Here is a 104,075-nt window from a genome sequence, read left to right on the forward strand (position 1 = left end):
AAGATCTGAGATAGAATAGGCCTTCAGCATCCCATGCTAGCCATAAAATGCAACCATGCTTGTAAGGGGCGACTTATGGGATTGGGTGGTTAGGCTCGTTGACTTGGTTGATGCATGTCATCGTATCCCAATTTTGTGGATCGTTGCTCATTATGTCAGTCACTGGATTGTCTGGTCCAGACTTGATTATTTACATCCCGTCGTCATATAGGGGGAATATTGCTGAGTGCAGCGTTAAACAACAAATAAACAAACAAACTAAAATGTATGAATGCCTCCTGTCCGTAGCTTCTTCTGTGTATACCTTCTGTGTTTGAATCCCATCTCTGTGTAGGTTCACCTTGATGGCTGCACCAGACTGACGGATGCTGGCTATGCTGTCCTCTTCAACACGAAGCCCAACATCACCATATCAGTCATGGCAACATCTGTGGCACACATCAACCGTGGTTCTGGCATGCGAGGATGCCCGCTGGTCACTGACCCCAACAGTAATGTGTTTGACAATTGTTACAAATTGATTGCACTTGACATGGCTTTTTTAAAATTTCTTGCTCTCATGAACTAAACAGCCAATCAAAATATTCTGAATGCAAAGTACATATAGATCTACATTCAAAATGACGGCCTTGTACGAGCTGGCCCTTGATGCTGCCACCTCTTCCAACTTATGGGCCCAGATTTCCTGTGCAGAGTTGCATCCCTTGGGCATGCCAGAAACCTATGATTGTGGGTTCGAATCCTGGTTTGCCCCGATTATGTTTCTAGGTTTCTCAGCACCATACCCATGCTCGTGGGTTTCACCGAAGTGTTAAACGTCTGAGACCCGCATCACTTCGGGCTTTCCTCCCACGTTAAGCTGACACGCCGTGATATAACTGGAATATTGTTAAAAGCGGCGTTAAACCCAATTCACTGACTCACTCACTCTTCCCACTTATGGTGACAATACTTCATACTTCTTTGTCTCACAAATGTGTAATGATATGTGTACGTATTAAATACAGAAATCATTACGAAATATGTTTTTAACTAACTGTAAATTTTTACAAATAAACAAGTTTCTGTTAGTTTGGCTTCATAATCGAAGTGATTCAAAGCTCTGTCTCAGGGACAGGTGGGAAACATCCCAGTTTCCTTTTAGTGAGTCATGAGCACGTTCAAAAAGCATGTATATTGAGGCTACAGGAGTAAATTGTAGTACGCTAAGCATAAGGGAGGTAACACTTACAAGGGAGTATGATTCATGGTTACATAAAAACTATGCATGTACCGTTGGGGGTTTCAGTTTTGGCAATATCTGCACGGCTCCACTGATCTTGTTCATTATAAAATAATATATCAACAACGTAACAATTAATTTGATAAGATAAATTCTGAAAAAATATCAATTATATTGACCACTGTAGACATACCAGACATATTTTTACGCTGTTCCGTCCAGCCATTGTGTCACTGTCATAATTGTTAGTTCTGGACAATGCAGGGTTTGTTGCTCACATATAAAATGCCAACAAAAGAGTTTGATGCCATTCCGTTAAGTAAAAACATTTATCATTTATACCACTATGATTGTGTCAACGTTATACCTCTTGTTCCTTGAAAACAATGCTATTTTTTTTTCCATGATATGTTTGTTTTTTATTTTCTATTACATAAGTATTAAAACTCAGAGGTGTCATTTTCTCATTCCTGATTCTGAAGGTTCCACATGCAGATGTGAACTTGTTTCATCTTCTGGGTTTCATGTGCGCTTTATATATGAGTTCCTATTGCAACGATTAGACACCATAGACCCGGTGCTCTAACCTATTTAAACCATGTCCAACATTTATAGCACCTAAAATCATTAAAAAACATTGTTTTGTTAAAGGTATTTTGAAAGATATTCAGGAACTCTATGCTCAACTGTGAGAACACTGTGAGTTTGGCCTTCATGATGCATGTGAAATGTGTTCCCCGAGCCTTTTGCACATGCACCTTGCACTTTGCGGAATCAGGTTATGAAATGCATGTCCTGGGGCAAGTATATCATTCATTTTGGACCAACTTAAGCACATTTATCAATCACCTGACCTGCCAATGTTGAAAAGCCTATTTTGTGCAAACATGCCCCTTACCAAAATAATATAAATTTCTTTTCTATCTGTTTGTTTTGTTGACGAAAAGCTACCAAATCACAAGTACTGTACAAATACTACATTGCATACTGTATAAAAACTGCATAAAACACATATTTTGCAGTTCACAAATGGATAAGCAATTGGTCCTGATGTAAGTAAAGATTTAGTTGTTAATTTCATACATTCTTTAGCCTTCGGTGAGGACATCACGAGTTCAAATCCCCCTGGCGACAAACGTTTTTTCATGAAGTTATATAGGGAAAAAAGGAAGTTTGACTTACAATTCAGTGAGTCAAAGCATGGTCAAAGACATAAAACCCATAGGTACTTGCATCAATAGGTAGGTATGCTACAAGGTTTATTTGCACAATGTTGATCCTCTGGATCAAAGTCAGCTTGTGTCATATGGTTATACATTGTATCATATGGTTATACACTGTGTCATGTCATATGGTTATTGAATGTGTTTTATGATCGTTCTTTTCCAGACAGTAAAGAGCATACCAAGCTGCCGTATGGTCAGACTGTGATTGTCCCACACCCAAAGGTGGATGTCAGTCTGTCAGAGTATTTGTCCAAGAAGAAGGAAAGTAGTCGTAATGGCCGCCCGCTGTGTCATGTGAAGGACTGGAACATCAAAAACTGGAAGCTGGCTCTCACTGAGATGGAACATTCCAATGTGAGTTTGATAGGGGTGTATGGATGGCGTGACACTGAGATGGAACATTCCAATGTGAGTTTGATAGGGGTGTATTGATGGTTTGACACTGCGATGGAACATTCCAATGTGAGTTCGATAGGGGTGTATTGATGGTTTGACACTGAGATGGAACATTCCAGTGTGAGTTCAATAGGGGTCTGTGGATGGTGTGACACCGAGATAGAACATTCCAGAATAATTGAGATAGGTGTGGCACTAAGATGGAACATACCAATGTGAATTTAATAGGGGTGTATAGATGATGTGACACTGACATGGAACATTCCAATATGAGTTCAATAGGGATATATGGATGGTGTGTCACTGCAATGGGACATTTTAATATGATTGATGCAAGGGTTGTATCAGGTTGATGTGTCAATGAGATGGAAATCCAACATGTCATGCTATCAATCCGGATGTAAGTGAGCCAGGTATGTAAATAGACTGTGATGAACTAACTGCATGTTTCCTGTATGGCAGCCGCTGTTTGACATCCTGTTGCCTAGCAACCCTGCCCAAGTACTGATCCCTATCGATGCTGCATGTGACCCCAGTGATGCCCGGACCCACATCGCCGCCACCATCACCAGGGTGCTGGGCAAGGTGAGACTCACCACGGTTCACCACAGTTCACCATCTTACGCATCCAATTAGTCTCCACCATACAGTGTTTCCAATTCACCAAACTCACACATTCACTTAAGAAGTGACTTCAATATTGATTTTGCATTTATGGAAGTATTAACATAGAAACCTGTGCTTCATATTTCCCATTCAGTTGTCAGTCAATCAGGAAACAGTATTCCATTAATGGGGTTAGCCAATTAAAAAATGGAATAACTGGCAATGTATTTATGTACAAATGTGAGTTCCATACCAAGAAATCCTGAACCAGATGACACGTGTGGACTTTCAGGAAACCTGCAACCCCTTCCTGCAGCAGGACCAGATGCAGGTGATGAGCACCGAGCACTTCATGGACATCCACACCCTGCAGAGGTTAGACTTTACTCTGGACGGGAAGATAAAGTAAGTCACAGACAACACGTCATGGAGGGTCCATACAACACACGTCAAGCAGGTCCATACAACACGTGTCATACAGAGTCCATACAATACACGTCATACAGGGTCCATACAACACACATCATACAGGGTCCATACAACACATGTCATACAGGGCCCATACAACACACATCATGCAGGGTCCATACAACACACATCATACAGGGTCCATACAACACACATCATACAGGGTCCATACAACACATGTCATACAGGGTCCATACAACACATGTCATACAGGGCCCATACAACACACATCATGCAGGGTCCATACAACACACATCATACAGGGTCCATACAACACATGTCATACAGGGTCCATACAACACATGTCATACAGGGCCCATACAACACATGTCATACAGGGTCCATACAACACACATCATACAGGGTCCATACAACACACATCATACAGGGCCCATACAACACACATCATACAACACATGTCATACAGGGTCCATACAACACATGTCATACAGGGTCCATACAACACATGTCATACAGGGCCCATACAACACACATCATACAGGGTCCATACAACACACACCATACAGGGTCCATACAACACACATCATACAGGGCCCATACAACACATGTCATACAGGGTCCACACAACACACATCATACAGGGTCCATACAACACACACCATACAGGGTCCATACAACACATGTCATACAGGGTCCATACAACACACGTCAAACAGGGTCCATACAACACAAGTCATACAGGGTCCATACAACACATGTAATACAGGGTCCATACAACACACACCATACAACACATGTCATACAGGGTCCATACAACACACATCATACAGGGTCCATACAACACACATCATGCAGGGTCCATACAACACACATGATACAGGGCCCATACAACACACATGATACAGGGTCCATACAACACACCTCATACAGGGTCCATACAACACACGTCATACAGGGTCCATACAACACACATCATACAGGGTCCATACAACACACATCATACAGGGTCCATACAACACACCTCATACAGGGTCCATACAACACATGTCATACAGGGACCATACAACACACATCATACAGGGTCCATACAACACAAGTCATACAGGGTCCATACAACACACACCATACAACACACGTCATACAGGGCCCATACAACACACGTCAAAAAGGGTCCATACAACATATGTCATACAGGGTCCATACAACATATGTCATACAGGGTCCATACAACACACGTCATACAGGGTCCATACAATACATGTAATACAGGGTCCATACAACACCCACCATACAGGGTCCACACAACACACACCATACAGGGTCCATACAACACACCTCATACAGGATCCATACAACACAAGTCATGCTCAGTTCATGGTGGAGCTGTGACAAAACACATATATTAGATCAAGTTCATATCTTTGAAATAAGGTTGTGACACATTGTAACTTGACATTCCATCCTCAAGAGAATGAATAGTAGCGAAACTGAAATGGAACAAACACCTCTTGCTTTTCTGGCAAATAATAGTATTTCACAGTTGTTGCATGTCTAGCTTATTCACAAACCTGCCTAGTTTAACACATATTCCTGTTTCAGGGGTTTCTGTAGAAAATGTCCAAGCTGTTGAGAGGGTTTACTGTAATTCCAGGAACATCTCCAAGTCCGATCGGGTTGTTGGTGTTTTTGTGTCAAGACAGCCGCTCAGTCGCAGCAACCACTACTTTGAGGTGGAGGTCCTGTCTCAGAGCAGCAAAACAAGCTTGGTTATGGGCTGCATGTTTGATGTCCTCTTCTCTGCCAGATACCCCATGGACATGAACGAACAGAAAGGGGGAGCTGTAGAAGGGTAAGTGGGGTGGTTGGAGAGATGATGCGTGGAGAGATTGGTGGGTGGAGAGATGGTTGGTGGAGAGATGGTGCGTGGAGAGATTGGTGGGAGGAGAGATGGTTGGAGGAGAGATGGTGGGAGGAGAGATGGTGGGTGGAGAGATGTAGGTGGAGAGATGGTGCGTTGAGAGATTGGTGGGTGGAGAGATGGTTGGAGGAGAAATGGTGCGTGGAGAGATGGTGGGTGGAGAGAAGCAGGGAGGAGAGATGGTTGGAGGAGAGATGGTGGGAGGAGAGATGGTGGGTGGAGAGATGTAGGTGGAGAGATGGTGCGTTGAGAGATTGGTGGGTGGAGAGATGGTGGGTGGAGAGATGGTGGGTGGAGAGAAGCAGGGAGGAGAGATGGTGTGTGGAGAGATGGTTGGTGGAGAGATTGTTGGTGGAGAGATGGTGGGTGGAGAGATGGTTGGAGGAGAGATGGTTGGAGGAGAGATGGTGGGTGGAGAGATGGTGGGTGGAGAGATGTGGGTGGAGAGATGGTGGGTGGAGAGATGATGGGTGGAGAGATGGTTGGTGGAGAGATGGTGGGTGGAGAGATGGTTGGTGGAGAGAAGCAGGGAGGAGAGATGGTAGGTGGAGAGATGGTGGGTGGAGAGATGGTGGCTGTAGAGATGGTGGGTGGAGAGATGGTGGGTGGAGAGATGGTGCGTGGAGAGATGGAGCGTGGAGAGATGGTGGGTGGAGAGATGGTGGGTGGAGAAATGTAGGGTGGAGAGATGGTGGGTGGAGAGATAATAGGTGGAGAGATGGTTGGTGGAGAAATGGTGGGTGGGGAGATGGTGGCTGTAGTGATGGTAGGTGGAGAGAAGCAGGGAGGTGAAATAGTTGGAGGAGAGATGGTTGGGGGAGAGATGGTTGGTGGAGAGATGGTAGGTGGAGAGATGGTGGCTGTAGAGATGGTAGGTGGAGAGAAGCAGGGAGGAGAGATGGTAGGTGGAGAGATGGTGGGTGGAGAGATGTGGGTGGAGAGATGGTGGCTGTAGAGATGGTAGGTGGAGAGAAGCAGGGAGGAGAGATGGTGGGTGGAGAGATGGTAGGTGGAGAGATGGTTGGAGGAGAGATGGTTGGAGGAGAGATTGTAGGAGAGATGATGGAAGGAGAGATGGTGGAAGGATAGATGTAGGTGGAGAGATGGGTGGGGGAGAGATGGTTGGTGGAGAGATGGTGGGTGGAGAGATGTGGGTGGAGAGATGGGTGGGGGAGAGATGGTTGGTGGAGAGATGGTAGGTGGAGAGAAGCAGGGAGGAGAGATGGTAGGTGGAGAGATGGTAGGTGGAGAGATGTGGGTGGAGAGATGGTAGGTGGAGAGATGGTGGGAGGAGAGATGGTTGGAGGAGAGATTGTGGGAGGAGAGATGGTGGGTTGAGTGAAAGTGGGTGGAGAGATGGGATATTCGGGGTCGGGACGTTGATAGGGGATGGGATATTGATAGGACATAGGACGTTGATAGGGGTTGGGTCATTGATAGGGAATGAGATGATGATTGGGGATGCAACCTTGATAGGGGATGTGAGCTTGACGTTGATAGGGGATGGGATGCTGATAGGGGATGGGACATGTATGTTGGTCATATGGTAGGGATGGAGACATACATGGGATGGATACAAGGAGATGTGGTTTTGATTTTTTCTAGACTTGAGATTCACCCCGATGATGTGTTTGGTTTTGGAATTGATGGAGAGTGGGAGTCTGAATACGTTCCGAGGGAAGGGGCATGCAGTTTCTACCTCACAAAGAACGGAACACGGGTATGTATTGGAACCTGACACAATGTCTGTGAGTTGTAAAGTTTTTCCTGAATGAGATTCTTGCAGGAGTGGAGCACTGATTGATCAACTGTTTCCTTGGAAACGTCTTGACTACAAGCTATGTGGAATACTCCGCCTACATTTTCAAAACAGAGCAGACAACCATTGGATATACAATCATTAGTTAGCCAACCATTAGTTAGACAACCATTAGTTGGACAAACATTAGTTAGCCAACCATTAGTTAGATAATCATTTGTTAGACAACCATTAGTTAGACAACCATTAGTTAGATAATCATTTGTTAGACAACCATTAGTTAGACAACCATTAGTTCGACAAACATTAGTTAGACAAACATTTGTTAGACAAACATTAGTTAGACAACCATTAGTTAGACAAACATTAGTTAGATAATCATTTGTTAGACAACCATTAGTTAGACAACCATTAGTTAGATAATCATTTGTTAGACAACCATTTGTTAGACAACCATTAGTTAGACAAACATTAGTAAGACAATCATTTGTTAGACAAACATTAGTTCGACAACCATTAGTTAGATAATCATTTGTTAGACAACCATTAGTTAGACAACCATTAGTTCGACAACCATCAGTTAAACAACCATTAGTTCGACAATCATTTGTTAGACAACCATTAGTTTGACAACCATTAGTTAGACAACCATTTGTTAGACAAACATTAGAAAGACAACCATTAGTTAGACAACCATTTGTTGACAAACATTAGTTCGACAACCATTAGTTAGATAATCATTTGTTAGACAATCATTTGTTAGACAAACATTAGTTCGACAACCATTAGTTAGACAACCATTTGTTAGACAAACATAAGTTCGACAACCATCAGTTAAACAACCATTAGTTCGACAATCATTTGTTAGACAACCATTAGTTTGACAACCATTAGTTAGACAACCATTTGTTAGACAAACATTAGAAAGACAACCATTAGTTAGACAACCATTTGTTGACAAACATTAGTTCGACAACCATTAGTTAGACAACCATTTGTTAGACAACCATTAGTTAGACAACCATTGCTTAGACAACCATTAGTTAGACAACAAAATTGGTTGTCTAATGAATTGTTATCTAACTAATGGTTGTTTAAACAATGGTTATCTAACTAATTGTTGTCTAACCAGTGGCTTAACAGTGGATGACAAATAGACATACATGGAATTCTCTTTGTGAAGAGGTTGTTGTGTCTGGCCGGCCGAGTGAATGAGTTGACAACAACCGGATTAGAAAGTGTAGTCATTTGTCAATTGTTGACAGTTTCTTATTGATAACACACCTAAATGTACAGAGCCGATCATGTTTTTTCCGCATTTGTGATAGTTTTTATATCCTTGCCTCTTCCGAAGTTTACGCCAGTTAACTACTGCAGTATAGGATCTGTCCTTGTGAGAGGTGATATGATAGGTAGAAGTTTGGTTGTATGACCACCATGCGATCATGCTATCTTTGCTCACTGTCTCAGAGCTACAGATAAACAGCCTATTTGCGTAAAATGCCCCCCCAGAAATGTTTCAAATAACATGCGTACAGAAACACATGCAATAAATGAAAAACTCAAATTATAAAAACAGCATGTGTAAATGCCAAGTGAAGCTTTTCCAGCATGCGTACAAATTAATTTCCGAAACACTATTACGAACTAATTTTTCTTTCTGAGTCCAGCCTATATGTTTAGAACAGTTAAATATATCTGAAACATAAATTCATTTTTTTAAATCTTAAAGTGTTCACTAATTGGGGGAAAACCCAATAGAGTGATCAAGTGATGGGTGAAAAGATATTGGCCACTCAATGAAAAATGTAATAACCCAATTAAAATAGAAACCCTATTGCTCAAGTTATCTGGAGCTCTGTCGTCATTCTGTATTTTGTGAGGGTCGTCCAGGCATTTTCATTATAAGAACAAACTGTCTGCACGTTGGATATATATTGAGGATTACAAAGGGACCTGATGACTTCGGTCAGCTTGAAGTCCATGTTAATGATTTTGTTGAAATTTTCTCCGGCCAGGAAATCCCTGTCATGTCATTGGGAAATCTGTCAATCTCTGACATGAAAAATATCTTTGTACGATATACGACAAATGGTTGTGAAATTGTATCTTATTGTAAACTTAAGGTATCTTATCTTTGAATTCTTATATTGCAACCCTTTAAGGGATTTACCTGATGATATGAATGTGGCTGTTAACGGGTCTATGTGATGTGGCCTTTAAGAGGTCTATGTGATGTGACCTTTAAAGGGTCTACCGGTATGTGATGTCGCCTTTAAGGGGTCTATGTGATGTGACCTTTAAGGGGTCTATGTGATGTGTCCTTTAAGGGGTCTATGTGATGTGGCCTTTAAGGGGTCTATGTGATGTGACCTTTAAGGGGTCTATGTGATGTGTCCTTTAAGGGGTCTATGTGATGTGTCCTTTAAGGGGTCTATGTGATGTGGCCTTTAAGGGGTCTATATGTTGTGGCCTTTAAGGGGTCTATGTGATGTGGCCTTTAAGGGGTCTATGTGATGTGGCCTTTAAGGGGTCTATGTGACATGTCTCTTAAGGGGTCTTTGTGATGTGGCCTTTAAGGGGTCTATGTGATGTGGCCTTTAGGGGGTCTATGTGATGTGGCTGTTAAGGGGTCTATGTGATGTGGCCTTTAAGGGGTCTATGTGATGTGGCCTTTAAGGGGTCTATATGTTGTGGCCTTTAAGGGGTCTATGTGATGTGGCCTTTAAGGGGTCTATGTGATGTGGCCTTTAAGGGGTCTATGTGACATGTCTCTTAAGGGGTCTATGTGATGTGGCTTTTAAGGGGTCTATGTGATGTGGCTGTTAAGGGGTCTATGTGATGTGGCCTTTAAGGGGTCTATGTGATGTGGCCTTTAAGGGGTCTATGTGATGTGGCCTTTAAGGGGTCTATGTGATGTGGCCTTTAAGGGGTCTATGTGATGTGGCCTTTAAGGGGTCTATGTGATGTGGCCTTTAAGGTGTCTATGTGATGTGGCCTTTAAGGTGTTTATGTGATGTGGCCTTTAAGGGGTCTATGTGACATGGCCTTTTATGGGTCTATGTGATGTGGCCTTTCAGGGGTCTATGTGATGTGGCCTTTAGGGGGTCTATGTGATGTGGCTGTTAAGGGGTCTATGTGATGTGGCCTTTAATGGGTCTATGTGATGTGGCCTTTAAGGGGTCTATGTGATGTGGCCTTTAAGGTGTACTCTGTGTTACAGATGGAGGACAAAGATATCAAGGAGACCCCCCACATTGGCATGTATCCCCTCGTCACCATCATTGGTGAAGGAATCGCCGAAATTAAACTGAAGAATTTGAATTCTCCTCCACAGGTGGGTGGTGGGTGGGTGCATTGATCAACTGTGGTAGAAATACTGCACTGATCAAGTGTGGTAGAAATACTGCATTGATCAACAGTGGTAGAAATACTGCACTGATCAACTGTGGTAGAAATACTGCACTGATGAACAGTGGTAGAAATACTGCACTGATGAACAGTGGTAGAAATACTGCATTGATCAACAGTGGTAGAAATACTGCACTGATCAACTGTGGTAGAAATACTGCACTGATCAACTGTGGTAGAAATACTGCACTGATCAACTGTGGTAGAAATACTGCACTGATGAACAGTGGTAGAAATACTGCATTGATCAACAGTGGTAGAAATACTGCACTGATCAACTGTGGTAGAAATACTGCACTGATCAACTGTGGTAGAAATACTGCACTGATCAACAGTGGTAGAAATACTGCACTGATCAACTGTGGTAGAAATACTGCACTGATGAACTGTGGTAGAACTACTGCACTGATCAACAGTGGTAGAAATACTGCATTGATCAACAGTGGTAGAAATACTGCATTGATCAAGTGTGGTAGAAATACTGCATTGATCAACAGTGGTAGAAATACTGCATTGATCAACAGTGGTAGAAATACTGCATTGATCAAGTGTGGTAGAAATACTGCATTGATCAACAGTGGTAGAAATACTGCATTGATCAAGTGTGGTAGAAATACTGCATTGATCAACAGTGGTAGAAATACTGCATTGATCAACAGTGGTAGAAATACTGCACTGATCAAGTGTGGTAGAAATACTGCACTGATCAACAGTGGTAGAAATACTGCACTGATCAAGTGTGGTAGAAATACTGCACTGATCAACAGTGGTAGAAATACTGCACTGATCAAGTGTGGTAGAAATACTGCACTGATCAACAGTGGTAGAAATACTGCACTGATCAAGTGTGGTAGAAATACTGCACTGATCAACAGTGGTAGAAATACTGCACTGATCAACTGTGGTAGAAATACTGCACTGATCAACAGTGGTAGAAATACTGCTCTGATCAACTGTGGTAGAAATACTGCACTGATCAACAGTGGTAGAAATACTGCTCTGATCAACTGTGGTAGAAATACTGCACTGATCAACTGTGGTAGAAATACTGCACTGATCAAGTGTGGTAGAAATACTGCACTGATCAGCTGTGGTAGAAATACTGCACTGATCAACTGTGGTAGAAATACTGCACTGATGAACAGTGGTAGAAATACTGCATTGATCAACAGTGGTAGAAATACTGCATTGATCAAGTGTGGTAGAAATACTGCATTGATCAACAGTGGTAGAAATACTGCATTGATCAAGTGTGGTAGAAATACTGCATTGATCAACTGTGGTAGAAATACTGCATTGATCAACTGTTGTAGTAATACTGCATTGATCAACGGTGGTAGAAATACTGCACTGATGAACTGTGGTAGAAATACTGCACTGATGAACTGTGGTAGAAATACTGCACTGATGAACTGTGGTAGAAATACTGCACTGATCAAGTGTGGTAGAAATACTGCACTGATCAACAGTGGTAGAAATGCTGCATGCATCAACAGTGGTAGAAATACTGCATGCATCAACAGTGGTAGAAATACTGCATGCATCAACGGTGATAGAAATACTTTGCTATGGCATGATTGTCACTATTCATTTTCTCAGAGTTTGGTTGCCCAATGGGAGAAAGACAAGAAGACGTTTGAACCAAACTACATGCAGAACATGCTTTGTGATGAGGAAGGTGTACTATCGTAAGTATTGTGTCATGTGGAAGGTGTACTATCGTAAGTAGTGTGTCATGTGGAGGGTGTACTATCGTAAGTATTGTGTCGTGTGGAAGGTTACTATCATAAGAATTTTGTTATGAGGAAGGTGTACTATCTTAAGTGTTGTGTCATAAGGAAGGTGTACTATTGTAAGTATTGTGTCATGAGGAAGGCGTACTATCGTAAGTATTTGGTTATGAGTAAGGTGTACTATCTTAAGTTGTGTCATAAGGAAGTATACTATCGTAAGTATTGTCTCATGAGGAAGGTGTACTATCTTAAGTGTTGTGTCATGAGGAAGGTGTACTATCGTAAGTATTTTCTTATGAGGAAGGTGTACTATGTTAAGTGGTGTCTTGAGGAAGTGTACTATCATAAGTATTGTGTCATGAGGAAGGTGTACTATCGTAAGTATTGTGTCATGAGGAAGGTGTACTATCGTAAGTATTATGTCCTGAGGAAGGTGTACTATCGTAAGTATTGTGTCATGAGGAAGGTGTACTATCGTAAGTATTATGTCCTGAGGAAGGTGTACTATCTAAGTATTATGTCCTGAGGAAGGTGTACTATCATAAGTATTATGTCCTGAGGAAGGTGTACTATCGTAAGTATTGTGTCATGAGGAAGGTGTACTATCGTAAGTATTGTGTCATGTGGAAGGTTTACTATCGTAAGTAGTGTGTCATGTGGAGGGTGTACTATCGTAAGTATTGTGTCGTGTGGAAGGTTACTATCATAAGAATTTTGTTATGAGGAAGGTGTACTATCTTAAGTGTTGTGTCATAAGGAAGGTGTACTATTGTAAGTATTGTGTCATGAGGAAGGTGTACTATCTTAAGTGTTGTGTCATGAGGAAGGTGTACTATCTTAAGTGTTGTGTCATGAGGAAGGTGTACTATCGTAAGTATTTTCTTATGAGGAAGGTGTACTATGTTACGTGGTGTCATGAGGAAGGTGTACTATCTTAAGTATTGTGTCATGAGGAAGGTGTATTATCTTAAGTTTTGTGTCTTGAGGAAGTGTACTATCATAAGTATTGTGTCATGAGGAAGGTGTACTATCGTAAGTATTGTGTCATGAGGAAGGTGTACTATCATAAGTATTATGTCCTGAGGAAGGTGTACTATCTAAGTATTATGTCCTGAGGAAGGTCTACTATCGTAAGTATTATGTCCTGAGGAAGGTGTACTATCGTAAGTATTGTGTCCTGAGGAAGGTGTACTATCTAAGTATTATGTCCTGTGGAAGGTGTACTATCTAAGTATTATGTCCTGAGGAAGGTGTACTATCGTAAGTATTTTGTCCTGAGGAAGGTGTACTATCTAAGTATTATGTCCTGAGGAAGGTGTACTATCGTAAGTATTATGTCCTGAGGAAGGTGTACTATCGTAAGTATTATGTCCTGAGGAAGGTGTACTATCTAAGTATTATGTCCTGAGGAAGGTGTACTATCGTAAGTATTGTATCCTGAGGAAGGTGTACTATCTTAAGTATTGTGTCATGAGGAAGGTGTACTATGGTAAGTATTGTGTCATGAGGAAGGTGTACTATGGTAAGTATTATGTCATGAGGAAGGTGTACTATCGTAAGTATTTTCTTATGAGGAAGGTGTACTATGTTAAGTGGTGTCATGAGGAAGGTGTACTATCGTAAGTATTTTCTTATGAGGAAGGTGTACTATGTTAAGTGGTGTCATGAGGAAGGTGTACTATCGTAAGTATTTTTTTATGAGGAAGGTGTACTATGTTAAGTGGTGTCATGAGGAAGGTGTACTATCTTAAGTATTGTGTCATGAGGAAGGTGTATTATCTTAAGTTTTGTGTCTTGAGGAAGTGTACTATCTTAAGTATTGTGTCATGAGGAAGGTGTACTATCGTAAGTATTATGTCCTGAGGAAGGTGTACTATCGTAAGTATTGTGTCCTGAGGAAGGTGTACTATCTAAGTATTATGTCCTGAGGAAGGTGTACTATCTAAGTATTATGTCCTGAGGAAGGTGTACTATCGTAAGTATTATGTCCTGAGGAAGGTGTACTATCTAAGTATTGTGTCCTGAGGAAGGTGTACTATCGTAAGTATTATGTCCTGAGGAAGGTGTACTATCGTAAGTATTATGTCCTGGGGAAGGTGTACTATCTATGTATTATGTCCTGAGGAAGGTGTACTATCGTAAGTATTGTCTCATGAGGAAGGTGTACTATCTTAAGTATTGTGTCATGAGGAAGGTGTACTATGGTAAGTATTGTGTCATGAGGAAGGTGTACTATGGTAAGTATTATGTCATGAGGAAGGTGTACTATCGTAAGTATTTTCTTATGAGGAAGGTGTACTATGTTAAGTGGTGTCATGAGGAAGGTGTACTATCGTAAGTATTTTCTTATGAGGAAGGTGTACTATGTTAAGTGGTGTCATGAGGAAGGTGTACTATCGTAAGTATTGTGTCATGAGGAAGGTGTACTATGGTAAGTATTATGTAATATGTTGCATGTTTTCATCATGTGGAGTGTGTGTGTGTGTCCAGATATGCCAAGTCGTACAAGACCACGGACCAGCAAGGCTGTTGTATCAACCTGCACCCCATCACAAAGATCAACAACAGCTGCACAATTCAGCTGGTCAGTCAAGAGCAGAAAGGCCGTTTGATCCTCGCCCTTGGATCGGAGAAGGGGATTGAATGGATGGAGGGGTCAGCAGGCTTCAATCTCATGAATGGAACGTAAGATGTTTATGTATCATCCAAAACTAGCTTCCATTGGAAAAAATATCACTTGGGAGTGATCAAGCAATACCTCCTTAGACATATCCCTACAATGAATAGCAGTGTTTGGCAGATTATTGGGATGTCATCAGTTACCATGATGTCACAATCCTGTGACCTCACTCATCTCTCTGCCACTGAAGCTCCTGGCAAAGTCTCTAGTTATATCACCGCACCAGACATACATGGCCTCCTAGACAAAGCCTCCAGTTCTATCACCGCACCAGACATACATGACCTCCCAGACAAAGTCTCTAGTTATATCACCGCACCAGACATACATGGCCTCCCAGACAAAGCCTCTAGTTGTATCACCACACCAGACATACATGACCTCCCAGACAAAGTCTCTAGTTGTATCACCACACCAGACATACATGACCTCCCAGACAGTCTCCAGTTCTATCACCGCACCAGACATACATGACCTCCCAGACAAAGTCTCTAGTTGTATCACTGCACCAGACATACATGGCCTCCCAGACAAAGTCTCTAGTTATATCACCACACCAGACATACATGACCTCCCAGACAAAGTCTCCAGTTGTATCACTTATAGTACACACTCCAAATAACATGTCACTCACAGTTCACACACCAAATAACATGTCACTCATAGTTCAGACACCTAATAACATGTCACTCATAGTACACACACCAAATAACATGTCACTCATAGTTCAGACACCAAATAACATGTCACTCACAGTTCACACACCTAATAACCTGTCATTCATAGTTCACACACCTAATTACATGTCACTCACAGTACACACAGCTAATAACCTGTCATTCATAGTTCACACACCTAATAACCTGTCATTCATAGTTCACACGCCTAATTACATGTCACTCACAGTACACACAGCTAATAACCTGTCACTCACTGTACACACAGCTAATAACCTGTCACTCACAGTACACACAGCTAATAACCTGTCACTGTACACACAGCTAATAACCTGTCACTCACAGTACACACAGCTAATAACCTGTCACTCACAGTACACACAGCTAATAACCTGTCACTCACTGTACACACAGCTAATAACCTGTCACTCACAGTACACACAGCTAATAACCTGTCACTCACAGTACACACAGCTAATAACCTGTCACTGTACACACAGCTAATAACCTGTCACTCACTGTACACACAGCTAATAACCTGTCACTCACAGTACACACAGCTAATAACCTGTCACTCACAGTACACACAGCTAATAACCTGTCACTCACTGTACACACAGCTAATAACCTGTCACTCACAGTACACACAGCTTATAACCAGTCACAGTACGCACAGATAATAACCTGTCACAGTACACACAGCTAATAACCTGTCACAGTACACACAGCTAATAACCTGTCACAGTACACACAGCTAATAACCTGTCACTCACAGTACACACGTTACTGATATAGTTGTCACAATAATGTCAGACAATATGTACAAGTCACATGAAAATAATTATTTTACAGGATCATTGTTAGATCTTCAGAGATAGAGACAAACACACCCTGCAAAGTTGGTGACAAGGTGACCATGGTTGTCAGTGGATTCATCACAGACAGGATTCAACCGGATCAGAGCTTCAAAGTTACTGTCCTCGTCAACAGTAAGGAGGTACGAGATTTAACATCAACAGTAAGGGGGTATGAGATTTAACATCAACAGTAAGGAGGTACGAGATTTAACGTCAACAGTAAGGAGGTATGAGATTTAACATCAACAGTAAGGAGGTATGAGATTTAACATCAACAGTAAGGAGGTATGGGATTTAACGTCAACAGTAAGGAGATACGAGACTTAACGTCAACAGTAAGGAGGTATGAGATTTAACATCAACATTGAGGAGATACGAGACTTAATGTCAACAGTAAGGAGATACGAGACTTAACGTCAACTGTAAAGAGGTATGAGATTTAACATCAACATTGAGGAGATACGAGACTAAATGTTACCAGTAAGGAGGTACGAGACTTTACGTCAACAGTAAGGAGATACGAGGCTAAACGTTAATAGTAAGGAGGTTCTAGACTAAATCTTAACAGTAAGGAAGTCGAGACTAAACATTGACAGTAAGGAAGTCGAGACTAAACGTTAACAGTAAAGAAGTTGAGACTTAACCTTAACAGTAAGGAAGTACAAGACTAAACGTTAACAGTACGGAAGTACAAGACTAAACGTTAACAGTACGGAAGTACGAGACTAAACATTAACAGTAAGGTGGTACTAGACTTAACGTTGACAGTAAGGATTACGAGACTTAACGTTAACAGTAAGGAGGTACGATACATTATGTTGACAGTAAGGAGATACGAGATGTTACGTTGACAGTAAGGAGGTACACAACTAAAAATTGACAGTAAGGAGGTATGACACTTTACGTTGACAGTAAGGAGGTATGAGACTAAATGTTGACAGTAAGGAGGTACAAATTTAACCTCATCAGTAAGGAGGTTCAAGACTTAACGTCAACAGTAAGAAGGTACGAGCCTTAACGACAACAGTACGGAGGTGTGAGATTTAACGTCAACAGTAAGGAGGTATGAGACTTAACGTCAACTGTAAAGGGGTTCAAGATTTAACATCAACTGTAAAGAGGTATTAGATTTAACGTCAACAGTGAGGAGATACGAGACTAAACGAGGAGGTACAAGATTTAGGCACATTACTTTACCTATATCCTGTAGGCACCTGCCTTCACCTATATCCTGTAGGCACATTCCTTTACCTATATCCTGTAGGCACCTGTCTTCACCTATATCCTGTAGGCACATTCCTTTACATATATCCTGTAGGCACCTGTCTTCACCTATATCCTGTAGGCACATGTCTTCACCTATATCCTGTAGGCACCTGTCTTCACCTTTATCCTGTAGGCACATTCCTTCACCTATATCCTGTAGGCACCTGTCTTCACCTATATCCTGTAGGCACCTGTCTTCACCTTTATCCTGTAGGCACATTCCTTCACCTATATCCAGAAGGCACATTCCTTCGCCTATATCCAGTAGGCACCTGTCTTCACCAATATCCTGTAGGCACATGCCTTTACCAATATCCAGTAGGCACCTGTCTTCACCTATATCCTGTAGGCACATGCCTTTACCAATATCCTGTAGGCACATGCCTTTACCAATATCCTGTAAGCACCTGTCTTCACCTATATCCTTTAGGCACATGCCTTTACCAATATCCTGTAGGCACCTGCCTTCACCAATATCCTTTAGGCACCTGTCTTCACCTATATCCTGTAGGCACCTGCCTTCACCAATATCCTGTAGGCACATGCCTTTACCAATATCCAGTAGGCACCTGCCTTCACCTATATCCTGTAGGCACATGCCTTCACCAATATCCTGTAGGCACCTGCCTTCACCAATATCCTGTAGGCACCTGCCTTCACCTATATCCTGTAGGCACCTGCCTTCACCTATATCCTGTAGGCACATGTCTTCACCTATATCCTGTAGGCACATGCCTTCACCTATATCCTGTAGGCACATTCCTTTACCTATATCCCATAGGCACCTGTCTTCACCTATATCCAGTAGGCACATGTCTTCACCTATATCCTGTAGGCACATTCCTTTACCTATATCCTGTAGGCACCTGTCTTAACCTGTATCCTGTAGGCACATTCCTTCACCTATATCCAGTAGGTACATGCCTTCACCTATATCCTGTAGGCACCTGCCTTCACCTATATCCTGTTGGCACATGTCTTCACCTATATGCTGTAGGCACCTGTCTTCACCTATATCCTGTAGGCACATTCCTTCACCTATATCCAGTTGGCACATGCCTTCACCTATATCCAGTAGGCACATTCCTTTACCTATATCCTGTAGGCACCTGTCTTCACCTATATCCTGTATGAATATTCCTTTACCTATATCCTGTCGGCAACTGTCTTCACCTATATCCTGTAGGCACATTCCTTCACCTATATCCAGTAGGCACATGCCTTTACCAATATCCTGTAGGCACCTGCCTTTACCAATATCCTGTAGGCACCTGCCTTTACCAATATCCTGTAGGCACCTGCCTTTACCAATATCCTGTAGGCACCTGCCTTCACCTATATCCTGTAGGCACCTGTCTTCACCTATATCCTGTAGGCACCTGTCTTCACCTATATCCTGTTGGCACCTGTCTTCACCTATATCCTGTAGGTACATGCCTTCACCTATATCCTGTAGGCACATGCCTTCACCTATATCCTGTAGGCACCTGTCTTCACCTATATCCTGTAGGCAACTGTCTTAACCTATATCCTGTAGGCACATTCCTTCACCTATATCCTGTAGGTACATCCCTTCACCTATATCCTGTAGGCACCTGCCTTCACCTATATCCTGTAGGCACATGTCTTCACCTATATCCTGTAGGCACCTGTCTTCACCTATATCCTGTAGGCACATTCCTTCACCTATATCCAGTTGGCACATGCCTTCACCTATATCCAGTAGGCACATTCCTTTACCTATATCCTGTAGGCACCTGTCTTCACCTATATCCTGTATGAATATTCCTTTACCTGTATCCTGTCGGCACCTGTCTTCACCTATATCCTGTAGGCACATTCCTTCACCTATATCCAGTAGGTACATGCCTTCACCTATATCCTCTAGGCAAATGCCTTCACCTATATCCTGTAAGCACCTGTCTTCACCTATATCCTGTAGGCACATTCCTTCACCTATATCCAGTAGGCACCTGCCTTCACCTATATCCTGTAGGCACATGCCTTCACCTATATCCTGTAGGCACCTGTCTTCACCTATATCCAGTAGGCACATGCCTTCACCTATATCCTATAGGCACCTGTCTTCACCTATATCCTGTAGGTACATGCCTTCACCTATATCCTGTAGGCACCTGTCTTCACCTATATCCTGTATGAATATTCCTTTACCTGTATCCTGTCGGCACCTGTCTTCACCTATATCCTGTAGGCACATTCCTTCACCTATATCCAGTAGGTACATGCCTTCACCTATATCCTCTAGGCAAATGCCTTCACCTATATCCTGTAAGCACCTGTCTTCACCTATATCCTGTAGGCACATTCCTTCACCTATATCCAGTAGGCACCTGCCTTCACCTATATCCTGTAGGCACATGCCTTCACCTATATCCTGTAGGCACCTGTCTTCACCTATATCCAGTAGGCACATGCCTTCACCTATATCCTATAGGCACCTGTCTTCACCTATATCCTGTAGGTACATGCCTTCACCTATATCCTGTAGGCACCTGTCTTCACCTATATCCTGTAGGCACATTCCTTCACCTATATCCAGTAGGTACATGCCTTCACCTATATCCTGTAGGCACATGCCTTCACCTATATCCTGTAAGCACCTGTCTTCACCTTTATCCTGTAGGCACATTCCTTTACCTATATCCTGTAGGCACATTCCTTCACCTATATCCAGTAGGTACATGCCTTCATCTATATCCTGTAGGCACATGCCTTCACCTATATCCTGTAAGCACCTGTCTTCACCTATATCCTGTAGGCACATTCCTTTACCTATATCCTGTAGGCACCTGTCTTCACCTATATCCTGTAGGCACATTCCTTCACCTATATCCAGTAGGCACATGCCTTCACCTATATCCTGTAGGCACCTGTCTTCACCTATATCCTGTAGGCACATTCCTTCACCTATATCCAGTAGGCACATGCCTTCACCTATATCCTGTAGGCACATTCCTTTACCTATATCCTGTAGGCACCTGTCTTCACCTATATCCTGTAGGCACCTGTCTTCGTCTATATCCTGTCGGCACCTGTCTTCACCTATATCCTGTAGGCACATACCTTCACCAATATCCTGTAGGCACATAGCAATGCAAGGGGTAGTCAGTGTTGAACATTGTGTTTGTGCAGGTTGGCAGCTGTGACGTGGTCTACCGTGCAAGGTTGGGTCACAGATGTGTGTTCCAAGTCTGTATGGACAGCGATGGCCATCAGGTGAAAGTCCTGGACTACCGGAAACCATACAGGTCACAGGTGAGTGGCAACATGCAGGTGTGTCACAACTTACAGATCACAGGTAGTCACAGAAGAGAGGTGTGTCACAACATACACGTGACAGGTGAGAGGAAACTTGCAGGTGTGTCACAACATACAGATCACAGGTAGTCACAAAAGAGAGGTGTGTCACAACATACACGTGACAGGTGGGTGGAAACATGCAGGTGTGTCACAACATACACGTGACAGGTGAGAGGAAATATGCAGGTGTGTCACAACATACACATGACAGGTGAGAGGAAATATGCAGGTGTGTCACAACATACACATGACAGGTGAGAGGAAATATGCAGGTGTGTCCCAACATACACATGACAGGTGAGAGGAAATATGCAGGTGTGTCCCAACATACACGTGACAGGTGAGAGGAAATATGCAGGTGTGTCCCAACATACACGTGACAGGTGAGAGGAAACTTGCAGGTGTAGCACAACATACAGATCACAGGTAGTCACAAAACAGAGGTGTGTCACAACATACATGTGACAGGTGAGTGAAAACATGCAGTTGGTCACACCCCATATTTACTCAGGCTGTACACTGACTCCCACAAAGCTTCAAAATGAACGTGTCCAGTATATCTCTCACTGCAGAAACATGCATTCAATCATATGACACTCTTGAAACATGCATTCAAGCACCTGTCACTATGGACACATGCATTCAAGCACCTGTCACTATAGAAACTTGCATTCATGCACCTGTCACTGTAGAAATTTGAGTTGAAGCACCTGTCACTGTAGAAACTTGAGTTCAAGCACCTGTTATACTGTTTCAGCCATCAGCCATGGACAAGTTGACAATGGGCCGTGCGAATTACATCAATGTGTATGATGATGGCACCCTTCAGTACAGGTGAGGAGGCATCACGGTACCTTCTTGACCCACATTACTTATAGTGCCTTTGTTGGCATTTTCATTGATATTCGGCAGTCTGTAAAACTGACTGATGATAGAAATATAAGCCTTTAGAAGCATAGATTCACACAGCTCTAACCATCACAGGCAACATTGACCATATGTGTTTTTTCTTTTGACCAGGAAATTTGATGCTCGTGCACCTTTTGGGCTATATGTGTCCAAGACGCCATTGAATGCCCAGCTGAGATATTTTGAGATGCAGATTCAGAGCATGTCCACCAGCAAGCACATTGGCATCGGTCTGTGTGACCGCAACTACATCATCAACAACATGCCTGGCTGGCTGTACGGCTCCATTGCATACCATGCTGACAATGGCCAGTGAGTTGACTCTTCATCATTTTGAAATATCTTAAATAATTCCATCCTGATCTCATAAATTCATGTACCCAGGTTCTGATAACCCTCTCCATCAAGAATTCATGTACCCAGGTTCTGATACCCCTCTCCATCAAGAATTCTTGTACCTAGGTTCTGATAACCCTCTCAATCCAGAATTCTTGAATCCTGCTTCTGATACCCCTCTCCATCAAGAATTCTTATACCCAGGTTCTGATACCGCTTTCGATGAAGAATTCATGTACCCAGGTGCTGATAACCCTCTCCATCAAGAATTCATGTACCCAGGTTCTGATACCCCTCTCCATCAAGAATTCATGTACCCAGGTTCTGATACCCCTCTCCATCAAGAATTCTTTAATCCTGCTTCTGATACACCTCTCCATGAAGAATTCTTGAACCCTGCTTCTGATAACCCTCTCCATCAAGAATTCTTGTACCCAGGTTCTGATACCCCTCTCCATCAAGAATTCTTGAACCCTGCTTCTGATACCCCTCACCATGAAGAATTCTTGTACCCAGGTTCTGATACCCCTCTCCATGAAGAATTCTTGTACCCAGGTTCTGATACCCCTTTCCATCAAGAATTCATGTACCCAGGTTCTGATAACCCTCTCCATCAAGAATTCTTATACCCAGGTTCTGATACCCCTCTCCATCAAGAATTCTTGAACCCTGCTTCTGATACCCCTCTCCATCAAGAATTCTTGAACCCTGCTTCTGATACCCCTCTCCATCAAGAATATTTGTACCCAGGTTCTGATACCCCTCTCCATCAAGAATTCATATACCCAGGTTCTGATACCCCTCTCCATCAAGAATTCTTGAACCCTGCTTCTGATAACCCTTTCCATCAAGAATATTTGTACCCAGGTTCTGATACCCCTTTCCATCAAGAATTCATATACCCAGGTCCTGATAACCCTCTCCATCAAGAATTCATATACCCAGGTTCTGATACCCCTCTCCATCAAGAATTCATGTACCCAGGTTCTGATACCCCTCTCCATCAAGAATTCATATACCCAGGTTCTGATAACCCTCTCCATCAAGAATTCTTTAACCCTGCTTCTGATACCCCTCTCCATCAAGAATTCTTGAACCCTGCTTCTGATAACCCTTTCCATCAAGAATATTTGTACCCAGGTTCTGATAACCCTCTCCATCAAGAATTCATGTACTCTGGTTCTGATACCCCTAAAACCTGCACAATGCACAACTGTTTACAATCTAACATCTGCACAATTGATAACTGTTTACAATCTAACATCTGCACAATTGATAACTGTTTACAATCTAACATCTGCACAATTGATAACTGTTTACAATCTAACATCTGCACAATTGATAACTGTTTACAATCTAACATCTGCACAATTGATAACTGTTTTCAATCTAACATCTGCACAATTGATAACTGTTTACAATCTAACATCTGCACAATTGATAACTGTTTACAATCTAACATCTGCACAATTGATAACTGTTTTCAATCCAACATCTGCACAATTGATAACTGTTTACAATTGAAAACCTGCACAATGGGTAACTTCTTCCCGAGGCAAGGGTGTTGACTGACTATAAAAGTCCAGTTTCCACCCTTGCCAAACTAGGCTGGAATGATGGAGTTTTATTTTGGCTGGACTATGAGTCTATGCGTTGTCCAATCAAAATCTAGGAACAAAATCGATATTCGGTTCATAACCTGTCATTACAGCCACTGGTGTCACTACGATCCAGCCACGAAATTCCAGCCTACTTTGGCAAGGGTGGAAACTGGACTGTTACAGTTATTATCTCCCTTGCCTGGGTAGATGAATGATCAACTGTCTTCCTACATGTTTGTGATCTTCCATCTTTCCTTCCAGGCTCTATCACAACTCCGCCCATGGAAGCCGCTCAAGCCTCATGGATTCTGTGAACACCCTGTATGGTGTTGGAGATGTTGTTGGCTGTGGCATTGTCATGGAGACAACAAAGTTGACAGAAGATGGACGACTTCAGCCCCAGCAGATGCTAGATGTGTATTTTACCAAGAATGGTGTCAAGGTACATGATGCAGCTTGTCTCGAGGGCTTGTCTTCCCTTATGAATTATATGGGTAATAATAGGTTCTTAGCACTCAAGGGCTTGTCTTCCCTTGGGAATTATTTGGGTAATAATTGGTTCCTAGCACTCGAGGGCTTGATTTCCCTTGGGAATTATTTGGGTAATAATAGATCCCAAGGACTCGAGGGCTTGTTTTCCCTTGGGAATTATTTGGGTAATAATTGGTTCCTAGCACTCGAGGGCTTGTTTTCCCTTGGGAATTATTTGTGTAATAATAGATCCCAAGGACTCGAGGGCTTGTTTTCCCTTGGGAATTATTTGGGTAATAATAGGTTCCTAGCACTCGAGGGCTTGTCTTCCCTTGGGAATTATTTGGGTAATAATAGATCCCAAGGACTCGAGGGCTTGTCTCTCCTTGGGAATTATTTGGGTAATAATAGGTTCCTAGCACTCGAGGGCTTGTCTTCCATTGGGACTTTTTTTCAGAAAGAATAGGTCCCAAGCGCTCTATGCTGTCATAAGTGGCTTGGTGACTTGGTTGGGTGTGTGTGATGACAGTATGGGATGACCTGTTTGCCCAAATGTGATTGCCAGAATGTTGCTGACTGGGTCTGAACAAATACATGACATGCTGCATGTCTGCAGGTGCATGAAGCGAAGTTCTCCTACCAGAGTGATGGATTGTTCCCCTGCGTTGCCCTCCACCATGAAACAGACCGAGTCCAGCTGGCAAACTATTTTCCTGGGTGCTACCCAGTCGTGAAACAGGTAAGTGTGACAGACAGACCTCAATGTTGCCACTTCCTCCCTGTCCTGAAGGAGGGATGTGTGACAGACAGACATACCTCAATGTTGCCACTTACTCCCTGCCATGAAGCAAGTATGTGTGACAGACAGACCTCAGTGTTGCCACTTCCTCCCTGCCATGAAGCAAGTATGTGTGACAGACAGACAGACAGACAGACAGACAGACCTCAATGTTGCCACTTACTCCCTGCCATGAAGCAAGTATGTGTGACAGACAGACAGACCTCAATGTTGCCATTTCCTCCCTGTCTTGAAGCAAGTATGTGTGACAGACAGACAGACAGACAGACCTCAATGTTGCCACTTCCTCCCTGCCATGAAGCAAGTATGTGTGACAGACAGACAGACCTCAATGTTGCCACTTCCTCCCTGCCATGAAGCAGGTATGTGTGACGGACAGACAGACAGACCTCAATGTTGCCACTTCCTCCCTGCCATGAAGCAAGTATGTGTGACAGACAGACAGACCTCAGTGTTGCCACTTCCTCCCTGTCCCAAAGGAGGGATGTAGTACTCAACTAGCTCCCTATCGATGGTCTTGTAGGACTTTTTGCATCCTACTTTGGACTGTCCACCCATCATGACCTTTCCATGATACAACTGACTACTCCAAACAGCAGAAAACCAGACTGTCACTTCTGGTACCTCATTGGTTCAAGCTTGTCAAACTGAGATTTGAAAACCCTGATTTTGATGTAATACTTAATATTGCTTCTTCAGCTCATTGGCTTATATATAAGTGACCACTTCTCTTAAATCATTTCTGAGTATGAAATTGTTCCATATGAAGTATTAATATTTGATCATTGTGTATTTTGTTTTCAGGAAGATGACAAGACCCAGAAACAAGCACAGGTATGTGGAGTTGACAGGTGTGTGGAGTTGACAGGTATGTGGAGTTGACAGTTGTGTGGAGTTGACAGGTATGTGGAGTTGACAGGTATGTGGAGTTGACAGGTGTGTGGAGTTGACAGGTGTGTGGAGTTGACAGGTGTGTGGAGTTAAGAGTTATGTGGAGTTGACAGGTGTGTGGAGTTGACAGTTGTGTGGAGTTGACAGGTATGTGGAGTTGACAGGTGTGTTGAGTTAAGAGTTATGTGGAGTTGACAGGTATGTTGGAGTTGACAGGTGTGTGGAGTTGACAGGTGTGTGAAGTTGACAGGTATGTGGAGTTGACAGGTATGTGAAGTTGACAGGTGTGTGGATTTGACAGGTGTGTGGATTTGGCAGGTGTGTGGAGTTGACAGGTGTGTGGAGTTGACAGGTGTGTGGAGTTGACAGGTATGTGGAGTTGACAGGTGTGTGGAGTTGGCAGGTGTGTAGAGTTGACAGGTATGTGGAGTTGACAGGTATGTGGAGTTGACAGGTGTGTGGATTTGGCAGGTGTGTAGAGTTGACAGGTATGTGGAGTTGAGAGGTATGTGGAGTTGACAGATGTGTGGAGTTGACAGGTATGTGCATTGACAGGTGTGTGGTGTTGACAAGTATATGGTGTTGACAGGTATGTTGAGTTGACAGGTGTGTGGAGTTGACAGTTATGTGGAGTTGACAGTTGTGTGGTGTTGACAGGTATGTTGAGTTGACAGTTATGTAGAGTTGACAGTTGTGTGGAGTTGACAGGTGTGTGGAGTTAACAGGTGTGTTGAGTTGACAGGTATGTGGAGTTGACAGTTGTGAGGAGTTGACAGTTGTGTGGAGTTGACAGTTGTGTGGAGTTGACAGTTGTGTGGAGTTGACAGGTGTGTGGAGTTAAGAGTTATGTGGAGTTGACAGTTGTGTGGAGTTGACAGGTGTGTGGAGTTGACAGATACGTGGAGTTAACAGGTGTGTGGAGTTGACAGGTTTTTTGGAGTTGAGAGGTATGTGGAGTTGACAGGTGTGTGGAGTTGAGAGGTATGTGGAGTTGACAGGCGTGTGGAGTTGACAGGTGTGCTGAGTTGACAGATGTGGAGAGTACCCAGTACTACCTACACTAAGTACCCACTTCCTTTATCTTACTTATCTCTACTGACGAGCTGACTTTGTCTGCCTCACTCCAAGGAGAAAGCGGCTGTGCCCCCTGATGGATGTCAGTTTGTTGTGGTGTCTGTGGCTTCCGGGGAGGGGTCGGATGAGAAGGCCAAACTTCAGCTGATTGAAAACAGCCTTGATCTTCAGAAGGATATCACAATGATTGCAGACCTAAAGTCAGAAGTCCAAAGGCTTGAAAAGTAAGAATCTCTTGATCTCCAAATATTGTTAGTGTTGAATGTGCCCTGCAGGATGACACACCCATTTAATGCAGTGTTGAATATGCCCTGCAGGTGACACACCCATTTAATGCAGTGTTGAATGTGCCCTGCAGGTGACACACCCATTTAATGCAGTGTTGAATGTGCCCTGCAGGTGACACACCCATTTAATGCAGTGTTGAATATGCCCTGCAGGTGACACACCCATTTAATGCAGTGTTGAATATGCCCTGCAGGTGACACACCCATTTAATGCAGTGTTGAATGTGCCCTGCAGGTGACACACCCATTTAATGCAGTGTTGAATGTGCCCTGCAGGTGACACACCCATTTAATGCAGTGTTGAATATGCCCTGCAGGTGACACACCCATTTAATGCAGTGTTGAATGTGCCCTGCAGGTGACACACCAATTTAATGCAGTGTTGAATATGCTCTGCAGGTGACACACCCATTTAATGCAGTGTTGAATATGCCCTGCAGGTGACACACCCATTTAATGCAGTGTTGAATATGCTCTGCAGGTGACACACCCATTTAATGCAGTGTTGAATATGCAATGCAGGAGACTGGAGACACTGTGAACCTACACAAACTGTTTCCCACTCTTCCAGGAAGCTGGCCTCCCTGGACTTCCAGGGCCAGAACTACTACAGTCGTCTGTGCTGGAATCTGGAGTGTCTGCAGAGAATCTGTCAACACAAGGACAGACTCCACTTCATGTCTGTCAACGTCAAGTCAGGAAAGGTAGGTGTCGGTAGAGAATCTCACAAGGTCAAGGTAGGAGAGGTAATTGTCGGTGGAGAATCTCTCAAGGTCAAGGTAGGAGATGTAGGTGTCGGTAGAGAATCTCACAAGGTCAAGGTAGGAGAGGTAATTGTCAGTAGAGAATCTCTCAAGGTCAAGGTAGCAGATGTATGTGTCGGTAGAGAATCTCACAAGGTCAAGGTAGGAGAGGTAATTGTCGGTAGAGAATCTCTCAAGGTCAAGGTAGGAGATGTAGGTGTCGGTAGAGAATCTCATAAGGTCAAGGTAGGAGAGGTAATTGTCGGTGGAGAATCTCTCAAGGTCAAGGTAGGAGATGTAGGTGTCGGTAGAGAATCTCACAAGGTCAAGGTAGGAGAGGTAATTGTCGGTAGAGAATCTCTCATGGTCAAGGTAGGAGATGTAGGTGTCGGTAGAGAATCTCTCATGGTCAAGGTAGGAGAGGTAGGTGTCGGTAGAGAATCTCTCAAGGTCAAGGTAGGAGAGGTAATTGTCGGTAGAGAATCTCTCAAGGTCAAGGTAGGAATGGTAGGTTTTGGTAAAGAATCTCTCAAGGTCAAGTCAGGAGAGGTAGGTGTTCGTAGAGAATCTCTCATGGTCAAGGTAGGAGAGGTAGGTGTTGGTAGAGAATCTCTCATGGTCAAGGTAGGAGAGGTAAGTGTTGGTAGAGAATCTCTCAAGGTCAAGTCAGGAGAGGTAGGTGTTGGTAGAGAATCTCTCAAGGTCAAGGTAGGAGAGGTAGGTGTTGGTAGAGAATCTCTCAAGGTCAATGTAGGAGAGGTAAGTGTTGGTAGAGAATCTCTCAAGGTCAAGTCAGGAGAGGTAGGTGTTGGTAGAGAATCTCTCAAGGTCAAGTCAGGAGAGGTAGGTGTTGGTAGAGAATCTCTCAAGGTCAAGGTAGGAAAGGTAGATGTTGGTAAAGAATCTATCTAAACTCCAAGAGCTCTCTGTTTTTGGACAGTCCTATAACAAAACCACAATAATATTGCACTTTTGTATGGTGTAGATAATGTGTTCCCATTCTATGTCCAGGGGTATGACATGCTGGTGGAGAAGCTGATTGGTCTCCATGAGAGTCACCGGAACAACTACCCAATGCAATATGACGTCCACACATTTGTACTGAAGGGCCTGGAAAAAATTGTAGCTGTTGTAGGAGCACACAGCATTGTGTCTGTGTCCAGCTTACAGAATCTGACCGAGGACATCCTGAATAACTCCTGCCAGGTCTACACACAGGCTGTCAAGATCCTGCACAACATGGTGAGTCCTCCTACTTCCATATCTCAGATCTGACCGCTTTTGTATAAATACTAGGATACCTGTACAGCAATACACTCTACTGACATACATGAATACCTGGACAGCAATACACTGTACTGACACACATGAATACCTCCACAGCAATACACTCTACTGACACACATGAATACCTCCACAGCAATACACTGTACTGACACACATGAATACCTGGACAGCAATACACTCTACTGACACCCATGAATACCTGCACAGCAATACACTCTACTGACACCCATGAATACCTTCACAGCAATACACTCGACTGACACCCATGAATACCTTCACAGCAATACACTCGACTGACACCCATGAATACCTTCACAGCAATACACTCTACTGACACACATGAATACCTGCACAGCAATACACTCTACTGACACACATGAATACCTGGACAGCAATACACTGTACTGACACACATGAATACCTGGACAGCAATACACTCCACTGACACACATGAATACCTGCACAGCAATACACTCTACTGACACCCATGAATACCTGCACAGCAATACACTCTACTGACACCCATGAATACCTTCACAGCAATACACTCGACTGACACCCATGAATACCTTCACAGCAATACACTCGACTGACACCCATGAATACCTTCACAGCAATACACTCTACTGACACACATGAATACCTGCACAGCAATACACTCTACTGACACACATGAATACCTGGACAGCAATACACTGTACTGACACACATGAATACCTGGACAGCAATACACTCCACTGACACCCATGAATACCTGCACAGCAATACAGTCTACTGACACACATGAATACCTGCACAGCAATACACTGTACTGACACACATGAATACCTGGACAGCAATACCCTCTTCTGACACACATGAATACCTGCACAGCAATACACTGTACTGACACACATGAATACCTGCACAGCAATACACTGTACTGACACACATGAATACCTGCACAGCAATACACTGTACTGACACACATGAATACCTGCACAGCAATACACTGTACTGACACACATGAATACCTGCACAACAATACACTCTACTGACACACATGAATACCTGCACAACAATACACTCTACTGACATACATGAATACCTGCACAGCAATACACTCTACTGACACACATGAATACCTGGACAGCAATACACTCTACTGACACACATGAATACCTGCACAGCAATACACTGTACTGACACACATGAATACCTGCACAGCAATACACTGTACTGACACACATGAATACCTGCACAGCAATACACTGTACTGACACACATGAATACCTGCACAGCAATACACTGGAGTGACAGAAATGAAAACCTGCACAGCAATACACTGGACTGACACACATGAATACCTGCACAGCAATACACTGGACTGACACACATGAATACCTACACAGCAATACACTCTGCTGACACACATGAATACCTGCACAGCAATACACTCTACAGACACACATGAATACCTGCACAGCAATACACTCTACTGACACACATGAATACCTGCACAGCAATACACTCCACTGACACACATGAATACCTGCACAGCAATACACTGGACTGACACACATGAATACCTGCACAGCAATACACTCTACTGACACACATGGATACCTGCACAGCAATACAGTCTACTGACACACATGAATACCTGCACAGCAATACACTGTACTGACACACATGAATACCTGCACAGCAATACCCTCTTCTGACACACATGAATACCTGCACAGCAATACACTACTGACACAGCAATACACTCTACTGACACACATGAATACCTCCACAGCAATGCACTCTATTGACACCTACACAGCAATGCACTCTATTGACACACATGAATATCCGGACAGCAATACGCTCTACTGACACACATGAATACCTCCACAGCAATGCACAGTACTGACACCTACACAGTAATGCACTCTATTGACACCTGCATAGCAATACACTCAACAGACACACATGGTTCATTGTTGCAGGGCCAATTGCTCCATGTCAAGTTCAACTGTGTAGAGTTTGCTGTGGACAGAGGGTTTCTCCAGAAGATGTTTGACCGAGTGGCATCTGTGGAGGGGGGGTGTCCGGACAAGCGGGCAGTGGTAGTAGGGGAGGCAACTCTGCTGTGGGAAGAAAACACCATCACATCAGCAAGAGAAATGGACAAGGAACAGGTAGGGTGTCCAGTACTGGTCACACCACAAGTCTTGTGGCCATTCATCATAATAGTAATAATCTATAAAGAGTTCCAGCTTGGCTGCTCACAGGATCTTTTACGTTATTATTAATACAGTTAATGAATTGGACCGCCTCCGTGGTCTAGTGGTAGAGTGTCCGCCCGGAGAGCGGAAGGTCCGGCGTTCGATCCCCGGCCGCGTCATACCCAAAGACGTTACAAGATAGTACTTGTTTCCCTGTCTGGCGCTCAGCATTAAGGGGCTAAAACAAGGCTTGGTCGGCACGGAGTTAGTATACTGTGTTTGAGTGGGGTATTCATGTTAAACTGCGGCATGGTATCTCAGTGAGCTAGCACTATAAATCGGCATCAGTCCGGACTAGTACAAGCAGCCACACAAACACACATACCTACATGCACGTAGCTATATAAGTGCAATAATCTATGATGTGACGCTAAACCCCATTTCACCTCACCTCACCAGTTAATTGATCAGTGTACACTCAATGTTCATTCTCAGCTCCATGGGGAGTATACAACCCATGAGACGCAAGAAGGTAAACAGTCACAATATCATCTCATCCTTCCGGGTATCCATTCACTGCTGGGTGAACAGAGGCATATTTAGAAGTAAAAGCCCCCTGTCTAGGGAGACACCACATGTGTTATATGTGCTTCAGTATGGGGCTGTCAGGAGTCAAACAGTCACCCATCCAACTACTCTCTGTGTAGCTTCACCTGATCTGTGACTTGTACACAGGACCCTGTGCCACCATTAACACAGAATAAGCACCACATGCCCTGGAGTTTCACTTGTGACCAGATCCTTGTGGTGACCTTGTTGTGACCTTGTTGTGACCTTGTTGTTGTGACCTTGTTGTTGTGACCTTGTTGTGACCTTGTTGTGACCTTGTTGTTGTGACCTTGTTGTGACCTTGTAATGACCTTGTTGTCGTTAAATTGCATACTTTTCTCCACAGACAAGTGTGTTGAAACACCTACTGCTGCAGATGGGTCTGCTCCGAGTTCCGTGTTTGAGGACAGACACGTCAGACCCTTCACATCTCTTCACCCTCACACAGCATGTTGCTACGGGCAACACAAACATGGTTAGTAGCCAGATGGTTTCACTAGATGGTTTCATAACTCTTGTAGGCGAGTGGACAAATAGACACTGTATAACCCTGATATTGTGTGTAGTTACACCCTGTATAACCCTGATATTGTGTGTAGTTACACCCTGTATAACCCTGATATTGTGTGTAGTTACACTCTGTATAACCCTGATATTGTGTGTAGTTACACCCTGTATAACCCTGATATTGTGTGTAGTTACACCCTGTATAACCCTGATATTGTGTGTAGTTACACCCTGTATAACCCTGATATTGTGTGTAGTTACACCCTGTATAACCCTGATATTGTGTGTAGTTACACCCTGTATAACCCTGATATTGTGTGTAGTTACACCCTGTATAACCCTGATATTGTGTGTAGTTACACCCTGTATAACCCTGATATTGTGTGTAGTTACACCCTGTATAACCCTGTTCTTTAGTCCTACATTAACTGTGATTGGTCCTGTTCTCTAGTCCTACATTAACTGTGATTGTTCCTGTTCTCTAGTCCTACATAAACTGTGATTGTTCTTGTTCTCTAGTCCTACATTAACTGTGATTGTTCCTGTTCTCTAGTCCTACATAAACTGACTGGTCAAGTCCTCTGGTACTACATATACTGTGACTGGTCAAGTCCTCTGGTACTACATATACTGTGACTGGTCAAGTCCTCTGGTACTACATATACTGTGACTGCTCAAGTCCTCTGGTACTACATATACTGTGACTGCTCAAGTCCTCTGGTACTACATATACTGTGACTGGTCAAGTCCTCTGGTACTACATATACTGTGACTGGTCAAGTCCTCTGGTACTACATATACTGTGACTGGTCAAGTCCTCTGGTACTACATATACTGTGACTGGTCAAGTCCTCTGGTACTACATATACTGTGATTGTTCCTGTCCTCTAGGCCTACATATACACTGACTGGTCAAGTCCTCTTGTCCTACATAAACTGTGACTGGTCAAGTCCTCTGGTACTACATATACTGTGACTGGTCAAGTCCTCTGGTACTACATATACTGTGACTGGTCAAGTCCTCTGGTACTATATATACTGTGATTGTTCCTGTCCTCTAGTCCTACATATACTGTGACTGCTCAAGTCCTATTGTTCTCCATGTGTTCTAAACATTCCTGTTCTCTAGTCTGACTACTGGGCCAAGGGCAAGAGACCTGCAGACAGTGTGTTGATGTGGAGGACGTACAAATTTGGGATGGGGATGCCGACTGGGCTCCTGACTGTGTTGGTGACGCTGTGCTCGCAGTTCTCTCGACTCCAACTGATGATGAAAGAAGGAGGAGTTTTCCAGAGTGGAGCTGTTCAGACAACCATCGTGAAGCACACTGTGGAGAAGGCCGGTTAGTAGCATCCTACCCTGTCAGGGGGAACTGAGATGGAGAATCCATGTGTTTATCTGTCTGTCCTACATTGTCTTGTTCCAGTGGATGCCCTGACCCTAAAGTTAAATATTTGTGTATATGCATGGGGCTTGCATAAAAGTCAACTTTTGCATGGAATGCATGCTTTTCTGTAGCAGTTGCGTTTTTGTGACTTGATTCCATACATGTACTACAATATTGAAAATCAAACTTTACTTGTTTGAAAAATACACTAAAACATTGGTGTCACAGAAACTGTTGTTTTTTGTTGTTAAGTATATTTGTGTATATGCCCATCTTTCTGTATCTTGTTCCAGTGGATGCTCTGACCATAGAGTCCAAGTATTTGTGTATTTGCCCATATTTCTGTATCTTGTTCCAGTGGATGCTCTGACCATAGAGTCCAAGTATTTGTGTATATGCCCATCTTTCCTTACCTTGTTCAAGTTGATGCTCTGACCCTTGAGTCCAAGTATTTGTGTATATGCCCATCTTTCTGTACCTTGTTCCAGTGGATGCTCTGACCATAGAGTCCAAGTGTTTCGTGCCAGACTCTGATGTTGGCCCAATCAATGATGACACCCGCTACCATGTTGAAGAATACACCTGGAACGTGTTCTGTATCCTAGCAGACGTCATCGACAGCCATCTTGAAAGCTGTGGGCTGCTTCCAATCATTCAGGAAGATGTGCCTCACTGGTTTGGTAAGTTGACAAGACGTTTCACTATCTTGGTGATGAATGACAGAGGGGAACATGTGAGAACATGAGCATCTTGTGCTGATTTCTGAACCTTGCCTTGCAGCCAATACTTCTGTCGGATGTAAACACGAGTGGAAGATGTCTGATGCTGAGGCCATCCAGAGCATCTGCACCCTCTGTAACCTTTGCTGTGACCTGGGGTCAGAGTGCAAGTACAACGGCATCATGGGACAGTACCTGCGGCAGTGTGAGTGCGGGACTAAAGTGACTGGCTGCAAGTCTTGTGGAATCTGTAGGAGGTGCGCCCAGCATCTGTGGGTAAGTCGGTCAACTGGTGAAGGGGACTGTTGGACATGGTCATGGATATGTCAAGTATTTTCCTACTAGAGCCTGTGATGGCATGTTACATTTTTTCACATATCCCAGTTGTCAGTCCTCCCATTGGTGATGTCCTTACAGTATTGGAAATACGAGGATCCCTTGCCACAATGCCACCTTTGGGGTTCAAATAATTGATGATCAGTGGTTTATTGTAGGGTAGGTGACCAACACAACAGTACACAGTACAGAGTGATAGATTATGAAATGAGAACCCTTCAGTACAAATGAAAAATAAACAACAATAAAATCGTGTCTGTGTAAAACTTAAAAATATACATGCATTTTGCGAGCAATACATAACCGAATGCTGTAACCTAGTTAGCTGTTATGTAAGGGCGCAATAGTGCGGGGTCACTGTATCATATATGCCCATCACTGGTGCTCATTTCGTACTCATCTGAGAGATGTGTGAGACACTGACAGAGGTTGTCAGATCTATGTGCAGAGAGGTATGTGTTGGAATGAAATGTCAGATCTTAATGAAATTGCATTTGATGTTAACATGTAAATATCCTCTGTAGCTCACCTTCATACATAAAGACATACAGATGGCTAAGGAAGAGAATATATGGATGTCAACTTCTTTATTATGAGGAACACATTTCAGAGCATATGCTTACTCCTGCATCAGGTGAATAAATGCTATGAGGCAGAGATCATATTTACCTGTAAGAACTACTATATACTATAGAAAACAAAGGTGAAAAAATTGGTGTATGTTCAAGGTGGCTGTACATACAGATAGCTGTACATACAGATGACTGTACATACAGTAAATACAGATGACTGTACATACAGTACATACAGATGGCTGTACATACAGTACATACAAATGGGTGTACATAAAGATGGCTGTACATATAGATGACTGTACATATAGTACATACAGATGACTACATACAGATGACTGTACATACAGATGTTGTACATACAGATGGCTGTACATACAGATGACTGTACATACAGATGGCTGTACATACAGTACATACAAATGGCTGTACATACAGATGGCTGTACATACAGATGGCTGTACATACAGATGACTGTACATACAGTACAAACAGATGACTGTACATACAGATGGCTGTACATACAGTACATACAAATGGGTGTACATACAGATGGCTGTACATACAGATGGCTGTACATACAAATGACTGTACATACAGATGGTTGTACATACATATGACTGTACATACAGATGTCTGTACATACAGATGACTGTACATACAGATGGCTGTACATACAGTACATACAGATAGCAGTACATACAGTACATACAGATGACTGTACATACAGATGTCTGTACATACAGATGGTTGTACATACAGTACATACAGATGGCTGTACATACAGATGGCTGTACATACAGATGACTGTACATACAGATGGCTGTACATACAGATGGCTGTACATACAGATGACTGTACATACAGATGACTGTACATACAGATGGCTGTACATACAGATGACTGTACATACAGATGACTGTACATAGAGATGGCTGTACATACAGATGGCTGTACATACAGATGACTGTACATACAGTACAAACAGATGACTGTACATACAGATGGCTGTACATACAGTACATACAAATGGGTGTACATACAGATGGCTGTACATACAGATGGCTGTACAAACAGATGACTGTACATACAGATGGCTGTACATACATATGACTGTACATACAGATGTCTGTACATACAGATGACTGTACATACAGATGGCTGTACATACAGTACATACAGATAGCAGTACATACAGTACATACAGATGACTGTACATACAGATGTCTGTACATACAGATGGTTGTACATACAGTACATACAGATGGCTGTACATACAGATGGCTGTACATACAGATGACTGTACATACAGATGGCTGTACATACAGATGGCTGTACATACAGATGACTGTACATACAGATGACTGTACATACAGATGGCTGTACATACAGATGACTGTACATACAGATGACTGTACATACAGATGGCTGTACATACAGATGGCTGTACATACAGATGGCTGTACATACAGATGACTATACAGATGACTGTACATACAGATGGCTGTACATACAGATGACTGTACATACAGTACATACAGGTGGTTGTACATACAGATGACTGTACATGTGTTTGTATAAACAGTGTTATTGGTGTATGTTCCAGACACTACGGACGTTGCTGCGTCCATGTTGCGAGGTTTCCCAGGGGGACAAGTCGGAGTTGACCGATGTGGTGCCGCTGGATGGTGTGATGTACAACCAGGTGGACTGTATCAGCCTCCAGATCGGAGGAGACCCCATCTGCCTTAAGAAGTAAGCCAACTCTTTCTTTAGTAGTGAATTGGCATGGGTCAGTGGACACAGACATATTAATCCCTGCATTGTTTGTGTGGTGAGGCTTCCTGTCTACCATGTAACAAGACCTCACTTGATTTCTCCCCACTTGTGTTCTCCCCACTTGTGTTCTCCCCACTGGTGTACTCCCCACTTGTGTTCTCCCCACTTGTGTTCTCCCCACTGATGTTCTCCCCACTTGTGTTCTCCCCACTTGTTTTCTCCCCACTTGTGTTCTCCCCACTTGTGTTCTCCCCACTGATGTTCTCCCCACTTGTGTTCTCCCCACTTGTGTTCTCCCCACTGGTGTTCTCCCCACTTGTGTTCTCCCCACTTGTGTTCTCCCCACTGATGTTCTCCCCACTTGTGTTCTCCCCACTGGTGTTCTCCCCACTTGTGTTCTCCCCACTGGTGTTCTCCACACAGGTGTTCTCCACACTGGTGTTCTCCCCACTTGTGTTCTCCCCACTTGTGTTCTCCCCACTGATGTTCTCCCCACTTGTGTTCTCCCCACTGGTGTTCTCCCCACTTGTGTTCTCCCCACTGGTGTTCTCCACACAGGTGTTCTCCACACTGGTGTTCTCCCCACTTGTGTTCTCCCCACTGGTGTTCTCCCCACTTGTTTTCTCCCCACTTGTTTTCTCCCCACTTGTGTTCTCCCCACTGATGTTCTCCCCACTTGTGTTCTCCCCACTTGTGTTCTCCCCACTGATGTTCTCCCCACTTGTGTTCTCCCCACTTGTGTTCTCCCCACTGATGTTCTCCCCACTTGTGTTCTCCCCACTGGTGTTCTCCCCACTTGTGTTCTCCCCACTGGTGTTCTCCACACAGGTGTTCTCCACACTGGTGTTCTCCCCACTGATGTTCTCCCCACTTGTGTTCTCCCCACTTGTGTTCTCCACACTGGTGTTCTCCCCACTGGTGTTCTCCACACTTGTGTTCTCCCCACTGATGTTCTCCCCACTTGTGTTCTCCCCACTTGTGTTCTCCCCACTTGTGTTCTCCCCACTGGTGTTCTCCACACAGGTGTTCTCCACACTGGTGTTCTCCACACTGGTGTTCTCCCCACTTGCGTTCTCCCCACTTGTGTTCTCCCCACTTGTGTTCTCCACACTGGTGTTCTCCACACTTGTGTTCTCCACACTGGTGTTCTCCCCACTTGTGTTCTCCCCACTGATGTTCTCCCCACTGATGTTCTCCCCACTTGTGTTCTCCCCACTTGTGTTCTCCCCACTTGCGTTCTCCCCACTTGTGTTCTCCCCACTTGTGTTTTTCCAACTGGTGTTCTCCCCACTTGTGTTCTCCCGACTTGTGTTCTCCCGACTTGTGTTCTCCCCACTGGTGTTCTCCACACTGGTGTTCTCCCCACTGATGTTCTCCCCACTTGTGTTCTCCCCACTTGTGTTCTCCCCACTTGTGTTCTCCCCACTTGTGTTCTCCCCACTTGCGTTCTCCCCACTTGTTCTCCCCACTTGTGTTTTTCCAACTGGTGTTCTCCCCACTTGTGTTCTCCCCACTTGTGTTCTCGCCACTTGTGTTCACCCCACTGATGTACACTGGTGTACTCCTCACCCGTGTACTCCCCACCAGATAGCAATGTGTGTGTGGTGGCAACAGTCTCCTGTGTTTGTTTCCAGACAGAACGAGACATCGGGCGCCCTGGTCCAGGTGTTTCCGGGTCCCGCCGTGGTTGTTCCGGACCAGGTGAAACTAAAGAACTACAACAAGAAGCTTGACTTACCCAAGTCTCATCAGCTGCGGCAGGGGGACACCATCTCTATCACCCTCCACGAAATACAGGTACCCCACAATACTGACTGGACACATCACAGGTACCCCACAATACTGACTGGACCACATCACAAGTACCCCACAATACTGACTGGGCCACATCACAAGTACCCCACAATACTGACTGGGCCATGTCACAGGTGCCCCACAATACTGACTGGACACATCACAGGTACCCCACAATACTGACTGGACCACATCACAAGTACCCCACAATACTGACTGGGCCATGTCACAGGTGCCCCACAATACTGACTGGACACATCACAGGTGCCCCACAATACTTACTGGGCCACGTCACAAGTACCCCACAATACTGACTGGGCCATGTCACAGGTGCCCCACAATACTGACTGGACACATCACAAGTACCCCACAATACTGACTGGGCCATGTCACAGGTGCCCCACAATACTGACTGGGCCATGTCACAGGTGCCCCACAATACTGACTGGACCACGTCACAGGTACCCCACGATACTGACTGGGCCATGTCACAGGTGCCCCACAATACTGACTGGGCCATGTCACAGGTACCCCACAATACTGACTGGACCACGTCACAGGTACCCCACAATACTGACTGGGCCATGTCACAGGTACCCTACAATACTGACTGGGCCATGTCACAGGTACCCCACAATACTGACTGGGCCATGTCACAGGTACCCCACAATACTGACTGGACCATGTCACAAGTACCCCCACAATACTGACATGACAGGTATCTTTCTATATTGACTGGACACATCACAGGTAGCCCTCAATACTGACTGGACCAAGTCACAGGTATACCATAATATTGAACCATATTGTTAGCTGTTGTAACTAGGTTAACTCCCAGTCCTTGTTAGCTGTTGTACATGTAGTCAGGTTAACTCCCAGTCCTTGTCAGCTGTTGTACATGTGGTCAGGTTAACTCCCAGTCCTTGTTAGCTGTTGTACATGTAGTCAGGTTAACTCCCAGTCCTTGTTAGCTGTTGTACACGTAGTCAGGTTCACTCCCAGTCCTTGTCAGCTGTTGTACATGTAGTCAGTTTAACTCCCAGTCCTTGTTAGCTGTTGTACATGTAGTCAGGTTAACTCCCAGTCCTTGTTAGCTGTTGTATCTGTAGTCAGGTTAACTCCCAGTCCTTGTCAGCTGTTGTACATGTAGTCAGGTTAACTCCCAGTCCTTGTTAGCTGTTGTACATGTAGTCAGGTTAACTCCCAGTCCTTGTTAGCTGTTGTATCTGTAGTCAGGTTAACTCCCAGTCTTTGTCAGCTGTTGTACGTGTAGTCAGGTTAACTCCCAGTCCTTGTTAGCTGTTGTACATGTAGTCAGGTTAACTCCCAGTCCTTGTTAGCTGTTGTATCTGTAGTCAGGTTAACTCCCAGTCCTTGTCAGTTGTTGTATGTGTAGTCAGGTTAACTCCCAGTCCTTGTTAGCTGTTGTACATGTAGTCAGGTTAACTCCCAGTCCTTGTTAGCTGTTGTACATGTAGTCAGGTTAACTCCCAGTCCTTGTTAGCTGTTGTATCTGTAGTCAGGTTAACTCCCAGTCCTTGTTAGCTGTTGTATCTGTAGTCAGGTTAACTCCCAGTCCTTGTTAGCTGTTGTACATGTAGTCAGGTTAACTCCCAGTCCTTGTTAGCTGTTGTATCTGTAGTCAGGTTAACTCCCAGTCCTTGTTAGCTGTTGTACACGTAGTCAGGTTAACTCCCAGTCCTTGTTAGCTGTTGTACATGTAGTCAGGTTAACTCCCAGTCCTTGTTAGCTGTTGTACATGTAGTCAGGTTAACTCCCAGTCCTTGTTAGCTGTTGTACACGTAGTCAGGTTAACTCCCAGTCCTTGTTAGCTGTTGTACATGTAGTCAGGTTAACTCCCAGTCCTTGTTAGCTGTTGTACATGTAGTCAGGTTAACTCCCAGTCCTTGTCAGCTGTTGTACATGTAGTCAGGTTAACTCCCAGTCCTTGTTAGCTGTTGTACATGTAGTCAGGTTAACTCCCAGTCCTTGTTAGCTGTTGTACATGTAGTCAGGTTAACTCCCAGTCCTTGTTAGCTGTTGTATCTGTAGTCAGGTTAACTCCCAGTCCTTGTTAGCTGTTGTACATGTAGTCAGGTTAACTCCCAGTCCTTGTTAGCTGCTGTACATGTAGTCAGGTTAACTCCCAGTCCTTGTTAGCTGTTGTACATGTAGTCAGGTTAACTCCCAGTCCTTGTTAGCTGTTGTACATGTAGTCAGGTTAACTCCCAGTCCTTGTTAGCTGTTGTATCTGTAGTCAGGTTAACTCCCAGTCCTTGTCAGCTGTTGTACATGTAGTCAGGTTAACTCCCAGTCCTTGTTAGCTGTTGTACATGTAGTCAGGTTAACTCCCAGTCCTTGTTAGCTGTTGTACATGTAGTCAGGTTAACTCCCAGTCCTTGTTAGCTGTTGTATCTGTAGTCAGGTTAACTCCCAGTCCTTGTCAGCTGTTGTACATGTAGTCAGGTTAACTCCCAGTCCTTGTTAGCTGTTGTACATGTAGTCAGGTTAACTCCCAGTCCTTGTTAGCTGTTGTATCTGTAGTCAGGTTAACTCCCAGTCCTTGTCAGCTGTTGTACATGTAGTCAGGTTAACTCCCAGTCCTTGTCAGCTGTTGTACATGTAGTCAGGTTAACTCCCAGTCCTTGTTAGCTGTTGTACATGTAGTCAGTTTAACTCCCAGTCCTTGTTAGCTGTTGTACATGTAGTCAGGTTAACTCCCAGTCCTTGTCAGCTGTTGTACATGTAGTCAGGTTAACTCCCAGTCCTTGTTAGCTGTTGTACATGTAGTCAGGTTAACTCCCAGTCCTTGTTAGCTGTTGTACATGTAGTCAGGTTAACTCCCAGTCCTTGTTAGCTGTTGTACATGTAGTCAGGTTAACTCCCAGTCCTTGTTAGCTGTTGTACATGTAGTCAGGTTAACTCCCAGTCCTTGTTAGCTGTTGTATCTGTAGTCAGGTTAACTCCCAGTCCTTGTTAGCTGTTGTACATGTAGTCAGGTTAACTCCCAGTCCTTGTTAGCTGTTGTACATGTAGTCAGGTTAACTCCCAGTCCTTGTCAGTTGTTGTACATGTAGTCAGGTTAACTCCCAGTCCTTGTCAGTTGTTGTATGTGTAGTCAGGTTAACTCCCAGTCCTTGTTAGCTGTTGTACATGTGGTCAGGTTAACTCCCAGTCCTTGTTAGCTGTTGTATCTGTAGTCAGGTTAACTCCCAGTCCTTGTTAGCTGTTGTATGTGTAGTCAGGTTAACTCCCAGTCCTTGTTAGCTGTTGTATCTGTAGTCAGGTTAATTCCCAGTCCTTGTTAGCTGTTGTACATGTAGTCAGGTTAACTCCCAGTCCTTGTTAGCTGTTGTACATGTAGTCAGGTTAACTCCCAGTCCTTGTTAGCTGTTGTACATGTAGTCAGGTTAACTCCCAGTCCTTGTCAGCTGTTGTACATGTGGTCAGGTTAACTCCCAGTCCTTGTTAGCTGTTGTATGTGTAGTCAGGTTAACTCCCAGTCCTTGTTAGCTGTTGTACATGTAGTCAGGTTAACTCCCAGTCCTTGTTAGCTGTTGTATCTGTAGTCAGGTTAACTCCCAGTCCTTGTTAGCTGTTGTACATGTAGTCAGGTTAACTCCCAGTCCTTGTTAGCTGTTGTATATGTAGTCAGGTTAACTCCTAATCCTTGTTTCACACAGAGAAACTCCGCACAGCAGCTTGAACTGGAGGTGGAGGAGGAGGAGGTCCTGGAGGTAAAGCCGGTCTACCACACCTTGATCTGCCGCGAGGCCCGCGTATGGCACGACACTGGTATTGTGTGGTGAGTTCAGTCCACTAGGTCACATGACATGGGTATTGTGTGGTGAGTTAAGTCCAGTAGGTCACATGAAATGGGTATTGTGTGGTGAGTTTAGCCCACTAGGTCACATGACATGGGTATTGTGTTGAGTGTTCAGTCAACTAGGTCACATGACATGGGTATTGTGTGGCGAGTTCAGTCCAGCGGGTTGCATGACATGTGTATTGTGTGGTGAGTTCAGTCCAGTAGGTCACATGACATGGGTATTGTGTGGTGAGTTCAGTCCAGTAGGTCACATGACATGGGTATTGTGTGGTGAGTTCAGTCCAGTAGGTCACATGACATGGGTATTGTGTGGTGAGTTCAGTCAACTAGGTCACATGACATGGGTATTGTGTGGTGAGTTCAGTCCAGTAGGTCACATGACATGGGTATTGTGTGGTGAGTTCAGTCAACTAGGTCACATGACATGGGTATCGTGTGGTGAGTTCAGTCAACTAGGTCACATGACATGGGTATCGTGTGGTGAGTTCAGTCCAGTAGGTCACATGACATGGGTATTGTGTGGTGAGTTCAGTCCAGTAGGTCACATGACATGGGTATCGTGTGGTGAGTTCAGACCAGCGGGTTGCATGACATGTGTATTGTGTGGTGAGTTCAGTCAACTAGGTCCTATGACATGGGTATTGTGTGGTGAGTTCAGTCCAGTAGGTCACATGACATGGGTATCGTGTGGTGAGTTCAGTCCAGCGGGTTGCATGACATGGGTATTGTTTCATCAGGTTTTAATGTGTTCTGGGATTTTGAAAACTCACAATATCTGTCATAATTCATATTACCCAGTTGTTCAGCCTCTGTTTCTAGGGAGCTGTTATTGTGTGTTTTGGTGTTCCAGCTACGACTCCACATCTTCAGCAATTCCTGTTGCACAGTTTATAGCAGCACGGCCTCTCACTTCTGAATGCAACAAATTCTCCCTTGGTAAGTAACATTGGCCTTGTCCATACAGTGCAACGAGTTCTCCCTCGGTATGTAACATTGGCCTTGTCCATACAGTGCAACAAGTTCTCCCTCTGTATGTAACATTGGCCTTGTCCATACAGTGCAACAAGTTCTCCCTTGGTATGTAACATTGGAATTGTCCATACAGTGCAACAAGTTCTCCCTTGGTAAGTAACATTGGCCTTGTCCATACAGTGCAACAAGTTCTCCCTTGGTATGTAACATTGGCCTAGTTCGTATAATGCAACAAGTTCTCCCTTGGTATGTAACATTGGCCTAGTTCGTATAATGCAACAAGTTCTCCCTTGGTATGTAACTTTGGCCTAGTTCGTATAATGCAACAAGTTCTCCCTTGGTAAGTAACATTGGCCTAGTTCGTATAATGCAACAAGTTCTCCCTCAGTATGTAACATTGGCCCAGTCCGTACAATGGGTAAATTCAGTAAAGAAATGTCAGGGTTTCACAGTCAAGACATCAAGTTTTTCATGATTACCTTTTACACAGCAAGTTCTGAAGCTTGTACTTTCAGCTTCCATGTTTCAGAGATTATGAACCAAGGTGTGGGTGACTACATCGCTATTGGACTGGTCCACCGACGTTATCGCATGAACCGACAGCCAGGCTGGGACCCATCCTCCATTGGCTTCCATGCTGACGATGGAGGGTAAGGCTAGCTTCACAAACAGCTGTTTCTTTACTTGTCCATGTCACTATCTATCTGAACTAGTATTTGTGTACATCTGTGTCTGTGTCTGTGTCTGTGTGTACCTGTACCGGTGCCTGTGTGTACCTGTACTGATGTCTGTGTTTACCTGTACTGATGCCTGTGTGTACCTGTACTTGTGTCTGTGTGTACCTGTACTGGTATCTGTGTGTACCTGTACTGGTGTCTGTGTTTACCTGTACTTGTGTCTGTGTGTACCTGTACTGGTATCTGTGTGTACCTGTACTTGTGTCTGTGTGTACCTGTACTGGTGTCTGTGTGTACCTGTATTTGTGCCTGTGTGTACCTGTACTGGTGTCTGTGGTACCTGTACTGGTGTCTGTGTGTACCCGTACTGGTGTCTGTGTGTACCTGTACTGGTGTCTGTGTGTACCCGTACTGGTGTCTGTGTGTACCTGTACTGGTGTCTGTGTGTACCTGTATGTGTGCCTGTGTGTACCTGTACTGGTGTTTTGCCTATACCTTAATAAGTGCCTGTGTACACCTATATTGTGTTTTACCAATACCATCATTTCTTATAATTTCCCATTGATGGATGACACTGCGTGGCTGATGTATCCATTTCTTTTTACACATGCAGAGTGTTTGTTGGGTCTGGCTGGCCGTTGAGGCGGACTGAGCGGTGTCATAAAGGAGACATTATGACCTGTGAACTGGATTGGGATGAGCAGAAGGTGTCCTTCTCCAGGAATGATAAAGTGGTCAGTGAAGGGTCATAGGGTTACATGACATCTTTTCTTCCCAAACAAATCCACTGGACACAGCTGCCCAACACATCATATCAACCTGACACATCTGCCCCACAAAACATATCCGTTTGACTTGTATCTGCCCTACCCAACATATCCACCTCACATATCTTGCCCCACACATCTTTACCTTACCTTTCTTGCCCCACACAATTTATTCACCTGAAATTTCTGCAAGATTGTTGTTGAAACATCTTGGATGGCTCTCTAGATTGTTGTTGAAACATGTTGGGTTGGATGGCTCTCTAGATTGTTGTTGAAACATGTTGGGTTGGGTATCAGATTGTTGTTGGAACATGTTGGGTTGGATGGCTGATAGATTGTTGTTGGAACATGTTGGGTTGGATGGCTGATAGATTGTTGCTGGAACATGTTGGGTTGGATGGTAGCTAGATTGTTGTTGGAACATGTTGGGTTGGTTGGCTGCTAGATTGTTGATGAAACATGTTGGGTTGGATGGTAGCTAGATTGTTGTTGGAACATGTTGGGTTGGTTGGCTGCTAGATTGTTGAAGGAACATGTGGATGGTAGCTAGATTGTTGTTGGAACATGTTTGGTTGGATGGTAGCTAGATTGTTGATGAAACATGTTGGGTTGGATGGCTGATAGATTGTTGTTGGAACATGTTGGGTTGGATGGTAGCTAGATTGTTGTTGGAACATGTTGGGTTGGTTGGCTGCTAGATTGTTGAAGGAACATGTGGATGGTAGCTAGATTGTTGATGAAACATGTTGGGTTGGATGGCTGCTAGATTGTTGATGAAACATGTTGGGTTGGATGGTAGCTAGATTGTTGTTGGAACATGTTGGGTTGGTTGGCTGCTAGATTGTTGAAGGAACATGTGGATGGTAGCTAGATTGTTGTTGAAACATGTTGGGTTGGATGGCTGCTAGATTGTTGATGAAACATGTTGGGTTGGATGGCTGATAGATTGTTGTTGGAACATATTGGGTTGGATAGTAGCTAGATTGTTGTTGGAACATGTTGGGTTGGATGGTAGCTAGATTGTTGTTGAAACATGTTGGGTTGGATGGTAGCTTGATTGTTGTTGGAACATGTTGGGTTGGATGGTAGCTAGATTGTTGGAACATGTTGAGTTGGATGGCTGCTAGATTGTTGATGAAACATGTTGGGTTGGATGGTAGCTTGATTGTTGTTGAAACATGTTGGGTTGGATGGCTGATAGATTGTTGGAACATGTTGGGTTGGATGGCTGCTAGATTGTTGATGAAACATGTTGGGTTGGCTGGCTGATAGATTGTTGTTGGAACATGTTGGGTTGGATGGTAGCTTGATTGTTGTTGGAACATGTTGGGTTGGATGGCTGATAGATTGTTGTTGAAACATGTTGGGTTGGATGGTAGCTAGATTGTTGTTGAAACATGTTGGGTTGGATGGTAGCTAGATTGTTGTTGGAACATGTTGGGTTGGATGGTAGCTTGATTGTTGCTGTAACATATTTGGTTGGATGGCTGATAGATTGTTGATGAAACATGTTGGGTTGGATGGTAGCTAGATTGTTGATGAAACATGTTGGGTTGGATGGCTGCTAGATTGTTGATGAAACATGTTGGGTTGGATGGTAGCTAGATTGTTGTTGGAACATGTTTGGTTGGATGGTAGCTAGATTGTTGATGAAACATGTTGGGTTGGATGGTAGCTAGATTGTTGTTGGAACATGTTGGGTTGGATGGCTGCTAGATTGTTGATGAAACATGTTGGGTTGGATGGCTGCTAGATTGTTGATGAAACATGTTGGGTTGGATGGTAGCTAGATTGTTGATGAAACATGTTTGGTTGGATGGCTGCTAGATTGTTGATGAAACATGTTGGGTTGGATGGTAGCTAGATTGTTGTTGGAACATGTTGGGTTGGTTGGCTGCTAGATTGTTGTTGAAACATGTTGGGTTGGATGGCTGCTAGATTGTTGTTGAAACATGTTGGGTTGGATGGTAGCTTGATTGTTGTTGGAACATGTTGGGTTGGATGGTAGCTAGATTGTTGAAACATATTGGGTTGGATGGTAGCTAGATTGTTGCTGGAACATGTTGGGTTGGATGGCTGCTAGATTGTTGTTGGAACATGTTGGGTTGGATGGCTGCTAGATTGTTGCTGGAACATGTTGGGTTGGATGGTAGCTAGATTGTTGCTGGAACATGTTGGGTTGGATGGCTGCTAGATTGTTGCTGGAACATGTTGGGTTGGATGGCTGATAGATTGTTGCTGGAACATGTTGGGTTGGATGGCTGATAGATTGTTGCTGGAACATGTTGGGTTGGATGGTAGCTAGATTGTTGTTGGAACATGTTGGGTTGGGTGGCTGCTAGATTGTTGCTGGAACATGTTGGGTTGGATGGTAGCTAGATTGTTGCTGGAACATGTTGGGTTGGTTGGCTGATAGATTGTTGCTGGAACATGTTGGGTTGGATGGTAGCTAGATTGTTGTTGGAACATGTTGGGTTGGGTGGCTGCTAGATTGTTGCTGGAACATGTTGGGTTGGATGGCTGATAGATTGTTGTTGGAACATGTTGGGTTGGATGGTAGCTAGATTGTTGTTGGAACATGTTTGGTTGGGTGGCTGCTAGATTGTTGCTGGAACATGTTGGGTTGGGAATGAAGTAGGCAATATGGTATCATTGAGGAAGTGCACTTGTTGTAGCTGTTACTCTTGTTCTTTCCCTGTATATAAATGCATACTATAGGTGTTATAGTTATGTCTAGATGATAAACACCTTAATGTACTAACTGTGATGGTGCTGTCACCTATCTCTGTGCTTCAGGTATACACCAGCACCAAGATGCGTGTGCCAACGGGCGGCTTCTTCCCCTGTGTTGGCCTTCACTCTAAAGGGGAGGCGGTCCGTCTGCTGGACCTGGACCCATGGCTGCCACCCAAGGAAGGAGAGGTATGTCATCAGAAGCCTCCGTAGCTCATGTTCTCTTAGGGGCGGTCAGGTAGCCTGGTGGTTAAAGCATTTGCTCGTCATGCCGAAGACCCGGGTTCGATTCCTGACATGGGTACAATGTGTGAAGCCCATTTCTGGTGTCCCCCGCCGTGATATTGCTGGAATATTGCTTAAAGCGGCGTAAAACCGTACTCACTCACTCACTCACTCACTCATGTTCTCTTAGCATGTCAGGTTCTAACACAATGCCCCCTGTACCAATGTACTTCAGTGCCCACCTTATGTTCTCAGATGCCAGTGCTGCCTCCAGCCTTCGACACCTACAAGTATGGCAACCTGTGGATCAGGTATGTTGATCAGCGCCATGACCAGCATGCACTGTTGCCGATAAAGTAGTTCTTCCATTCTGTGCCATTTTGCAAAATGTGTACAATTAAAGATCAAGGAACAAATTATTCCAAATTAAAGGTGAAATGCAACCTCACGTATGTTACATTTATGTATGCATTTTCATAAACATCTTGAACTCACTGTCTCCACCAATGCACAGCAAGTTATTGGGAGTAGATGATATGGTGCTCTGATAAATGCACGATAAATAAATAATCAGGTAATAAGAATCATGTTTTTATTTTCTTCCGTCACTTTAGTCCAGGGCTGAAGTTACCTCTTCAGCGTCAAAAGCAGAATTTGGAAGGGTGGCTAATACTGCATAATCCAAGCAAAGATCTTGTAGGATATGTGGTGAGTATAGATCCTGTAAGATAAGTGGTGGGTATGGATCGTGGAGGATATGTGGTGAGTGTAAATCTTGTAGGATATGTGGTGAGTATAGATCTTGTAGGATATGTGGTGGGTATGGATCTTGTAGGATATGTGGTGTGTGTAGATCTTGTAGGATATGTGGTGAGTGTAGATCCTGTAGGATATGTGGTGAGTGTAGATCCTGTAGGATATGTGGTGAGTGTAGATCTTGTAGGATATGTGGTGAGTATAGATCTTGTAGGATATGTGGTGGGTATGGATCTTGTAGGATATGTGGTGAGTGTAGATCTTGTAGGATATGTGTTGAGTGTAGTTCCTGTAGGATATGTGGTGAGTGTAGATCCTGTAAGATATGTGGTGAGTGTAGATCCTGTAGGATATGTGGTGAGTGTAGATCCTGTAAGATATGTGGTGAGTGTAGATCCTGTAGGATATGTGGTGAATGTAGATCCTGTAGGATATGTGGTGAGTGTAGATCTTGTAGGATATGTGGTGAGTATAGATCTTGTAGGATATGTGGTGGGTATGGATCTTGTAGGATATGTGGTGAGTGTAGATCTTGTAGGATATGTGTTGAGTGTAGTTCCTGTAGGATATGTGGTGAGTGTAGATCCTGTAGGATATGTGGTGAGTGTAGATCCTGTAGGATATGTGGTGAGTGTAGATCCTGTAAGATATGTGGTGAGTGTAGATCCTGTAGGATATGTGGTGAATGTAGATCCTGTAGGATATGTGGTGGGTATAGATCCTGTAGGATATGTGGTGAGTGTAGATCGTGTAGGATATGTTGTGATCGTAGATCCTGTAGGATATGTTGTGAGTATAGATCTTGTAGGATATGTGGTGTGTATAGATCCTGTAGGATATGTGGTGAGTATAGATCTTGTAGGATATGTGGTGGGTATGGATCTTGTAGGATATGTGGTGAGTGTAGATCTTGTAGGATATGTGTTGAGTGTAGTTCCTGTAGGATATGTGGTGAGTGTAGATCCTGTAAGATATGTGGTGAGTGTAGATCCTGTAGGATATGTGGTGGGTGTAGATCGTGTAGGATATGTGGTGAGTGTAAGTTCTTGAAGGCAAGTATTGGTGAATTCAAAATCTGGTAGAATTTTCAAGTCTTAATTCCTCTGTTTTATGTCATCAGTGATTTCCACCGTCATTCTCATCAGTAATCACCACTGTCTAGTGTTGTCACTAGTAGTCTCTGTCTAATGTCAACAGGTGAAGTCCACTCCGGCCTGTATAGATCTGGTCCAACATCTTGATCCAGGCGCCTCTCGCACCATACTTATAGACAAACCTGGAACAGACATGAGTGAGTTACCTAAAACACTATCAGTAATAACTTATTGGGTTTAATGTGTGTCAGAAAAATAATATTTATGATCAATAGATGTTTTCCTTATTCTATCAGCATCATTGATGAAGTTTGATAACATGTTAGGGATTATTAGATAGAATCATGCAGAAATGAAGTGGTCTTGAAAATAATGAGCTAATAAATCAGCTGCTTCTTTGGGGATCATGTGTTTTGTATTACATAGACTGGCTATCTGTTCAGTGAACCTATGTGCGCTCCTGTGTGTTTCAGCGTCAATGACCAAGGTAGCAATTGCCTGGTTTGCTCTGGACTCTGGGAAGATGTACACAGAGACAGAGATAGCTGACATCTACTCTGTCCTCACAGCCGAGAGCTATCACACCCATGTGTAAGTTGTGTCTGTCTGCCTCACACCCATGTGTAAGTTGTGTCTGTCCATCCTCACACCCACATGTAAGTTGTGTCTGTCAGTCCCCACATGGAAGTTGTGTCTGTCAGCCTCACACCCATGTGTAAGTTGTGTCTGTCTGTCCTCACATGTAAGTTGTGTCTGTCAGCCCGACACTCATATGTGTAAGTTGTGTCTGTCTGTCCTCACATGTAAGTTGTGTCTGTCAGCCCCCACATGTAAGTTGTGTCTGTCAGCCCCACACCCATATGAGTAAGTTGTGTCTGTCTGTCCTCACATCCACCTGTAAGTTGTGTCTGTCCGTCCCCACACCAATGTATGTGTTAGTTCTCAATGTATATTTGTGTAACTGTGGTCAACTAATCAAATTCCAGGCTAAAGGTCAAGGTCATAGAAAGCCAAGTGTCAGATGTTACAAGGTTGAAGAGGTCAGCTGAAGGAGAGCCAGACAGACAGGTAGGGAGCCAGACAGACAGGTTCACACTTGTAGGGAGCCACACAGACAGGTACAGACTTGTAGGGAGCCATACAGAGAGGTAGGGAGCCACACAGACAAGTACAGACTTGTAGGAGCCACGTAGAGAGGTAGGGAGCCACACAGACAGGTTCACACTTGTAGGAGCCACGTAGAGAGGTAGGGAGCCACACAGACAGGTACAGACTTGTAGGGAGCCACACAGACAGGTACAGACTTGTAGGGAGCCACACAGACAGGTACAGACTTGTAGGGAGCCACACAGACAGGTACAGACTTGTAGGGAGCCACACAGACAGGTACAGACTTGTAGGGAGCCACACAGACACGTACAGACTTGTAGGGAGCCACACAGACAGGTACAGACTTGTAGGGAGCCACACAGACAAGTACAGACTTGTAGGGAGCCACACAGACAAGTACAGACTTGTAGGGAGCCACACAGACACGTACAGACTTGTAGGGAGCCACACAGACAGGTACAGACTTGTAGAGAGCCACACAGACAAGTACAGACTTGTAGGGAGCCATACAGACAGGTACAGACTTGTAGGGAGCCACACAGACAGGTACAGACTTGTAGGGAGCCATACAGAGAGGAACAGACTTGTAGGGAGCCATACAGAGAGGTAGGGAGCCACACAGACAAGTACAGACTTGTAGGGAGCCACACAGAGAGGAACAGACTTGTAGGGAGCCATACAGAGAGGTAGGGAGCCACACAGACAAGTACAGACTTGTAGGGAGCCACACAGACAGGTACAGACATGTAGGGAGCCATACAGAGAGGTAGGGAGCCACACAGACAAGTACAAACATGTAGGGAGCCACACAGACATGTACAGACTTGTAGGGAGCCACACCAACAGGTACAGACTTGTAGGGAGCCAAACAGACAGGTAAAGACTTGGAGGGAGCCACCATTGAGTGGCTGACAGCCACACTGACAGGTACAGACTTGTAGGGAGCCACACCAACAGGTACAGACTTGTAGGGGGCCACACAGACAGGTACAGACATGTAGGGAGCCACACAGGCAGGAACAGACTTGGAGGGAGCCATACAGAGAGGTAGGGAGCCACACAGACAAGTACAGACTTGTAGGGAGCCACCATCGAGTGGCTAACAGCCACACTGACAGGTACAGACTTGTAGGGAGCCACACCAACAGGTACAGACTTGTAGGGAGCCACACTGACAGGTACAGTCTTGTAGGGAGCCACACAGACAGGTACAGACATGTAGGGAGCCACACAGAAAGGAAAAGACTTGTAGGGAGCCATACAGAGAGGTAGGGATCCACACAGACAAGTACAGACTTGTAGGGAGCCACACCAACAGGTACAGACTTGTAGGGAGCCACACAGACAGGTACAGACTTGTAGGGAGCCACACAGAAAAGTACAGACTTGTAGGGAGCCACACAGACAGGTACAGACATGTAGGGAGCCACACAGACAGGAAAAGACTTGTAGGGAGCCATACAGAGAGGTAGGGATCCACACAGACAGGTACAGACTCATAGGGAGCCACACAGACAGGTACAGACTTGTAGGGAGCCACAACGACAGGTACAGACTCATAGGGAGCCACACAGACAAGTACAGACTTGTAGGGAGCCACAAAGACAGGTACAGACTTGTAGGGAGCCACACAGACAAGTACAGACTTGTAGGGAGCCACACCGACAGGTACAGATTGTAGGGAGCCACACCAACAGGTACAGTCTTGTAGGGAGCCACACCAACAGGTACGTCGTGTAGGGAGCCACACAGACAGGTACGTCGTGTAGGGAGCCACACAGACAGGTACAGACTTGTAGGGAGCCACACCAACAGGTATGTCGTGTAGGGAGCCACACTGACAGGTACAGACTTTTAGGGAGCCACCATCGAGTGGCTGACAGCCACACAGACATGTACAGACTTGTAGTCAGCCACCATCGAGTGTGTGACAGCTACGGAGCCAGACAACAAGTTGCTATTTCATCATTTGTAATTCTACTCCCAATGCACCTATGAAGGTTACACCTGTAATTAGCATCTATATCACTTACACAGGACCAGTACGAGCTGCAGGTGAGAAGGAATGGGAGTCTGGTTGACTCGTACTACCTGCCTGATGGAAGCTACACCTGCGTGCTGCCCACAGAGGCGGGGCCACAGAATGTCCTCCTCAGATACCCCCGGTTCCCAGTGAGTAGGAGCTTCTCATTTATATAAAATATTGTCTTTTGTTTGGTACTCAACTACAGTGAGGAACATCATTTTATGTAACAGAGTCCAAGTGTAGGTCATGTGTCGTTCAAGTGTAGGTTAAGTGTAGGTTAAGTCTAGGTTAAGTGTTGGTCAAGTCTAGGTCATATGTAGGTCAAATGTAGGTCGGGTCATCTGGTCACATTGTCATGCAGTTGTTTTTTTTTCAGACGTTTGATCTCCCGAATATCTTCCAGAGAGGAATGCGGCTGATTGCTCAGCCCACGGAGTAAGTCATCTTCTCACTGCGTGTCACACTAAATAATGTCAATGTCACACCTGAATGTTACTTTCACACGTGAGTAAATTACATTAAGTAATACGTTACCACTGTTATACCGAGGCTGTTGTCTCCCACAACTGCACTTATAGCGAAATCTACCACAGAGATTCAATTACCTCATGCAGCACGTGCGTAGCCACCTGAGCTGCCATGTGACACCCTTCACTCTTGTCTCTTCGCTTGCCTCAGCAAGACATTCAAAGACGGCTCGGAAGCGTTCCTGTTTCTTCATCCTTGGTGATATTTATTACTGTTTATTAAAAGCATATAAACTGTATCTATTGAGGGCGTTTGCTTTAACTTCGCTTTCGGTGCGACGGGGACTCCCATGGTCACCGGTCCTTCCCCCGAACCGTTGGCTCTGCTATTGGTTAAGGACCGCGTGGCCATGGTTTATGACCTCTTTGAGGACATGCCCAAGCCCCTGCTGGTACTGCAGGGAATCCATGGCTCCTTGGTTCCGCCGAGGTCTATGAGGCCTCGTACGACAAGGCTTTACCCGCTTCAACCTTGTTGTGCGGTATTAAGCCTTCCCTGGAGAAAGCCTTTGCGGCGGCCTCCGGTCGGGGACTCCTTTGCCTCCGCCGTCATGGAGAAGGGGTTCATTCCCAGTGCATGACCTTGCCTTCCCCGAGGCCGGTCCCTCTGCGGAGGACCACGTCGAGCGTTTGTGTGTTCGTGCCCCACAGTGCCACAGGCTACCTTGCAGCAAATGGACCCCCTCGCTAGGCGCTCCATGCTCGCTATGTCGCACGGGGATACCTACTTGGCAGCAGCGGCCAGTCTGGTCGAAGGTTCTCCCACGGACTGAGACCAGCACATTTACAACTGTTTAATCGGTTTAAATTCTTCACCTTGAGTAAGTCGCCAGGGCTTTGGCCTTTCTTTACGGCATGTGCCACTTCCTCAGACGGCAAGTGTACCTTGCCGCCTGGGGCTTGGATGCTGCTAACCAGGAGGTCCGCCTTTCGCAGCCTTGTTCTGCACGGACCCTGTTTAATAACAAGATCCCTGGCGTTCTGAAAGCACTCTCATTCGGCCTATCGTTCGCTCCCTGGCTGTTCACCCGGTTAACCATCCCCATAGTGGGGTTCCTCCGCAAGAGGGGTATCAGGTACTTCGTGTACCTGGACAACTAGCTAGTGGTCAATTGAATGACGGACACCCTGTCACGCCATCGGACAGTTCATCGGAGGTCGGTTCGACACGGTGACCAATCGCCTCTTTGTCCCCCAGGATCAGTGGCACAAGATTCAGGCGATGATTGCCAAAGTCTTAGCGGTGCTACAGACTGTTCACTTTTTGGAACAGCTGTTAGGGCTACTTGTATCAGCCCAGGACTGCACCGAACGGGGTCCGTCTCCGGCTCCGACCGCATCTGGAGTGGTTGACGGTCCCATACACGAGTCTCTATGCGGCCCTTCCGGGCCATGTTGAACCTGTATACAGACGCCTCTCTAGTGGGCTGGGGCGCCCATCTAGAGGGGGAGGTGAGCTCAGGGCTGTGGTGCATAGATGAACTAGGTCTTCACATCAGTTGCCTAGAGTTCAAGGCAGTGATCAACGCGGTCAATCACTGGAAGCATTGTCTAGTCGGCGCCCGACTCATGCTGGCGACCGACAACACGACGGTAGCGTCTTATGTGAACAAACTGGGGGGAACCCACAGTCACTTACTACTCGATCTGGTGGACAGTATCCTGTGCCAGGTGCGCGCCCGTCACATCACCGGTGTGCGGAACATACTGGCAGATGCTCTGTCAAGGCCTCGGGATCCGAGCCCCATGGAGTGGATGCTCAATACAGTAGTGTTTCAGTGGCTGTGCGAACGTCTGGGTCGTCCGATGGTTGACCTGTTCGCAACACAGTTCAACAATCAACTCCCGTTGTTTGTATCACCAGTCCCGGACCCAAGGGCCATCGATCACGATGCACTTGCGTTAGACTGGATGGGCATGGACGCTTATGCTTACCCGCCGATGGCGTTAATACCACTCATTCTAAGCCGGCTCCGAGGAGTCCGCTGTCGAATGTTAGTGATCGCGCCCATGTGGCCGAACAGATCGTGGTACCCCGACTTGCTGGCCCAGGCCACGCAGTCGCCACTTGAACCCTGAATGAAGGGCAGTTCAATCTGCACGCGTGGATGTTGTCACCGAGCGACTGAGGAAGAAAGGTTTCTCTCATCAGGCGTCTCGGGCATACGTTAGTATGCATCGTGATTCTACCCAGAAGGTGTATAATGCACGCTGGGCTATTTTCACGAAGTGGTGTTGTAAACATCACATTCATTCACCAGATAAGGTATCTGTGCAGGATATTGCTCGTTTCATGTCTCACTTACGAGAGACCCGGAAAGTCTCCGAGGGTTCCATTGCCAACTATGTCTCGTCCGTTGCTACGGTACGGGACGTTGCTATGGGTACCAGTCTCTCAAAAGAGACGGTGATTCGGGGTATTTTCAAGGGTTTCAAGCAGCAGGCACTGGCCTGGGATCTCTCCTTAGTGTTGCAATCACTTACAGAAGGCTCCGTATGAACCCTAGAGTAGTGCTTCGTTCCGGCATGTGACTTGGAAAACAACATATCTCCTCTCCTTTGCCACGGCGGCACGAGTGTCGGAAATACACGCACTCGATGTCACCAAGGTTCGATTCGATAGGGGCGATGAAGGAGCGGTCCGCCGGGGCCTGCTCAGGGGCTTCGTCGCTAAGAATCAGAAATTTTGACCAACGGAGAGAGAATTCACTGTAAGATCACTCAATGAAATCTTACATCCTGCTGATACCAAGGACAGATCACCGTGTCCGGTTAGGGCCCTTAAGTATTATCTTAAGGCCCCGAATGAACGTAGACAAGGGCGCGACCGTCTGTTCATATCGTGTAACCCTAATCGGACTGCTAACATAACTCACAACTCGATTGCGTTATGGCTTCGTTCTGTCATCAATCTGGCGTACTGGTCATGGGGGGTACCGGTTGCGGGGTCAAACCCGCACGAGATCCGTGCGCTAGAGGCAACATTTGCCCTACACTCTAATATCTCTGTTCACAGCATATTGAGAGGTTGTTACTAGCGTTCTGACTCGGTATTTGCCAATCATTACCTCAGAAAGGTTTCTGGTGAAGACGTGGAGGGTGTGCACCATCTTGGGCCGCTGATCGCGGCGCATGCATTCATCTTAGGGGTGTGCCTAGCGCAGTTCTGAACTCCTCAGGCTTCAGACCTTTGCATGGTGGTCAGTCTGGGTCGACTCCAATGTTCCTACCGCTGTGGGTAACAGGAGTGGGGGTCCCACAAACCAGCGCTCTTACACCACAGGTGAGGCGGCTTTTTGTGTGTTGGTCCTTATTTGTATTTTTGACAATTATGTATTTAATTGTCCGTCATGTGTTCCAACCTTGTAATGCATGCTTACAAATACTGGAATTAGATCACGCGCCTAACGCATGCTTTAAGTAGGCTTGCTTTGGGATATACGGTCCGGATGAAATTAATTTCCCTCTTACTGACTGTTTAACCTGATCTAAGATTCAGCTCATACGGGTACTGTGTTCTCATCCGCTGCGGCGATGAAATACCTATCCAGTGAGGCCGTTTGGAGTCACCAATCGTTTAGCAAAGACGATTGAACCTTACCGTATGTGCTTGACAGTGCTTTGGTATTCCTATAGGGTAACGCCAAGCTGGGAGCATGCGCATCGAGTGCTTCCGCCTTGTTTTCTTCCCCTGGTCAGAAAAGGAACAACGAGCAGTCAGGTTTGGGTTGTAGCCTACTGTGGTAATCAGCCTCGGTATAACAGTGGTAACGTATTACTTAATGTAATTTGTAGAATTTTCCTATTCGGAATATTCTACAAGTAATACGTTACCACTTGGCTGATGCCCGCCCGACCGTCCCCCGAGCACTTGCTCTCGCAAGAGACAAGAGTGGAGGGTGTCACAGGGCAGCTCAGGTGGCTACGCACGTGCTGCTTGAGGTAATTGAATCTCTGTGGTAGATTCGCTATAAGAGCAGTTGTGGGAGACAACAGCCTCGGTATAACAGTGGTTAAGTATTACTTATAGAATATTTCGAAGAGGAAAATTCTACAATGTTGTAACTGGAACACGTGAGTGATGTCATCACTGTCACCTCTAAGATTCAAGTATGAAATTATATTCTACTGCATGTGGAGTGTGTTATTGTAGCTGGAACACATGAGTAATGTTGTAGCTGGATCATGTGAGTAATGTTGTAGCTGGAACACATGAGTGATGTCATCACTGTCACCTCTAAGATTCAAATATGACATTATATTCTACTGCATGTGGAGTGTGTTATTGTAACTGGAACAGATGAGTGATGTTGTAGCTGGAACAGATGAGTGATGTTGTAGCTGGAACACGTGAGTGATGTTGTAGCTGGAACACATGAGTGATGTTGTAACTGGAACAGATGAGTGATGTTGTAACTGGAACACATGAGTGATGTTGTAACTGGAACACATGAGTGATGTTGTAGCTGGAACAGATAAGTGATGTTGTAACTGGAACAGATGAGTGATGTTGTAACTGGAACAGATGAGTGATGTTGTAGCTGGAACAGATAAGTGATGTTGTAGCTGGAACACATGAGTGATGTTGTAACTGGAACAGATGAGTGATGTTGTAACTGGAACACATGAGTGATGTTGTAACTGGAACACATGAGTGATGTTGTAGCTGGAACAGATGAGTGATGTTGTAACTGGAACAGATGAGTGATGTTGTAACTGGAACAGATGAGTGATGTTGTAGCTGGAACACATGAGTGATGTTGTATCTGGAACAGATAAGTGATGTTGTAGCTGGAACACATGAGTGATGTTGTAACTGGAACAGATGAGTGATGTTGTAACTGGAACACATGAGTGATGTTGTAACTGGAACACATGAGTGATGTTGTAGCTGGAACAGATAAGTGATGTTGTAGCTGGAACACATGAGTGATGTTGTAGCTGGAACACATGAGTGATGTTGTAGCTGGAACAGATGAGTGATGTTGTAGCTGGAACACGTGAGTGATGTTGTACCTGGAACAGATGAGTGATGTTGTAGCTGGAACAGATGAGTGATGTTGTAACTGGATCATGTGAGTGATGTTGTAACTGGAACATGTGAGTGATGTTGTAACTGGAACATGTGAGTGATGTTGTAGTTGGAACACTTGAGTGATGTTGTACCTGGAACAGATGAGTGATGTTGTAGCTGGAACAGATGAGTGATGTTGTAACTGGATCATGTGAGTGATGTTGTAACTGGAACATGTGAGTGATGTTGTAACTGGAACACGTGAGTGATGTTGTAACTGGAACATGTGAGTGATGTTGTAACTGGAACATGTGAGTGTTGTTGTAACTGGATCATGTGAGTGATGTTGTAACTGGAACACGTGAGTGATGTTGTAACTGGAACATGTGAGTGATGTTGTAACTGGAACACGTGAGTGATGTTGTAACTGGAACATGTGAGTGATGTTGTAACTGGAACACGTGAGTGATGTTGTAACTGGAACATGTGAGTGATGTTGCAACTGGAACACATGAGTGATGTTGTAACTGGAACATGTGAGTGATGTTGTAACGGGAACATGTGAGTGATGTTGTAGCTGGAACACGTGAGTGATGTTGTAACTGGAACATGTGAGTGATGTTGTAACTGGAACACGTATGTGATGTTGTAACTGGAACACGTGAGTGATGTTGTAACGGGAACATGTGAGTGATGTTGTAACTGGAACACGTGAGTGATGTTGTAACTGGATCATGTGAGTAATTGTAACATGTAAGTGGACTGTGTTGTTGCCTATGTGACACCCGATGACACTGTTCTGTGTTTCAGGAACACGTATGCGGAGTGTGTTATTGCCGACGTGACGCACGATGGGCTGGGACTGACGCTTGAGTTCTCCCCGAAGGACCATGAGGTGAACACGCTGCTGTGTGTGGAGGCGGATTCCCCAGCCATCCAGCTGGAACACCTCCCTCTGGAGGTCATCGAGGAAATGTCAACTGTCATCAAGGGAGAGAAGGAGGGCAAGAAGGGAGACAAATCTGATGGAACCAAGGGAGATAAACCTGATGAGAGCAAGACAGAGCAGAAGAAACCTGATGAAGTTGACTTTCCAGCTCCGAAACATCCTCCTGTTGATGATGTACAAGAATCCGGGGAAGGCTTCTCACTCTTGAAGAGGTCGAGGAATATATATGAAACACTGGAGGATGACAAAGAAACCATCACCCTTGACACAGGGTATGTCTCTTTATACACATAGTTTCCTAAAACCTCCATGATACTACTGGTGCTATAATAACTATACAGCAAGTTATAAAGCATGTTTACTCACAGGACTTGCCCTAAGGATCCATCTGCATTCTAGTTGCATTCTCAGGTCCTTGTGGAGGTTTTGTGCCAGAGTGATTTTCTTATTTATCCTACTGAATCCCATGCATTGGGTGAACATGATGTACCTGATCTCTAACACTTCATAAACCTTTGTCACAGTTTGAAAGTCATCATCAAATCAATTTTGGTTTCAGGCAACATGAAAAAAAGGAGATTGTCAAGGCTGACGTGGAGATCTATGGATTTGAAAATAGAGGTAATAAATTGATGTACACTATAGAGATAATAACAATAGAGTTACATTATGTTAAAATTTAAGTTTTTAAAATTGAATTGGTGTGAAATTGTTGAGAGGTATCGCACTGTTTAAAGATATTTCTTGTAAAGATCAAAGTGGGTACAATTTGAGGAGCTTTCTCTCAGACTGATGTTGCTGATAGATATTACTTCATGTGAATACATGGTAGACTCACTCACTCACTCACTCACTCACTCACTCACTCACTCACTCACTCACTCACTACTTCATGTGAATACATGGTCGTCTCACTCACTCACTCACTCACTCACTCACTCACTCACTCACAAAAATGTCAGTGTGTAGTACCCCTGATCAGTGTCACGTGGATCAGGTGCCTACTTTTCATTATGAATGCGTTTCCATGGTTTCCAGGTAACATGGTGGTGGAGAAGCGTGCGTACATGTTGCCCCCTCCATGTCTGCTGACACAGGGCAGTCAGTACGCCATCATGGCACTAGACTCTGGGTGGAGGGCCAACTCACTGGAATCTCTTGCAAAGTGTGATGTCATGCCCACAAGACTCACAGGTGAGTCCACCTTCCTGTCCACCGAACTCACAAGTGAGTCAACCCTCCTGTCCACACACCACACAGGGGAGTCCATCCTCCTGCTCCTTGTGCAAACATCCCTTGTATGTAACCATATGCATGTTTAGAACATGTGTCAAGACGTATGTAACCATATGCATGTTTAGAACGTGTCAAGATGTATGTAACCATATGCACGTTTAGAACATGTGTCAAGACGTATGTAACCATATGCATGTTTAGAACATGTGTCAAGATGTATGTAACTATGTGCATGTTTAGAACATGTGTCAAGACGTATGTAACCATATGCATGTTTAGAACATGTGTCAAGACGTATGTAACCATATGCATGTATAGAACATGTGTCAAGACGTATGTAACCATATGCATGTTTAGAACATGTGTCAAGATGTATGTAACCATATGCATGAATAGAACATGTGTCAAGACGTATGTAACCATATGCATGCTTAGAACATGTGTCAAGACGTATGTAACCATATGCATGTTTAGAACATGTGTCAAGACGTATGTAACCATATGCATGTTTAGAACATGTGTCAAGATGTATGTAACTATGTGCATGTTTAGAACATGTGTCAAGACACATGTAACCATATGCATGTTTAGAACATGTGTCAAGCCCTTTGTAGCCATATGCATGTTTAGAACATGTGTCAAAACGTATGTAACCATATGAATGTATAGAACATGTGTCAAGACGTATGTAAGCACATACATGTATAGAACAAGTGTCAAGACGTATGTAACCATATACATGTATAGGACATGTGTCAAGATGTATGTCACCAGATACATGTATAGGACATGTACGTTTGGTGTCTGTTTCAGTTCAAGAGCTGCAGATTGCAGACCTCAGCAGGAAGCTGTCTGCTTGGTCCCATGGCCACAAGAAAGACTCCAAACATATGTTTGTGTTCCTGCCTGGCTCCCTGGACACCGCCAAGTTGTGTCATGCTCCAGTCCTGCAGCTGTACAAGGACATCGAAGTCCACAGGCTCTGCTTCCGTGGAGGTCAGTAACTGCTTCTGTTCTATTTTCCGTGGATGTCAGTATCATTTCCGTGTCAATTTCCATGTCCATTTCCATGACTATTTCCATGGAGGATAGTAGCTTTCATCTGTTTTGTTTCTATGGAGGTCAGTACCTTCTCTCTGTCCGTTTCTGTGAAGGTGGAGGTCAGTATCTTTTCCGTGTATGTTGCCATTGAGGTGAGTAGCTATGTCTGTTCTGTTTCCGTGGAGGTGAATAGCTTCATCTGTTCTGTTTCCGAGGTGATTAGCTTAGTCTGTTCTGTTTCCATGGAGGTGAGTAGCTTTGTCTGTTCTGTTTCCGTGGAGGTGAATAGCTTTATCTGTTCTGTTTCCGAGGTGATTAGCTTAGTCTGTTCTGTTTCTGTGGAGATGAGTAGCTTTGTCTGTTCTGTTTCCTTGGAGATGAGTAGCTTTGTCTGTTCTGTTTCCGTGGAGGTGAATAGCTTTGTCTGTTCTGTTTTCATGGAGGTGAATAACTTTGTCTGTTCTGTTTCCGTGGAGGTGAATAACTCTGTCTGTTCTGTTTCCGTGGAGGTGAATAGCTTTGTCTGTTGTGTTTCCTTGGAGGGGAGTAGCTTTGTCTGTTGTGTTTCCTTGGAGGTGAATAGCTTTGTCTGTTGTGTTTCCTTGGAGGTGAATAGCTTTGTCTGTTGTGTTTCCTTGGAGGTGAGTAGCTTTGTCTGTTCTGTTTCCATGGAAGTCAGTACATTCTTTCTGTCAGTAGCGTTGTCTGATCCATTTTGAGCAAAGATTTTTTCATACGCTTCAATGGCACCTGTTTGCATGGAGGTGCATATTGTGCATGCGCATGTGCATAATACCAGTCTATGTTGAATGATTCAGACCATGTGAATGAACAGTGGCAGGAGGAGATGTCACTGGACGTCCCTCTACACTTCGTGGACATTCCTCCAATCCCCCTCGAGGCCCCGCTCCCGCTTGACCTTCTGTACGCCAGTCTCAACTCTGGCTGGACTTACACCGCTCTTACAGCTACAAAGGTAACCTTTACCCTGTCCTTGCCTTCATGTCACGCTAATACAGGTGGCCAAATATCTGCAGAGTTGCATCCCTTGGGCATGCCTGATACCTGTGATTGTGTGTTTGAATTCTGGTTATGTTATAGTTTTGTCAGTACCATATTGGACGTAATAAGCGCCCCGCTCTAATAAACTCCCATGGCGATATTTGCTAATATATTGGCTAGTAAACAATCCCAATTAGCACCCCTTCCGATTGATCAATGTACACAAGACCTATTTATTCGTGAAAATACGCACTCGTGTGTAATATGCACCCTCAATTATGGGCAATTAAATTCTGGAAAAATATATCTGTCATATATAAACATTTCAGGCTGTGAGCATAAACCACGAAATTTATCTTTCAACTCTTTTTTTTCACCAAAATAATATTCTAATAAGAGCCCCCTATTTCTAATTTTGAGAGCGCCCTGGGCGCTTAATACATCGAATACAGTACCATACCTGTGCCTGAGGGTTTCATGAATTTGGTAAATATATGAGTACTGCATCACTTCAGGCTATCCTCCCACATCAAACTGACACACTACGAGATAACTGAAATACTGTTCAAAGTGATGTTAAACCGGATTTACTCACTCACTCACTTACAGCAAGAAACCATCTCGAAACTGTCCACACCCAAAACCTGTCACATAACCAGGGGAGGTAACTCTTAATGTCAACAACAGTCGTCATTTCAGTCATGTACTGCCTCTGACAGTCACGCCAACAATCTCTATTGCCACTATGATGTTAAGTGAGTGAGTGAGTTGGGTTTAACGCCGCTTTTAACAGTATTCCAGTCATATCACGGCGTTATGATGTTAAGAAACCTGAGGCTGTTCAACTTTAACGTTAATTGTGTTATTTTCCTTTCTGATTTCAGCTGAATCTGCCAGTGTATCACAAGATGTTCTCAGGTGTAAAACCAGACTACAACAGACAACAGGTAGACAAATCACACTACACTAGACAACAGGTAGACAAATGACACTACAAAAGACAACAGGTAGACAAATGACACTACACTAGACAACAGCTAGACAAATGACACTACACCAGACAACAGGTAGACAAATCACACTACACCAGACAACAGGTAGACAAATGACACTACAAAAGACAACAGGTAGACAAATCACACTACACCAGACAACAGGTAGACAAATCACACCAGACAACAGGTAGATAAATCACACTACATCAGACAACAGGTAGACAAATGACACTACACCAGACAACAGGTAGACAAATGACACTACACTAGACAACAGGTAGACAAATGACACTACACTAGGCAACAGGTAGACAAATGACACTACACCAGACAACAGGTAGACAAATGACACTACACCAGATAACAGGTATACAAATGACACTACACTAGGCAACAGGTAGACAAATGACACTACACCAGACAACAGGTACTACACCAGACAACAGGTAGACAAATGACACTACAAAAGACAACAGGTAGACAAATGACACTACACTAGACAACAAGTAGACAAATGACACTACAAAAGACAACACGTAGACAAATGACACTACACCAGACAACAGGTAGACAAATGACACTACAAAAGACAACACGTAGACAAATGACACTACACCAGACAACACGTAGACAAATGACACTACAAAAGACAACACGTAGACAAATGTCACTACAACAGACAACAGGTAGACAAATGACACTACAAAAGACAACAGGTAGACAAATGACACTACACTAGACAACAAGTAGACAAATGACACTACAAAAGACAACAGGTAGACAAATGACACTACACTAGACAACAAGTAGACAAATGACACTACAAAAGACAACAGGTAGACAAATGACACTACACTAGACAACAAGTAGACAAATGACACTACAAAAGACAACACGTAGACAAATGACACTACAACAGACAACAGGTAGACAAATGACACTACACCAGACAACAGGTACTACACCAGACAACAGGTAGACAAATTACACTACGCCAGACAACAAGTACTACACCAGACAACAGGTACTACACCAGACAACAGGTAGACAAATGACACTACACCAGACAACAGGTAGACAAATGACACTACAAAAGACAACAGCTAGACAAATGACACTACACTAGACAACAAGTAGACAAATGACACTACAAAAGACAACAGCTAGACAAACGACACTACACCAGACAACAGGTAGACAAATGACACTACACCAGACAACAGGTAGACAAATAACACTACACCAGACAACAGGTAGACAAATCACACCAGACAACAGGTAGATAAATCACACTACATCAGACAACAGGTAGACAAATGACACTACACCAGACAACAGGTAGATAAATCACACTACACCAGACAACAGGTAGATAAATCACACTACACCAGACAACAGGTAGACAAATCACACTACACCAGACAACAGGTAGACACATCACACTACACCAGACAACAGGTAGATGTATCACATTACACCAGACAACAGGTAGACAAATGACAATACACCAGACAACAGGTAGACTAATGACACTACACTAGGCAACAGGTAGACAAATGACACTACACCAGACAACAGGTAGACAAATGACACTACACTAGGCAACAGGTAGACAAATGACACTACACTAGGCAACAGGTAGACAAATGACACTACACCAGACAACAGGTAGACAAATGACACTACACTAGGCAACAGGTAGACAAATGACACTACACCAGACAACAGGTACTACACCAGACAAAAGGTACTACACCAGACAACAGGTAGACACATCACACTACACCAGACAACAGGTAGATGTATCACATTACACCAGACAACAGGTAGACAAATGACAATACACCAGACAACAGGTAGACTAATGACACTACACTAGACAACAGGTAGACAAATCACACTACTCCAGACAACAGGTAGACAAATCACACTACACCAGACAACAGGTAGACAAATCACATTACACCAGACAACAGGTAGACAAATCACACCAGACAACAGGTAGACAAATCACACTACACCAGACAACAGGTAGACAAATGACACTACACCAGACAACAGGTAGACACATCACACCAGACAACAGGTAGACAAATCACACCAGACAACAGTAGACACATCACACTATACCAGACAACAGGTAGATAAATGACACAACACTAGACAACAGGTAGACAAATCACACTACACCAGACAACACGTAGATAAATGACACTACACCAGACAATAGGTAGATATATCACACTACACCAGACAACAGGTAGACAAATCACACTACACCAGACAACAGGTAGATACATCACACCAGACAACAGGTAGACACATCACACTACACCAGACAACAGGTAGATAAATCACACTACACCAGACAACAGGTAGACACATCACACTACACCAGACAACAGGTAGATAAATCACACTACACCAGACAACAGGTAGACAAATCACACTACACCAGACAACAGGTAGACACATCACACTACACCAGACAACAGGTAGATATATCACATTACACCAGACAACAGGTAGACAAATGACAATACACCAGACAACAGGTAGACTAATGACACTACACTAGACAACAGGTAGACAAATCACACTACTCCAGACAACAGGTAGACAAATCACACTACTCCAGACAACAGGTAGACAAATCACACTACACCAGACAACAGGTAGACAAATCACATTACACCAGACAACAGGTAGACAAATCACACCAGACAACAGGTAGACAAATGACACTACACTAGACAACAGGTAGACAAATGACACTACACTAGACAACAGGTAGACAAATGACGTGTGTTACCTCGATGTGTTCATCTTGCAGGTGGAGCATCTCCTGTCCTCATTACTGAAGACCTTTGCCGCCCAGTGTCACATCTTTGCTGAGCAGCAGGGTGGGATGGACCTGCAAGCTAGGTTTGAAATGTATGGAAATACCATCATGAAGAATATAAAAGCTGGAGACGTTCACCTGCAGAAGTTCAGTGCGCAGTGTGTGGAGGACCCCTCTGTGCTGGTCATGTCCAAGTTCAAGAGGCGTGTCTTGTGCAAGGCCCACCTGCTTACCTCGGAGATGGACACCCACATGGAGATGACAGACAACATCAACGTTCATCACTTTCAGCCCTACCAGGAGACTGTCAACACCATCTGCCGGGAACTGCCTCATCAGACATCTTTCTCGGACGACTTCTTCCCCAGTTTCCCCAACCTGCAAGTCTTCTCCCTAGATGAATGTGGCAATCTCACATCTCTTCCGGAAGGAGTGTCAAAATGTGCTCGTCTTAAGATTGTGTCATTCACGGAGAGTGCCATCAAAGAACTTCCCAGTGACATCTTCTTGGTGCCGTCACTGATACGACTGAATTGTCACATGTTGCCTGTAACGTCCTTACCCAATCAGTGGCCGGCATCTAGTCAGCTGACTCACCTTGAACTTGTTGGACTTCAGTTGACACAGATACCTGCAGGCATTGGGAGCTTGCAGGAACTAGTGACCTTGAACCTCAGCAGTAACCCTTTAGCTGACATTCCACTGGAAATTGGCCAGCTGAAAAAACTGAAGATCTTGAATCTATCAGGTAATGGGTATATCTAATTCATCTCTTCTCTTGATTTTAGTTGGGGTTATGGGCGTCCAAGTTGTCTTAAGTACCGCTATTTTCTGTACAGAATTGCGTCCCTTGGGCATGCCAGAAAGCTTTGATCGTTTCAAATCCCTGTTCACCCGGATTGTATTCCGGGGTTTGTCAGCGCCATACACATGCTCGTGGGTTTCACCAAAGTGGTAAATGTCTGAGACCTGCATCACTTGGGCTATCCTCCCTAATTTCTTTTGGCAATATTGTAGGCATGGCCTGGATCACACTCGGAGGCTCGAAAACAGCAATGTCCCGAGAGCAGTACGACTACTGGTTCGATGACCACAAGTTTGTAGAGACTTTCCTACCCAAACTGGTGAGTCATGGAGGTGTGTGTGGGAGACCTATGTGTCCAACGTATGTGTTTGGTAAACCTACCTGTCCAATTGATGGGGGATGTCAGTGTGTGTGGTGGACCCACCTGTCCAATTGGTGTGTGATGTCAGTGTGTGTGGTGGACCTACCTGTCCAATTGGTGAGTGTGGTGGACCTACTTGTCCAACTGGTGAGTCTTGTAGATGTGTGTGGTGGACCTACCTGACCAATTGGTGTGTGTGGTGGACCTACCTGTCCAACTGGTGAGTCTTGTAGATGTGTGTGGTGGACCTACCTGACCAATTGGTGTGTGTGGTGGACCTACCTGTCCAACTGGTGAGTCTTGTAGATGTGTGTGGTGGACCTACCTGCCCAATTGGTGTGTGTGATGGACCTACCTGTCCAGCTGGTGAGTCTTGTAGATGTGTGTGGTAGACCTACCTGCCCAATTGGTGTGTGTGGTGGACCTACCGGTCCAGCTGGTGAGTCTTGTAGATGTGTGTGGTGGACCTACCTGCCCAATGGGTGTGTCTGGTGAACCTACCTATCCAGCTGGTGAGTCTTGTAGGTGTGTGTGGTGGACCTACCTGTCCAATTGGTGAGTCTTGTAGGTGTGTGTGGTGGACCTACCTGTCCAACTGGTGTGTGTGGTGGACATACCTGTGCAACTGGTGAGTCTTGTAGGTGTGTGTGGTGGACCTACCTGTCCAATTGGTGAGTCTTGTAGGTGTGTGTGGTGGACCTACCTGTCCAACTGGTGAGTCTTGTAGATGTGTGTGATGGGCCTACCTGTCCAACTGGTGTGTGTGGTGGACCTACCTGTCCAACTGGTGAGTCTTGTAGGTGTGTGTGATGGGCCTACCTGTCCAATTGGTGTGTGTGATGGAACTACCTGTCCAGCTGGTGAGTCTTGTAGGTGTGTGTGGTGGACCTACCTGTCCAATTGGTGTGTGTGATGGACCTACCTGTCCAGCTGGTGAGTCTTGTAGGTGTGTGTGGTGGACCTACCTGTCCAACTGGTGTGTGTGATGGACCTACCTGTGCAACTGGTGAGTCTTGTAGATGTGTGTGGTGGACCTACCTGTCCAATTGGTGAGTCTTGTAGGTGTGTGTGGTGGACCTACCTGTCCAACTGGTGAGTCTTGTAGATGTGTGTGATGGGCCTACCTGTCCAACTGGTGTGTGTGATGGACCTACCTGTGCAACTGGTGAGTCTTGTAGGTGTGTGTGGTGGACCTATCTGTCCAACTGGTGAGTCTTGTACGTGTGTGTGGTGGACCTACCTGTCCAACTGGTGTGTGTGATGGACCTACCTGTCCAGCTGGTGAGTCTTGTATGTTTCCCCAGGACATACAGAAGACATTCAAGCTGCATGATGTAAACAAGAATGGAATGCTGGACGAGGAGGAGCTGGCTGTTCTCAACCTGCAGCTCTTCTGGGACATCCCTCGGATAGGATCAACCTGCATTAGTATGTCACACACAGTCATACTCTGTCACATACTGTCATGCACTGTCACACACTGTCGACCATTGTCACACTGTCACGCACTGTAACACACTGTCAACTATTGTCTCACACTGTCACACGCTATCAACATTGTTACACATTGACAACTATTGTCACACTGTCACAAACTATTGACCATTGTCAAACACTGTCACACACTGTCGACATTGTCACGCTCTGTCACGCTCTGTCACACACTGCCAACTATTGTCACACAGTCAACCAGTCACACACTGTCGCACTGTCACAAACTGTTGACCATTGTCACACTCTGTCACACACTGCCAACAATTGTCACACACTGTCACACACTGTCTCACATCCTCTGGTCACACACAGACTTGCAATGTCATACCTACACACTGTCATACCCTGTCACAGACGGTCATACCTCATCATACTCTTGTTTCTGCTGTCCTAGTTTAACTGTCATACCTTGTAATACCATTGTACTATTTTTGATCCATATGAAGGGCACTTTGCCTGAGACAAAATTGTGTGATGACTACAAGAGAATTATTGAGTAAACTTCTGACAATTACCAGTTCAATCCCATGTGAACCTGTCTATTCGTCCTTAGTAACGAGAGATCACACAACGCGATGCTTTGTTTCAGCTGATGAGGAGTATGGCGGTATTCCTGCGGCGGTGTTTCAGATGGGGGCACTGGAGGAGTTGTACCTCGACTACACGGCCATCACTGCTGTCCCCGTCCACATGTGCCGACTCGTCAACCTGCGCGTGCTCAGCCTCGAACACTGCCCCCTGCTGGAGAGCTTGCCGGGGTCCCTCGGACACCTCCCGAACATGAAGAGTAAGTCTCACTCGAGCCCTCATCACATGACCCAGTAAAGCAATCACTGAATGTCTTCCCAGACCTAGAGTAATTAAGGCTTATTACTGTTGACAATGTTGAACTTTTATCTATTATTGTATCATAAACACTGCTTGTCGCACACCATTATTGAGGTTGTGTTTAATAGTATCCGGTGTATCAGTTCCGCTAAATTGTACACTTAGTAAGTTCCATGGTCAATGGTTTTAACAACAAGGGACCAACTCTAGTGGATGAAGCGTCTGCCCACAGAGTGGAAGGTCAGTCGCCTGACCATTTCATACAAGATGTGAAATGATGGTACTTACTGTTAACTCAACAATAAACAAGGACTGGTCGGTGAGGAGTCAGTGTACTATGCATGAGCTTTGCTATATTTGTGCTATAAGCTTGAATGGAACTATGTTAAACCCCAATTCACCTCACCTCTAACAACAAGCATGTTGATTTATATTGGACCAATTCACTTCACCTCTAACAACAAGCATGTTGATTGACATTGGACCAATTCACCTCACCTCTAACAACAAGGATTTTGATTGACATTGGACCATTTCACCTCACCTCTAACAACAAGCATGTTGATTGACATTGGACCATTTCACTTCACCTCTAACAACAAGCATGTTGATTGACATTGGACCATTTCACTTCACCTCTGACAACAAGCATGTTGATTGACATTGGACCATTTCACTTCACCTCTAACAACAAGCATGTTGATTGACATTGGACCATTTCACCTCACCTCTAACATCCAGGATGTTGATTGACATTGGACCAATTCACCTCACCTCTAACAACTAGCATGTTGATTGACATTGGACCATTTCACCTCACCTCTAACATCAAGGATGTTGATTGACATTGGACCATTTCACCTCACCTCTAACAACAAGGATGTTGATTGACATAGGACCATTTCACCTCACCTCTAACAACAAGGATGTTGATTGATGAAGGGCCATTTCACCTCACCTCGAACAACAAGGATGTTGATTGACGTAGGACCATTTTACCTCAACTCTAACAACAGGCATGTTGATTGACATAGGACCATTTCACCTCAGCTCTTACTCAAATGATGTTGATTCATGTAGGACCTTTTCACTTCCAGCATTAGACCTGATTGGGTGTCCCGCCTTGAGAACTCCGCCCAATGAGGTTGTAAGCCGAGGCTTTGAGTCGGTCAAGGCATATCTGAAGCGTCTCGCTGGAGGCTTCACAGCGTGTCGCAGGACCAAGCTGATGCTGGTGGGGCTTGGTGGCGCTGGCAAGACAAGGTAGAGCATTCTTCATCTCCTACATCAATGCTGTGATTAGGTTAGACCCGTCTTTCAATAGGTATGATAAGACTGTGCCCAGTAGATGTAGGACATAGCACCCAGTAGAAAGAGGACATAGCACCCAGTAGAAAGAGGATATAGCACCCAGTAGATATAGAATATAGCACCCAGTAGATATAGAATATAGCATCCAGTAGATGTAGAATATAGCACCCAGTAGATGTAGAATATAGCACCCAGTAGATGTAGAATATAGCACCCAGTAGATGTAGAATATAGCACCCAGTAGATGTAGAATATAGCACCCAGTAGATGCAGAATATAGCACCCAGTAGATGTAGAATATAGCACCCAGTAGATGTAGAATATAGCACCCAGTAGATGTAGAATATAGCACCCAGTAGATGTAGAATATAGCACCCAGTAGATGTAGAATATAGCACCCAGTAGATGTAGAATATAGCACCCAGTAGATGTAGAATATACTACCCAGTAGATGTAGAATATAGCACCCAGTAGATGTAGAATATAGCACCCAGTAGATGTAGTAGTAATATGTAAAGGAAGATCAATGTGTACTGAAGAGTGTATAATATAGAAGGCCAGATGACACTGCAGTTTGTAAACCATTCCGAGTTTAATTCTTGTTCCAACGTGAAAATGATAAATTAATGCCGAAGTGCTCAATGTATTATGTCATTCTTCATGCACTTAGAGTGTGACATCAAATACATTTAACATAAACTCTAGCTGACCTTGCAACATTGACTCTAACTGACCTTGTTACATTGACTCTACCTGAACTTGCAACACTGACTCTATCTGATCTTGCAACATTGACTCTAGCTGACATGGTGACATTGGCATTGACGTTGACTCTAGCTGACCTTGTAGCATTGACTCTAACTGACCTTGTGTGCTGCAGCCTCCTGAAGGCTCTCATGAGTCACAACAAGAAGACGGAGGGGACGAAGGGAGAAGAAATCACAGATGGAATAGTAATCCAGCCCTGGACTGTGAAGACTGACGATGAAATAGAAATCACCTACAACACCTGGGACTTTGCAGGACAAACCCTCTACTACAACACACACCAGGTACATAACGCTTTAGTCTATTAATTCGTAAGAGGCGACTAACAGGATCGGGTGGTCAGGCTTACTGACTTGGTTGATGCATGTCATTGTATCCCGATTGCGTGGATTGATGCTGAGATCATGAGGTCAAATACTGGATTGTCTGGTCCCGACTCCATTATTTACAGACCGCCGTCATATACCTAAATATTGCCGAGTGTGGTATTAAACAACAAACAAACAAAACTATATTAATACTCATCAGGTATGTAACCCTCTTGTGTAGTCATGTGTTCCCTCCTATGATAACAATGTACATGTGTTCCCTCCTGTTATAACAATGTAGTCATGCGTTCCCTCCTATTATAACAATGTAGTCATGTGTTCCCTCCTATTATATTAATGTAGTGATGTGTTCCCTCCTATTATAACAATGTAGTCATGCGTTCCCTCCTATTATATTAATGTAGTCATGTGTTCCCTCCTATTATAACAATGTAGTCATGCGTTCCCTCCTATTATAACAATGTAGTCATGCGTTCCCTCCTATTATATTAATGTAGTCATGTGTTCCCTCCTATTATAACAATGTAGTCATGTGTTCCCTCCTATTATATTAATGTACCGGGGTAGTCATGTGTTCCCTCCAATTATATTAATGTAGTCATGTGTTCCCATCTGTTATATTAATGTAGTCATGTATTCCCTCTTATTATAACAATGTAGTCATGCGTTCCCTCCTATTATAACAATAGAGTCATGCGTTCCCTCCTATTATATTAATGTAGTCATGTATTCCCTCTTATTATAACAATGTAGTCATGCGTTCCCTCTTATTATAACAATGTAGTCATGCGTTCCCTCTTATCATAACAATGTAGTCATGTGTTCCCTCTTATTATAACAATGTAGTCATGTGTTCCCTCTTATTATAACAATGTAGTCATGCGTTCCCTCCTATTATATTAATGCAGTCATGTATTCCCTCTTATTATAACAATGTAGTCATGCGTTCCCTCCTATTATATTAATGCAGTCATGTATTCCCTCTTATTATAACAATGTAGTCATGCGTTCCCTCCTATTATATGAATGAAGACATGTGTTCCCTCTTATTATAACAATGTAGTCATGTATTCCTGCATATTACAACATATTATATTTTCTTCAGTTTTTCCTGTCCAAGCGAGCTGTATACATCTTGCTGTGGTCGACACGCCAGGGGTTTGAACATGCCGGCCTGGACTTCTGGCTCAGCTCCATTGCCTGCCACGCCCCCAAGACACCCATCTTTGTGGTCGGCACCCACTGTGATCAGGTGAGCTAGGAAACCTTACTTCAAGTTGGTGGATAAATACTGTGAGTTCCAAGTGAAATAGTACAGTGTCCCCTATCTTTATTACATATTATATCTATCACACACAGAATCATTGGTATGTATTTACCTCAGCCGTTCTCTGCAGGTTCCCAAGGCCGATATTCCAGTTACGGAGCTCACCAGGAGATATCCACAGATTGCTGGCTTCCATTTTATCAGCTCAATCACAGGCATGGTGAGTATCTAGTCAGGGAGACATCAAAGCTTGTTAGGTTTTCATCAGAGCTAAGTGGGTAGACAGCAGAGATAGTTGGATGAGGCAAGAGAGTGCTTGTCAGCGGTCAAATGCATGTCAGTGGTCGAATGCGTGTCAGTGGTAGAATGCATGTCAGTGGTCGAATGCATGTCAGGGGTCGAATGCATGTCAGGGGTCGAATGCATGTCAGGGTGCGAATGCATGTCAGGGTTCGAATGCATGTCAGGGGGCGAATGCATGTCAGGGGGCGAATGCATGTCAGGGGGCGAATACGTGTTGGGTCGAATGCATGTCGAGTCGAATGCATGTCAGGGGGCGAATGCATGTCAGGGGTCGAATACGTGTCGGGTTGAATACGTGTCGGGTCGAATGCATGTCAGGGGTCGAATGCATGTCAGAGGTCAAATGCCTGTCAGTGGTCAAATGCATGTCAGGGGTCGAATGCATGACAGGGGTCGAATGCATGACAGGGGTCAAATGCATGTCAGGGGTCGAATGCATGTCAGGGGTCGAATGCATGACTGGTCGAATGCATGACAGGGGTCGAATGCATGTCAGTGGTTGAATGCATGTCAATGGACGATTGCATGTCAGGGGTCGAATGCATGACAGGGGTCGAATGCATGTCAGTGGTCGAATGCATGTCAGTGGTCGAATGCATGACAGGGGTCGAATGCATGACAGGGGTGGAATGCATGTCAGGGGTCGAATGCATGACAGGGGTCGAATGCAGGGGTCAAATGCATGACAGGGGTCGAATGCATGACAGGGGTCGAATGCATGTCAGTGGTCGAATGCATGTCAAGGGTCGAATGCATGACAGTGGTCGAATGCATGTCAGTGGTTGAATGCATGTCAGTGGTCGAATGCATGTCAGTGGTCGAGTGCGTGTCAGTGGTCGAATGCATGTCAGTGGTCGAATGCGTGTCAGTGGTCGAATGCATGTCAGGGGTGGAATACGTGTCGGGCTGAATACATGTCGGGTCGAATGCATGTCAGTGGTCAAATGCCTGTCAGTGGTCGAATGCATGTCAGTGGTCGAATGCATGTCAGGGGTCGAATGCATGTCAGGGGTCGAATACGTGTGTGGTCGAATGCATGTCAGTGGTCAAATGCCTGTCAGTGGTCAAATGCATGTCAGGGGTCGAATGCATGACAGGGGTCGAATGCATGACAGGGGTCGAATGCATGACAGGGGGCGAATGCATGTCAGTGGTCGAATGCATGTCAGGGGTCGAATGCATGACAGGGGTCGAATGCATGACAGGGGTCGAATGCATGTCAGTGGTTGAATGCATGTCAGTGGTTGAATGCATGTCAGTGGTCGAATGCATGTCAGTGGTCGAATGCATGTCAGGGGTCGAATGCGTGTCAGTGGTTGAATGTGTGTCAGTGGTTGAATGCCTGTCAGTGGTCGAATGCATGTCAGTGGTCGAATGCATGTCAGTGGTCAAATGCGTGTCAGTGGTCGAATGCATGTCAGTGGTTGAATGCGTGCAGTGGTTGAATGCCTGTCAGTGGTCGAATGCATGTCAGTGGTCGAATGCGTGTCAGTGGTCGAATGCATGTCAGGGGTCGAATGCATGTCAGGGGTCGAATGTGTGTCAGTGGTCGAATGCATGTCAGGGGTGGAATACATGTCAGTGGTCGAATGCATGTCAGTCGTTGGTGTAAGTAAGGCTTGTGCGATGGTTGACAAGATCGGTTACTAAGGCACGAGAGTTGAAAAGGGTATAGTTTGTCCGTTGAAGTTGGGCTAGAGTTCCAAAGCCTGCCAAACACATCTGTCAGTGGTCGAATGTTTTCAGGGCGTGGCTGAGCTGGAGAAGCAGCTGCTGAAGGTCACCTTGGAGCAGAAGAACATGGGGGAGAAGATACCGCAAGTCTGGCTGAACCTGGAGAAAAAGATACTGGCGTGAGACAATCTAGACACACCTCCTAATCATAGTGTGACCTGCATCATAATTTTCTCCTTCATAAAATGTGAAACAATGCCAAATATATGTTATTAACAATTTAATGATTCAAGAGTTTTGATTGAACCCTTGTTACATTTGCTAGTGCACGTTCAAAAACCAGCATCCTCAAGTGGGACGTCATCAAGGAGTACGGAATGGAGGTCGGCATCTACGATGAGAAAGATGTAAGTATGTGAGTCAGTCAGTCAGTCACATGATGTTGATGGTGTCTTTTATCACACAAAACCCTGTCTACTGTCACAAGACACCCTTGTCTACCATTACAAGACACCTTTGTCTACTGTCACAAGACAACTATGGGAACACATTATGAATTATATGTTGAGGCACCAACAGCACAGGACAACAGAGTATAATCTGACTTGTTGTGGAATGTCTTAGGGTTGATTGTGACTTTGGTATGTGTGTGTATCTATCTGTCACATAACTTGTAATCTGTGACACCACAAACTATGTGACTTCTTGATGAACAGATACTACCGGGTACCCATACAGTCAGGTAATTGTCGAGCTATTGAACCTGGCCCTCTGTTACAGATCAAGGAAGCCGTGCAGTTCCTTCATGAATTGGGCACTGTTCAGTACTTTGACAATGACTTCCTACGAGACCAGATTGTCATCAACCCCCAGTGGATTGTCAATGTCATGTCCTGTGTTGTCTCCGTCAAAAACTCCCCCATCCAGGTAGGTTGTGACTACTGCATTGTTGTATTTTTCAGTACGATCTGTGTCACCAAGTCGGTCTACTGCATTGTTGTATTTTTCAGTACGATCTGTGTCACCAAGTCGGTCTACTGCATTGTTGTATTTTTCAGTACGATCTGTGTCACCATGTCGGTCTACTGCATTGTTGTATTTTTCAGTACGATCTGTGTCACCATGTCGGTCTACTGCATTGTTGTATTTTTCAGTACGATCTGTGTCACCATGTCGGTCTACTGCATTGTTGTATTTTTCAGTACGATCTGTGTCACCATGTTTGTCTACTGCATTGTTGTATTTTTCAGTACGATCTGTGTCACCAAGTCGGTCTACTGCATTGTTGTATTTTTCAGTACGATCTGTGTCACCAAGTCGGTCTACTGCATTGTTGTATTTTTCAGTACGATCTGTGTCACCAAGTCGGTCTACTGCATTGTTGTATTTTTCAGTACGATCTGTGTCACCATGTCGGTCTCCTGCATTGTTGTATTTTTCAGTACGATCTGTGTCACCAAGTCGGTCTACTGCATTGTTGTATTTTTCAGTACGATCTGTGTCACCATGTCGGTCTACTGCATTGTTGTATTTTTCAGTACGATCTGTGTCACCATGTCGGTCTACTGCATTGTTGTATTTTTCAGTACGATCTGTGTCACCATGTCGGTCTACTGCATTGTTGTATTTTTCAGTACGATCTGTGTCACCATGTCGGTCTACTGCATTGTTGTATTTTTCAGTACGATCTGTGTCACCAAGTCGGTCTACTGCATTGTTGTATTTTTCAGTACGACCTGTGTCACCAAGTCGGTCTACTGCATTGTTGTATTTTTCAGTACGATCTGTGTCACCAAGTCGGTCTACTGCATTGTTGTATTTTTCAGTACGATCTGTGTCACCATGTCGGTCTACTGCATTGTTGTATTTTTCAGTACGATCTGTTTCACCAAGTCGGTCTACTGCATTGTTGTATTTTTCAGTACGATCTGTGTCACCATGTCGGTCTACTGCATTGTTGTATTTTTCAGTACGATCTGTGTCACCATGTCGGTCTACTGCATTGTTGTATTTTTCAGTACGATCTGTGTCACCATGTCGGTCTACTGCAATGTTGTATTTTTCAGTACGATCTGTGTCACCATGTCGGTCTACTGCAATGTTGTATTTTTCAGTACTATCTGTGGGACCATGTTTGTCTACTGCAATGTTGTATTTTTCAGTACGATCTGTGTCACCATGTTTGTCTACTGCAATGTTGTATTTTTCAGTACGATCTGTGTCACCATGTTTGTCTACTGCAATGTTATATTTTTCAGGACGATCTGTAGGACCATGTCGGTCTACTGCAATGTTGTATTTTCCAGGACGATCTGTGTCACCATGTCGGTCTACTGCAATGTTGTATTTTCCAGGACGATCTGTGTCACCATGTCGGTCTACTAGAATGTTATATTTTTCAGGACAATCTGAGTCACCATGTCGGTCTACTGCAATGTTGTATTTTTCAGTACGATCTGAGTCACCATGTCGGTCTACTAGAATGTTGTATTTTTCAGGACGATTCAGGTCGTTTCCACCATAAGCACATCAGCGATGTGTGGAAGGAGTATCCCCCCTCACTACACAAATGGCTGCTGCAGTTAACTGAGGAGTTTGACCTGACTTTCCCACTGCCCAAAGAACCAGTGAACATTGTGCCCTGCCTCCTGCCGCCAGAAGAACCAGCAGAGGTAAGGCATTTCTTTGTCATCCTCATGGGAGGTAACACACTTGGGAGATAAACATACAGTGTTTTCATTGTAGAGCTAGCTAGGTTACCTGTAGATTTAACTGGGCTAAATTGAATTTGGAACCGAATGCGCAGTGTAAAGTTTCAGATGTTAAATTTAGCGCATGTCTAAATGAGTTGTTTATTCCTGAACAAGTTGTTGTCTGCATGAGTTGTCCTTGTCTGAATGAGTTTTTGATATCTGAACAAGTTGTTGATGTCTGAATGAGTTGTTGATGTCTGAATAAGTTGTTGATGTCTGAATAAGTTGTTGATGTCTGAATAAGCTGTTGATGTCTGAATGTGTTGTTGATATCTAAATGAGTTGTTGATATCTGAATGCATTGTTGATGTTTGAATGAGATGTTGATGCCTGAATGCGTTGTTGGTGTGGTTTCTCTTGAACTGTTGTTTGTGGATGTTTCAGATAGAGGACTGGGCCGGAGACAGCAAGTTTCGAGGCACCCGACAGACCAAGATGGTGTACAAGTTTGCCTACCTTCCTGCTGGACTGTTCAACAGAGCCCAGGTCAGTGATTGACTGATTGACTGATTGACTGATTGGCTGGTACACTGTTCAGGTGTGACTATATATATATATTGAGAAGCAGAAGTCTTGCAAGAGTGAACTCATCACAACATTTAACCATGTTCCCAGGTTCGACTATTCCAGTTCTCGGACGGCAAGCTTATCTGGAAGCGTGGCTCTCTCTTGAATAAGAACAACCACCTCGCCCTCATCAGACAAATCAGGTATGTTGTTGGGGGATACCACTGGCCTCATAAAGATCAGGTGTGATGTGTGTGTGTCTTTATGTTTTTGGGGGGGAGGGGTGGGGGGGGGGGGGGGGGTGGGGGGGGGGGAGGGAGGGAGAGGGGGGATGAGGGGTGAGATGCCATCTGACCTCATTAGACAGATCAGGAATGTTGTGGGGAGGGGAGAGATACCACCTCGTCTCATCAGACAGATAAGGCTTGTTGATGCAGGAATAGTAGAGATGGAGAGACTGACCCTGATGTCATGTGATGTCAAATATATATGAACAGGAATCAATAAAAGTTTAAAACTCAGAAGCTCATAGATATTTGATATCAAAAGACATTAAAGGGTGCGTGTCAATTTATTATTGAAAAAATTGCTTCTGTGAAAGACAGATAAGTGATGTCTTTTGATTGTGGTGTCATGGAAACTCATGACATCCCAATTGTTTGCAAGGCATTGTGATGCAATTTCACTGTAGCTATGTACCTTGCATGATAAATGTGCTTCCTTTGTCAGTGATTCCGAGCTGGTTGTGTTGGTCCAAGGTCCACGCCCTGAAAACATCCTGTTCCTGGTTCATGAGATCTTTGAGAGTCTCATCGAGGAATCCTTCCATGGTGTTGTGTATGACTTCCTGGTGCCATGCCCCGACTGTGTCATGAAAGAGGTGAGTCTTAACATCTCCTTGAGACCTAATATCTCCCTGAGTCTTAACATCTCCCCGAGTCTTAACATCTCCCTGAGTCTTAACATCTCCTTGAGTTTTAACATCTCCTTGAGTCTTAACATCTCCCCGAGTCTTAACATCTCCCCGAGTCTTAACATCTCTCCTATCTTCTCTCAGAGTGGTCAGGAAGGAATGTGTCTGAACTGTGTCTGTTCTACTTTCAGGGCTGTCTGGAACCGTGTCTGTTTGACAATGAGCTCATTGCCCATGCCAAGAACAACAAGGCTCCGTTCCTACAATGTCGGAAGTATTTCCACACCGTGTCCATGGCCCAGTTGCTAGGTATGATAACCCAAAACACATGTTTCCATGGTTACTCCAGAATCGCCAAGGGTAACATTATCCCCAGCAACCTTGTTGTGAGAGGTGATTTGATAGTTGGATTGTCAGACTTTGTAACTTGATTGATTGCGTGTCACCTGATTGTCATTAGTTTCTTTATTATTTACAGGCTGACATTATATGGCAGGAATATTGATAAACAACAACAAACAAACAAACAGATTGCTTTGTTGCCCCAAGGTTTATATATATCCCACCCTGAGTGGAATCCAGGTGGGACAAGTTCCACGGCACCTTATGCTTTGTCTTAGGAGACTCAAATAATGATTGGTTGGTCAGACTTTGTGAAAGCCAGGGACATTGCTCCTAATATCAACCACTTGGTTACTTGCAGGCCCCTCTGATATAAGGAAGAGAATTTTGTGGATGTCACCATCTTCATTATGAGGAACACAAAGTTTCATAGATCATGCTTACTCCTTCATCAGGTGAATCACCTGATGAAGGAGTAAGTATGTACTCCAAAACGTTGTGTTCCTCATAAAGAAGTTGGCATCCATAAATTCTCTTCCCTATGTGTATCACTTCGAAATGCCTTTCAAAGACCCTATGATATAAATGGAATGTTGCTGCCTGATATGTAAGATAGGAAAACAAACCTGAACATATAGCTGCACATATTTAAACAATTTCAGGCATCTGTTTTGTGCCCTATAGATATCATAGCAATGGGTGTTGAAATATGATTTCTCCTAAGAATCCATGCCCAATGCCCATTGATTGACTCGTGACAGAATCCATGCCCAACACCCACGCCGGCGACTTCGACGCCCACCTCCAGCACAGCCTGATGATGCTGCAGGAACTGAACTCGGCCCTCACCACGGACGTCGCTGTCCTGTACTCCGCCTCCGATGTGCCGGCACCCAGAGACCCTGCAGAGAAGATCAACCCTCTCTGGTTTAAAGAAGAACTTGAGAAAGGTGGATTGTCTTGGTAAGGCCTGTTAGTTGCAATGTCAGTTTGTTCATGTCAGATACAATGTTTCATTCGGTACATATATCTCTTCATCTCAGATGCAATGTTTCAGATGGTACAGTGTATATCTGTTCATGTCAGATACAATGTTTCAGATGGTACAGTGTATATCTGTTCATGTCAGATACAATGTTTCAGCTGGTACAGTGAAGACATGCTTAACATCAGTGTTCATGACCTGACTCTCGCCCTAAAGAACTCCAAGGTAAGGGAAGATCACTCTGTTGATAAACATAACAGTTTGTTCTTGTCTCATAACATAGAGGATACTGGTTAGAAATATTCAGTGTCTCCAGATATGTAGCTGAGTAAGAGTAAATATATATAAAGAAGAATATATACAGAATTATATATGTGTTTAGTGCTTTCACCTTTGACAAAATGGAATAATTCAGAGTCTTGTGTCTTCACCTTGGATAAAGTGAGATAGTCTACTGTCTGATGCCTTTATCTAGGATAGATTGGGATAGTCTAATGTCTGATGCCTTTATCTAGGATAGAGTGGGATAGTCTTATTTCTGATGCCTTTATCTAGGATAGAGTTGGAAAGTCTAGTGTCTAATGCCTTTATCTAGAATAGAGTGAGTAAGTCTAATGTCTGATGCCTTTATCTAGGATATATTGGGATAGTATAATGGCTGATGCCTTTATCTAGGATAGAGTGAGATAGTCTTATTTCTGATGCCTTTATCTAGGATAGAGTGGGATAGTCTTATTTCTGATGCCTTTATCTAGGATATATTGGGATAGTATAATGGCTGATGCCTTTATCTAGGATAGAGTGAGATAGTCTTATTTCTGATGCCTTTATCTAGGATAGAGTGGGATAGTCTTATTTCTGATGCCTTTATCTAGGATAGAGTTGGATAGTCTAGTGTCTAATGCTTTTATCTAGGATAGAGTGAGATAGTTTAGTATCTGATGCCTCTAATGTGTCTCTCCCTTGTGTTGTAGGTGGTTGTGGCACTGGTGTCAGACAACTTTGAGCGTGATGAGATGTGTCGCGACATGATGCTGTACACTATGGACACTCTGAACAAAGACTACATCATCACTGTCATCGGAACTAGCCTGGCCTGGCAGAACACAGACCTGGGGATGAGGATCGGGAAACAAGAGGTGGGTTATTTACTGGGAGAAGCAGTTGGCAGAACACAGACCTAGGGATGAAGATCGGGAAACAAGAGGTGGGTTGTTTACTGGGAGAAGCAGGTGGCAGAACGCAGACCTTGGGATGAGGATCGGGAAACAAGAGGTGGGTTGTTTACTGGGAGAAGCAGGTGGCAGAACACAGACCTTGGGATGAGGATCGGGAAACAAGAGGTGGGTTGTTTACTGGGAGAAGCAGGTGGCAGAACGCAGACCTTGGGATGAGGATCGGGAAACAAGAGGTGGGTTGTTTACTGGGAGAAGCAGGTGGCAGAACACAGACCTTGGGATGAGGATCGGGAAACAAGAGGTGGGTTGTTTACTGGGAGAAGCAGGTGGCAGAACACAGACCTTGGGATGAGGATCGGGAAACAAGAGGTGGGTTGTTTACTGGGAGAAGCAGGTGGCAGAACGCAGACCTTGGGATGAGGATCGGGAAACAAGAGGTGGGTTGTTTACTGGGAGAAGCAGGTGACAGAACACAGACCTGGGGATGAAGGTGGGGAAGCAAGAGGTGGGTTGTTTACTGGGAGACACAGTTGGCAGAACACAGACCTTGGGATGAGGATCGAGAAACAAGAGGTGGGTTGTTTACTGGGAGAAGCAGGTGGCAGGTTGTATAACTCTGCTTATGTCACATGGTTGTATAATTCTACTTATGTCACATGGTTGTATAACTGTACTTTCTCACATGCAGCAAATGGTGATGGTAAAGACCAAGGCCAGGTTTGAAGACCGTGTCAAGAATCTCCAGAGTAGGGTGAAGCATAAGCTCCATGGCATCCAGATCAGGGTAGGAAAAAGTGAACGTGTTTCCTGGGAATTTTCGCAGCAGTTGAATGGGAGTAAACTATGAAAACATGATGAGAGGACAGAGAAGTTAGACTCATGCAGTGCTTAGCAAGAGAGATCATGTTTGACAAAACCAACATTATATCAGCTGCCCAGTCATCTAAGGCACCACAGTTCACTGTGATGTGTTGTGTCCCTTTGATGTGCCAGAATCCTCTGATCCTGGGTTGAAATCCTGTTTCTAGATTGGTGCAAACAACAAGATGAACTTTATTCCTGTGTTGTTTACCCAAGACCTGCATCATTCCCTCCCACATCAAGCCAGAGCTCTGTTGTCCTATGCACAGCGCACAGGTCACACATCAGGTGAAGTTAAGCAACATCGGTCACAGAGAGTCCTTGGATGGGTGACCACGTTTGGCAGCTTGGCTCCTGAGAGTTTCTTGGGCTTCGGTCCTGCCCCACACTATTCTCATTAAAATCAGACCTTAGTTCTCGCTACCGCTAAACAAAGATCTGAAGACATCCCATTTGGGGTCACGTCAGAACGACCTTTCATCCGACCAATAAGAGCGTCACTTACCAGATTATGAAATTGACAGTCAGAATGTAATTTCTAATCATGCAACCATGAAAACTTTAACACAGGCTATTCCGAACGCTGGTTACGGGTTTAACGACCAAATCCATACAATCTTGAGTACACACTGGGTAGGTCGACTATCTATTAGCCATTCCAGAAAGTTCTTTTGTTCAGGTTTCAAATTTTGTTAATGGAGAATTTGTCCAAATATGTTTCGAAGTGTAGTCGCCAATTTGAAATTAGTGCCGTAAATCTGATTGGTCATTCCATTGGTCAGTCAAAGTTCCCGCAAGGTCGGTCTGACGTGACCCGTAATGGGATATCCTCAGATCTTTGTTTAGCGGTAGCGAGAACTAAGATCTGATTTTAATGAGATTGGCCCCACACTGAAGCACATGTAACACATGTTCAGTCTCCTTGGGCAGGTGACTTTGCTCGAAATGTGCCTCTGTTCACCAAGTAGTGAATGGGTACCCAGTAGGATGTGATGGCAGTGTGGTTGTAAACCTTCTAGCACCTAACATCAGCTTGGGTTGTATACTCCCCGGGGAGCTGAAAATGATTTTTGTGTGCACACTGATCCAGCGCTTTGAGCATGCCCCTTTGTGGTGTGGAAATATGCACAATATAAATGGCCTATTATTATTATAACTGAAATTCTGTTGACATCAAACCCACTCACTCACCCAACTGTTGATATGCACAAGATATGCTATGTGTTGCCAGGACAACAAGGAGTACCCCGTGTGCTTCATCAGCTACTGCTGGAGCAACTCCTCCGATGCTGTCAACAAGGGCACCAAGAGCCCATCCGGGTCACTCGGCTGGGGGGACCCACGGGTCATCAAGAAGTACCTGGAAGACAACGGGATATCCACATGGATTGACCATGAACAGATGACTGCGGTAGGTGGGCAGCACGTTTGTCTAACAGCTGGATGTTTGGCTGTAGTCTAATGAGACTGAGAAAGTATTTTTATTGGCTCAATGAGACTCATATGCAGTGTTTTGATTGGTCCAGTGAGACTCATATGCAGTATTTTGATTGGTCTAGTGGGAATCAGTTCGTGTAGCGGTGGATCTTAACAATGCTTAACAGTTGAGTATTGTGTTGTTCATTGAGAGTAACGTTAACATTTGACCTACTTTAGTCAATGGATGTCTTCAAACCTTAATGATACATTATAAGTGGTAGCAGGATCACAAGGTATGCATTCCATGTTAGGTTTTATACCATGAGCTCTAACGATGGACACATAAAACCTCATGTAACAATTGTGATCCTCCTACAACAAATTTTCTTACCAACATGTTTCAATATGACATTGTTAAAGAATGATAATAAATTCAAAATTTATAGAAAACAGCTGTTTGATTAAGCGGAGGTTAGCTTGTGCTGTGTCACGTGATTTTCACTGACTCGGAAAAAGCGTGCAGCTGTTTGCATGGAAGCAGAGTATGAGGGATTTATCCTACCTCTCAGAAAGCAATGTGCAGCCTGACTTGCTCGTGGCGAGGTATACAGGATATATTTGCCCACTGAGAAATTTATTTCCCTCCAACGCAGGATACATTAGAGTGGTATAAAACCTAACGCAAGACACTTAAAACCCCATGTACCCCGACTGATCCTGCTACAATGAATTTATCTTACCGAAATGTTTTAATATGACATTGTAAAATAATTCAAATAGATACCAAATTGATATAAACAAGCTGCTCGATAGAGCTGAGGTTAGCTTGCGCTATGTCACGTGACATCCATTGGCTCGGAAAAAGTGTGCGGCTTTTAGCTTTGATGCCGGGTATAAAGGATTTATTCTGTCTCTCAGAAATGCATGTGCAGCATGTAGTGCTCATGGCGGGGTATAAGAGATTCATTCCTCTGCTGAGAAATTGATTACCCCTCCCAGGCCATCAGTATCTCATCATTAGGCTACGTGGGTAATTAGGCCGTGTGGGTTATTAGGTCAGTGGGTAATTAGGCCATGTGGATAAAAGAGTGTTTCTCTCTACAGGGGAAAGGTCTGTTTGAAAACATATCTCGCGGGATGCGACATGCCAAGGTGCTGGTCGTCTGTGTGTCAGATGAGGTGAGTGTCGTCAGACAGGCAGATCTTGATCATATTCATCATTCATCACAGTACAATCCATGCTTATCACAGTCTACTTAATCTTCTTGATCATATCCATCATTCAACACAGTACAATCCATGCTAATTAAAGTCAACTTAATCTTCCTGATCATATTCATCATTTCACAGTCTACTTAATCCTCTTGATCATATTCATCATTTCACAGGTACACTCCAGGCTTATCACAGTCTACTTAATCCTCTTGATCATATTCATCATTCAACACGGTACAATCCATTCTTATCACAGTCTACTTAATTTTCTTGATCATATTCATCATTTCACAGGTACACTCCAGGCTTATCACAGTCTACTTAATCCTCTTGATCATATTCATCATTCAACACGGTACAATCCATTCTTATCACAGTCTACTTAATTTTCTTGATCATATTCATCATTTCACAGGTACACTCCAGGCTTATCACAGTCTACTTAATCCTCTTGATCATATTCATCATTCAACATTTGTCTTCAGTATGTGTCCCTTGTCTTCAGTACCTGGAGTCTGACAACTGCATGATGGAGCTGAGGTTCGGAGTGCTGAATCTGGGGCTGCCGCTGGTGCTGGCTGTGGTGGGGACAGGCACTGAGTGGAAACTGTCTGAGGTGAGCATCTTTGAGCATAAAGAACAGACTCCGAATGGAAACTCACACACAATAAAGTGCACTTGTACAATTGGTAAATCATTGATTGACATATATGTTCTATTTCTCTTCTCTAAGGTGGGTATCTTGGCACAGAGGGCAAAGGCATCCAAGGTGTATTTCCAAAAGGAAAACCCAACGTCTCTGGAGACGCTGCTGGAGTATGTAAAGGAGCGTCTCCCTTTGAAGGGCGACTCACTCCTGAGGAAGGAGGAGGTGAAGAAGGAGATGTCACAGATACAGAAGCAGGCCTGCAAGCAGACCAACGTTGTGTTCCAGGTAGGTAGCAGACCAACGTTGTGTTCCAGGTAGGTAGCAGACCAACGTCGTGTTCCAGGTAGGTAGCAGACAAACGTCGTGTTCCAGGTAGGTAGCAGACCAACGTTGTGTTCCAGGTAGGTAGCAGACCAACGTTGTGTTCCAGGTAGGTAGCAGACTAATGTCGTGTTCCAGGTAGGTAGCAGACCAACGTCGTGTTCCAGGTAGGTAGCAGACCAACGTCGTGTTCCAGGTAGGTAGCAGACCAACGTCGTCTTCCAGGTAGGTAACAGACCAATGTCGTGTTCCAGGAAGGTAGCAGACCAACTCATGTTCCAGGTAGGTAGCAGACCAACATCGTGTTCCAGGTAGGTAGCAGACCAACGTCATGTTCCAGGTAGGTAGCAGACCAATGTCGTGTTCCAGGTAGGTAACAGACCAACGTTGTGTTCCAGGTAGGTAGCAGACCAATGTCGTGTTCCAGGTAGGTAACAGACCAATGTCGTGTTCCAGGTAGGTAGCAGACCAATGTCGTGTTCCAGGTAGGTAACAGACCAATGTCGTGTTCCAGGTAGGTAACAGACTAATGTCGTGTTCCAGGTAGGTAACAGACCAATGTCGTGTTCCAGGTAGGTAGCAGACTAATGTTGTGTTCCAGGTAGGTAACAGACTAATGTTGTGTTCCAGGTAGGTAACAGACTAATGTCATGTTCCAGGTAGGTAGCAGCTGTTAGTCAGTGACCGGATAGGTCGGCATCATCTTCTGTTAAATGTCAAAGTGGGTCTGTATCAACTCTTATTCAGTGTCTGGGTGGGTTTGTATCGACTGTTATTCAATGTCTGAGTGTGTCTGATGTAAATGTTATTCAATGTCTGGCTGTGTCTGATGTAACTGTTTTTAAGTGTCTGAATGGGTCTGTAGCAACTAGAGTAGAAGGCAGCTACAGTTTTGACCACAGGTCCTCATCAAAGAGTGACCACTGATGAGTCTGATACATTCCTCTACAGGAGGAGTATGAGTTGACCCAGCGACGCTTCATGCGCCACATCATCTCCTTCATCACCAGCATGGACTCCTCACCGATGCCTCGCCTTGCTGTGATTGACTTCATGAAGCACCAGGATCGATCGTCCACCCTGTCCCAGGCTGCTCCCAGCCCAGGTAGGCACTGTCTGACTCAGTTACTGTAGTGTCCGCAGCAAATGATATGCAGGCAATCGTCCTCAATGTTACATGAGACGATCATTTTGAAGTTTGTTTTAAAACCTGGAAGAGTTTGATTTGCCTAGTTGCAGATGCAGTTGGGTTGCAGGTGCCCCCTCTTCCTTTGTGTTGCAGGTGTTGCCACCATCTCTAAACAGAGTGTGTGCCTTGTGTTGCAGGTGTTGCCACCATCTCTAAACAAAGCGTGTGCCTTGTGTTGCAGGTGTTGCCACCGCCTCTAAACAAAGCGTGTGCCTTGTGTTGCAGGTGTTGCCACCACCTCTAAACAGAGCGTGTGCTTTGTGTTGCAGGTGTTGCCACCGCCTCTAAACAAAGCGTGTGCCTTGTGTTGCAGGTGTTGCCACCATCCCTAAACAAAGCGTGTGCCTTGTGTTGCAGGTGTTGCCACCGCCTCTAAACAGAGTGTGTGCTTTGTGTTGCAGGTGTTGCCACCATCTCTAAACAGAGTGTGTGCCTTGTGTTGCAGGTGTTGCCACTGCCTCTAAACAGAACGTGTGCTTGGTGTTGCAGGTGTTGCCACCACCTCTAAACAGAGCGTGTGCCTTGTGTTGCAGGTGTTGCCACCACCTCTAAACAGAACGTGTTCTTTGTGTTGCAGGTGTTGCCACCGCCTCTAAACAGAGCGTGTGCCTTGTGTTGCAGGTGTTGCCACCGCCTCTAAACAGAGTGTGTGCTTTGTGTTGCAGGTGTTGCCACCATCTCTAAACAGAGCGTGTGCCTTGTGTTGCAGGTGTTGCCACCGCCTCTAAACAGAGCGTGTGCCTTGTGTTGCAGGTGTTGCCACCATCCCTAAACAGAGTGTGTGCTTTGTGTTGCAGGTGTTGCCACCATCTCTAAACAGAGTGTGTGCTTTGTGTTGCAGGTGTTGCCACCATCTCTAAACAGAGTGTGTGCCTTGTGTTGCAGGTGTTGCCACTACCTCTAAACAGAGCGTGTGCCTTGTGTTGCAGGTGTTGCCACCGCCTCTAAACAGAGCGTATGCCTTGTGTTGCAGGTGTTGCCACCGCCTCTAAACAGAGCGTGTGCCTTGTGTTGCAGGTGTTGCCACCACCTCTAAACAGAGCGTGTGCTTTGTGTTGCAGGTGTTGCCACCGCCTCTAAACAGAGCGTGTGCTTTGTGTTGCAGGTGTTGCCACCACCTCTAAACAGAGCATGTGCTTTGTGTTGCAGGTGTTGCCACTGCCTCTAAACAGAACGTGTGCTTTGTGTTGCAGGTGTTGCCACCATCTCTAAACAGAGCGTGTGCCTTGTGTTGCAGGTGTTGCCACTGCCTCTAAACAGAGCGTGTGCCTTGTGTTGCAGGTGTTGCCACCATCTCTAAACAGAACGTGTGCTTTGTGTTGCAGGTGTTGCCACTGCCTCTAAACAGAGCATGTGCTTTGTGTTGCAGGTGTTGCCACTGCCTCTAAACAGAGCGTGTGCCTTGTGTTGCAGGTGTTGCCACCACCTCTAAACAGAGCGTGTGCCTTGTGTTGCAGGTGTTGCCACCACCTCTAAACAGAGCGTGTGCTTTGTGTTGCAGGTGTTGCCACCGCCTCTAAACAGAGCGTGTGCTTTGTGTTGCAGGTGTTGCCACCACCTCTAAACAGAGCGTGTGCTTTGTGTTGCAGGTGTTGCCACCGCCTCTAAACAGAGCGTGTGCTTTGTGTTGCAGGTGTTGCCACCATCTCTAAACAGAGCGTGTGCCTTGTGTTGCAGGTGTTGCCACCACCTCTAAACAGAGTGTGTGCTTTGTGTTGCAGGTGTTGCCACCATCTCTAAACAGAGTGTGTGCTTTGTGTTGCAGGTGTTGCCACCATCTCTAAACAGAGCGTGTGCCTTGTGTTGCAGGTGTTGCCACTGCCTCTAAACAGAGCGTGTGCTTTGTGTTGCAGGTGTTGCCACCATCTCTAAACAGAGCGTGTGCCTTGTGTTGCAGGTGTTGCCACCGCCTCTAAACAGAGCGTGTGCCTTGTGTTGCAGGTGTTGCCACCACCTCTAAACAGAGCGTGTGCTTTGTGTTGCAGGTGTTGCCACCGCCTCTAAACAGAGCGTGTGCTTTGTGTTGCAGGTGTTGCCACCACCTCTAAACAGAGCGTGTGCTTTGTGTTGCAGGTGTTGCCACCGCCTCTAAACAGAGCGTGTGCTTTGTGTTGCAGGTGTTGCCACCGCCTCTAAACAGAGCGTGTGCTTTGTGTTGCAGGTGTTGCCACCGCCTCTAAACAGAGCGTGTGCCTTGTGTTGCAGGTGTTGCCACCGCCTCTAAACAGAGCGTGTGCCTTGTGTTGCAGGTGTTGCCACCGCCTCTAAACAGAACATGTGCTTTGTGTTGCAGGTGTTGCCACCACCTCTAAACAGAGCGTGTGCTTTGTGTTGCAGGTGTTGCCACCGCCTCTAAACAGAGCGTGTGCTTTGTGTTGCAGGTGTTGCCACCGCCTCTAAACAGAGCGTGTGCTTTGTGTTGCAGGTGTTGCCACTGCCTCTAAACAGAGCGTGTGCTTTGTGTTGCAGGTGTTGCCACCACCTCTAAACAGAGTGTGTGCTTTGTGTTGCAGGTGTTGCCACTGCCTCTAAACAGAACGTGTGCTTGGTGTTGCAGGTGTTGCCACCACCTCTAAACAGAGCGTGTGCCTTGTGTTGCAGGTGTTGCCACTGCCTCTAAACAGAACGTATGCTTTGTGTTGCAGGTGTTGCCACCGCCTCTAAACAGAGCGTGTGCTTTGTGTTGCAGGTGTTGCCACCACCTCTAAACAGAGCATGTGCTTTGTGTTGCAGGTGTTGCCACTGCCTCTAAACAGAACGTGTGCTTTGTGTTGCAGGTGTTGCCACCGCCTCTAAACAGAGCGTGTGCTTTGTGTTGCCACCGCCTCTAAACAGAGCGTGTGCTTTGTGTTGCAGGTGTTGCCACCACCTCTAAACATAGCGTGTGCTTTGTGTTGCAGGTGTTGCCACTGCCTCTAAACAGAACGTGTGCTTTGTGTTGCAGGTGTTGCCACCGCCTCTAAACAGAGCGTGTGCCTTGTGTTGCAGGTGTTGCCACCGCCTCTAAACAGAGTGTGTGCTTTGTGTTGCAGGTGTTGCCACTGCCTCTAAACAGAACGTGTTCTTTGTGTTGCAGGTGTTGCCACCGCCTCTAAACAGAGCGTGTGCTTTGTGTTGCAGGTGTTGCCACCGCCTCTAAACAGAGCGTGTGCCTTGTGTTGCAGGTGTTGCCACCGCCTCTAAACAGAGCGTGTGCCTTGTGTTGCAGGTGTTGCCACCGCCTCTAAACAGAACATGTGCTTTGTGTTGCAGGTGTTGCCACCACCTCTAAACAGAGCGTGTGCTTTGTGTTGCAGGTGTTGCCACCGCCTCTAAACAGAGCGTGTGCTTTGTGTTGCAGGTGTTGCCACCACCTCTAAACAGAGCATGTGCTTTGTGTTGCAGGTGTTGCCACTGCCTCTAAACAGAACGTGTGCTTTGTGTTGCAGGTGTTGCCACCGCCTCTAAACAGAGCGTGTGCTTTGTGTTGCAGGTGTTGCCACTGCCTCTAAACAGAGCGTGTGCTTTGTGTTGCAGGTGTTGCCACCACCTCTAAACAGAGTGTGTGCTTTGTGTTGCAGGTGTTGCCACTGCCTCTAAACAGAACGTGTGCTTGGTGTTGCAGGTGTTGCCACCACCTCTAAACAGAGCGTGTGCCTTGTGTTGCAGGTGTTGCCACTGCCTCTAAACAGAACGTATGCTTTGTGTTGCAGGTGTTGCCACCGCCTCTAAACAGAGCGTGTGCTTTGTGTTGCAGGTGTTGCCACCACCTCTAAACAGAGCATGTGCTTTGTGTTGCAGGTGTTGCCACTGCCTCTAAACAGAACGTGTGCTTTGTGTTGCAGGTGTTGCCACCGCCTCTAAACAGAGCGTGTGCTTTGTGTTGCCACCGCCTCTAAACAGAGCGTGTGCTTTGTGTTGCAGGTGTTGCCACCGCCTCTAAACAGAGCGTGTGCTTTGTGTTGCCACCGCCTCTAAACAGAGCGTGTGCTTTGTGTTGCAGGTGTTGCCACCGCCTCTAAACAGAGTGTGTGCTTTGTGTTGCAGGTGTTGCCACTGCCTCTAAACAGAACGTGTGCTTTGTGTTGCAGGTGTTGCCACCGCCTCTAAACAGAGCGTGTGCTTTGTGTTGCAGGTGTTGCCACTGCCTCTAAACAGAGCATGTGCTTTGTGTTGCAGGTGTTGCCACTGCCTCTAAACAGAGCGTGTGCTTTGTGTTGCAGGTGTTGCCACCATCTCTAAACAGAGTGTGTGCTTTGTGTTGCAGGTGTTGCCACCGCCTCTAAACAGAGCGTGTGCTTTGTGTTGCAGGTGTTGCCACTGCCTCTAAACAGAGCGTGTGCCTTGTGTTGCAGGTGTTGCCACTGCCTCTAAACAGAACGTGTGCTTGGTGTTGCAGGTGTTGCCACCACCTCTAAACAGAGCGTGTGCCTTGTGTTGCAGGTGTTGCCACCACCTCTAAACAGAACATGTGCTTTGTGTTGCAGGTGTTGCCACCATCTCTAAACAGAGCGTGTGCTTTGTGTTGCAGGTGTTGCCACCATCTCTAAACAGAGCGTGTGCTTTGTGTTGCAGGTGTTGCCACTGCCTCTAAACAGAGCGTGTGCCTTGTGTTGCAGGTGTTGCCACTGCCTCTAAACAGAACGTGTGCTTTGTGTTGCAGGTGTTGCCACTGCCTCTAAACAGAGCGTATGCTTTGTGTTGCAGGTGTTGCCACCGCCTCTAAACAGAGCGCGTGCTTTGTGTTGCAGGTGTTGCCACTGCCTCTAAACAGAACGTGTGCTTTGTGTTGCAGGTGTTGCCACCGCCTCTAAACAGAGCGTGTGCTTTGTGTTGCCACCGCCTCTAAACAGAGCGTGTGCTTTGTGTTGCAGGTGTTGCCACCACCTCTAAACAGAGCGTGTGCTTTGTGTTGCAGGTGTTGCCACCGCCTCTAAACAGAGCGTGTGCTTTGTGTTGCCACCGCCTCTAAACAGAGCGTGTGCTTTGTGTTGCAGGTCCTGGTTCCACGTCTACACGCAATGTGAGAGCCACCATAGCAAGCGTGTCTGAAGAGAGTGAGTGCCAGTGACAGTTTCTCGGACAGAACTTTCTGTAGAAAATTGACCAAGTAGACAGTTAATCCTTTTCTAGCTCTGCAGACAAAGTGTAGATGTCAGTTGGTTTGTTTTTGTAATTCTGCACTAACAGTTTTGGACGGCAGCCTGTAAATAATCTGGACCAGACAATCTAGTGATTGAAATCATTGGTCCCTGTATTTTGATGACATGCATCAACAAAGACATGCATCAACAAAGACACCGAGCTGGTGACCATCCCCGGAACCCCCACAGGTGGGATGTCAGTGAAGTGACCAATGATAATGGAGAGCCTCTACTCTTCTTTTTGTGTCTGTATAATTTCTCTTTCTCTCTGTTTTGTGTTCAGAGACCCAGGACAGCTTCAGATCTAGCTTCAGGTTACTTCGTCCGTCAATGCGCCCAAAGACAGCCTCTCGGACATCACGTGACCGCCTTGAGGTACTCATTGGTGTTTTATATCACAATTCACAGCCATTCTCAGATCAGCAGCTGTTCTAGTCAGATTATGAAGCCCCCCAAACCACAAATGTTGACAGTGTCAGTTGATCTTACATAAAATGTCCTTTTTTGCTTGTGTGTGAGGAACAAGTATGCTGGTTCTGTCGGCAGTCTGTGTGTGATGCTGGTTCTGTTGACAGTCTGTGTGTGATGCTTGTTCTGTTGGCAGTCTGTGTGTGATGCTAGTTCTGTTGGCCGTCTGTGTGTGATTCTGGATCTGTTGGTGGTCTCTGTGTGATGCTGGTTCTGTTGGCCGTCTGTGTGTGATGCTGGTTCTGTTGGCAGTCTGTGTGTGATGCTAGTTCTGTTGGTAGTCTGTGTGTGATGCTAGATCTGTTGGTGGTCTGTGTGTGATGCTGGATCTGTTTGCAGTCTGTGTGTGATTCTGGATCTGTTGGTGGTCTCTGTGTGATGCTGGATCTGTTGGCCGTCTGTGTGTGATGCTGGTTCTGTTGGCCGTCTGTTTGTGATGCTGGATCTGTTGGCAGTCTGTGTGTGATGTTGGATCTGTTGGCAGTCTGTGTGTGATGCTGGATCTGTTGGCAGCCTGTGTGTGATGCTGGTCTGTTGGCCTGCTGTGTGTGATGCTGGATCTGTTGGTAGTCTGTGTGTGATGATGGATCTGTTGGCAGCCTGTTTGTGATGTTGGATCTGTTGGCAGCCTGTGTGTGATGCTGGTCTGTTGGCCTTCTGTGTGTGATGCTGGATCTGTTGGCCATCTGTTTGTGATGCTGGATCTGTTGGAAGTCTGTGTGTGATGTTGGATCTGTTGGCAGCCTGTTTGTGATGCTGGATCTGTTGGCAGCCTGTGTGTGATGCTGGATCTGTTGGCAGTCTGTGTGTGATGCTGGATCTGTTGGTAGTCTGTGTGTGATGCTGGATATGTTGGCAGCCTGATTGTGATGCTGGTTCTGTTGGTGGTCTGTGTGTGATGCTGGATCTGTTGGCCGTCTGTGTGTGATGCTGGATCTGTTGGCTGTCTGTGTGTGATGCTGGTTCTGTTGGTGGTCTGTTTGTGATGCTGGATCTGTTTGCAGGCCTTCAACCCGGAGACGGACGGTTGGGAGTCGGAGAGCTTTGGTGTACGACTGCTGTGTGAATTTGAGGAGGTAAGTAGATGACATAAAACTCAGAAAGCTGCTCCAGTTATGCCTGGATACAATGTAAATGTTGTTGTTTATTTTGTTTTGTTTGTTTATTGTTTAACGCTGCACTCAGCAATATTCTGTAAATAATCTGGTCTGGACCAGACAATCCAGTGATTGAGTTATGAGCATCAATCTACGCAATTGGGATATGATGCATCAACCAAGTCAGCTAACCTGACCACCCGATCCTGTTAGTCGCCTCTAACGAAAAACATATGTATATGTTAAGATACTTAGATACGTTGTATATGTTCAAATACTTGGATACAACCTACATGTTCTTGTGCAGGATAGGGTCAAGAAGGTGGGAAGGCTAGTGCAGGTGTGACACGTGCTTATAGTGAGGTGTTAGGGTTCAGTGTACATGTTGATATACTTATGGTTTGTATCCTCAGGGTTGGCACCTGTGTGACCAGTCCTTCCCTCTACGGAAGACAGAGGAGTTTGTCAATCAGATGAAGAAGGTGTCTCCCTACCTGGCTCGCATCTACGCCATCCTGCGGCAGAGTTCCATGCAGCTCAACTGTCTCAGTGGAGACACCGGCAAGCAGTTCCTGGACTGGGTGGAGCAGGTGACACACTCTTGTGTAGACAACATAGGGCGTAACAATATACCTCCCTTGTCACAGGGGTCATCTACTTGTGTAGACTACGTAGGGCGTAACAATACACTTCCCCTGTCACAGGGGTCATCTACTTGTGTAGACTACGTAGGGCGTAACAATACACTTCCCCTGTCACAGGGGTCATCTACTTGTGTAGACAACATAGGGCGTAACATTACACCTCCCCTGTCACAGGTCACCTCCCCCATTAAAGGGGTCATCTACCTGTGTAGACTACGTAGGGCACCTCCCCCATTAAAGGGGTCATCTACTTGTGTGGACTACGTAGGGCACCTCCCCTGTCAGAGGGTCATCTACTTGTGTGGACTACGTAGGGCACCTCCCCTGTCACAGGGTCATCTACTTGTGTGGACTACGTAGGGCACCTCCCCTGTCACAGGGGTCATCTACTTGTGTAGACTACGTAGGGCACCTCCCCCATTAAAGGGGTCATCTACTTGTGTAGACTACGTAGGGCACCTCCCCCATTAAAGGGGTCATCTACTTGTGTAGACTACGTAGGGCACCTCCCCCATTAAAGGGGTCATCTACTTGTGTAGACTACGTAGGGCACCTCCCCTATTAAAGGGGTCATCTACTTGCGTGGACTACGTAGGGCACCTCCCCTGTCAGAGGGTCATCTACTTGTGTAGACTACGTAGAGCATAACAATAAGATCCTGACCTGATCTGTTGCTGATTTTGTGTCATTGTACCCTGATTGCATGTCAGTGTGCCAGTGTTGTAGGGGATGTAAGAAGTGTGTATGGAAGACATGTGTATGTAATATTTCATGTGTTCATGTGTTGACAGGAAGCCCAGGGTTCGGACTTTCTGGAGGCATACCAATCTATGAGGACGATCCTCCTGGACAATGAGAAACAGGCCGAGTCATTCCTCAACCAGTTGAGCAGGTAGGAACCTTTCCACAACCAGTTGAGCAGGTAGGAACCTTTCCACCACCAGTTGAGGAGGTAGGAACCTTTCCACCACCAGTTGAGGAGGTAGGAACCTTTCCACAACCAGTTGAGCAGGTAGTAACCTTTCCACAACCAGTTGAGGAGGTAGGAACCTTTCCACAACCAGTTGAGGAGGTAGGAACCTTTCCACAAACAGTTGAGGAGGTAGTAACCTTTCCACCACCAGTTGAGGAGGTAGGAACCTTTCCACCACCAGTTGAGGAGGTAGGAACCTTTCCACAACCAGTTGAGCAGGTAGGAACCTTTCCACAACCAGTTGAGGAGGTAGTAACCTTTCCACCACCAGTTGAGGAGGTAGGAACCTTTCCACAACCAGTTGAGGAGGTAGTAACCTTTCCACCACCAGTTGAGGAGGTAGGAACCTTTCCACCACCAGTTGAGGAGGTAGGAACCTTTCCACAACCAGTTGAGGAGGTAGTAACCTTTCCACCACCAGTTGAGGAGGTAGGAACCTTTCCACAACCAGTTGAGGAGGTAGTAACCTTTCCACCACCAGTTGAGGAGGTAGGAACCTTTCCACAACCAGTTGAGGAGGTAGTAACCTTTCCACCACCAGTTGAGGAGGTAGGAACCTTTCCACAACCAGTTGAGGAGGTAGGAACCTTTCCACAACCAGTTGAGCAGGTAGTAACCTTTCCACAACCAGGTGAGCAGGTAGTAATCTTTCCTCAATCAGTTGAGCAGGTAGTAATCTTTCCTCAATCAGTTGAGCAGGTAGTAATCTCTCCTCAATCAGTTGAACAGGTAGGCAGGCACCTTGCCTCTACCAGTTGAGTAGGTTGGCATCTTTCCTCAACCAGTTGAGCAGGTAGGCACATTTCCTCAACCTGTGGAGCAGGTAGGCACCATTCCTCAACCTGTTGAGTAGGTAGGAATCATTCCTAATCAGGTGTCATCTACCCAGTGGGAAAGTGTTCTGAGTATCTCCCTTGCTACAGGTGTCATCTCCCCAGTGGGAGGGTTTCCTGATTATCTCCCTTGTAACAGGTGTTATCTGCCCAGGTGGAGGGTGTCCTGATTATCTCCCTTGTAACAGGTGTTATCTACCCAGTGGGAGGGTGTCCTGATTATCTCCCTTGTAACAGGTGTTATCTGCCCAGGTGGAGGGTGTCCTGATTATCTCCCTTGTAACAGGTGTTATCTACCCAGTGGGAGGGTGTTCTGATTATCTCCCTTGTAACAGGTGTTATCTACCCAGTGGGAGGCTGTCCTGATTATCTCCCTTGTAACAGGTGTTATCTATCCAGTGGGAGGGTGTTTTGATTATCTCCCTTGTTCCAGGTGTCATCTACCCAGGGGGAGGGTGTTCTGATTATCTCCCTTGTTCCAGGTGTCATCTACCCAGTGGGAAGGTGTTCTGGCTGTGCGATAAACACCAGAGCGGACCACGGATCACCAAGCTGAGTCGTAATGTAGGAACTCGACTCAACCAGAGGAAGGTTGTGTTCCGTGAGGATCTGCTCCTTAAGGAGCTGATTGAGAAGAGTGATGTCTACAGGAGGAAGAGAGGCGAGAAACCTCACTTGAAGAAAGGTAGTGCTGTTCTTATCATCCTGTACTCACTGTGTGGCAGTAACGTATGCTCTTTGTCTTATACAAGCATTCGCCCGGAGAACGGAAGGTCCGGGGTTCGATCCCTGGTCGCGTCATACAAAAAGATGTTAAAAGATGGTACTTGTTGTTTCCCTGTCTGGCGCTCGGCATTAAGGGGCTAAAAGAAGGACTGGTTGGCTCGGAGTCAGTATACTGTGTCTGAGTGGGGTATTCATGTTAAACTGCTAGCACTGTAAATCGTCATCAGCCCGGCCTAGTACAAGCAGCCACACACACACATGCATGCACGTTGCTATATAAGTGCAATAATCTTGTAAGCGACGTTAAACCCAATTTCACCTCACCTCACCTCTTTGTCTTATACCCATTTCACCAGATATTGTTCCTGACAGCATACTATGACTGTCACTGTGTAGTCAGTGAGATAATTTATTTTGCAGGTAAAGCCAAAATACCGTTTAAGACTCCAACTACCTCTAAGACCACGGACACGGCAGCAGCACCCAGCCTGTCGAAGAGTGACAGTCGCACTGAGCTGATGAAGTCCAAGGGAGACAAATCCAGGACGACTATGCCCCAGAGCTCCAGCAGTGCAAAGACAGACAACTCTGACCTCAGCAGTGAAAAGAGAGACAACTCTGACCTCAGCAGTGAAAAGAGAGACAACTCTGACAACAACATGGCCCCAGTCAGAAGCAGCAACAGTGGTGGCAAATCTAAGAGTCCTACAGCAGCGGCGCCTCCCTCAAAGATGCCACCCATTAACCGCAAAAGCTCCAAGTCAAAGTTCAAGGCCACGGGAGTGGCAGCCGAGTTATCCAATGCTGGGAGCAAGAAAGGGAAAACCAATCAGAGCAAAGCCTGCTCCTTACAGTGAAGACATGTCCCCAGCTTGATTCTGTAGATGGCTTTGTGTCTGTGTAGCTAATCCACAAGCCAGTACATTCAATTTGTGTGAGCAATGTTTCCTTGAGTGCCATACATAACTTTCCATGCCCTTGATATTAACCAGGATATACATGCAGCTGTCTGGTCTGTCTAACTAGGATATGTATATAACCATTGTTGCCTACATCCATGTCTCACCCCACTGTTGTCTTCGTCCCAAACCCACAATGTTTGTGCAGACCTGGATGTTTGTGTAGACCCGGAGTTTGTGCAGACCCGGATGTTTGTGTAGACCCGGAGTTTGTGCAGACCCGGATGTTTGTGTACACCCGGAGTTTGTGTAGACACGGATGTTTGTGTAATACAGCATAATAACCTGCTACTAGGATGCAACATATTCCAGGATAATCTTTGATGCAGTTTTTATATTTTTATGAATATTCCAGCATAATAACTTGATGTCAGGGTATTGAATGTTCTGTGATAACACAATTTATTATGAGTTTTTAGTTTGCGCTTTGCACATCATCTCTTTATTTATTTTTACAACTTTTGTTTTGTATGTTCTGTTTTGGCTGTACAGCTATGCTATTATTATGTATTACTGTAACATGAGTTGTGTCTACAAGTATATATTTGCAATGCATTTGTTGTTTTTCGCTACCAATATGCCTCCGTCCAATCGCATGACATTCCTGTATCTCGAACTCCTGAATTGATTACACTTTCTCTTGCCTTGTCTGCTCAAACCGTACATGCAGGTTGTGGAGTTGACAATGATTCATGGTCAGTTCTACCCTGCTGTAAAACAAGGTTGTCAGCCATGACAGTTTCTACCTCAAGCAGCAGGTCATGTTTATACCCTGCATGTGATACAAGTTATACCATGTATTATACCAGGTTATGCCATGTCTGTAATACCAGGTTATCCCGGTAGTGTTATACCAGGTTATGCCATGTGTGTTATACCAGGTAGTACCATGTGTGTTATACCAGGTTATGCCATGTGTGTTATACCAGGTAGTACCATGTGTGTTATACCAGGTTATGCCATGTGTGTTATACCAGGTAGTACCATGTGTTATACCAGGTTATGCCATGTGTGTTATACCAGGTAGTACCATGTGTGTTATACCAGGTTATGCCATGTGTGTTCTACCAGGTAGTACCATGTGTGTTATACCAGGTTATGCCATGTGTGTTATACCAGGTAGTACCATGTGTGTTATACCAGGTTATGCCATGTGTGTTATACCAGGTAGTACCATGTGTGTTATACCAGGTTATGCCATGTGTGTTATACCAGGTAGTACCATGTGTTATACCAGGTTATGCCATGTGTGTTATACCAGGTAGTACCATGTGTGTTATACCAGGTTATGCCATGTGTGTTATACCAGGTAGTACCATGTGTTATACCAGGTTATGCCATGTGTGTTATACCAGGTAGTACCATGTGTGTTATACCAGGTTATGCCATGTGTGTTATACCAGGTAGTACCATGTGTTATACCAGGTTATGCCATGTGTGTTATACCAGGTAGTACCATGTGTGTTATACCAGGTTATGCCATGTGTGTTCTACCAGGTAGTACCATGTGTGTTATACCAGGTTATGCCATGTCTGTTATACCAGGTAGTACCATGTGTGTTATACCAGGTTATGCCATGTGTGTTATACCAGGTAGTACCATGTGTGTTATACCAGGTTATGCCATGTGTGTTATACCAGATTATGCCACGTGTGTTATACCAGGTAGTACCATGTGTGTTATACCAGGTTATGCCATGTCTGTTATACCAGGTAGTACCATGTGTGTTATACCAGGTTATGCCATGTGTGTTATACCAGGTAGTACCATGTGTTATACCAGGTTATGCCATGTGTGTTATACCAGGTAGTACCATGTGTGTTATACCAGGTTATGCCATGTCTGTTATACCAGGTAGTACCATGTGTGTTATACCAGGTTATGCCATGTGTGTTATACCAGGTAGTACCATGTGTGTTATACCAAGTTATGCCATGTGTGTTATACCAGGTAGTACCATGTGTTATACCAGGTTATGCCATGTGTTATACCAGATTATGCCATGTGTGTTATACCAGGTTATACCATGTGTTATACCAGATTATGCCATGTTTGTTATACCAGGTTATGCCATGTGTGTTATACCAGATTATGCCATGTGTGTTATACCAGGTAGTACCATGTGTGTTATACCAGGTAGCACCATGTGTGCTGTACCAGGTAGTACCATGTGTGTTATACCAGGTTATGCCATGTGTGTTATACCAGATTATGCCATGTTTGTTATACCAGGTTATGCCATGTGTGTTATACCAGGTAGCACCATGTGTGTTATACCAGGTTATGCCATGTGTGTTATACCAGATTATGCCATGTTTGTTATACCAGGTTATGCCATGTGTGTTATACCAGGTAGCACCATGTGTGTTATACCAGGTTATGCCATGTGTGTTATATCAGATTATGCCATGTGTGTTATACCAGGTAGTATCATGTGTTATACCAGGTTATACCATGTGTGTTATACCAGATTATGACATGTGTCTTATACCATGCTCAACTATATGTTATACCAGTTTGATATCTACAGCATGTTTTGACTTGATATGTGTGGATGTGATCTGCTCTGGGTAATACATGTTCTTTGTTAAATAGTTACATTCATGCACAGGACCAAAACAAACCTCTACTCAAGGTTATTTACACTTTGTTGACATACTCAATATAAATACATATTCATTCATTGAAATATATATTTTTTATAAGTTTCTAACACACCTCATGAATGTTATGCTGCATCTATATTTGCATCCATGATGTAATATGCACTCTGTATCATGATCCTGTGTAATGATGCCACTCTCTTATGATGCTGTAGTGCCACACACTGTGTACAAATGTAAAATGTTTATAAAAACTGATTGTCAATGAAATCAAAGATGGAGAAATGCCATACATGGTAGAGTTGAATCGATAACAATATGACTATTTTAGTTTTCTCTGTGGTTGTAAAGAATATTTGTTGATTGTTTTTCTGATTTATGTAATCATGTGTTAACCATTTAGGTTTACATAAAACCTTTTCAGAAGGTCAAGACCAATTGTACATTGTTCACGATGAAGTCAATATTTGTATATATAAGTCACCTTATGATCCCCCGCCCAGCAAAGTTGGTGGGGGATAAAGAAACGGGCTCCGTCCGTCTGTACATCTGTCCATGCGTCCGTCCGTCCGTCCGTCCATCCGTCACATTTCATAAACCGTTCAATATTTTTTCATGAAACTTTGCAGGTCTGTCAGGTACATGCTGAACTGGTGCCTTTTGCTATTTAGAAATGTTAGAATTTTTTATTTTTTACGTTTCCATGGCAGCAAGATGGACTTAGGTTCCAAACTCTTCTCTTTTATTTTCAATTTCCATGACAAGTTCCACCTCGGTTAAAAAAGGTTAGGGTTTGTTTAGATTTAATAATGTCATAAATTCTGCAACAGGGGTCGGGGATATAGCCACGTTAGTGGCAAACTCTTTTTAATACCATGATGATAATAAAACATAAAACATAGCTACGATAGTCTGTAGCAGACACTGTGGTAACCTCTGACACACGCTATGATGTCTTCAGTCTGTAGCCGCACCCAAACCTCATCAATCTGTAGCAGCACAAGGACAACATCAGTCTGTAGTAGACCCTATGGTAACCTCCGACAAGCGCTATGATGTCTTCAATCTGTAGCCGCACCCAAACCTCATCAATCTGTAGCAGCACAAGGACAACATCAGTCTGTAGTAGACCCTATGGTAACCTCTGATACACACAATGATTTCTTCAATCTGTAGCCGCACCCAAACCTCATCAATCTGTAGCAGCACAAGGACAACATCAGTCTGTAGCAGACCCTATGGTAACCTCTGATACACACAATGATGTCATCAACCTGTAGCAGCACAAGGACAACATCAGTCTGTAGCAGACCCTATGGTAACCTCTGATACACACAATGATGTCATCAATCTGTAGCAGCACAAGGACAACATCAGTCTGTAGCAGACCCTATGGTAACCTCTGATACACACAATGATGTCATCAATCTGTAGCAGCACAAGGACAACATCAGTCTGTAGCAGACCATATGGTAAACTCTGATACACACAATGATGTCATCAATCTGTATTAGATCTTAGGGTAACTTCTTAACAGATCTGACAGATTTTGTTTAAATCAATGTAACCTAGTGCATAACAACCTG

The 104,075-nt window shown here is 44.9% G+C and overlaps 1 protein-coding gene across 1 annotated transcript; it reads left to right on the forward strand.

Moving 5' to 3' along the window:
* Positions 1-418: 418 nt before the first annotated feature.
* On the forward strand, positions 419-100,001 carry LOC139449654 (uncharacterized). Its single transcript, XM_071231134.1, has 76 exons — positions 419-491; positions 2,612-2,802; positions 3,307-3,429; positions 3,743-3,855; positions 5,531-5,728; positions 7,403-7,517; positions 10,780-10,893; positions 12,567-12,655; positions 15,191-15,385; positions 16,910-17,054; positions 21,334-21,456; positions 22,259-22,335; positions 22,522-22,722; positions 24,609-24,789; positions 25,435-25,557; positions 26,422-26,451; positions 27,637-27,806; positions 28,441-28,573; positions 29,624-29,854; positions 31,873-32,064; positions 33,047-33,175; positions 34,337-34,550; positions 35,084-35,275; positions 35,376-35,590; positions 37,829-37,977; positions 39,636-39,798; positions 43,479-43,600; positions 44,475-44,560; positions 45,126-45,246; positions 45,887-46,007; positions 48,837-48,962; positions 49,254-49,309; positions 49,613-49,706; positions 50,952-51,045; positions 51,322-51,439; positions 51,835-51,916; positions 53,996-54,130; positions 54,361-54,419; positions 60,336-60,746; positions 61,034-61,095; positions 61,513-61,668; positions 62,524-62,706; positions 63,570-63,727; positions 64,638-64,700; positions 67,582-68,338; positions 68,608-68,714; positions 70,061-70,184; positions 70,840-71,037; positions 72,176-72,341; positions 73,270-73,441; positions 74,592-74,738; positions 74,884-74,973; positions 76,803-76,909; positions 77,056-77,137; positions 77,511-77,657; positions 79,229-79,402; positions 79,868-79,969; positions 80,099-80,193; positions 80,720-80,870; positions 81,095-81,212; positions 82,007-82,208; positions 82,389-82,455; positions 83,205-83,369; positions 84,097-84,192; positions 85,501-85,680; positions 86,793-86,867; positions 87,409-87,519; positions 87,637-87,837; positions 88,825-88,978; positions 94,039-94,098; positions 94,469-94,560; positions 95,658-95,729; positions 96,164-96,340; positions 97,186-97,286; positions 98,683-98,885; positions 99,347-100,001. Exons 1-76 carry the CDS (start codon positions 419-421, stop codon positions 99,781-99,783), a joined length of 11,256 nt encoding a protein of 3,751 aa, XP_071087235.1. The 3' UTR covers positions 99,784-100,001.
* The last annotated feature ends 4,074 nt before the right edge of the window (positions 100,002-104,075 follow it).

Source organism: Haliotis cracherodii, unplaced genomic scaffold (assembly GCF_022045235.1).
Source record: "Haliotis cracherodii isolate W230 unplaced genomic scaffold, xgHalCrac1.p SCAF_8, whole genome shotgun sequence".
Classification (NCBI taxonomy): domain Eukaryota; kingdom Metazoa; phylum Mollusca; class Gastropoda; order Lepetellida; family Haliotidae; genus Haliotis; species Haliotis cracherodii.

Excerpts from the sequence above, each read along its gene's own strand:
- LOC139449654 (XM_071231134.1), top strand. The coding sequence starts at position 419 with ATGGCAACATCTGTGGCACACATCAACCGTGGTTCTGGCATGCGAGGA. Across the intron at positions 51,440-51,834 it reads GAGAGCTATCACACCCATGT|GCTAAAGGTCAAGGTCATAG; the intron begins GTAAGTTGTGTC and ends ATCAAATTCCAG. Across the intron at positions 87,520-87,636 it reads CTGAGTGGAAACTGTCTGAG|GTGGGTATCTTGGCACAGAG; the intron begins GTGAGCATCTTT and ends CTCTTCTCTAAG.